General features: G+C 32.4%; 8 protein-coding genes and 1 long non-coding RNA gene across 12 annotated transcripts; 5 read left to right on the top strand and 4 right to left on the bottom strand.

Moving 5' to 3' along the window:
- Positions 1-20,454: 20,454 nt before the first annotated feature.
- Positions 20,455-30,564, top strand: LOC124539047 (collagen alpha-1(IV) chain-like). Its single transcript, XM_047116370.1, has 3 exons — positions 20,455-20,521; positions 22,368-22,426; positions 28,441-30,564. Exons 2-3 carry the CDS (start codon positions 22,402-22,404, stop codon positions 30,255-30,257), a joined length of 1,842 nt encoding a protein of 613 aa, XP_046972326.1. The 5' UTR covers positions 20,455-20,521; positions 22,368-22,401; the 3' UTR covers positions 30,258-30,564.
- Positions 30,565-30,738: 174 nt separating this feature from the next.
- On the bottom strand, positions 30,739-32,541 carry LOC124539085 (leucine-rich repeat-containing protein 71-like). Its single transcript, XM_047116408.1, has 2 exons — positions 32,342-32,541; positions 30,739-32,021 (listed from the first exon to the last, which is right to left on the bottom strand). The coding sequence occupies exons 1-2, from the start codon at positions 32,511-32,513 to the stop codon at positions 30,739-30,741; spliced, it is 1,455 nt and encodes a 484-aa protein (XP_046972364.1). The 5' UTR covers positions 32,514-32,541.
- Positions 32,542-36,878: 4,337 nt separating this feature from the next.
- On the top strand, positions 36,879-60,445 carry LOC124538721 (FHIP family protein GJ17503-like). Of its 2 annotated transcripts, none has more exons than XM_047115879.1 (16): positions 36,879-37,178; positions 38,368-38,538; positions 39,847-40,031; positions 45,836-45,905; positions 45,989-46,073; positions 46,764-46,872; positions 48,270-48,430; positions 49,732-49,862; positions 51,205-51,291; positions 52,751-52,918; positions 53,479-53,832; positions 54,652-55,180; positions 55,981-56,159; positions 56,998-57,139; positions 58,712-58,831; positions 59,484-60,445. In XM_047115879.1, the coding sequence occupies exons 2-16, from the start codon at positions 38,392-38,394 to the stop codon at positions 59,726-59,728; spliced, it is 2,712 nt and encodes a 903-aa protein (XP_046971835.1). In that variant the 5' UTR covers positions 36,879-37,178; positions 38,368-38,391; the 3' UTR covers positions 59,729-60,445. The 2 variants fall into 2 exon arrangements, with proteins under 2 accessions (XP_046971835.1, XP_046971834.1); XM_047115878.1 differs by having other exon boundaries at positions 52,730-52,918.
- A 3,612-nt stretch (positions 60,446-64,057) lies between these two features.
- LOC124538817 (nischarin) lies at positions 64,058-70,569 on the top strand. Its single transcript, XM_047116024.1, has 4 exons — positions 64,058-64,640; positions 64,839-65,085; positions 66,881-66,999; positions 69,030-70,569. The coding sequence occupies exons 1-4, from the start codon at positions 64,200-64,202 to the stop codon at positions 69,618-69,620; spliced, it is 1,398 nt and encodes a 465-aa protein (XP_046971980.1). The 5' UTR covers positions 64,058-64,199; the 3' UTR covers positions 69,621-70,569.
- Positions 70,570-72,859: 2,290 nt separating this feature from the next.
- Positions 72,860-92,880, bottom strand: LOC124538747 (eukaryotic translation initiation factor 2-alpha kinase-like). Of its 2 annotated transcripts, XM_047115927.1 has the most exons (15): positions 92,542-92,879; positions 91,911-92,028; positions 90,185-90,335; positions 87,717-87,894; positions 86,670-86,829; positions 85,565-85,708; positions 84,549-84,735; positions 79,917-80,382; positions 78,772-78,912; positions 77,743-77,925; positions 77,032-77,317; positions 76,171-76,335; positions 75,066-75,279; positions 74,047-74,240; positions 72,860-73,148 (listed from the first exon to the last, which is right to left on the bottom strand). In XM_047115927.1, exons 1-15 carry the CDS (start codon positions 92,682-92,684, stop codon positions 73,011-73,013), a joined length of 2,868 nt encoding a protein of 955 aa, XP_046971883.1. In that variant the 5' UTR covers positions 92,685-92,879; the 3' UTR covers positions 72,860-73,010. The 2 variants fall into 2 exon arrangements, with proteins under 2 accessions (XP_046971883.1, XP_046971884.1); XM_047115928.1 differs by lacking the exons at positions 72,860-73,148; positions 74,047-74,240 and having other exon boundaries at positions 76,171-76,337; positions 77,033-77,317; positions 92,542-92,880.
- On the top strand, positions 80,456-81,379 carry LOC124538749 (putative nuclease HARBI1). Its single transcript, XM_047115931.1, has 2 exons — positions 80,456-80,922; positions 81,007-81,379. Exons 1-2 carry the CDS (start codon positions 80,647-80,649, stop codon positions 81,340-81,342), a joined length of 612 nt encoding a protein of 203 aa, XP_046971887.1. The 5' UTR covers positions 80,456-80,646; the 3' UTR covers positions 81,343-81,379.
- Positions 82,010-83,946, bottom strand: LOC124538748. Of its 2 annotated transcripts, none has more exons than XM_047115930.1 (7): positions 83,390-83,946; positions 83,196-83,305; positions 82,872-83,106; positions 82,669-82,783; positions 82,491-82,566; positions 82,152-82,335; positions 82,010-82,065 (listed from the first exon to the last, which is right to left on the bottom strand). In XM_047115930.1, the coding sequence occupies exons 1-6, from the start codon at positions 83,438-83,440 to the stop codon at positions 82,161-82,163; spliced, it is 762 nt and encodes a 253-aa protein (XP_046971886.1). In that variant the 5' UTR covers positions 83,441-83,946; the 3' UTR covers positions 82,010-82,065; positions 82,152-82,160. The 2 variants fall into 2 exon arrangements, with proteins under 2 accessions (XP_046971886.1, XP_046971885.1); XM_047115929.1 differs by having other exon boundaries at positions 82,184-82,335.
- Positions 92,881-96,464: 3,584 nt separating the features above from the next.
- Positions 96,465-98,060, top strand: LOC124538750. The gene is made up of 3 exons (XR_006966994.1): positions 96,465-96,694; positions 96,783-96,941; positions 97,971-98,060. It is a non-coding gene; the product is annotated as an uncharacterized LOC124538750 (long non-coding RNA).
- A 4,559-nt stretch (positions 98,061-102,619) lies between these two features.
- LOC124539084 (protein masquerade-like) lies at positions 102,620-107,544 on the bottom strand. The gene is made up of 5 exons (XM_047116407.1): positions 107,367-107,544; positions 107,002-107,160; positions 105,169-105,261; positions 104,617-104,733; positions 102,620-102,879 (listed from the first exon to the last, which is right to left on the bottom strand). The coding sequence occupies exons 1-5, from the start codon at positions 107,467-107,469 to the stop codon at positions 102,620-102,622; spliced, it is 732 nt and encodes a 243-aa protein (XP_046972363.1). The 5' UTR covers positions 107,470-107,544.
- Positions 107,545-107,967: the final 423 nt, after the last annotated feature.

Raw genomic sequence — 107,967 nt, 5'->3', positions numbered from 1 at the left:
GTGGGCTATATGTTGATTCGTCTGTTTTATTTATGGAATGTCTATTGATTGGTCAATATCCAAGCTAATCAATGGAAAATTCTTCGAATTATCGATTTACTTCGTTCGAATTAATATGCTCGTATCATAATGAGATTTCCAGTCGGTAGAGCAGTACTCTAAGACACACTAAGGGGTTACACAGAATAATTTTATTAGACTCTACTATTGCGCGTAACGTACCCTAACATAATGCATTATTATTGATAGCTCATTAAAACAGTAATTTCGTAGAACGCTTTTACAGCGAAAGAAACGAATGATAAAAAATGAAACACATTTTTATTTGTTTCCTATTCATCGTTTAAATAAAGCTGAATGTATAAACAATTTTCTTTTTGAGGTCTGTTCGTAACGCTAAAAAAAATTAATATCATAAGAAATAACTAATTATGTTTGTTGACTTTATTCGTACCGTAAAAAAATAAAAACATTCAGCAATAACTAATTTGACATTTCACTTAAACTTACTTATTTTTATAAATTATCTATGGCTTTCGTTATATAAACGATAGAGTATAAATCTAGGAACGATTTAAAACCTAGACTTGGGAAACGTATTTAATTCGAATGACGGTACAATAATTCAGTTCTGAGCAAGAGCTCTCGACGTTGATCTCACTCGGTCCATTTTGATGAGTTCAATACCGTCATTATAACAACAAAAGTGCATTGTTTAGTTTCTTTAACGATAGTTGTTAGAGTTTCATGACAACATTGAGAATCAAAATATATTTCACTAGTATTCGCCCTAGGCTTCTCTCGCGTTTCAGTGTTGGTTGTCATATTTTAGGCAAAAAAGTAGCCCTTGCCCTTTCTTGGGCCATCTTATATATTTTTGGGGAGTAATAAGAATTACGCATATACTGCCCCCTATTTTTATTATATATATATTTGCGGGATAAAATAAGGGATAATAGTAGCCTCCAATCTCTAATTTCAGTTATACAAACTTTCACCCCCTATTTTATCCCCTTAAGGGTGGAATTTCTCAAAATCCTTTCTTAGCGGATGCCCACGTCATAACAACTAACTGCATGCCAAATTTCAGCCCGATCCGTCCAATGGTTTTGTCTGTGCGTTGATAGGTCACTATGTCAGTCAATCAGACCTTTAAGTTATACTATATATTTAGGTTCAAGTAAGCTCTATGAAGCAGAAGCATTAGCATACAAGATTATATTGATTTATACGCAATGGTTAGTCCTATATGCCGCACAAGTAAAAAACAATATTAAAGTAGATCCTGGTAATTTAAAAGATTAATAGTAAAGAAAATAATTAAGAATACAATTTACGGAGAATGCGAACTTCGTGTTGGCAAATACAGGCATTATGGTAATACATCAAGACACGTTATAAAGGTATCTCCAATTACATTTGATCGTTCAGAGACAATCTTCTATGTATCACAAGATTTGAATATTCTATGCAATCCTGACTAGTTGTGAAATATTTAATATTTATTGAAATACGTGTGAAGTTATTTGACCCTAAGGGACCATACAGTCTACTGTACCTACCTGCAACATCATGATTATTTATGTTTTAAGCTACAATACTAGGGTCAATATACGAATTGTAATTTTAAAATAGGTAATATAAATTAAAATTTCCATAACATTGAGGGTTAGATAGACACGTTTTTTCATATAACATAATCCTTTTCATAAACACAAATTAGTCATATGAAAATTCAGCCGTATGAATATTTAAAAAAAAATTGTTGAGTTCATTTTTGAGATTTTCTGTGAAGTTATCTTTCACTTGGGTTATATTATATAAAAACTTTTTTTTACAACTAAGCGAAGTTTAATGAAACAAATAATGTTAAACGCTGTACGGTGTAAAGCAACAGCCTGTAAATATCCCACTGCTGGACTAAGGCATCCTCTTACATTAAGGCGAGGGTTTGGAACATATTCCACCACGCTGTTCCAATGCGGGTTGGTAGAATGCACATGTGGCAGAAAATCGATGAAATTAGACACATGCAGGTTTCCTCACGATGTTTTCCTTCACCGCCGAGCACGAGATGAATTATAAACACAAATTAAGCCCATATATATAGTGATGCTTGCCTTCAAACCACTGGGCTATCTCAGCTCATGAATGGTGTTAAGAAATTATAATGTTAAACGATGTCTATGAATAATGTTGCCTTAATAAATTAAAACAAAATTATACTTTTAAACATAGCCACAGTTCGACAATAACATATCTTTGTAATTTCATACTATCATTTTAAATTGTAATCATCATTCATGCTTATTTTAATAACATTCTAGCGTATAAGAAACACACTGGGGTCTAACATTAACACATTTTCGATTACAAATCGCGATTTAGTAATCACGATCATCGTGAGATAGCGGAGGATCATTATTTCTGACAGTGTGCAAGTGTCAGTGATTACTCAGGAAGGTACTACGGTCGACGTCGTAGAACATAGTCTAAGTCATTTTATCACATATAGACGAGCTTTGTGATAACCACATTGGCGATAGTTGGTACTATGGAAACGTGGCGGTTGGTTAGGTTAGTAGGAACCTTGGCTGCCAATGTTGGCGATAAGCACATTTTTATACATCTGATAATTGCTCATCTATAGCATGTCTTATCGACGGGTTTCGTTTACTATAATTGACTTGAGCAATATGATATTCATGGCATTTCCATTTCTAGCTTGTCCACCATGGAATCCATTTAAGACACATTCCTTTAACCGAATATAAAGAGGGTCAAATTTTCGTGCTTTTTTTTCGTTTATTTAATTTCCATCTTTATATTAATTTCTACACAGTATAAAACAATCTAAATTAACTCAATTTCATCATTTTTAATTATTAAGTTATGTCTGGGTAAGTTATGGTGGTTTGACCACCAACCTCTGAGCCAAGAAAATGTTGTGGTGATCTTTTTTAGAGCCACCATTTAACCAAATCTTAGCAACCAATTTATCGTTACTCAACTAAACATTTTTTTCTTAAGGAATATGATTACAAAAAACAGCTTCAAGTGCCTCTATAATGTTCTCCATAGCCAAATAATAGTATATTAGTATAGTACATTATTATCGAAATAATATGAACTTATTATCTATATTACGAAAGCAATATTACTGCTAATTTTTTTTTATAAAAAATATTGTTATTTACAATGACTTCGATTGAAATACAATGACCGGCTCAAGAAATGTAAACCTGGTCCCACGATATGTCGAACATTAATTGAGTTGAGCATTTGTACACCCAGTAGGTCATTCTTTCATTGTTAATGTTTTTTTTTACACTCAAACACGAGGAACTTTAAACTTTTTATGAAATACTTAAGTTGAATAAAATTCTTACAATAACAAAAGCAAATCTATCATAATAAGGTACAAATTCAAACAAAACGTATTTTAATCAAAATTTTCACTGTTTCGTTATGAAAAGCAAATGGTACGGAATAACTGTAGTTGTTCTTCTAAAATAATTAGGTCAATGTTTGAAACATCTGCAAAATCGTTAAAAAGTAGTGAAATTGTCTATGTCTTAATCTTTTTATCGGTGTTTAGTTCTAGCTCTCTAAGATCCAGCATATTGTCCAATACGCCAAAGGGCGATATTTGAGTACCATCTATGCCGAATAACCTATCATGAAATCTTTAATCAATATGCTTTAAATCTAAGCATCTGTGTCTTAAAAGTATTATTTCAATGAGAAACAAAATAAATAAAGATTTAACCTGTTAATTTCCCACAGCTTCGCAAAAAAATCCTATCCGTTTTGAGGAGAATGTAAGGAAGTTTACCCACAAGTTTACAAGTATTAATTCCAAGCTTTTTAATCGTTTGTATAACGTTATGACCAAAGTCAATAGGACTATGTAAAATAGTATTAAAGTATATATTTCCTAGCTCGTTGTATTTTATTTACTGATTGTTAGAACTAGAATATGGCCATTATGCTATTGTAAGGTAAAGGTGTTCTTAGAAACAATAAACTTTCAAAGTTTAATTTCACCGAAACACGACCAGACGATCTTTCTCCCTCTTTCCCTCCTTTCTATTTGTTATTTATAGGGTTTAATATAACATTTTTTTTAGTGGTATTCCAAGATAAATTTGTTATTTTTATTTTATATTATTAGCCGCCCGGATACGCTCGTGTTAGGCAAAAAAGTAGTGAGTTCAAATTTACTTCATACTAACTTTCATAAAATTCGGTTTAGAAGTTTGGTCGTGAAAGAGCGACAAACAGACAAAGTTACTTTAAAATTAATGATATTAATATAGATTTTCGTTAAAAAGACGCATAAAAACGAATGCAACGCGTTCATAACTAACGCCACTTCGCAATAAAACAAATTATTTTATTATATAAGTGCCAGCGAACACAAACGATACTTTAATAAGGGATTTCCTACCTATCTCCCTGTGTCATAGGTGAGTTTCGCTTCGTGCGTTGACGTGACTGTAATTTTGAAACAGCCTAACGGTCTGCTATTGGTAAATTTTTAACCGACTGACCAGATGTATTTAATTTAGACATTCAAGTCTCGTCTGGTATCTTAATACGAATCGCATATTTCTGTCGTTTACGTATATGTCATCAACGGTCACTCGGTCAAAGTAATTTTGGGCAATTGTTGCATTATGATCTTAGTTGACAAAATATAATTAGATATGACTTATTGTTACATAATTGTATGCGAGGACGTCGTTGGATTAGTGGTAGATCTGGAGGTCACGACTTCGAATAACTAAAAAGTTATTCAGACCTATCAAATAATTTGTCTGCATTAGAAAGATTATATTACACATTAGTTTAACAGCCTGTAAATTTCCCACTACTGAGCTAAGGCCCTCCCTTTGAGAAGAAGGCTTGGAACATATTCCACGACGCTGTTCCAATGCTAGTTGGAATACACATGTGGTAGAATTTCGTTGGTATTAAGTTTCCTCACGATGTTTACCTTCACCGCCAAGCACGAGATAAGTAATTAACACAAATGAAGCTCATGAATGTTCAGTGGTGCTTGTCATGCTTGGAACGCGTAATCATCGGTTAAGATGCACGCGTTTTAACCACTGGGCCATCTCTGCTCTTACAGGCTAGCACATAATTTAAAAAACCAAAAAGTTTACTACGCCTACTGAAGAAGACATCATTTACAAAAAAAAAAAAAACAAAAATCAAAGTAGCATGCAAACAGTTATGGCAAAAAATATTTCTTTAATTTATTTTCAAAAGTCATGTGCTTTGTATTTCAATATATGCTTGTTAAAAAATAAATCATATGTTATAAAGGAGCAGATTTGCCTTAATTGTTCTTAATAATTCTATATTTAAAGTAGCTATTGATGTCACGTTAGCATGCGTAAGCGATCCCGTGGCGCCCGCCGAAAGACGGAAAGGGTACCGCTGGTTTTTTAGTGGGTAAACCCAGCATACTTGGGCGCATTCAAATCCAATCCAAAACGCCCCCTGCTTTACATCACGTGGGGGAAGCGCGTAACGCGCTTTTCCAGCGAGTAAAATAAAAGAGTTGCTATTGATGTGTGGCAATAATGTTTTACCCATAAAAAGATCACCTACCAAATTATTAAGTATAACCTATATGAAAACTACATAAATTATAAAGATATCCAATTTTAAAAACTATTTTTTGGTTTCCTCAAGGAATACGAAATTCAAAGTTTATTGTTTCATAATTGGGACTCAAGATATCACAACAATTGAATAACAATTAGCTATAATAGTATATTTTGACAATAATTTAGGCTTTGCACGCATTGTAACACAATAATGCATTATACAACAATGATATCGATTTTTCTCATAAGCTTAAACCTATTATTTAACACGATAAGATGTAAACAAAATGGCGGCATTGGTTCCAATCGATTGTCAGCGTGCGATCGGAAATCGGACGAAAAAAATCGATACAGAGGCAAATATTGTTATTGTTCAATTGTTCTAGTGTAATGTGAGTATATAATCTTGGCCGAATGCCGACGTGTTGAAATATTTCCAGTCTTATTAGCTTAGTGTAATAGGATAACATTGAAAATAGAAAAATAATAGTAGCCGAGAATATTATATTGCTGCTGCATTACGTATTGTGTGTTAACGTTTTATCGGTATAGAATAACATGTTACATGTACGTATACATAGGCGATACGTGCACAAGAAAGGTCGTGGGTTCTAATCCGACCTAATTTTTTTTATATTTTTGTCTACTTTGTTGATATAAATGATATGATGATACGCTTTGCTCTGGAGGACAGTTGTGAACTGATCGTCTATCTATTCTAATATGATCTAATAGATCGATCGATCGTGTGGTTTAGATTTTTTTTCCTTTTTTTTTAAGAACGATTCTATGAACGTTATTTTACGTCTCAACGAAAGCGAAGCACGAACGTTAAAGCCGTAAGAAATCACGCTGAGATTTTATGAACATGATATTAAATTTGTTACATTTTGTTTGCCAATATTTACTTTATTCGGCGATTTTGTCTTTTGCCGATAGTAAAACATTTAAGCTTTTCTGTCCTGCCCTTTCTTTTACAAAAGTAATTTAATTTTTGTAAATTCTTTTAGATTGCATTTGAACACTCCTGTTTGCTGCTAATATTCTCGATTTAACTTACATATAAAAGTAATTTATTTTTAAAATATAGATTGTGTTGTAATTACTTTCATCGTTACGTTAGCAAAGTCAGTGACTTCATAGGTCGAAATGAAATCATTCATTCAGGAACTAGTTCAATGCTTAGAGGTTTGATGGCTGCCCTTTTCAACACGACTTTCGATATTTGCATATGTTGATTTTGAAGCAGTTTAAAATTGAACAAAGATACATATTTAAACTTATATCTTTTTTAATCTATGCAATTTCATGTTACTTACGTATTAACGCCATTGCAAAATATACGGTATGATTTTATTTATTGAACATCATAATTATTTATTTCCTCTATTTATAATTTCTTCCAATAATCATTTTCATCAACTACGTAGTTATAAATTTAACGAACCTATCCCGGTTTAACTTTTATCTTTCTAATATTCTATCGGCCTATAATTCGATATATATATATATATATATATATATATCTATATCTATATATATATATACATATATATATATATATATATATATATATATCATATGATGAGTGGGTGGTACCTACCCAGACGGGCTTGCACAAAGCCCTACCACCAAGAACCGTTTACCGTTATATAGACTACACAGCGTCACACTACGATTGACCTCTAAATTTAAAACAGCTGAAATCACGTGAAGCAGCTAGTGATAAGATTCAGTCAGTGGCGTAGCTATCGTAGGGCAGGGGGTGCAGTGCACTAGGGACCCAGAGTTCAAGGGGCCCTCTAAACTAAACTTTAAGCTTCTGAAGCTAGAAAAACACGAAGCTGCGCACAAGCTTTCTTATTTGGTATCTATAATTTTAATGGGTAATTAGGTATTAGTTAAAGAGGGATGAGAAAAAGGGGGTAAGGGCCCGATTCTTTTTGTATGCACCAGGGCCCTTCCCGACCTAACTACGCAAATGGATTCAGTTATATTTCTCAAATTGAAGACAGATATAAGAAGACATTACTTAATAATTTAAACATGTCGAGTCGAGATGGCCCATTCTTATCCCATCATCTTAACCGATGATTTCGGGTTCAAACTTCAAACCCAGGCAAGCACCACTATATACAGGTACTTAATTTGTGTTTATAATTCATCTCGTGCTCGGCGGTGAAGGAAAACATCGTGAGGAAACCTGCATGTGTCAAATTTCATTGAAATTCTGCCACATGTGCATTCCACCAACCCGCATTGGAACAGCGTCGTGGAATATGTTCCAAGCCCTCTCCTTAATGGAAGAGGAGGCCATTGGCCCAGCAGTGGGAAATTTACAGGCTGTTACTTTAAACATGTCGTTTATAATATAAACTTCAAATACATTACGTAATCTGTTTCATATACATTTAAAACAACATAATATATAATATTATACGATAAAAGAAATATATTCATAGACGAATTGAGAACGACATCATTTAGAAAATAACAAATACATATTATAATAGTAAATATACACGTGAAATAACCCACGTAATAATGTTTAAATACTCCATTACTCCACAGCCCGCCAGCCGATAAAGCCCGCCTCTAACAGCTTTACACGACTTCGTGACCTCTGGCTGCCTCGTGACGTAACTTAACGACATATGTTAGCTCGTCTTGACTTAGGCTGTTAATACAGATGTTTTTTTTTTATTTCAAATATATTACACCGTAAATGTCAAACGTAATTTTATATGAGAATACAGTAAATAGTTTTTGAACCAAAGAGTCTTCAATAATTTTTATTGAAACAAACACTTATAGGAATGAACACTCGTTTTTTTAGTTCGTCTTAGCTAGAACACGACTGTCAAATGAAGAAATTTGACCACAAAATTGTAGGGCAAGGTAGAGTTTATCTGTACCTATTATTCTACAAAAAAAAAACGCTATTCTTAAATCAGACCTTATTTATACACTGGGCCTAAATTTACACCCATTTTGAGGTCATGAGGGATGAAAATATAGTCATTCATTAAAATACTAATCATAGGAACACAAAAAAAATAACTTAATGCAAAACCAATCATAAAATCACGTGACGAGTAACACTTATTTAGTACGAACAGTGTTTTTATTCTTGTCTATTAATTAATTCGTGAGTTAATAAACTAAATTTATTATTCAGTAATACAATACAGATATTCTTTCCGAGAAGGAAGTAAAAGAAGTAGACAGGAGATAATTAAAATTACGACAGACAGACAAATCTACATACGCTTACATTATTATTACGTATTGTATATATTATCTCTATATATGTATATACTTCAAATTTAAAGATGTTTTTAAATATAATCTTTATAACCCACTACACAATGAATCTAATTATTAAGATAAGCTTTGTTTGAAGCGTACCTAAGAGAGTGTTTAATTAGTGCACTTCTCAGAAGATTATATCGCAAGTGTTACACTAATCTATATACATAAAATTTGTACATAATTACACTTATTTCGCGAAACAAATAATCAAATGTTAAGTAAGAAAAAATGAAAAACAAATCAGTTTAAATTCAATTATCATTAAGAATTATAATTATTGCATGCTGATTATTTCGAGAGAGTTAAATGCCCCACCAGACAGAATCGGATAAATTCTTACTATATATACTCATTCAGAATAGTGTTGCACAAAAAGGGTCCAAGTTTTAAGCTCAATCGAAGAAGAAGGGACCTTCGTTCTAGAAAAGAATTGCGTACAGGTTTTATCTTATTTCTTCTCTAAAGTAATGTTGATTTAAATAAAACTAGTTATAACGGATTTTAAAATCCGTTATAACTAGTTTTATTTAAATGTGTAATAATCGCGAAAATTTAAGACAACAGTAATGTTGATGTAGGACTAAATCCTTACATGTGTTAAATTGAATTGAGCCGTATATATAGCTAAGCTGCATCGAAACAGCCTGAGAAGTAAACAACAACAGCCTGTAAATTCCCACTGCTGAACTAAAGGCCTCCTCTAACTTTGAGGAGAAGGTTTGGAACATATTCCACCACGCTGTTCCAATGCTAGTTGGTGGAATACACATGTGGCAGAATTTCTATGGAATTTGTCACATGTAGGTTTCCTCACGGTATTTTCCTTCACCGCTGAGCACGAGATGAATTATAAAGACAAATTAAACACATGAATCAGCGGTGCTTGCCTGGGTTTGAACCCGCAATCATCGGTTAAGATGCACGCGTTCTAACCACTGGGCCATCACGACTCGAGAAGTAAGCAAGCCTTCTTTTCTATCAAGAAAAGAAGCTTCAACTTTAGGATATTCACAAGCTGTTACTTATTTACTGAGAATAAAAGTATTTCCCAATATCAATTCGTCGAGTTGACCTTTTATGCTCAGACGTTCAAAAACGAAATTTCAATTAAAGCTATTTCGATGATTACAATTCCCAAAGCAATTTGTCTTGAGATAATCAATATTAAATTTTTGCGCTGTCATTTTCGTGCAGACGTTTCGTCTGATGCACTTGATTCGATCTTAGGAAATTCGTCTACAAATTTCAATTATTGTAATACTTTAAAGGTAATTTAAACCAATTTGTATCTATAGTTGAAGTATGATTAAAATCATGCGCCATGTCCCATGAGGTCGATATGTTTGCAAAAAGAATTAGGGATTTAAAGAAAAACACTATCACTTAAAACATTAATGAAGATTATGACTTCTACAATCCCTATTTTTTAATTGTGCATAAGTGATTGAAAGAAACGCAGAACGCCAAAAATAATGAAAACAAATACATACGTATTTACAATATACAAGGGAAAAACAAGCGAAGAAACTTAAAGCAAGGCTAAATCACAACAACTAAAACAAATAGAGATGATAGAAAATGAAATCACTATAAGTAAATTATAAGTGATCTATTTTAATGTCAAAAATAGTCTTTAATCTCAAAAGAATAAGCACTTTAGGATCGTTATATTACAGGATTAACATTTTACTTTCGTTTAAAATATAAAAAAAAAACATACATAATGTATATTGTCGACTTTATAGGCTAATAGATAGAATACCTTGATCTCTAACAAATAATGCTGGTTATAAATAGAGCTACTTCCAGCCCAAGTGCTTTATTTATGTCTAGAATTCATCTTGTACTCGACTCTGAATGAAGACATCGTAATTAAACCTACATGTTGCGTCAGATTATGAATTCTGTCACATGTATAACGATTAAGTCGCGCTGAAACATTGGCAACTGGAACAACGCTCATTCATGGGAACAGACATTTCAAGACTGTTCCTTCTTTAATCGAGCGCCCGATGCACGAACTGAGTTATGTGGGATTCTTATCCATTAAAACTATTGTGGTGGCCGCTCTCTGCACGGTTGGCAGAGCCAGGGGTCCACGGGCCTTCTACATTCCAGTGGGCTTCGGGATCAGCTTTGCTTGCTTCTGTGACGGGACTAGTGAATCCTGGGATAAGTTGGTTCTAATAAGCAAACTCTTCCATCTAATAAAATTTGTATGTTTTATGACTATTTATTATATGCTCTATGTTTAATTATATTTTAAATTAAAATAATTAAGCGTAACAATTAAATTAATCATATTTTTAAACAAAAAAACCTATATTAATACCACTGCTGCTAAAGGCATTCGCTCTTTTTAAAAAGGTACCTTGGAGCTTTTTTCATCACGCGGGAATTCTGAATTGTGGTGATTCTGAATAATACATACATAATATAACATATGTGAGAGAGTTGAGATGGCCGAAAGGTGGATGGAGTGGTTAGAACGCATGCATCTTAACCGATGTTTGTGGATTCAATCCCAAACAAGCACCAATAAATTTTCATTTGTTTTATAGAAAAGCATGTGTATAATTTCAATGTTATTTCAATTTCAATTCTGCAACATGTGTGCCAAGGCACAATGGAGCAGCGTGGTGGAATAGACTCCAAACCTTCTCCTCAAAGGGCAAGGAGAATTTGGCACAGCAGTCTGAAATTGACAGGTTGTTACTGTACATATATGTGGCTGATTCAGTGCAATCTTTACCACGATGTTTTTGGTTAGAGTTTATTTGTAATCGCGATCATCATTTGATTTCAACTTATTAAGCCAACTTATTAATTTTTTGAGCTGATATGGCCCAGTGGTTACAACGCGTGCATCTTTACCGATGATATCGGGTTCAAACTCAGGCAAGCACCACTATATATTTGTGCTTAATTTTTGTTAATAATTCATCTCGTGCTCGGCGGTGCAGGAAAACATTGTGAGGAAACCTGCATGTGTCTAATTTAATTGAAATTCTGCCACATGTGCATTCCATCAACCCGCATTGGAACAGCGTGGTGGAATATGTTCCAAACCCCCTCTTTAATGGGAGAGGAGGCCTTAGATTAGCAGTGGGAAATTTACAGGCTGTTACTTTACTTTTTTACTTTTTATTAAGCCTACAAAATCATATCAATCGATGCCTCAAGTATATAATAAAATATTTTTGGCCTGAGTGAACTCACAATAATTGCTGCTTGGAATATATCATATACAATTTAGTATTATGTTATAACATTGATGGATATTTTAAATTTGTTTTTTTTTTTAATAGCTGTAATATCGAATTGTGACACAATCCTGTAATGATATGTATACAGTATGGCATTAAATAAATAAACATTTTTTTACATTACAATTACAAGACAAAAACAAGACGTAACAATAACAATTAAACTATATCATTGGTACAGCTAATGTCAGAGTTGAGATGGTATTGCGAAGTCCAAGTCTCGATTTCAGCGCAGTGGATGTAAATAAGTTATTTGAACCTCGTTACCTCCGACGTGACGCGAGACGTGATCTCAAATACGGACAGATTTGTAGCTTCATTATAAATGTTCTTGTATTAGGATAACCATTTTTAATGGCTTATTAGAGACTTGTTTCTTAATTACTCTTTTATTTTTACTTTCTAATTTGTAATTTGTATCTTGTGTTACGAGAGTAACCTCAGCCTTCAATACCGTTTTATGACATTTGATTCTATATAATAATTTATATCACATTATTATTGCATATTATTAATATAGCAGGAGCTATTGAATTAACTTTATTATATACAATTATTATTGTAATTAATTTTATTTTATATGGCATAGCATTTAATACTGGCATGTAACAATATTTCTTATATTAAATATTATTGAGCTGTCATTATAAAACAATTGGACTATAGCGTGGGGATTATAACAAAAGATAGAGACATTGAAGCATCATTGTAAAACGATAATATTATTTTGGCCATCCCGAACTACTAAAATTACACTTGTTATTAACTTTAGTGTAACAGATTTTATTTCCAGGGAGGTTGTTGTCAATGGATCTCAGTGAGATTTTGGATTCCTAGGTTAGTTTTCGGTCAGTATATACATGCTGTAGTACTTTATTCAATTAGGCTTTTACAATCGTCATTTGACAACTATTTCAAGTGAAGCTACCACCGGTTCGGAATGTAGATTCTACCGAGAAGAACTCACAAGAAATAATAATTAGTTACTCTTTTTGGCAGGCTAGGCACGACATCTGCTATAACATCGCAATCGTAGGTTCGATTCGATGTTAATTACTTATTTACTAATTATTACGTAACGCTGGACGTTTCGAGAGTGCATATAAAAAACTATTTAAAAATAAGTATCTATTAAATTGATTTGATTAGATTGCATGAATTCCAAGGCGCTTGCCTCGTCACCATGCTCTGGTTGCAGAGGTTGGTTGAGGCCTCTCGCATTTAAGTAGAGTGCTGATTGGTAGTAGTTTTCTTCTGCAAGTATGTGTATGTATGTGTTAATGTGTAAAAATATTCGTCGTAGAACTTGATTGGGAGCCGAGGACTGTTAACTGTCCCTCTAAAAGACATGTAAACTTTCTCCAGCCTCCTTGAATGAGCCAAATCAAGACATGCTAACTGAGAATCCTGTACAATCATCCATAGCTATTCTACATACTTCATGGAATTAATGATATTTTACAAAGATTCCTTTGGTTGAAGTAGTCCACTTATATCACATATTAGTTTATAATATATTTTCCAAATCATGGTTATTTACGTTGTAACCAAAACAAAGAAATATATAGATAAGTACATGATCATTAGAACATCTTCCATTATTCGTGTTTATTTAACACGATACATAAAAGTATCGAAGATTCACGACGAAGAAGTAGCAAGTATTTATGACTTGTTAGAGCTTGGTTACATAAAACGTAAAAGTAGTAATATTGATGTTTCAACTTTTTAATTATTTTGAATTTTGTTTTCGATAAAATTTTAAATATTTCAAATAAAATAATTGCAGTTTTAGGTAATTATAAAACGAGCTTAAACCAGTTATTATTAAATTTTTTTGTCGGTTACTTAATATCGATATATACGATAATCGATAATACTTAATTTTAATAAATAGCTTAAGTTAAAAAATATCACTATGCGATAGTATCAAAATCAAAATCAAAATAAACTTTATTCAAGTAGGCTTTTATAAGCACTTTTGAATCGTCATTTTACAATTAAGTGAAGCTACCATTCTATCATTTATTCTACCGCCCCATACAACAGCATTGTTGTGTTTGAAGGGTGAGTAAGTCAATATAACTACTATACAGTCATATGAAACATAACATCTTAGTCCCCTAGGCTGGTGGCACATTGGTAATTTGAGGAATGATAAACGTTTCTAGTAGTATATAACAAAAACTAACTAACATTTATTTGTACTAAAAAAATATATGAAAAACTACCTGTGCCCGTGACCTTTTATGTGTTTGAATTTAACAAAAAAAAAAGTTTTGCAGTCTAAGTTACCCCCTATTATATCAGTTATCTGCCAGTGAAAGTCCCGTCAAAATCGGTCCAGCCGTTCCAGAGACTAGCGGAACAAACAGACAGACAGACTGACAAAAATTGTAAAAAATGTTAGTTTGGTATATGTACCGTGTATAAATACATATGCATTGAGTAAAAAAGCCTAATAACCTAATTACCAAATTTTTGTACCTATATATTTTTTGTTCATTTGGAAATATCAAAGGCGTACTGAAATAAATCCACAAAAAAAGCTTCAATATAAACTATGATTGTATAAGCACACACATAACACAAAGTTTTCTAATTCGTAAAGTTAATGTTTATTTTATGGGACAAGACGTTCGCGTCTATAATAAAATTCCCGCAACAATTTGCCACTTCATAAAAATACATAATGTGTTAATAAATAAAAATTCATTAAGAATATACACTTGATAGACTTTTAATGATATTTTATAACGAAACTTTCACTACAAGTAAAATAATGTATTTAATAGTAGATAAAGGAATAAATTTAAATTAAACTTGAAACTTAATAATTAATATATATGCAACTAATTAATTTTAAAAGTTTACATAATACTAATTGGCAAGAAATAAAATAAAGATTCATTAAAAAAAAAACAATAAAGAGCTGATGAGGGTATATTAATAACGCATTTTACTTTTTGTACCTGGCAACATCATGGTTGAGGGAAAATTTTATATTTACTCGAGTAATATTCTATCGATTATTGCTCGATATTCAGCCATAAAATATCGGTGATGATCAAATTCGATCAAAGTACATTTCAGATCAAACTTTAATATTGTTGAGCTGTATTGGTCCGTTATTTTGCCATATAACCCAATTTTAATTTATTAATGTACATATTCTCTTTGTCAACATTAAATAGCCATTGAGAATGATTGATTATATACATATACCCACACGTTTTCCATACTATGAGAACTAGAGAAGAAGTAATATTATGTATCTCACAGAGCTGTGAAACGTCATCGTCAATAAGTTAATACTGCCGGCTTATTTTAAAAGAGAAATTAAAAAAACACAATTAACTTGAAATTGAATTAATTAATTACATTACCAGTTTTCGAATATCAAATGGCGCCGAGATTTTTAATGATAAGTCTAGATAGAGTGTCAAAAAAAACATTAAAAAAAACGAGTCAACATTAGTCTGCGTGAGAGCTAAGCTCGACCCACGAATGTCATTATACTTTACATTTATCATTGATATAATGCCCAAGAATTATTTTTTTTGGCCAACTTTAGACCTTGAGCAGATTGTCAAAGCCGAAACAGTAATTATAGTTAGGTAACTAAATAATCAAAGGATGACATTTATATTGACATTTGGATTTTCGTGTCCTATGTCAAATTACTTTTTGACCCATGTTCTGTCAAAACACTTACAAGACCTCCTCTGGGCTGGTTCGTTTCTTCCCCAGAGGATCGGATTGACAGAGAATCGATTCAAAGGGGAAATGCTGCTAGCATTCTTGCTACCATTTCACACGGTCAAGGTTTATACAGTAACTATCTTTAATTCATATTTAATCAAAATCAAAATAAACTTTATTCAAGTGGGCTTTTACAAGCACTTTTGAATCGTCATTTTACAATTAAGTGAAGCTGCCACCGGTTCAGAAAGTAGATTCTACTGAGAAGAACCGGCAAGAAACGGCAAAGTTAAAAATGTCTGCGGAATTTTATTATTGAAACGGACGGACGAAAAATGACTTAATGTTCAAAATTCTTAAGTAAATAAAAAACTAATAAAGGATGTCAGAAAGAGTCTGTATGTAGCTATAAACCCACGTTTCTTACTAAGACAATAACATACATATAGAAATATTTATTCCTATTCATGATTGTATATTAAAAGGTGTTAAGAAGATCAATGTTCAAGATATATTACATGATGTCGTGCAGAACTCCACGTTGACATACAGTTTCAATCATCGCTCATTTACCTAAGATTTACGATTACCCTATTTAGTTGCCACGATTAAATATACAAATCATATAATATACAATCAAATATATACTTTAAATACATGATATACGGTTTATTTTTATTTGAAGCTTGTGTTCTAAGGTTAGTTCAATTTCAATTCGCCGTGAGCTCATAAATATGATCCGCCTCCTAATCAGTTGTCAACTATTGGTGAACTTTGACTCTGATTGAAAAAATACTTTTTGTGGAAGATTAATATTACCGATCAATCTTCTTCGTGTTTGAACGGTGAATGAACAAATATAAGTACAGGCACAAAGGACATAACATCTTAGTTCCCATGATTGCAGGCGTATTGCTGATATGAGGAATGACTAATATTTTTAGCGGTGCCAATGTATTTTGGCAGTGGTGACTACTTGTCATCAGGTGACCCATTTGCCAGTCCGCCTACCTATGCCATAAAAATACAGTACAGTACCTATGATAGGTAATACATATGTTATATGGTATGTATAAAAACGTCTAAGCGTTCGTGGACATTTAGCCTATGAAAAGGTTTTTTTTTAGAAGATCTAGTCAAAACAGTGTGATTTCGTACACAAGCTCATAGAAGTAGCAATCAAAGTAGAATATTTTATCTATTAAGTAAAACGTTTAAAAAAAAACTTTTATCAGTCAGGAAAATTTATCAGTTCAAAACAAAAGTCAATTGAATTGATAGTCTTTTAGATTGATATTCACAGCTCCTGAGATTCTACTCAGATTCTATAAATTATTATAGGAAAAAATCTCAATAATCTTTATCAGTAGCCCCCGAAGCCTGGAATTTGTGAGTGTTTATCCTTACGAGCGGAGAGCACTGGCGCTTGAACTGTCACTGGTCGTATCGGATTTGCAGTTTCGTATTACAATAGTGAGGGAAATGTAAAATGATAAACATTATATTAAGCCTCTCGCGATTGGCTAGTGCCTTGAGAATGTCACCGTTGTTGAAACTGTTAAGGATTTTATTGAGGAATATATTTATAAGGCTATAGAACTTTTAGCTCCGGTATTAAGGAGAATTAACCGTAAATGACAATATTATTTAATAGTATTATTACACTAAATCTAAAAGTCTACATTTCGTAGCTTTTTTTGGTATAAGATTTATGTATATTGTTTTAAACATTTAAGCTTGACCTTTTTTTTAAAAAAAACTCATTAGTATAGATTTTTTTTATAGCTTTAAAAAATATGTTCTTGTCTAAACAGACACACAACTATTCACGTTTTATGTATAACGATTATAAAGGATGTACATTGTATTTGGAACGAATGTATCGTGATTTTGTTACGTTGATTACTGAATATATTTTGAAATCAGCCCGTCTCAATGCTCAGAGTGTATCACGAAAAACAAATAATTTTATTACGAAATATAAATTAAAATAAGAATAGTCAAATGACATACTGTTTTGTATGTACTTCCAACAACTGTATTAAAAAAAATTGAGGACACTTTTGCGTGTTTTTAACAGAGTCGTAACATTAAAAAGTTAATACAATAGAAGCTCCTCTAAGACAAAAATAAAAAAAAAAACAACATATCGCAGTCAAAAACATATAAACTCGTGTGTGGACATACGTATATATTATGTATATATTATACTGCAACGCCAAAACACTTTCAAACACATCCCAGTAAAACGATAAGTTATATAATTTACTTGTTCTTTTATAGAACAAATTAATTTTGACAACCCTTATTATATATTTTGTTTCAAAGCTGTATATTAATTTATAATTTTTACTATTTCTACTTTAAACAAATTGTTATTCGAAACATATTGTAATAACTTTTTTTGTTAATTTTCAGTTCATCGTAATGCATCTTTATATCATAAATTCCAAATGTCTTTGATACAATAATGCAATCGTAAATAATTATCAAATCTGCAACAGATCTACAATCGATTGTCATCGTTCATTGGGCTGCGCAGACGCACCACTGAATTGTATAACTATTATGCCAATTATCTAATTGGCAGGTTTATTAAGAACTCAGAACTTCTTACTTCTTACTTTTGTAATTTTCATGTTAAAATGAAATAAATAAATTATGAAATATTGGAATTAATGTACATGTCAATCTTCTGACAGATGACAGATATCTACATTTTTTTTGTTTTACATAGGCAAATATCGTATAAGTCTTTTGAAAAAAAAGGTCTGATGTCTACATCGATTTGAATGGATGACATATCTAAAATGAAACATCAGAAATGATTGTCGCTTGAAACTGTGCTCCAGCTTATGTAATATATCGATACTATTATTATAGATTATTTTGAAATTGTTTGCTCATAAGTATTTATTGAGATAATCTAATATGTATATTATTAAATCTAAATAGAAATATACTTAAAGAAAATATCGATTTAAATATCGATATCTTTAAAAAATATACGAATAAATAAAAAAAAACTTTTGTTTTTGTCTGTCAGATGATTATACGTAGCAAATATCAATCGGTAACCTTTGACACTGAATGCATACACTGCAAGATGTAAAAAACGATCTCTTATTATATTTGCGCATGTAACTTTGATATCTTTGATGCCTGTAATTATCAGGCTTATATGTTTCATTAAAGGTACAAGCCGGTGTAAAGTGAATCCCACACGAGTGGAGAGATCACTTCTAATTATTGATCTCCTAAATGCTACTTATATTTTACTAGCGACCCGCCTCGGCTCAAACGGGTACAATGCTGATACTAAATATACTACAGAATTTGTTTATTTATGACATCACATTACAAACATCTAAAATTATCAGTGTTTCTTAGCTATATTGTCCATATATTATATACAAAAACCTTCCACTAAAATCACTCTATCTATTAAAACAAACCACATCAAAATCCGTTGCGTGGTTTTAAAGATTAAAGCATATATAGGGATATAGGGACAGAGAAAGCGACTTTATTTTATACTATGTAGTGATGGACAAAACTAGACGTTGTCTACAATTAAATATAGGTAATCTACCCAATAGGCTAAGTTTTGCCAATGTCACATAAAATAAAGATGGCACGATACTGCAACAAGAGCATTTTGTTTCGTAAGCCATATGTCAAATGAATTTTTATTTATAGCTTTCTTGCAATGTGTATTGCAGACACTTTCAATACTTTCTGACGCTTAAAGTTGATGTATGACTCTATGATTGAACCAAGTCAAATCCACAGTTTCAATAATCTTGTAATAGGAATATGATCGCTTGTGGAATGTTTTACAATATGTTTACAAATTGTTATACATATATCGTAATATATAAGCAACATAAGTTTTTAATAATTTACTAGTTGAGGCCCGCGACTTCGCTCTCGTTTTACGTGTTGGTTGTCATGTGTCATTCAAAGAAAGTACCCTTTCCTTTCTTGGAGGTTGCTTCATACGAAATCTCATCAAATTCAGCGGTTTGGTCGTCAAAGAGCGACATACAGAGTTACTTTAACATTTAGAGTATTAGTATTGATTTAATTACTTTTAGTAAAGTAACAGCATGTATATATTGAATCAAAACCTCCTCTTCCTCTGAGAAAAGACGTTTTATTTAAAAGATAATAATAATAGAATTGCTGTAACAAGTATTACATACATTTAAATAAATTTCAAGCGCACATCACATAATTTATCTGTCAACTATTAAAATATGTTATATTAAATAATTGTGATACTAAAAATAAGGGATTTTAATCATGAATAAACTGAATTGTTTGTAAAGCGTTCTCCATATTGAGCAAGCTGATAAATGTAAAGTCTAGCTTAATTTATTATCTCAATGTATAATAACTAAAGTTTAAGATGTACCTCGGTTCATCTGTTAATAATTATATGCTTAAGCCACGTACAAAGCATAAGGTACCTGACCCAGTTATTTTGCAAAATCGCTTACATTTATTTCAAGTGCCATCCATCCCTTCGAGGTGGTGGTGACTATTGCAAAGACATATAAGCGCGTGTAATGATACTAAGGTACAGTTGCGCAGACTCGCTCGCGCTTCGTACGTACGGTGAGTTTAAAATGTGTTCCAAATATTAAAAAAGTTAAGTTTAAATATTGTGTGGTAAAAAAATACGCATAAGGCCTAAAATACGTGTGTTATGTGAATTTTAAGTGATTTTATTATTGGTTTTTTTTTAAATATTTTCTTAATTTTAAATTATAATCTTATAAAAATATTTAGATAATTTAAATTTGTGTGAATTTAACTACAGTTTAAAATGAAATAAATGATTTTTTTATGCGAAATTTGTTAGGCGAAATAATCCGTCCGCCCTAATCCGTTTATTTTTTAAATTGCATACGGACCAAAAATGCTTATATTTTTAAATTAAAAGATAATATAGATTTTACGTAAACGAACGGTAAATATATTAAAATAAGTAATATCCTTTAAAAAAAAGGAACTCTCATTGTTAATATATTTAATAGGTACCGTTAAATTTATTGATACAATAAATTGTCTTTATTACTCAAATTATGAAATTAATTTAGTCTAAAGGAGTAACCATGTAGAGAATAAAACAATTACAACCTTCATCCACATAGTTAGTAGAAGTAGCAAAAATAAACAATTTAATTGAAAAGTTTTTCTTAGGAAATCCGTATTCTACACAAAGATCCAACAAATACATCTCAAATCAATCCAATAATGGTAATTGATGATTTCCACTACTTTTCTTTTCTAATTATAATGTGAACCAATTAAGTGACAAAAACCTACCATTATGTAGCTGTCTTTTTTGTATAGCACTTAATTTTATAGCATTGGAATACTCCAAGAACGGATGTCAATAGTAGCGAGAACATTTATTTTTTAATTTACTTATGAACGACATAGTGCATATATTTAAGTAATATTCAAGAAGCAATATTTCAAATATATTTTTGTGCAATTTTTTTTTAAATTATTTTCTTGATACCTAGGTACTTATTTTACCCTCTAGTTAAACGTGTTACAATTTAGCGGACAGTACTACACCTGTGACTTTAATATTATAGAGAATCATTCAGCTATAATTTTTAGACTTAATTTAACAGTATATATATATACTATAATGATAATACCAAAAGCTTTTACTCGCTCACCAAAATAAACATAAATAACCTATAAATATATAATATTAAGTCTAGATATAATAAAGTTAATTAATTTAAGTATTCTTAAATCATCATCTTTTGATCTGACGTGCCTTTTGTTTTTTTCCATTCCAAGGACACCATTCCATTACGTATATCGTCCAGTAATATAAATTCAATAAATGAAACAGTGTAGGTCACTTTAAATATCTTATATATTTAAAAACAGGAAATCTCTATGGAGACAGAGATTATTTTATTGATATATTTTTTAAATACTAATCATTTGCACAAATTACGTCTTTTACGAGGAATATTCTATTAGCTTTTCATAGATATGAATGATGATGTTCTTTAGAGATTTACAAGTTACAAAGAATCCTTACAGTATATGAATGGATCGCTATAAAAACTAATGGTCACGTTTGCTTAGTGCACTCCGAGGGCATTATTTAATTCGTATTTCAAATTTTATGCAATTATTAAATAGACAATAATGTCTATTTATATATAAAATAAATTATAATTAAAAGGGAAATAAGTTTTCCGGAAGATTTTTCGTTTATGCAATCTAAAGGTATCGCTATCATTAAGTTCGTTTCAATATATTCGAAGTTATATTATTTTTGTGAATTATTTATCAATATTTTTTATTTTTAAATGATTATCGTGTAGGTATTTCATTTAATTGATAGTTTTATTACTGAGAGGTTCAGTTCAGCTGCGATTTGATTTTTGTTTTTTTTAACGTTAATTCATATGTTTTTTTTTTACAGATTTAGTTTAGGGTTTCCAAGCGACACCAACAACATGCTACGTTTGTCAACGTTTTGCAGTAAGTATTAAAAAAAAGTTAAATATGACACTTCACAACAATATTACTGCCTAAAATACATAGTTCCAAATAGCTTACATCATGATAGAATAGATAAAAGATACTTAAACGAGTTAAAATTTCATTTCAAACTTTGTATGTGGTGCTAGAGTACCATTCAGACTACCATTGGATTTTGTATTAGGTTTCCGGTTAAAGTAAGAGTTAGGGATTATAAACACATTTTTGTGACATCCCTTAAAGTAAAATTATAAAAAAACATGAATATTTCTCATAATCAATCCTCCCATTCTATGTGATATACTGACTGCTTTATTCCCTAAAATTACAGAGTTTTGTTTTCTTTACTTATCTCTTTATTTTTCTTTAATTATTACGCATTCCTTCTATGATTTTGATAACTTATTTTTTTATATATAAATGAAAAGTAAACTATATAAATATAATTTTCTAATTTTCCGTTTGATAGATCCTGAAATAATGCTTGACAAGAAAGTCAGAACCGGTATCGACTTTATGTTAACCTGATAAACTCAATTCAGAAAATGACAACTTTATACATGAGAATGAATTTTTAAGAATTGCAATAAAACTATTAAAGTTCTTAATGAAGTGCGAACAATTATTCTCTAAAGATTGAATGATTAAACAGAATCCTTATCATGTCTACACGTGTGAAGCGATTTTTTTTTTCATTTGTAACATCTATGTACAAATGATCAAACCCGCTCTTGCAGCGATTTTCGCTGCGCGAAATTTATAACAGTTTACTCCATAGCACACAACCTTCACAGTACCTTATCCTCTCGTGGCATAAATTCAGAAAAGTAGCCGTGTCCTTCCCTGGGACTCAAACTATTATTTACTTTACCTTTATTTATTTATTTTACTCAAACTATACCAAATTTTATTTAAATCGGTTCAGCTTTATAAGCTTGAAGAAGCAAAGATAGAGTTACTTTCGCATTTATGAAATTAAATCAAATCATATGTATTTTATACAAGTAATATTCACAATGAAGCATTTTTGAATCGTAAATATTTAAACACTACCACCGTTTTCGTAGTTAATACAGACGATATAGCAAATTAGAATAGATTATTATCAACTAGTGTCTTCAAAGATCTATGCTTTGGGATGCAGGTCACTGGACGCATTCTCTTTATGTATTTACATAACATAATTGGCAATTAAATGTGTGATAAACATAACTGCACCTTTCTATCTTCTTTCATATCCAACAAAAGTAAACTTCTATTCACTATCGTCGTTTGTTAAGATTGTAAATCGACCAATGAACACGCGCTTATGAGTTCAAAGCCGGGAAATATCCAATTTGTGATCATAAAGGAAAAAATATCGTTACTTGGTGGTAGTGTCTCCAAGCTGTATACTTAAATTAAAAAGAGGTGATCAAGTTTAATTTTGTATCGTTAAATGTTACCTCCTTAATTTGGCAACGTAACCCTGAACTAAATGTACTTACTAATTCATTGTGATTTTAATCTTCATTTGGCAAAAAAATCTCGCAAATTGTACTTTTGCTTTAAAGTTCCAACTTAAATGAAGTTCGTTTGTTTGTTGTAATCTTTCAATCTAAGTGATTTTCAAGCTGTTGTGTAAAAGTTAATAAGGGGAATTGTTAGTATAATTATGTAATATTTAAATATTACAACTGCCTTACATTGTAAGTACTAAGTCTACGCTTAAAATTATTTATTTATTTAGAAAACTGGTGACAAATCTCAATAGTAGGAACCTTAGTACTTAAACATATAGTCACGGGTTCAATATCAAACAGCATCAAGGATTAGATTGAAATTTTATAAGAGCCTGTAAATATCTCACTGCTGGGAAAAGGTCTCCTGTCCTTTTGAAGAGGATGTATGGAGCATATTACACCACGCTGCTTCAATGCGGGTTGGTAGAATTTATTGAGATTAGACACATGCAACCTCACGATGTTTTCCTTTACCACCGAGCACGAATTACAAACACAAATTAAGCACATGCAATGTCAGTGTTGCTTGCCTAGGTTTGAACCCACAATCAACAATTAAAAGGCACCACTGGGCCATCTCAGCTCTGTAGTTGTAAAATAAACCCAACCAAACCCTCGACCTAAAGGGAGAATGTAAAAACATTCTGCCTTTAGGTAGGTTAGGTATTTATCCATTCAATACTGCACAAGTCATCTATAAAATCCACTGCTACTACCAGAAATCCAGGGAAAAATTGTATCATACATAAAATTGGGGAAACGTACTGTACTCTAAAGTACAACTAAGTGAACAAAGTAAAAATAGTATTTTGCGTATAGTTAAAACAATTCCGAAATATAATCATTTTTGTACAAAATAATCAACTTTTTAATATATACTTATAATTTTTCAATTGCACCTTAATCGTCAATCTCAAACACCCAATCAAAATCTTCTATTGTTATAGATTTTATAAATACACCAATAGCTAACGTTCGTCATCTTAGTAATTAAAGCTAACGATCAATTGATCGTTATTACAAACATTTAATCGGACGACTAAATGCTTATGATCCCTTATAACTAACTAACTTTATATAAAGGTAAATTCTTAATTTAATTATTAAGGACATTTAAGTAATTCTACTACTTTCGTATAATATAGCTTAAATCTCAGGTTAATAAATATCTAATCTAAAAATATCACTACGTATCGATTACTTGATAAATATGATTGATACTGTTACATATATAGCAACATTTTCGTTATAACACTATCTTCAGTTAGCTAAATAACACAGTGTAACGTTACATTCTAGTATTACACCTGTCACTCGACTTACATAGGTACTTAGGTAGCCCTTTTTGTTAAGCAATGTAATATGAATCCAGAAAACGCCCAAAGTTCTAAAAAATCGATCATTTCGTCCGAAAATATAAATATATAGGGACTTTTTTAAAAATTGTTATATGGTTTATCAGACTATCTTCAAATATACGGTTTTAAAATTAGTTAAAATTTCGCTATCATATATTCTTTTCCGAACTTCTGGTGATTTCTAATTAGGATACCAATATGTTACTGTAATATTGAGTTAAGATTATTTATAACAAAAAATAAAATAATTATTTGTGTATTAATGCTTTCAGACAACGTAAATAATATATACAACGAGTATAACATTAGCTACGAGTGGATATTATATGTTCTAAACAAACGGTAGCCTTAAGAAATATCGACGTTCACGCTTTTTGAAAATGAACTAACAAATAAAATACGCAAACGCAAATGAACGAAGCGTTTTACAATCTTTTGTGCATTGCCGACTGTTTTGAATAAAACCTTTAGTAATGGATTTAAATTGCATCTATTGATTACTATATCAACACATTATATAATAATAGGCAAGTAGAGCGCGTGGAATATTATTGCAAGAAAAGTAAATAGAAGTACGAAAGCGAAAAAATCCGGAGATTTTGTTCTATATTATAGAGATGAATACGTTTCAGATTTTCTTCGACGATTCCTCACAAAAAATAATCTCAGCTTAATCGTAAGGAACTACTAAGGAAAAATTTTAGTCAAATATATATCGTTTACGATACGATCCCTATATAATACTCCAATACTACAATCCAATTTTTATCGAACCGGAACTGAATCGTTTATAGAATAGGAAAATGACTTAACGATAATGTTTGCGTTAATCTGACTATTTTTTCGATTATTTGGGATTATAGCAATAAAAACTGGAAAATAACATTACAGTTTTAACGAAAAAAATGGAATAATCTTTTGATTGCTGTGCGCTCCATCCGTAACTGTAACCGTAACTCGCTTTTGATACCGTTCTTCTTATTAAATTTCCATCCAAAACTCTATTATTAATAATTGTCAAAAATTATTAATTACGTTACGTAGAATCTCTAGAAAAGTTGGTTATAAAGATATATAAGCACAAATGTAATTTTATTAATGATACACATACACAGACTTATCAATGAGAAATAAGTTGTATAATAATTCAAGTAACAATAACCATTCGTCTTAAGAATTATTTCAATTAGCTTAAACAGACGCTCAAGTTTCTCTAGAATACGGTCAAATCATTTTCCAGTCAGAAATAAATGTGGACCAGATTTATACAGTTCTTATGCTTCCTAGTGCATTGTTCTATATCGTGAGCTCACAGCACGAGTATCCTCTACGTGAGAACTTAGGACTTCCCTATTCTAACTCTATTTACTTGCAAGCAAATATACGAAACAATTATGAATCGTGTCATTTTGGTATCGTGTGAATGTAGCTTTATTTAAAAAAAAAAGGATGTACAGGTCAAAGGTAAAGTTTCAACGTCGATATGTCAATTTTAAACATAATGCATAACCTAATAGCTCGTTTGACTTTGGATGTATGATGTATTATGGTCATGAAAAAATACCATAATTAAACAAATTTACCGATTTTGAATAATAATTGCAGGTTCTAATAAAATTAGTAAAACTCCTAACTTTTAAATAAATAAGGTTAATTTTCACTGTTATTCATTTCGTAACGTATTCTAGATTAATAATTATATTTAAAAGGTTCTAGGTGTATTTATTTTCAATACTGAGTTAAACTTCGTGTGCCGAAATTATTAGGCCATTTAAATATTATTTATTTCTATGACACAGCGAGTTTAAATTGTATTACTTGTGTAAAAATTGTCACTCTGATATTCTCTATCTACGATTCTTATCAAGTAGATTCCATGGCATCATAATTTTACGATTTTTAATTTAAATTTCATTTATATATATAGGTAGTCTTGCTAAATAAAACCAGTACTGAAGGAATGTCATTGTAAACTATTAACTCATACTTTACTGTGTAGAAGTTATGTAAATAAAAGTATTTAGATGAAACACCAATTTAAAAAAAATCGACAATAATATGTAAACTATAAATTGAATTTATACTACGAAAATTTTAATTATGTTCGTGTATTTTATTTCAAATTGAAAAAAACTATTGATGACCCGTCAACGTGCAATAAAGTAATTAAGTTGAAAATTCTTAATGTGATAAGTTTAAGGCCTTTGCCTAGATTTGGAACATTTAATAATAACTATCAAATATTACTATGATGTAGGAATATTCAGTCACCAATTATTTTAGTCAACATAATACAACTTAAATTGAAACGAGTATCCATCGAATATTTCATTAATTTTAATGATACTCATATTATCATACCTAATAATATCAAAGGATTCACCTTTGATATTATTCATTTTATATTATATCGATGACGATAACTGTTTCCGCCAGAATTAGAAATAAGTTTACAAATAAAAATAGTTTTTATATGATTAAAAAAAAATCAAAAAAGTTTTTATATTTTTTTTTTTTGTAAAATTGTTGCGTTTCCATGAATGTCATATGATAACTAGGTACTGGGCGGTTACCGAAAGACGTTCATTACGATTACAACAATTTCCCCATTATACGTGGCTTGCGCAAGCGCCGAAGCCGGCCGGTCCCACGCGATGTCATCTGCGTCCATTGTGCCAAGGGGAGGAAATTAGATAAAACGTTAATAAATACTTAGTCCATTTAACTTATGTTGAAATCGGCCTAAGCATTTTCTAACAACTTTGCAATTGACCTTAAGCAGACCTTGAAATATTACGCACTTTTAAATTATTTTACTGTACATAAACAGATGCTGCAATGGATAATTAATTACCTTACAGACTTTGGCAGGCGAGTCGATGTGTGTTTTCAGTTTATTTGTCTCAACAAAAAAAAAACACAACACAGCATTTATTTGTGATAACCACTTTTTATGAATAACAGTTTATCCATCTAAATGACATAGGTACTACGTCGCCCAAATTATTCCTTCTGGGAATATACTTTTTATAATACTTTAACACAATAATTGTGCCGCGTACCTATTGCATAATATATGAATTAAATATGCCTCATAATTCCTTTAAGCACTTTGAGTTAATCACCTTATTTATAATAAAACCTCTTTTTTCAGTGTTACTGTCGATAGCAGTCGCTCAAAGTGGATATGAATATAACAAACCGAATAAACCATACAACCCCTCGACGCCAAGTGGCCCCGGCTATCAACCAGGACCCACAAGCGGATATCCTGGTACACAAACCTCTCCATCATACCCAAACACGCCACAACAAAATGGATACCCAGGAGTCGGTTCGGGCACAACACCAAGTTATCCATCTGGACCTTCTGGCTACCCTTCAAATAATCAAGACTACAATCGGCCATCAACTAACTATCCCGGTCAGTCTTATCCAGGACAAAGTCCAGGCGGACCAACGGGTCCTTCTGGTGTTCCAGGACAGGGATCAAATTATCCTGGACAAAACTACCCAGGGCAAGGTTCAAACTATCCCGGACAAAACTACCCAGGTCAAGGTTCGAATTATCCAGGACAGAACTACCCAGGTCAAGGACAAAATACCGGAAGTCCGGGATTTGGACCAGGTTCACCCGGTTTTAGACCTGGCTCACCAGACACTCCCAATTTCGGCATAGATGATAACAGTGGTTCTGAAGGTGGAGATTATTCAGCTATACCCGGTGAACCGGATAGAGATTATCCTATACTCTCAGTCGTCCCCGAAACATCGTTCAGGTGTGACGCTCAATCTTATCCAGGATATTACGCAGACGTCGAAGCTCGATGCCAAGTATTCCATGTTTGTGCCAATAATATAACTTACGACTTTCTATGTCCCAACGGAACAATATTTTCTCAAGAGTTTTTCGTCTGCGTCTGGTGGAATCAATTTGACTGTAACTCTGCTCCCAGTTTTTACGGACTGAACGCAAATCTATATGATTATTCCATAATGGGATCTCATGGTGGAATTCCTCAAGGCCCTCAAGGATCTTATCCTGGCAGTTCTGGACCACAAGGCCCATCAACAAACTATCCAGGAATCACAGGACCTCAAGGTTCTTATCCAGGCAGTACTGGACCACAAGGTCCGTCAGCAGGCTATCCAGGCAACTCAGGTCCGCAAGGACCAGTATCTGGGTACCCTGGTGGTACAGGTTCACAACGCCCATCAGCTGGTTTTCCCGGAACTCAGGGATCTCAAAAACCAAGTTATCCGGGATCTTATCCTAGTGGCCCTGGTGCTCAACAACCTGGAGCTCGTCCTAGTGGCCCTGGTACTCAATCACCAGGTTCCTATCCTAGCAGTCAAGGACCACAACAGCCAGGCTATTATCCAAGCGGTCAACAACCGAGCTCATATCCCGGAAGCCCTGGTCCGCAAAGGCCTGGGTCTTATCCTAGTGGTCCTGGAACACAACAACCGGGCTCATACCCCGGAAGCCCTGGTGCGCAACGGCCCGGTTCTTATCCTAGCGGTCCTGGCGGTCAGCAACCGGGTTCGTACAGCCCTGGAGCACAACAACCAGGAACTCGTCCTAGCGGCCCTGGGTCCCAACGCCCTGGTTCATACCCCAGTGGCACCGGATCACAACAACCAGGCTATTACCCTAGCGGACCAGGATCACAAAAACCCGGGTCTTACCCTAGCAGCCCAGGCTCGTACCCTAGTGGCCCTACAGGACAACAAGGCTCTGGCTCGTACCCAGGAACTTATCCCACTCAGGGATCGCAAGGTCCGAGCTCAGCGAACTATCCTGGATCTCAAAGCACAACAAGCTACCCTGGAGCAGGTAACCAAGGTTATCCGTCAGGAAAACCTTCTGGACCAAGCTTCCCATCTGGTACTGGTAGACCTCAAGGACCAAGCGATATTAATTATCCAAGCCCTCAACCTAACAGAGAATACCTCCCACCTAGAAACTGAATGCTCCGTATATTGGATCTTAATACTGAAAAACTTAGATTTATTCGTTAGTTTAAGTTTCCAAAATGCCACTTTTAATATTTAATAATGCATGTTTGAACCTTTAAGAGAAAACGTTGACAAATGTGAATGTTGGTGTAAAAAATCTGAATCGCTTAGTCTGTATAATATGTATGAAACTATCTTTACCTCTTTATATAAAACTGTACATTTAAAAGTATTACTATATTTTTGGACTACATTGTAATGTATATTTTAAATTCTCATAAATGTAGAATTTTGTTGCAAAAGTAAGTGTTCGTAAAGTACAAACATACATATATTTTGATTAATAGAGTTTCATTATAGTTTTATTACGATTTAGTATGTAAAGTATTAATAAAGCATTTCATTTTGTAAATAAAACAAAAAGCTAAATAAAGAAATATATTTCGAGCAACATATTTATATATTTTTATTTAAAATAAACATCTTACTCTCTCTATTTCATAGCTCGACTCCTCCGAGGAAGTAAGTCTACGTTCTTACTAAGTTGTCCAATCATTTTTGTCATTAATTCATTTATGTCTGCCATTTCCATGCAACTTGTAGGCAGATTGTTACCGTCAACTACAACCTTAACAAGGCCACCCTGTGTTATATTTCTTACCGAATTTTGATAAAGTATAACTTTATATAATTTTTTAATTGATATATACGATAAATTGTTATATGCCAAATTTAGTGAAGCAAGCGTCATATTGCCGAAGCTGTATATATAACCATCAATTTTCTTTATAGAGTGCGGAAGAAATGGATATTGTAAAGGTCCTAATATTTCGGCAAGCATCATTTCGGCCTTTGTTTTAACAAATTCTTCAATTACACTGCTTGGTCTCTCCTTTTCTTTTCTAGCACTAGATTTACTTTTTAACGTTGTAGTTGATGTTTTCTTTCTTTTCGACGAAGTACTTTGACTGATTTGATCAAACGATCCTTTACAATATTTATCTAAGTATTTTTTATACAGAGTATTTCTATATTTAAAATAATCTAATCGCTTTTGACGCATATTTAATATTTCGTCACTTGTTAGAGGAAATTCAATTAACACGTCAAATAAGTAAGAGGCACCGTCGTCGTTGATGTGGTTGTCGGCCAAATTTAAATACCGCAAATGTCTATTAGTTCTCAACGCACATCCGAAATATTTCACTCCCTCATCTGTTATGTGGTTTGAGGATAGATTTAAAAGCAATAAATTATCAGCAGCGGCCGCGTGGTGTAGCTTCGAAGCGATTATTTCGCAAGCCTCATCATTTACCTTACATCTGCATAATGAGAGATACCTGAGACTGCTTCTCAATAACATACTATAATCGTCGCTTGCTAAAGGTGATCCGTCAAGACATATTTCTGTAATTGTTGACACATTAACCATTTTTCCCAATTCGTGTATAGTGTACATATCGATTCCACAGTTGGTAATACTTAATCGTACTAAATTCTTGTAGTATGGTACTAATAAGCCGATTATCTTTAGCAGAATAACCGGTACTTGTGACACTTTCGTTATTTTAATTTCTGTTAAAGTATTGTAATTATCATATATGAATGTTGTAGTTATGTTATTTGTGTAAGACACAGATGGAGCCACGGATGCAGCTTGATCCGAATTTGCAGGAACGTCAACGGTTGATTCCGGTACCCTGTGTTCCGGCATCAAACTGATTCTTTTAGACTTAACTTTAGTGTCCGCCTGCTTCAATGCCTTGTAATAATCGTCTAAAATTACATTTAAAACTACATTTTTACAAAATTCATACCTTTTTTTTAATTTTATTGAATACGTTAATTGATATTATGAATTCAAATTGTGTATTCATTATCGAAAAATAAAACTAGACACAATGCAATTAAAAAATAATTATGACAAATAAAAAAACACTCTTAATAAGTGTCCTCAATTCGATTAGGGCTTCCAAAATAACCTTTCGATTATAATAAGCTGTAACTTTGAAACTTTTTCGCACCATAAGATCATTTCATGTTAAAAAATCAAGCATTCTTAATATGGGATTAAATATATAATAATGATAGCAAACCTTGTCTTATTTCCTTTTTCACACTTACTGCATATGGACAATTAAACTTAGCGCATGCGATGACTAGCATATTATCCAAGTCGCCGACATCGTCGTGAATAATATTTTCAGATTTACCAGACCGAGCCGACCTGATTGATCGCAAGCTCTTCGTCGATTTCGGAGATTTCATATTTTATATAAAATTAATAAATAAGTTTATATATAAAACATAAAAAAGAATAAAATAAAATATTAAGAAACCGAATAATAAATAAATAAAAATACTAGAAATAAAGTATTTTCATTTTCAAAATAAATCAACCTTGTCAAAAAGATGGCAAAAAATATAACAATGACAATAAACAAAAGTAAAGATTTTGATGCCAAAGAGATTTTTGTGAAAAAGCATAAGACCCTAGAAAAAAAAATGTTTTTATAATCTTTAATATTCACTTAAAAATTTTTTCAACGAATGACAATTATATCTTAACCAAATCTCATCCTGAGCCTTTCTCTCTTTCTCACAATAGTATGTAATTAACTCTTATGAGAACTATTGCATTTTAATTTCACTATTACAAATATAATGTAGGAGATAAGCATGTCCGTGAACACAGACTTTGTCTATTTATTTTTATTAGTAACAGGACTACGGCTTAGCAAAGCATGGAAGTGTAAATTTTGCCTTCTTCCAAGCTCTCTTACCTTAGTTAGCAATTAAATGTGACTTTATAGCAATATATACTAATATTAAAATTGAGGAAAGATATCAGATCATTTTAAAATAATTACATAGGTATTGTAATTATTTTAAAATGACCCAGGGTTTCAACCAAAATATCATAATGGTACCTACCCAGACGAGCTTGCACAAAGCCCTACCATCAAGTAAAAGTTGGTTAAGCTATTTGCAATGAGTTCGGTGAGGTGTTCACTTACAGAACTTTTATTAATATATAAATATTTTGGTCGTATAGTGTATAGAAGCACCACGGAGCAAAGTAAGTATGTATTAGGTAGATATTTAAGGCTAATCTAAAATACGCTAAAAGAAATTCATATATACTCAACATTTGTCATATTCATGTAAAATGATAATCACAAATGAGTGCATAGCTTATTCATTTGCCAATACTATATTAACTTTCATTAACAAATTCCAAGGTTTGTTATTCATAAAAATCGAGCATCAGTCCAGAATATCAGTCATATAGGAAAAACGTCGCCGACAGCTCAATAAGGTAGTCAGGCGTTGTTATAATTATGTTTATCATATGTAATTACATCGTATCTCATACTACAAGGGTTAACCCACAATTGTTTAAACAAAAAAACACTCTTAATATTTCAAATAATATTTATTACATTCTTGAAAGACAAATTACTATCCATAAATTAAGAATTGATACTCATACATAACTTTATACAGCCAAAATAAATTCTGGATAAAACTATCCAAACTAAACCCACAAATTGACTTGGATTTGTACCCGAGTAAGCAGCACTAAATTCTCAAGTATTCATTAATTACAAATTAATTAATTATTGAGGATGTCATCGTTGTTGAAGAATATTCTGCCACGTGTGTAGGTACCGTATCGACCAATCCGCACTGCAGCAGGGCACAATAAACTCTTCTACGTAAAATAATAGTAAATCTATGCCCACTATATTTAGATAGTGGAAATAAATAATAAAATAGTATCAAGACACGAAAAACACCAGAGAAAATAAAATTCTCACCCACGGGACATTCTTACGTTATATATCTTAAATTGAAAAATTTGCAATAACACCCAGTTTTAGGGAACATTTATCTTCTTATCTGTCTATTTTTCTTATCTCTTCTATATAACTATGTACTTCTTTAACTATTGCTTATTTGGGTGTTATTATTATACAAGATATATTGAAAAAATTTAAAATACTCTTTACTTAACTATTTTTATGTATAGATATATAGTTCCAAGATCGTATATCAAGATAGTGTTAAGAATTTAGATTAATTAAAAGAATTACGTTTGATTATATATTTTTAATATAACTTAAAGTTTAATACAATAACTCTTAAATTAAAGCAAACTAATGGCTGCGTATAAAAAATAGTAACAATTACGCCTATAACAAATAACACGAAAGAAAATTAACTTTGATACTTATTCTAAAATTATAACTAAAAACCGCTTTCCTTGGTTGTTTAAATATATTGAATTTGTTTAAACGTCAATTTATTTTAACGTCAAAATAAACATAAATCATCAAAAATCACTCATTTGAGTTCGGACTTAACAAACATAAAAAAAGAAACAAAATACAGTCGCATTGACAACCTTTTTTTGAAGTCGGTTAATAATTCAATAATACTTAATTTATACGCTAATATGAATTATAGAACATAAGGTTACTTAATTTATAAGCTACTAAAGAAATAATAATGAGAAATCATGTTAAATTTTAGTAGACTAGAACTTTTAGGTAGTTCGTTTTAGTAGATGATTGATTAAAGACTAATTACCGAAACATCTGTTATACTTATCGTTTATAACTAAGCTGTTTTGACCTAAACTAAATTTAATGTACCAACATTCATCTTATATTAGAAAATGTGAATTACAATTAATATTAAAATTAACTATTTAAAAATTGTTTTAATGAACGTAAACCCTTATGTAAATTTTTCTCTTTTTTTTCTGTGGCTGGCTTTATGTGATTCAGCAACTGGTATGTTTTCTGTTATCACCGCCTTCAAAAAATGTTCAATAGCATTAAGTTTATCGCACGATTCAGGTATATTATTTCCATCTAAAACGATTTTTAGTAGTCCCGTACACTCAGCTGGTTTTTTTATTTTGTTTTGATATTTTAATATATCGTATATTTTTCGAACTGACAAATATCCTAAATTATTATAAGCGATATTAAGGTAGCATAACCTAAAATTACCAATATCATACGTTTGTCCGTTTTTACGTACAACATTTTGATTATTAAACACATTCTTAAATTCACCAACTATTTCTGTAGTCATCTTCTCTGCTTGTTGATTTATCGACGAATCTTCAAAATGAACAATAATTTTCTTAATTTTTTCCATATCCTGTTCTCGGCTTAACTTTGTAAATCTTCTCTTGTACTTTTGGTTTTCTTTATCTTCCTCCTCTTTCATTTGGTTGAGGATTGTATCCTTACATCTATTATATACTTCTACTCTCTCGGTAAAATGTTTAAATCGATTAAAACATTTTGCATTTTTTTCGGCTTTAGTTAAAGTAAATGAAATGAGAGGGGCCAGAATATAATTTGCACCAACATCGGTAATTTTATTATCAGATACGTTTAAATATAATAATGTACGGTTTTGTCTCAACATCATACCGATATACTTAGCGCCTACATCGTTAATATAATTCGAAGCTAAATCTAAAGTAAGAAGTGTCTTAGAAGCTGGATATGCAAAATTTAACAAATTAACGATTCGTTTACACACTTCTTCGTTAATACGACACCTTCTCAACGAAAGATTTCGAACACTATTAAGTTTTTCTAATAATAAATAATAATTTCCTTCTGGTAAATAATTATCATCTAAACAAACGTCCGTGATATTTGAGTGGGGAAGAAGTTTACTTATTTCATAAAGCACCGCATGTGTAAGTCCACTCCGTCTTATTTTAAGACTGTACAACGTTGTGTGAAAAGGCAAAATTAGATTAATAGCCTTAATAATTTTGCTATTTATTTTAAAGGAACAATTTTCAATAGCTATCTCCACCAATTGTCCCTTATAATTATAGTAAGTAGTAACAGGGATGTTGTTTTGATTTAAAGCTAAGACAAAGCTATTATTCGAACCGTTCATTATATCACTAGATTCTACCATCATTTTTGATTCTTTTGAATTTGTTCTGGTTGAACTTCTTTTCGAGCCATGTGGCGTATAATCTTCTGTAAAATAATATATATAATATAATGCAAATCAAAACACTAATAACAAAAAAATTAAATGTAAACCTTGTTTGCATCGTCTAGTAACGGTTATAGGAATAAAAAATTGCAGGCAAATCCAAGGTAAAAAAATATCTAAATTGAGTGGAGTCAGTTTTCCGCTTTCATGTGATGTCTTTAAATTTGACCTATTTTCTTCAACTTTAAATACAACATTCATTTTTTTAGTAAGTCGATACAGCAAAATAACGTAAGTAATAATAGTTCAACCACTAAGGTTATTCCGACATTTTGTAACGTCAATATCTTTGGCCAAAGAGGTAAAGGATCAAGCTATACAAGTTTTACGGCCATCATTACTATTCCTTAAGTTTATAAGTTCTTTGTCTAAAGATATTGTATTTCTTATTTATATTAATGAAACTTCATATCTTTGATTTATTTTTCAACAATAACATCATACATATACAAAATGGTTACAAAACAATTTTAATTATTTTATGTAACCCTAATTACTGGAATATATGTATTCGTTTTTTTTTTTAATTTGCACTAGCAGCACTCAATCTTTGATTATTTGCTAGTGGCAACGATGTGTAAAATTGTCAGTTGTCAGTCATGAGTGATGTCATTTGTCATGTTCAACCTCAAGTACGGTTGTTTTGCCTTTTTTCCCAGTCGTAATGGTTTTTTTATGAGGATCTATAGTTTTAAGTTAAAAGCAATACAAAACATCAATAATAGTAAAACAGATAGTGTTTTATAAGTGTAAAAGTGTTATAAAGGTGTTATTGTTCAGTGTTTTCGACGTAATTCTTGTTTATGAGTACTGCGTATCATGTAACTCTTTGATCTTGTGGTTTATTTTGTGGCTACTGCATCTATTTCCGACCAAGCATTCTTCCATAACGTACGTGCACTCATGTTTCTAATCCTAATATACATATTTTTATGTAAGAAATGTATTTTCTAGCGTGAACGAAACGAACATCTGTAAATTGAGAAATTTTGTAATGTCAAGGTCCAAGAATGTCCTTACGATAGTGATGACATGTTACTCATAGGACGAAATATTATTCATCATTCATCATTAATAAAATTACAGTTGAAATTATTAAAAAAAAAAAAGTTTATTAATAACTACAATTATTAGAATTAAGTTTTTTAATAGAAAATTAAGTTCTTTAAAAACACAAAATAAATAAAAAGTTTATCAAATGAGGTTTCACTGTTCTATTATTCTGCATATTTTCACACAGGTTTTATCAGATACACCAACAATACAATGTACTCACAACTGTGGAGTTCTTGTTTTGACAGATAGTGAAAGTTCCTATCTATTCAAGCTATTGTAAGACAAACCAATTACAAATAGATATGGCTCGAAGTTAAAAATCAAATTCCTTAAATACTAATCAGATCTTTTTTTTGTATATTCAATCCTCATAAAAATTAGAAATAAGAAAGTGATCCTATTAATCCTCATAACTTTTGCTATGTATATAAAAATATATATCAATCATAGAAATATCCTTTAATACTTTATTTTAGCCCTGTTGAATATAACTTGTATAGTTTTTACTACTAATACTATACTAACCAATCTAAATTAATAAATGGAAATTATTAAATGTAACCAAACACACTTCTTTTAAGAATAATTAGAGTCAATGAATATAGATATTATATGCTCTTGGTTATAAGGGTTTGTGTAAGCCTATATAGGTAGGTATCATTGCTAAATGGTGATATTCATAATTGTTGTTATGAAGAAATGAATCATTAGTATTTATTTACTTGCTATCCACTTGCATCCTAAACGAAACTATTGTCCTCAATAGTCTTTTTGATGCAATTATTTATTATTCACCTAAATTTATTAAATTTAAATATTAATACTTTCTAGGGCAGTGAACACCTGTGTCATTATAAAATTACTTATCTATTGTAATCTTAAGTCCAATCGGGCAAGATTTCTTTACTAACCATGTATGCATTGTCTGCATGTGTATTCTAATTTAATTTATAAAAATACAACATGTTTTGATTAAAATATTTTCATAGAAATATTTATTTCCTATTGTTTCATTGAATTGCAGGATACCATGAAATAATTAAGCAAGATGAGTTGGCTCCGAACAACATCGTTGACACTGGCACGCCAGTTGTCACGGACTCTGGATCCTCGTCATGACTATGAGCCCCAAGCATGCTATAATTCATTTTGCAAACACTGGCAACAGGCTCATGATATTATTATAAAATCACAGGTAATTTGTTTCTTTTAAAAAAATAATTGATTTAAGAATTAATAACATTAAATGCTTAAATATATACAAATATGCACTAAAACTAGGTACTGTTAATGGTGACAAGAAAAAAAATAATGAAATGAATAACATTGACCCAGGGACAATAAAAGTCAATCTCAATCAATCAATTAAAAAAAAATGGTTAAAGTTTTTTTTATGTTCTTATTTTTTTAACTACTAATCAAAGGCTCAAACAACACATCTTTAGAAATATAAAGCTTGACATAAGAAACGTGTTAAGTTATAATTGTTTACAAGTCTGAAGTAATGAGAGTTTAATGATGTGTTAATGAGTTATCCTGTAAGTGTTATACTTTTGATGCTAATGATAAATTAATTAGTCCCTCTGTTAATTAGACCATAAACAACTCACAATTGACCATCACTATCTTTCTTATTAATTATAGTGTTTTAACAAACAATTTAATTAAGCAATAAGCAAGATTACTATTTAGAATTGAATAATTAGATAAAATTAAATAGTATTGATTTCTACATGTCTCATAGGGTTAAGGCCTCGTTTTCACTGTGAGGATTTTGGAACTTACTATACCACAGTGAGCCAATATGAGTTTGTTTCCATACAATGTTTTTCGTCACCACCGAGATTGATATCAATTACAAAGACTTAACTTGTCTAGCACATGAAATTTAGTAAGTAAAGATTTTACACACCGAACCATCACATCTCTAGAAGAATGAAGTAACAGGTGCTAAATATGTTATGCTATGCAGAGGCCTGTAAATGAGGCATCAGTTTATTTGACACATTCAAGTTTATTTACGTTTTTATTTGATCGGCAATAACGAGATAAATTACAAGTGTCAACTAAGTGCGTCAAATTTGTTATTTGTCTGTACGTAAATTTGTCTATCTTGTATTGATGTCCAAATATATCATCCAGTCAGTCGATATTCGGGTAATCTGAAAATATTTCCCAAAGATATGTGTATATAAATCCTGGGGATTATTGAGGTAGTTATTAATTATAGAGCAATATTATATATAATACTGTTGCTGATCATTCAGAATTATCATTTACATTTTTCGGCCTCGTAGCGCACATCTACCCTATTTTTTTTATTATTTACTGAGTTTATGGTATTTGACCTATGAAATTACTCGGGATATATGTAGGCATATGTTAATGTCATAATTACAAGAAATCGATGCACTAATTTAATGGGAATCCGCGTTATAACATGCCGTGTTGCATAGCAGTTAAAATGTTGATACATGTATAAATGTTTTTCTATTTTTTACAGCCTCAACATTTACACGACGATGTTCTTGGTGTAGTGAATCATCTCGAACAGTTGACCACACTCTTGGTGTTAGAAGCAAGGGCGCGGGAGATCAACCGAATGTCAACTCCGGCGACATGCCTCGAATATTTGCTCAGTGAGAATTTACTGGACAAATTGTACGAATGGGCGATATGTACGGGCAAGTGAGTATAATCCTATATTATGAAATAAGCAATTATTACAAATGTAAAAGAATATTTCCTTTTTGAAAACTGTGTATGAAACAATATAAAAAGTTGAATGTTTCTCTGTTAAAAGTACGTTTAAATTTATCGCTTTTCTAAACTCCAAAAGATAATTCGATAAATAGGTCGTCGTTATAAAATTTAGTGCCTGTAACCGTAAAATAACTTTATTCACAATAGGCCTAAAGACTCAGACTTCGATACTGGCTTAATAAGATTTTGAAACGTCTTGAGTTAAAAATCGTGCGTTTCATTTGATAAATCAATGTTTCGATCTACTTTAACTGTACATAAAGTAGACTACGACACTCGCATAAGCGATCATAAGGTAAAAAATCATGTCGATTTATTCGTCCGTTTTTACCGAACGGTCAAGCCAATAAACACACTTTCGCATCTATAATTTATATTTATATTATACAGTGACTATACCAGTAAAGAGCGGAGAATTAATAACAAACGTCAACTAATATGGCGTACGAGACAGGCACGTATAATCCAAATGAAACGCGTTTGAAATAGGCTATTAGTGGTAAATAAATTAGCAATTACGTGTGACTCGTTTTTGTAGACATACTCAAGTCTAATGCTGAGTATATCCAGCAGTGGATTACGATTGGCTGATCACTCATTTTCGATTTGACAGACATGCCTTACGAGCTCTCTATTGGTTGCCACTATCGCTCATCGAGAAATAAATTTCTTTAAACTGATTTAATGTTGAAAACTTAATAACGATCGGTCAAAGTTTCATATAGACATTTTTAAGAGAGTGAGTTTCTATTTCGGTCGTTTTTACAGTGTAAATACAATAACATTAAAACCTCAATTTTCCGTAATAATTGGAGTTGAGACTTGTTCGGATATCACATAGATAGTAGAAAGTTCGGATAATGTGGGAACACATCCGAACTATCCTATTGGGATAAGATCAAATAGAAAAAATAACTTTTTAAATAAAACAGTACAGTGTAATAAAAAAAAACCTTAAAAATTTAACTTCTATTTTTATAAAATCGTCAATCCTTAATTAACCAGCGGCTGTAACGCGATAACGTTCGGAAAATCTAAGAAACTCCGTTCGGATAATTGAGGGTTCGAATAATCGACGATCCACTCTACCTCACTATACTAAGTCGTATTAATTACTATTTAAAAAAATCTTATAAACATAAACGCTTATATAATTGTTTAACTTGTGATATCATTTGCATCCTGCGTGAATCACTCGGCCCAATGAATTCTGTGTATATTATGTTCGACTGATAATATATGTACGTTATCAAACGAACCAGACTTGATATAATTATAATTGGTTAGGCGTCCTAGAAATAACTGGGCTATCGTTAGTTTAATTATCATCTCACGCATCATTTACGTTATGCCCTTGATAACAACCTCAAGATGATATATTCAATATTAAATCATGTAAGGATAATATTATATAATATATAGTTATTATTTATAACTATTATTATAATTATATGATTGATATTTTTAATTTTATTATAATCAAAATGTTTCATAAATTATAAGACAAGAATGGCTTGAAGGAGGGTATTAATTTATTGAGAACCAGCGGCATTATATAGGATATAATCCAATCAATTTAGATACATGTGTTATCGTGAACTTCTTGGTTGATATAACTACGACAAATTTCACTTTTCGGGTCTATTAAAGTAACCAATATTCACCAATGATATTCTAATAAACAGATATGCTATACCCATACTAAACAACAGAAAAAAGTGTGCCGCGCCGGGGGCCGTTTATTTTACATTTCGTTACAAGTAAAAAGGATAGCTTGATAAAAACAATAAGTAAAAGGGATAACTAGATGTTTTAATTACGCAAAACGTATTACTACAGAATTATGATGTATTATAACGTATTACTGGCATAATTATGATGAAAACGACTAAAGGCAAACGTCCCAATTAGGACGTTTTCTAGTCTTTACTTTTTGCGCGTTAATGACATATCTGTTTACTAGAACATCATTGATGTTCACTTCAAAAAATCAACTCACGTCTTAATAAATATATATTACTATGTGCATGGTATTAGTATAATACAAATATTTATATATCGGTTCATTTGTGTATAGCGATCCGCCCCGGCTTCGCAGGGTTGCAATGCTGATACTAAATGTACTACAGAATGTCTTACGATGTTCACAGTTTAAAGTTATTCTGCATTATATTTTGCAGTTTATTATACATATAAACCTTACTCTCGAGTCGATCTATCTATTAAAAAACCGCTTCAAAATCCGGTGTGCAATTTTAAAGAACTAAGCAATACATAGAGACAGACATTGTAAGCGACTTTGTTTCATACTATGTAATGATAATGATTACCAGTAATATTAAAACAAAAAACAAATAATCCTTCATAAATGGCCGGTGCCATCACGTATGTAAGACGTTGTCAAAGTGATTATTATCGAGTTATTTTGCTCACGTCTCACATTACACGCGGTACTATTTAAGTGACAACGCTGTAGTACACCAGACTCAATCAGGAAAACACTACTATAAACACTATGCATACTAACTACACTTATTTAGGTTATCTGTATTTTATGCAGATACATTTGTGACATAGAAATTTATACATTTTGAATTTAGAAAGTCAAAGAATTTGAATTGCTTATCAAGTTGTTGTCTATATAAATATATAAAGCACATTCCAGTGGAAGTAGGAAATAAACAAACCTTTTTTTTTACATTTTTCATGTAATTTGCTAATAACTCAGCTAGAGTTTATGATTAATATATCTTTATTTATAATAAAACAAGATTATATTTAACTACTTAGGTATATTCGTTTCAAATTTACTTTCAAAATTCCTATAACGGTTTCATCAAAAATCGTAGATTAATCAAGCTCTCGACTAATCAGCGATAATGCTGTTAACAACAATTGCCTTTAAATTTTCCACTGCTGGGCTAAGGCCTCTTCTCCCTTTGAGGAAAAGGTTTGGAAAATATTCCACCACGGTATTCCAATGCGGGTTGGTGGAATACACATGTGGCAGAATTTCTATGAAATTATGCACTTGCAGGTTTCCTCACGATGTTTTCCTTCACCAACGAAAACGAGATGAATTATAAATACAAATTAAACACATGAATATTCAGTGGTGCTTGGCTGGTTTGAACCTGCAACAATTGGTTGAGATGCACTCGTTCTAACCGCCATTTGGCTATCTCACCTCAAAATTTTGTCAAATGTTGTTAAATACTCTTTTGTCCTCTTATGGTTGGAAAAACTATTCAAAAGTATGTACAAAGTTCTTTGTAGTTAATATAGACAACATTATGAATAACATCCGTCCTGAAAGTGTAACCTTAGATAATGTGTAGTTGATGAATTGGGTTGGTAAATTTTCTGTGATCTATAGCAGTATAGTATAAACAGACAAAAAATACTAGATTATAATATTTAAGCAAACTCGTTGACGCATAAAGTTATATAACTTTATATTTGTAAGTATAATTTGATTAATACGTTATAAAAGCACTTCATATTGCAGAATCAATATTAATCATATCATTGGTCTGTGGGAATTTTATCAATTAATCACGTATCAATATTTAATCAAACGAAATATTGTAACAATAAAAAGAACAGTGGCAGATAAATAATAATCAATTTATCAGTATCGGATTATTATAATATATGCGAAAGTCATATAGACTTTCGCGTTTAGTACAACACAGATAAAGCGATCTTAATGAATCAAAAAAAAATAAAAAAATTAAATCAAAATAAACTTTATTCAAGTAGGATTTTACAAGCACTTTTGAATGGTCATTTAACAATTAAGTGAACCTACCACCAGTTCGGAGAGTATATTTTACCGAGAATAACCGGCAAGAAACTCATAAGTTACTCTTTTTTGACATTTAAAAAAATACAAAGTCATGTTAGTTAAATACAATTATTTAAATTAATATATCCTGCTTTGGATATTAATTTAAGATTACATGGATATGGACACACACGCGCACACACACACACACACACACACACACACACACACACACACACACACACACACACACACACACACAGACACAGAGAGAGAGAGAGAGAGAGAGACATGCGCTTTTTAATAATTATTAAGTTCAGTTATCTTTATTTTAATTTTATTTTACTTTATTTTTTCATATTCATTAAAATTTTGTTTATTCTTTAGTTGCTTATATAACACATCATGTTATGGAAGAGTGGGGTCCCTCTGACACGAGTATGTATCATGCTCACTAGAGAGACCCAATCGTAATTATTCTATGTAAAATGTGGTAAAGAATAAAAAAGTAAATAAAACGAAGCCGGAATTAACTATTGTTGGCATAGATAGATTGAAAGAACTAGCTTTTCAGAAATAAAACGATGTTTCTTATAGTATTTTATTATAGTTGATTTTTAACATGATGCCCAATGTACAAAATTATGGATCTCCAAAAACAATTTCCCGCCATTATTAGTATCTGTCAATGTCTTTTATTGCAGATTAAAAAGACAATACTATAATGATTATTATAAGTGACACATAGTCGTTTTTAGTTCACAGATAATAAGAACTTATACAATATTCAATACCAAGTAGCACTAATTATCACAAGTTAGTGATAAAAAGCCATCAGCTTTTTAAATGGCGCAAAATTCTGTTCTAAAACAAATATTCAAATTTGAACGAATGTATTCTATTCCATTAGTTTGTTTAAAACTGTAAATATAAATCTTTTCCTTAAAAAAGGATATTATTTTAAAATGATGATATGATTCGTTCCTTTTAATAGAAAATATATTAAAAGCTACTTAAGATACGCTTATTTTATGACTTCAATACTGGTTTTAATGTAACACTAGAACAAATATGCTCTTACATAACAACAAACAACAACAACAACAACCTCTCCCTTTCAGGAAAAGGTTTGGAACACATTCCACCACGCTGTTCCAATGCGGGTTGGTGGAATACACATGTGGCAGAATTTTTATGAGATTTGTCACATGCAGGTTTCCTCAAGATGTTTTCCTTCACCGCCGAGTACGAGATGAATTATAAAGACAAATTAAGCACATGAATCAGCGGTGCTTGCCTGGGTTTGAACCCGCAATCATCGGCTAAGATGCACGCGTTCTAACCACTGGGCCATCTCGACTCTTACATAAAATTATTTTAAGTATATTATATAGATATTTTTTGATGAATTGATATACACTACATATGTCAGGATAGTATTGTACACGTAAATTGCCTACATATTTGTTATTGTAATCGGATATATACATTTAATAGTAATTACTGAGTAATGTCGGTTCTTCTCGGTAGAATGTACATTCCAAACCGGTAACAATCATGTTAATTGATACAGAAAACACTACTAAAGACCTTCTTGAATACAGTTTCATTAGATTTGTTTTTTTTTTGTACTATAAGTAAGAATACGAGCAAGTGATATCAGCTGATAAGTGATCACTACCGGCTATAGACATTTGCATCGTATAAACATTTTTTTTAAATTCCAATGTTTTAATCTTGGGAATTAAGTAGTTGCACTGCCTCACTCACCCTTCCAACCTGAACACAACAATACTGAATTTTGTTGTTTATCGATAGAATTTGTGATGACTGATTAGCGCTGCCTCTCATAAAACCAATTAAATTGATTTCTTAATAATTATTTTTCTACTCATTTCAATGTTTCTCAATTTTTTTTTATTTAAATGTGTATTTGTTTTAGATACGAAAACGCAGTGCGATTGGAACAGCTGAAATTATTTGGTAACCTAGTAGGCCATTACGGGTCACAGGTAATATAAATAAAACATATAACAATCTATACAACAACTAATATACCATAAATAAATGTTAACATGGATTTTTTTTCTGACAGGTTATAGCGGCTGAACCATTTCTTCGACCACTATTAAAACTTCTCAGTGGATTTAGAAATCAGCTGCCCCCACCTAATCTAGAAAGTAAGTTAATTATGTCATATGTCAGTTTTGATATGTACCTGCCTTTTGTTTATTTTGTATTTATTTTATTATTATTATATAAGTGTTGACAACGAATACCGTTGTACGGATAAATCCAGTGGCGTTTTTGTTACATCGTTGTCTATATAAATTAAGCATGTATATTATATAATTAAGCATATATATTCAATAAATCAATAAAAACAATAAACAAAAAAAAACAGCGAATACACTTTTTTTAACTCTTTGTAAACCATTGCAAAGGCAGAAGTTTATTCAGCTCTTTGGAATAATATATTTTATATTATCATTGTCATCTTGTGGTTGGATTGCTTTCATATATATCTCATGAACTATTGGATAGAACCAGGCCTTTTTTTTGTTCGAACTTTTTTAATTTTGTGTATCAATAAAGTATGCCATATAAATAAATACTGATAATTATTATAACTGTCTCTTAACTATTGTCATTGCCAAATAACTATTTAAATGTATACATTCTGTATAAACATCTCCTTTGCTAATAATTCAATAACGCTTTCACTGTGAAAGTCTCAAATTGATTTTAAAATTTATTTATGTAATATTTCTTTATGATATATGAAAGTGAGATAGTATGCTGTGAACATTTAAACTATGCCTAATAAAAACGTATATTTTCCTACTTATATATATTTTTTTTCTTTTTAGGTCAATTGGTAGCTGTACTAAACCAACTATGTGTAGTACTGATGCAAAATATGAAATTCATAGATCTCTTCTTTCTCATGACACAGACGAAAAACGGTTCACAAGCAGAGTGAGTATCTATTGGCTTCATAATCATGTTTTCAGGTACTTATTTAATTAATGATTACATATGTAACCAACACAAAAGATGAAAGCCTATAGCGCTTAAATCTTGCAACGATTTTTAAATGCCCAAATAGTTTTAGCACTATACTCAAGCCACATTCGATCTGGAATTTTAGTAAACAAACCATGAGTCATCATAATTAGGGTTGATACACTCCTAATAAAAAATAATAATTATTATAATTACAACTATATTCATTATAACAAATTTTCCTGTTTAAACACAAAAATTTTAATTTAATACAGAATCCAAAAAATTTATTTAGCCGGCCAATACATAATTTATATGAAAATTAGCTTAAAATAAAAGTTTAAAAATCTTTAATTACCACTATAATATTACTACAAAACTAACAACCCTATATTTGAATACTGACGTAAAGAAATCGCAGGTTTGTAACATTTGGAGTGTTTTTTAAGCAATTGGCAGATTTAGGAAGGTATATAATAGCGATACAGGCTCTTCGTAATTGGTGGTGTATATTTTTAGTCGTATTATAATTAAAGTATAACCACGACAGGTTAAGAATGTTAACATTACACACAACGTTTCTTTACACACAGATTAAAAAAAAGACATCTTGTTTTGGCTAGCATAAATATAGCACTATAATCACTGTTTCAACCACATATATTTAGAAATTCTTCTAATATATATATCAGATAAAATTTAAGAAATTTTATTGCGGTTACATTTTAATTAATTAAAAAAAATATATAATAATAATAATTAAAAAAGACCCATTAAAATATACACAAAATTAATCTAAATGAGTCCTGTCGTTTGGGAGGCGATAGATAAAGTTAATAAAGCGAATTATATAACTATGAGGTAATTTCTGATATCATTTTAAAATTGGAGGTATTATTTTTGAGATCTACATTATTCCAGATGATCATAAGTATTATAATTATATAATTATGTAATATACAACCAAGAATGCGCTTAGTCCTTTGTCTTAAATATTTTATTATTAATCATCAATTTTAATTTTTATTAACATCAAAAATAATTGTTGTACATATTTCTAAAAATGTTTTGAGCATCTGCCTGACGTTGGTTGCTAAGCAACGCTTTGTTATTAAACATTCTACATCGAATTTGGCTGGAGTATAGATTATGGTTGTTATCTAAAATAAATCCGTTAATGATCCAAAAGTACCGAACGTCTTATTAATATGTGCTGTGCAGTAGTGGATGTATTTTGCATTTTTTTACATTTCATTAATAAACACAAACATTGAAAGTGTAAACTGTAAACTATAAAAAATATGTGTATTAAGGCATTTTTATCGATAAGCTTGGTCTTGTAAAAAATCGTAATGAGTGTTCCTTTACAGATTTATCATCGGTCGACTTCTTCTGTCATCTGTGCATATAGAAGGTTCCGCAGGGTCGGTGGCGCGTGATGCGTTTCTGCTCTGTGCTAAGATGTCCGCGAAATGTCCACCCCTAGCTCATTGCTTGCTTGCGGGGAACGCGTGTCCTATACTGGCCACAGGTATTGATCTAACAACAACTTTATCGACTGATTTTATCTATCTATATTATGAGCATATCTATCTATCTATGTAATGGATTATTTTTATGTCGACACTAAACTCTTATTCTTCTCTCAATTTTTCTTCGTCTTAGTTTGTTAAATATTAAAACTGTTTGCGTAAGGTAAAAATGTCACGGACAAAATTTGCCACTAATGGCATTCCTGTCTGCACTTTCCAATCTTGGGTGGTAGTGAATGCTTTTATCATTAAACCACCAAATTTTACAATTTACTTGGTGGTAAGGCTTTTGCAAGTCCATCTGCCAAGATACCACCAATCTTATTATCTATGATTCGGGTTTGAAAAATCAATAAAGCGCTATATCTACAGATACAAGGAACGCAATATATTAGCTCCTAAGGTTGGTTGTGCATTGAGATGAGAATAATATATTAAACATTTCTTACAATGGTTATGTCTGTGCAGTGGTAACCACATATCATGAGGTGGTTTCCCCGTCCGCCTACCTATGCCTCAAAAACAAATGTTAAATAGATAAAACTAGTTATAATGGATTTGAATCGCGTATATTAATTATTTTTGGCATCCCGACGTTTCGAGCACTTTACAGCGTTCGTGGTCACGGGTAGACCCGGCCACGTCGCGTGACCAACCAGAACGTTACTCAAGATACCAATTGAGAAATCGTTGGCAGTAGCTGTGAATAATATTTCTTTTTTTCTCCAAATAGACAAATGTCACCTTAATCTACCCGTGACCAAGAACGCTGTAAAGGGCTCGAAACGTCGGGTTGCCAAAAATAATTAATATACGCGATTCAAATCCGTTATAACTAGTTTTATCTATTCAACATTTATTTTTGTAGGCAGACGGGAAAACCACCTCATGATATGTGGTTACCGACGCACAGACATAACCATTGTAAGAAATGTTTAATATATTATTCTCATCTCAATGCACAACCAACATTGGGAGCTAAAATTTTGTGTTCCTTGTATTTGTAAAGATAGCGCTTTACTGATTTTTCAAACCGGAATTATAGATAATAAGATTGGTAATATCTTGGCAGATGGACTTGCAAAAGCCTTACCACCAAGTAAATCGTAAAGTTTGGTGGTTTAATGATAAAAGCGTTCAATACCACCCAAGATTGGAAAGTGCAAACAGGAATGCCATTTGCGATAAACTTTGTCCGTGACATTTTTACCTTACGAAAATTTAAGACAACATTATTGAATAGATCAGTTAGGCTATATATTGCAAAGTATGGCAAGTGACCATTCTAGAACGTTCTCAGGTCTGAGCGGGCTCTATTCGCTACTGCCTCGCTCGTTGGGCGTGGCGCGCCTCACGCCCGACGACGTCAACCGCGTACACAAACTCACTCTCTTCATCGACTCGCTAGAGTTCTGCAATGCTGTCGCTCAGGTATGAGAACTACATTAAATACTCTATTATATATTCAGTGTAGTATATACGACGACCCCCATGGTCGAGTGTCGTGTACACCGGTTTTCATGGGTACGCCACTCTGAGGTCCCGGGTTCGATTCCCGGCCGAGTCGATGTAGATTACCATTAGTTTTCTATGTTGTCTTGGGTCTGGGTGTTTGTGGTACCGTCGTTACTTCTGATTTCCATAACACAAGTGCTTCAGCTACTTACATTGGGATCAGAGTAATGTATGTGATGTTGTCTCATATTTATTTATTTATATGTTTACTATGTATATATTTAATTTCGTATAAGTATGATTTTCTCTTATATATGTACACCTGAAACGTTTAATTACTGATTACTATGTCCTACGTAACATGGTTGCTTTAACAGAGATCGCTGCTTAGCGACAAGGCCGCCAATTGTACATTTAGATCAAGTTTTGCAATTACTGTATAATTTATTTATTCTTTGGTGTACAATAAAGAATACTTACCTACTTACTTACTCTCCTTCGATTAAAATAATATGTACTATTATAGATTGTCGAGCTTAGATGACTCAGTGTTTTCGGGTTCAAACCCACCCAAGCACCACTATATATATATATATATATATATATATATATATATATATATATATAATTGCTTAATTTGTGTTTATAATCATCTCGTGCTCGGCGGTGAAGGAAAACGTCGTGAGGAAACTGCATGTGTCTAATTTCATCGAAATTCTGCCACATGTGCATTCCACTAACCTGTATTGGAACATCGTGGTGGAATATGCTCCAAACCCTCTCCTTAATGGGAGAGGAGGCCTTAGCCCAGCTGTGGAAAATTTACAGACTGTTACTTTACTTTTATTATAGATTGTTATGCTACATTTTGATAAACACAAAACTGTCTAACACTAAACAGCGAAAAATATCACAATACAGACCCAATACGAAAGACAAAAATGCAGGTATGACTTTTTTTAAGACTTACGTGACTTTTCTACAAATTAATGATGTATATTATACATAAATATGTATATTATATAAAATACGTCTAAAAAGAGCTGAGATTACGGGTTTAAACCCAGGCAAGAACCACTGAGTTTTCATATGCTTAGTTATAGTGTTTATAATTTATCTCGTGCTCGGCGGTGAAGGCAAACATCGTGAGGAAACCTGCATGTGTCTGATGTCAATGAAATTCTGCCACATTTGACTACACCAACCTTCATTGAAACAACGTGGTGGAATAGGCTCCGAATCTTCTCCTAAAAGGAAGACTTTGCCCAGCAGTGGGAAATTTACAATCTATTAATGTTGATGTAAATTCGTGTGACAGGTGGCTCATCCGTCCATCAAGAAACATCTTCTAGATCTCCTCTACCAGGGTTTTCTGATACCGGTGATGGGTCCAGCACTGTTACAGGTACTGTTTATAATTGGGAAAGGGTTTGTTTGAATGCATACTTCATTGGATTGTGTGTGTATATTGCATGCCTATAAGCATATTGTGTTCTTTTAACATATATTTTTAAAGGAATTTGCAAATTTAAAAATAACAAAATACAAAAAAATATATATAATAAGTAAATAAAATGTGTACTGTTGTGATAATAGGTTATAAAATTTTATAGATAGCAAAAAGTGTAATTATTTTTTTTCTAAGAACTAAGATATCTCTTCTGAGCTAAACAGAAAAGTATATATTATTATGTTTCCTAAAATCATGTTCAGTTTGGTGTATATTATTATGTATTAGACATTAATATCGACAATAATTAAAAGAGTTATCTATCATGTTTCTAAAAAATTGTAAGCTAAAATTCCATGGGTTTCGTGACATATGTGGTAATGGCCAACGATGAAATCTCTCTATAACATGTTCCTAACGTTTGTCTTTTAATTTATTTTCCAAAAAAACCTAGTCTAGTATTTGTACCTGTGACTTGGAATTCCCGGACATTTTGACAATCTCCTAATTTCACTAGAAAATTTCTGTTAGATTGTAATATCTTAACACAGTTGTGTAATAAATAATAATTAATTAATCATATCAACTATAACAACCTGTGATTGGTCATGTAATTCAAAGTAATGAAAAAAAATAAGAATAATCTAATCTATGGTTAAAAAATCGTTATAGAGATTTTTCTTCGTTATTCATACATTTATACGTTTCACGGTTAAGTGACAGTGTATTGTGAACCTTTCGCCAATCATCCTAGAGTCCTTTTTCATTTGTCATTATCGCTTCCATTAAAACAGACGTGTGATACCGCTTGTATGGTTAAAGGTGACATGAGAAATGGTGAGCAATTGCCGTTTTGTATAATGCTTTCTTTGAAACTTTATTAAATTTTGGATAGCATCATAAGTTTTGTAATAACATACTCAATAAGACTAATGTAACACCACTACGGTTTTTTTTTAATGTTATAAGATACATATGAAATAATTATCTTGATTAAATTGAAGATGAAATTTTGGAATTTTTGTAAAATTATTGTTCATAACTTTCTGTTTGGCCTAAAGGTTGACTGGTAGAGAGTGCCTTCAGGCATTAAGTCCGCCTTTTTTTTCAACTTCTGTTGTTGGTCAATAAAGTATTTAATAATAATAATTTTCTCATCTAACGTGTTCTTAACATGCACTGATTGTATGAGCAAATATAACATCACGCTTCTGAAATACAATAACAAAACCTATATAAACTAACCTTATAAGATATTCAAGGTCAACGACCTTTTACCGACACCACACATCCCGTTAATTTACCAAACCTGTAACATCCCTAACGATTAATTCATCCAAGTCCCAATAACTGTCACTCGACCGCCATCTACTCGTGACACGAACCACGATAGAAGAGAGCGGGGCCCTTACAGAGCGGCGCCGGCGAGCAGGCGACCGCAATGGCATACCTCGAGCTGCTACTGCGTTGCGTCACTTCCGGTGGACTTTTGCGGGTGATCCTTCACTTCCTGTTCGCCTACGAGTACGATGGCGTCAAAGTTATTGATGTCCTGCTCGGCAGATTGGAAGGGAATGATCAAGTGAGCTATACATTTATCTCTAAAATGATCAACTATTTCGTTTTAAGAATTCAATGCCCTCTACTTTATATTGAATTGAACGATGTCCCCACAATTTTTACTTATTATGCGCTGGTTGTAAAGGTATATCCTGAAAAAGGGAATTGCTCAAAATTAATTTTGTTGACAAAAAAGATGGATATTTTTTTTATAAGTTTAAAAATGGAAAATGAGAAAGGAAAGTGCTCCTGACATTTTAACGTAATGTAAAATGTCGTATGTCCGTTATCCTTATAATTTCAGTTCGCTCATCAAACTGGGATGCACCAATTTGGTATTGGTGCATCCCAGTTTGATGAGTGTTTTTTGATGTTATTGTGTATTGTATTCTACAATTTTCATACCAAAATATTTTATACCCAAAACAGCACTTTTGCTTTACGAAGTTTGTCGTTTGAAGATAGAATATTTTATGAGTGGAAGATACCCAACCACTGGATAAAATTAGCTCAGTTAGGAACAATTATAAACTCGACTTGTATGTGATTTCCCTTACTGTAATATTTTTATAATCTTTTCAGCTTTCCTTAGTAACATTATCCCTCATTGAAACACTAATCGACCTAAACTGCGAAGATGTGATGATAGAACTAGTCTACAAATACCTCTTGAATGGCAACCATTTGATGGCGATATACAGGCATAAGCTGTCTAATCCGGAACTCTACAGAGATACAGCCATGGCCTTCATAGCACTGAGTCCCAGGTGTTGTACGAGACCAGTAGAGAAGACCAGAGAGTGGGTGGACGAATTGGCCCTGAGTGGAAGGAGGGTGTTGGATTTTAAGAGGGATGATGATAATAGGAGAATGAATGGAGTCCACGGTGATATCGCCATGAACAATCTAGTCCATGAAGTTAACTTTGATTACGGGGTAAGATTTTCTCTTTTTTGACTGAGACGATATGGAAAAATTTCTCAAAAATCATAATACACCGATCAACACATATAGTACGACTAAATATAGATGTATCATCTGCAAAATCAAACAACAACAACAACAAACGGATAACTGCCAATTGGTACAAATATAGAAATAGCTCCCTATCGTGCCATTCGACGCTATTCGTCGCTATAGATTCTATTCTACATTGTGTCGAACTATACTTTAGTCACGTTTAAGAGATATACAAGTCCTATCGCTAAAACAGAGACCTTTTCCATTTTTTGAAATTAAAGGCTTTCCTCTAATTTAACGTTGGTAATCTTATCTTGCAAATTGTTTTATTAACAAATTTACGCTCAATTCGAAAAAATCCTATAGGCTCTAATACGATTAAGAAGTTTTAGCACGTATTTGGTCTCGTCGTTAATGTAAAGTTGTTTTCTTTTTCAATAATAGCCCGGAGCTGATACGTTTGTTCCTAAGGTAACTAAACCTAATTATTTAAGATATTGCTACTGTCGGTGAAAAAGGTTTTAATACTTTTTTGTTGCGAGTTGACTGTAAAGTATTTTTATACATACATTAGTTATCATACCTTGAAAATATAAGAAAACAATAATTTTGTAGTTCTCCATAAAATAAATAATGTACATATGACCTTTATCAGGAACAGTAGTGGTATGCTTTCTAAATTATTCATAATAATTTTATCTTTTTTTTTTTTTCTAAATTTACTATTTTAACCTATATATTTTTAACATTACATTTAAATCTTATATATCACATAAACTTTATTATTACTTTCAGAATCCAAACGAAACACTTTATAACAATTATCATGCATATCTCTGCGACGCGCGATTCGAAATCGTATCACGTTCGATAGCGTGCGCAAACTGGAGCTTCAAATACGACGCGATCCCACCGAAACGAGAAACTAACAACAACTCAACTAAAGAAACGAAAGAGATAGATGCTCAAACCCCCCTGCGAGAGCAGGACAGCCTCGTCTCAGTATGCACGAGCGGTTACGATACTCTCAAAAACAGCGATACTTCCGAAAAGGAACCACATAGCTTGAACTCTCTGAATGAAGTAGCCGAAAGCAGTAAAGTTAGTGAGCAGCAATGTAACGAAACAAAAGATCCTGATAGTTTAACATCGTTCGGCGAAAGTAGTGGATACGATAGCTTTAGGTACAGGATCGATGAAAATGAGGACGAAGGTTTCGCTGAGGAATCGTTCGTGAAGAGTTTTGTGAAGAGTGCAGTTACAAGGGATTACGACGAAATGTCTTCCGTGAGGAATTGGCGTGCCAGTGCTGAATCAATTATCGGTAAGATTCTAGTTAAATATAGTAAAACTCTTTCGTGTTACAGGATTAATGGCTGGATAATCTTTATGTTAACCTATTTTTGTCTTGAAATAAAACTAGCTATAGCGGATTTGAATCGCGTATATTAATTATTTTAAACATCCCGACGTTTCGAGCACTTTACAGCGTTCGTGGTCGCGGGTAGTTAGTGCCTTTTGCGTGCAACCGGAACGCTACTCAAAATACCAATTGAGAAATCGTTGGCGGTAGTTGTAAATAATATTTCTTTTGTACTTTATATAGACAAATGTCACCTCAGTCTACCCGTGACCACGGACGCTGTAAAGTGCTCGAAACGTCGGGATGTTAAAAAAATCCTGTTGCCTGTAAAGTCGGTATACGGGCGAAAGTTTTACGTGACAACGACTTTGAGTGGTAAAATAATTTTAATTCGTATAGTAGGAAGAAGGATGAAATAATAGTAACAATTTAAAACATTTATTTATACAAAGAATTATATTTAAAACATTAATTTATACAAAGAATCTCGCACTGACTTTTGTCTGTCTCTCTCGCTCTTAGGCGGGCTAACCATGCCCGAGTGGAAGGGACGCGTGCCTCTCACTCGCTCTCATTGTGAGCGCATAACGTGAGCGGAGCGTGACGCAGTTTCTTGAAGTGTCACCCGGCAAACCAATTTATAAGACGTTGTCACGTCAAAATAATTAATATACGCGATTCAAATCTGTTAAAATTAGTTTTATTTCAATGTGTAATAATCGCGAAAATTTAAGACAACACTATTTTTGTCTCTCTAAAAGGCCCCCTTCTACATAGTCTTCTAAAAAAAGCCGCCAATTTCCTCGAAACCGAAGTAGCCGTCACGTGTCGGGTGTCCAGCATATTGAGTAAGCTGGCCTCTCTGCCGACGCCGCTGTTGACGGCGCTGTTGCTGTGTCCCGGCTTTGTGTTGCAACCGAATGTGCCTTCATTGTTCCAGGTAAATATTCAAAATGCATTAAATGAAACATTTAATACGAGTATAGTACGACACAACTTAGATGTCGCATCGGCAAAATTCGTAAAACCGATCACATCCGTATTGCGCACACTATCCCAAATTATCAAAATTTATTTCTCATGCGAATATGATCTTTATACAAGCGTAATAACTTGTAATATCGTATGACTTAATATATTCGTCAATTTGACGCGTCGATTTACATGCACTTGCTTTCTAAGACGCGAGAATCTATAGCAACGAATAGCGTCGAATGACGCTATAGGGAGCTATTTCTATTGGTTGTGTAAATCGGCAGTAATCGGTTTTATATTCATTCCATTGCATTTTCCGATGCTACATCTAATTTGTGTCGTACTATACTTATAACGCTTTGAAGAAGTAAAGTAAAGTAACAGCCTGTAAATTTTCCACTGCTGGGCTAATGTCCTCCTCTCCCATTAAGGAGAGGGTTTGGAACATATTCCACCACGCTGTTCCAATGCGCGTTGGTGGAATGCACATGTGGCAGAATTTCAATGAAATTAGTCGCATGCAGGTTTCCTCACGATGTTTTCCTTCACCGCCGAGCACGAGATGAATTATAAACACAAATTAAGCACATATACATAGTGGTGCTTGCCTGGGTTTGAACCCGCAATCATCGGTTAAGATGCACGCGTTCTAACCACTGGGCCATCTCGGCTCCAAATACCACACGCTTACGCTTAATTGGCTCGGAAAAGAAGAATTATACTGTAATTTCTTGAAAGAAATTACAGTATAATTCTGAGCTCTGAGAATAATTAGGAGCTAATAGTCTTATAACATTTTTCAGATTCTCAGTAGGTTAAAGGAAGAAATCGACGAGTTGACAAACGGCTTGGACAACACGAGCGAGCTGGTCGACAAGGCGAGGGTGTTCCTCATACAACGGGAGATGACCTTGGTGAAGTCGCGGGCGCAGACAAACGAAGACAGTGAGTATACGTCATAATCAGAATACTCTACTTATTATGTAGAGATGCTCTCATAGTACAAAGTACTACTCACGGTAGCATTCGTAAGCGATCCCGTGGCGTCCATCGAAAGACGGAGAGGGTACCGCTGGTTTTTTAGTGGGTAAACCCGGTGTACTTAGCCGCACTCGGCGTCCAGGTCTCCGGGGAGTACCACCCCCCCCCCACTTTCCATCACGTGGGGGAAGCGCGTAGTGCGTTTTTCCAGCGACAAAAAAAGGGATGTTGCGGATGCGGATTAATTATTTTTTTTATAAAAAGTTATGTATATCGCATCCTCCGTACGTTCGGGCTCAGATCGCTCTTCCTCCATTACTTAATTTTTAAAAATAAAACCGTTAACGGATTTTACAATATTTTATTTTCACGGAACAAATCGATATTAACAAACGAACGCTTGACAGCTACCAAGAATGCAGTGTTGTCGTTTTGTAAAAGCGATTTCGTACCAGTGTCAACTTCAAGAATTTTATTAACTAGTAACATCAAGACATAGTTCTTGATCGTATCGATGGCGTTGCTCATTCTTCGACATATAGGTGTTGAAATGAAGTAACAAGAACAGATTTTTTTTCTTTTTTTATTAAAAAGTAGCAGAAATTTAAATTGGAGCCTACACAACAACAACAACAACAGACTGTAAATTCCCACTGCTGGGCTAAAGGCTTCCTCTCCGTTTGAGGAGAAGGTTTTTGGAACATATTCCACCACGCTGTTCCAATGCGGGTTGGTGGAAGGAGCCTACACATTATACTTACTAAAAACCAATATTACCAATTTCTCAAGGTCAAGTCTGTTACGCTGAAGACACTATCTGGTGCTGTGGACAAAATCAAATCAAAATCAAAATAAACTTTATTCAAGTAGGCTTTTACAAGCAATTTTGAATCGTCATTTAATAATTAAGTGAAGCTACCACCGGGTCGAAAAGTAGATTCTACCGAGAAGAACCGGCAAGAACTCTTTTACTCTTTATTTCGCGGTCTGAAAAATCTGCGACCTGTAATAATTGTTGCATACACACCGAAGGTCTTATTAATTTTTTTTTTTGGACTTTGTTACTTGACAATTCGAATTCTGAGTTAGTTTTAACGCATTAACGATTAATGTAATGTACAACTGCAAAATATAAAAAGCATATGAAAAGAATGTTTTTATTTTAAATAATTACTAGCCATGTGTTACAAATATACGTTGTGCATGCAAATATCGATAACAAATTGGCACATATTCTGTTATTGTTACCTATTGCAAACTGATAAATAATAAAATAAATAAACATGAGACAACATCACATACATTACTCTGATCCCAATGTAAGTAGCTTAAGCACTTGTGTTATGGAAATCAGAAGTAACGACGGTACCACAAACACCCAGACCCAAGACAACGTAGAAAACTAATGGTAATCTACATCGACTCAGAGTGCCGTACCCATGAAAACCGGTGTACACACCACTCGACCATGGAGGTCGTCATTTACATAAAATATGTATAGTGAGTATGAGACAAGATGTATAATGTTTTGTTCAGGTCAACCGCGGTCAAACTCTCCCGCACAGAGAGGGGATGAATCCCCTTTCCGACGAGTGGAGGCCAAGCGTCGCAGCTTCTCGTCCAGTATATCAAATATGTTCAACAGGAAAACTTCATGTGAGTATCGCTACATACTATAAAACTAAATCGCATTATCTGTCCTTATATACCTTTGTATGTTTAAATCTTTTAAAACTACGCAACAGATTTTGATGCGGTTTTTTTAATAGATAGTGATTCGAGAGGAAGTTTTCTGTGTATAATACATGGACAATATAGTTTTTTTATGGTATAGGTTGGTGGGCGAGCATATGGGTCTGATGGTAAGTGATCACCATCACCCATAGACAATGACGCTGTAAGAAATATTAACTATTCCTTACATCGTCAATGTGCCACCGATCTTGGGAACTAAGATGTTATGTCCCTTGTGCCTGTAGTTACACTGGCTCACTCACCCTTCAAACCGGAACGCAACAATACTGAGTACTGTTATTTGGTGGTGGAATAACTAATGAGTGGGTGTTACCTGCCCAGACGGGCTTGCACAAAGCTACCTACCACCAAGAAACACTGATAATTTTAGAAGTTTGTAATGTGATATCAGTATTGCATGCATCTTGCATCCGTGCGAAGCCGGGGAGGGTCGCTAGTATCGACTAAAAGAAGAATTCATAATCATCTAACTAACACAAGATACACTTGTCTTGCGAATCAAAGTTGTCATATTCAACATACTATATAATTTATACCAATTATTATATTTCAGTATCACCGACACAACACAACTCTCACAACCTACAAAACTCAGTCCATACATCCCCCGCACAAAGGCTTCCGATCTTCACCCAAGAAGCCTACTGGAACCAGTCCATCACGCTCCGTTCCGTCCTAAACGCAGTGATACTAGACGAGTGGCTCAAGGAACTGTCCGCGCTATGTGAGGAGCAAGCTTTACGATTGTCAGCTGATTGCTACGAAAACGACACTTATATACGAACTGTGGCATTATGACTGTTAGCTTTCGCCTCTGAAGGCATATTTAAAAATAATAAAGTCATAACTGACACATTTGTATGAAATGCCTTAAAACGTTTAAATGTAAATAGCAATCATATTTTTATAAAGAATTTTTGTCTATGGCCAAGGCAAAATTTAGTACAATTATAAGTTCGGTAAGTGTCATTTACCCTATTAGGTTACATTGTAACACTGACTTTAAACCTTATTTTATAGTAAATAATCTTTGTCTAACATTTTTAATTATATTGGAAGAATATGCTCTACCTTGGCCTTAAAATCACGTTCAATTTTTTTTTTTATAAAAACAAAATTTCTTCTGAAGTAAGTCCTAGACTAGATGCCTTAGATGTACCTAAATATCACATACTTAATTCTAAGTACCTAACTTTATATAAGGTTTAAGTGTAGTTGCAATCGTAATTTTAATCATCGAATGCCATGATCGTAATTTTGAACTGTGATTTTATAATGTTCAAAAAAATTAAATTGGAATATAATTTATTTTATACAAATTTAAACTATTTTTTAAATTAGTATTTAAAGTAAGATGCGTTGTTTGAAGTGTCACCTTAGGCTGTGGAGAGTACATCATAAACTCGATACTCAATTAAAAGAAGAAAAAAAAACGATCGTCAATAGACAAATCAGGAAATGTTCCACCCGAAAGTTTCATAATTTTATTGCATGTTATTTTTTAACTATTACAAACGAAATAGTTTTTTTTTTAACACTGAACTCGCATTAATTATAATTATATTTAATTTCATAGATTTTATTTCTGAATTTAGGACAATTATAATTATTCGTTTTTCTAGAACAATAACATTGCTGTGTTAATTTTATTAATATTTTAATTTTTAATTTTCGACTTAATATGTAATTATTTTATAATTTAATATTGTTATATTCGTGCAACGATTATTATTTTTTTAATATCTAAGATTAATGAAATTTGATTTGTTTAAAATACGCCTTTTTAATAACAATTTTAGATATGTATGGTAACATTTTGATTGAATTTTTAACATTATGAATAATAATTTTTGTAATGAATAGAATTTAATGCGCAAATATTTGAACAAAAAATGTCTTAGTAATGCGAAAACGTCCTTATCCGTCCACGGGATGAAGCAATTCGATATTTATATATTATTTTGCTATATATATTGAATACCAATTACAATATTTAAATTTCAAAGCTTTTTTTAATGGACATATTTTTAATAACACAAAATTTTATACAAGTACTTATAGTTATATATGTAGAAATCAAATCGCATGGTCAATTATATTTCAAACAAGTCTGTTGATAAACTATGAATAAACATAACTCAATTTTAGGTCAAATAAAGTAAGAATAACTGTATTTTAACTGAATTGTCTTCAATACATGTTTTTTTCTATATCACTTAAATACTTATAATATATAAATAAAGGGAAGATTTCCACATACATTGGTAACATATTCAAGGTCACAAATATCAATACTTATTGTTAAAAATAATGGTTAGCTGAAAAATAAAACAAATCAATTAAACTCAATTAATTTTGGCGTTATCTCAATTGAAAATGGTCAATCATGGTCAGTAGGTTTACTTCAAATTGAGAATCATTTCAACTGTGCCAGTGTATTTGACAATAATAAATAATTGATACGTCGATAACTTACCAGTATAGTATCCATGTGAAAAATACAAGTTCCATACAGATTCCCTGGACAAAGAACAGGACAGGAGTAAATAAAACTGAAGCATAGATACCAGGAATATAAGTAATTATTTGAAAACAGGCATTATATAATAAAAATATAGCAGTGCAGATTCAATTTTTAATAATTTAATTTATAAACATATTTATTTAAATACAACCCAGTTATTTATTAAAATTCCTCAAAAAAACCAGTACGAAAAGATTTTGTACAATAATTGTACTATTAAATTACTTGCCATAGATTCAGGTCATATTGTAGATATGTTTGTAAATTTACTGTATTGAAAAACATATATGAAATCATCACTTTGAATCTTCTACGTTCAGAAACATTACTCAACACATCTATAATAACGACAGTGAAATGGTTGATTTAATAATAATAATAAAAGAACATTTGTTTTATTTTCTACCACTAATCAACAATGGAAACTTGGTAAAATAAAAATATATGTTGTATTTCATTTATTTCTAATGAGTTACGTCAGTATAAACAGATACACCAAAATTTTAATTGGTAGAACTAAAAACTGTTAAATCTACAATATGTACCAGATCATCTCTATATAGCAAATTCATCTGTAAATATAGAGATTTTTGTAAACTTTATTTGCACAATTTTAGTTGTAAAAATCTTCAATATACTTAAATAAAGTTGTGAATAGATATCCGGCTTTTTATTTATATACCCTTGTTTACAAATTTAAATGGCTGTCATTAAAAAAAAATTAAAAAGCATTGAAACAAGTTCCAAAACAATCTGAAAGGAGATTAAACCTTAGAAACTGTATCTTCCTCTGAGGAGATCTAAACTTCTTCTCCTTTTCAGACGGGATTTTTACAGGTGGTCACTTATCTATATTTATAAAAGAAAGTTGTGCTAGTTCCACTACACCGAATTGACTGAAAATTGGTGGAAGTGCAGCTTAAAACCAGAAAACGAACATGGGATTGAATTCATCCCAGCCGATTTACCGTTTGATTTTAAATAACTTAATTTCCGACCCGTTTTGCATTCGCCATCACCATTAATATTATAATACAAATCACAAGGACAATCTTTGAATAAGTATATGTGGATCTAGAAAATCTAGAAAATCCTTGTTTTTCGCAGGATCAATTATATATAACTCTGCATGGATGTAAACCGAAAATAATGGCGTGGCTTAAAGGTTTGAATTATGATGATACTGAATTAATTATTACTTTATCTTGTTTTGTAGATTGGATTGGATATATATACAGTTAGCCATTTACACATGAAAATTTCACACGTAATTTACATGCTTACTCACATACATACACACAGAGACACACACAAGCGCGCGATTTACCAATATCTATTTTCTATAGTATTTTTGTAATTCTTAGCTTGTTTCATCTTATAACTTGCATTAAAGTATGAGTGAATGAGGAAGAGCGACTTCTTCTGGCACGGGAGCTCATGGCACTCAAAAGAAGAAATTACCCTTTGTAATGTTAATATACTTGTCTTGGTTATTGATGAAATAAACATTTATTATTATTATATGGCATGTTCACGGGTAGGAAGAATATCTTCATTTGTTTTGTATTGTATTATATTCTATTTCAGATAAATAGAAGGTTGAAATAACTAATACATGCGTGATACCTCTTTCTGAACTAACATTAAAAAAAACAGTCTAATTGATAAAATTCTTTATTTGAAGTATATTTAAATTTATTGTCATCATTTTTGTAAAGCTGAAAGAGTTGTGCAAACAATAGACACAAATACTTCAGATTAAAGCGTAAACCCGCTCTATTAGTTTTGTGTATGTGTGGGTGAGGCACGCGACGACCGAGGTACGATACCGATACGTCCTCGTATCCAATTTCGCGTAGCGTTCCAATGTTGAGAGTTAATTTCGAAAACAAAAAGTAAATTTATAATAAATTATCAACAAAAATATCCCAGAATGGGACATAGACACCATTGCTGACATGTACAGGGACCGGGGAAGTAAAATCTATAATTAGAATTACAGTGGGTTAGACAAAACCAATAGTGGTAACTGATGGAGTGCACCAAGGCTCAGTACTCAGTCCGTATTTATTCTGCTTGGTGATGGATGCGCTAACTGAGTATGCTCAAGCTATGACGCCTTGGACATTAATATAAGTTGACCATATCGATATCTATCAAATTTTATTGAAATGAAAAGGATCTTATATTTGTTTGTCTGAAAATACGTAGGTAAGCCAGTTATTGGATGTGCTGAAGAAGCTGAAGCTGATGGAAGAATATAATCGAATAATAAAAATAACGAATGAATGCTATTTTATACTTTGCGTGTTTATTACAATAATTAATATTTTTTTTTTATTTAATTTAAAAAAACTTTGATTAGAAACAGTTACAAGGTATTGTAATTTTTAAGCTATTTTGGAGTCTTTAATATTGCCCAAACTATAATCATTAATCGACATGACTTTATTTAGAAGCTTATAAAAATAATAGTATAAATTGAATATAATATTTATTATAACATTATATTATTACGATAAATTTACAAAATGTCAAATGGATTCTGAATTGAATAAGAACGTCAAAATCACATTTTAGAAATGTCAAATGTCATAATTTACATTTTAGTGTTGACTGATGAGACTGGTTACTGTATTATTTCTGTAGAAGGCTTAGTAGCGCATCAAATAAAACTTCACGGTCGATTTCCGTCATTACATCACTTGAAATGCGAAATTAAACCAATTTCCGTACAACGTAAAAATGTCGTCGTTTGTAAATTACCGAAACGACAGCACAGTGAATGTGGTTGAAGCTTTATCCAAGGATAATGTAACGTATTATAAAATCGTTGTTAAAGTGGGATCAGTGCAATGGGAAGTTTTACATCGGTACAGTGACTTTGTGGAACTCCACGAGAAGCTAGTGAGTGACCATGGCGTGGCGAAAGATTTGTTGCCACCGAAAAAAGTTATACGCAATAAAACACCTAAATTTGTCGAACAAAGACGTGAAGCGTTAAACGATTACCTTAAAAATGTCTTCAAATATTTAATGCTCACGATGCCATCGGAGTTCGCGCATTTCTTACACTTCCACTTGTATGATATATTTTTCCTGTTACAAGATTTGGCTAAAAAGCTTTACTTAGAAGGCGACAAGTTATTGGAAAATGAAAAATCACATAAATTCAGCATACTCGAGGTAAATTTCTTTATTCACTCCTTATCAAACAAGGATATTAAAATCAAATATAATTAAATTATGTGACTCAAAAGTGAGATATGTATAGTGTCAATCACCATATGATTGACACTAAACACTACACTTAAATTTGTTAAGATTATATTTACCTCATTCTTAATATCTGTAATACTTAATATATATTATATGTTCTTTCAGTTACATGCTATAAGCGAAAGATTTAAAATGGCATGTCCACCTACAGAGAAAGAGGATCAAATGTTTGACTTCAGCCACATACTGGATTTCTGTTCTCAAGTGAGATCGCTCAGCATTGAAGGGAGCTATGAGAAATTAGGAACAAGTAACATTATACCAAATGAACTATTCTTTGATCTCATATCATTTAAATCGTTAGTTGATTTAAAAGTCCTCGGTGTTCCCATGGGATGTATACAAAGTGTCGGTAAGTTAATGTCTTAGTCAGTTTTATTTATTTATTTATGCTTCAATCTACCAATACTTAATACATAAGGATTAACAAAAGTTTCCTATACTAAAGTTGCATGAATGCACTTTTATAATATATATACCTAGGGATAGATCTTCCCTTATGTATTGACTAATTATTAAACAGAAATTATATACTGTGATTTAGTAAAATTATTAAATGTCACAGTTATTTAAGAGTTTATTAATGTGCTAACTCTAAATGAATTAATAAAGCAGGCACTGGTGAACAGTGTTGGGCAAATTTTAATTGCAATTAAAATTAAAGATTAACAATTAATTAATTGTTAATTGTTACTAGTACAGTTAACAATTAATCAATTGTAATTGTGTAAAATCACAACTAACAATTATTTAATTGTTAACTGTATTAGTAACAATTAACAATTAATTAATTTTTAATTGTTTTGTTAATTTTAATTAAAAATAACAATTAAAAATACTGCTGTATAATATAAAGCCGGTGTATATAAATATATAAGGTAATACAATATACCCGTGTGGTTCCGAGTAGTAGAATAGTGCCCCCCTATCTTTTCATGTAGTTCAATAAATATATTAGCAACACATAAAAGACTTGAACGAAGACGACGACTTGAAATGTTTTTGTTTTATACCTACGCTGCAGAAATATTTATCAATGCAACTTTATATTATATAATATAAAAATAAACACTTTTTTAGAGCCTTTTACCACATTTTTATTTGTCTGAAGTCTAATACTTATAGCTTAATTTTCCTAAAAATTTACTAATTACATTTTGATACATAAAGTTAATTGTTAGTTTTAATTGTTTTATAAAACAACTAAAAAAGTTAATTGCAATTATTTTAATTGTAAGTTGCAATTGACATACGTTAATCAAATTAATTTAATTGCAAGGTGCAATTAAAAGTGTAATTGCGATTAATTTAATTGTAATTAATTTAATTGCAATTACTTTTTTCGTCAATTAATAAAATAGTTGACAATTGCTTGATTAATGCCCAACACTGCTGGTGAATATATCTTGCAAAAATATTTAGTAAATGCAAGGTAACATCAAGGGATTAATTTTATATTTTATAGTGACTTCCTATCTGATGATGATTAATTAATATGATTAATTGTATGTATATGTATTTGATTAACAATTTTTTCTGTTAAATATTTTCATTCATTGTTTTGTTGATATTATCTGTGCATTGTATTCATTCTTATATATATGTATACACATTAATTTAATTTTTTCAGGCTTCTATTTTCAAAGAATATTTAAAAATAAAATTGTTATTTACACATATATTGTATTAATTATGTATATATTGTGTTTAAAAAGAACCACAGATACATATTTAAAAAAATTATATCAGAAGTCATCTAGATAAGATAATTAAACAAGATTAGGTAGATAAACAACACACTTATTTTAAACTTGACTTTTAAGCAATCCACAACAATATGTTCTGAGATAAAAGAATGAATTGCTTGGAGAGGTTTATTAAATAAACTAACACTTATGACCACTTTACAAGATCATAATACTAATTAAAACTGATAATAATAATATTAATTTATATAATAGTTATGGAGCTTTCATATAAATATGATACTTTGTGGTATCAGGGTAGACCTACAATAAAGTCTTTATATGATGTGCATATTTGTAATATAGTTTATTAAGTAATCAAATAGGAAATTGTTGCTAAAAATAATATTCAGGTAATCTTTGCATTCGTAGCATTAAAGTATTTATGAATTTTTGTTTCAGGGAGTCTGCGTGATTCACTCATCAGTCTGTCCGTACATATAGCCAGTGTTGTGACTTTGAATGAGTTTCTGCTCGTTGATGTTCTACACAAGGACCAGTCCAGTCTCGCAGACACTGTGGTATGTGTACCTACTATATTTATTTTAACAAATAGTCTCAGACTTATATTGGTAGAAATCTATTTATGACCATCAATTACAGCATATTTATTTTTAAGAAAGTTATTCTTTCATACAAGCAGAGTCACCTGTTTGTTAATATATATATATATATATATATATATATATATAACAGATAATAAACCTATGAATAGGTTTTATGTTGTATTTTGTTACTCATAATTACATTTTCAAATGTTAATAACTAAATTATAATGTCAAAAGATAATTATATGCTATTTACGCTCCCAAAATAAAATTGTTAATTTTAAGTATGCTATTAATGTGATATAAAAAAAAAACAAATGATTAAAAATTAGAGACTTAAACTGCAGAAACGTTTCGCTCAACTTTACACATTTTAACGTTGCATTTAAAATTCGAATTTCCGATTGTATTGATTGTTAAACTTTACGCCATTGGATTAGTCCTCCAAGCCTTAAGCATGTTTAACTATAGACCACTCAGTTGTGTCAACAATAAGCGTCTAACGTTTACAATAGTGCTTCTCAATCATTACGAAATAGGGGAGCACAATTGATAATATGCGGAACACTTACGATAGGTATAATTTAATGCAGGAATTCGTCAATTTATTTACATAAAGTATGCAATGAGGAAAAAGAGATTGTAGATATAAAAGTTCGCTATTGATAAGTGGACAAAGCATAATATCGAAAAATAATGTTCTAAAATTATCCTATAACTTTTTTATTGTGTACAGATTTAATTCTTTCATTAAATATTAGTCGTGACTTTAAGGTAAAATTGAATTGCCCCGGACAACACTTTGAGAACCACTGCCTTAGATAGCTATGTATAGTTGTGATTGTCAAATCGTTAATTGTAGTATAGCTTACTATTTGTACTATTATCTATAAACGAGCAAGAAAATATCCCATATTATATACGAATGATGTAGATTGCAACAGACATATTAAAATAAATGAATATGAATAATAAAATACACATTACCATCCTAGTTTATGACTAGGTTATCGGACATCTGCTTAGTCATTTCAATGATTCAGATAACATTTGTTTTCGTTATGAATTAGGTTATATCACATTTAAATAGGTTACATATTTTATCTAATATATGATATACTATCCACTTATTGCGTTTTTACTTGTATAATTAAATATTATTCATAATACGATGTGCTGATATTTAGGTTTAAATTTTTATTTTAATAATTTATTATTATAAAATAATATAATAATATATGTATAAAATATTATTTTCCAACATTTCATTGTATTTATACGTGCTAAGTTTGAAACCCGTAATAATTATATAGTTACGGAGATAGAGCTACTTTGATTCGAAAATACAAATCCCATTTATTTCCTATCCCGTGGGAAGTTTAAAAATCCCTTTTTAGTGCACCTCTAGGATACTCAGGGTATACGTGTGCTAAATATCAAGTCTGTGGGTCCAGTGGTTTAGCCTGTGCGTTGTCTGTCAGTCACTCATTAACGGAAGACTTTTATATATGTATGTATATTGATGATATTGCTCTACTATTTTTATGTGATGGGATATCTTTATAATATCGTATATATATTTATACCTTTAGTTATTGGCTCATCTTGATTATATATGGGACTGGAAATCACATACATTACTCTGATCCCAATTTAAGTAACTAAAGCACTTTTGCTATGGAAAATCAGAAGTAACGACCGTACCACAAACACCCAGACCCAAGACAACATAGAAAACTAATGATAATCTACATCGACTCGGCCGGGAATCGAACCCGGGAACCCGGAGTGACGTACCCATGAAAACCGGCGTAAACACCACTCGACCACGGAGGTCGCCAACCTCTGATTAGTTCTATTTTTACCATTTTTAGATTTGCATAGTCTCTTTGTGAAAGTAAATAATATAAAATGGGATGACAATAATAAAATACATTCTTAACAATGAACATCCTATTCATTATGAATTCTGTGATATAATTTTTGGATATATTTTTTTTCAGATATGGAAGAAATTGACAGTTATAAACTTTGCAAGCAACAACATTGACAATGTCGACTGGGCAATCAAACTGGTGCCCAAGTTACAGAAACTGAATCTGTCATCAAACAAACTGACCGAGCTGTGTGACATATCGTGCCTTCACGATTTACAAGTACTCAACTTATCTATGAATAGATTCTCGACGTGTCTGAACTGGCACGCTAAAATAGGCAATATTGTTAAAATAGATCTTTCACAGAATAAAATCGAATCTCTACAAGGTTTTTCTAAGCTTTATTCACTAGAAAGTTTGGATCTCGGGTGTAATCTAATTGACGACGTGGAAGAAGTACAGTATATATGTAATCTGCCGTGCTTAGAATATCTATGGTTAACGGCTAATCCTGTAGCGTCATCCATAGACTACAGAGTTAAAGTCATCGAGCAATTCAATGCTCGCATGTCAGAAATTTGTTTAGATAACGAGAAGGCTTCAGAAAAAGAATTGGACACGGCGAGGGTCTTACAGGCGTTAAGAATAGTTAAAGAAGGTAAGACTCCAAGTTTCTTGCAAAATAATAACTCGAGTCATAGTTTCAATAGAAGTTGACGATATCTGACAAATTTTATAAATTAATTGCAAGTAAACGGAATTTAATTAAATTATATAACAAGTATGTTACATAGTAACACGTCTTATTAATGTTTTTTGCATGTAATATGTAATAATGCAGGACATTCCATAAATGGGTGCTCAGTAATGTTTTGAATAGTTTGTAGTGTAAGGGACACGGTGAGATGTGATAAAATTTTGTCTAAATATAATTGCCATTATTTTTAATGATTGGAAAATGTTGCACGTTGAAATAATTTTATAAATAAAAATATTCTCAATTATATTCTTTGATGGCTCTAATAACTTTAAAAAAAAGTCAAAATAATTGGTTGGCTGAGTCAGTTTGTAACGCGACGCGAAAATTGGAGGGTTGACATTTTTGCCTCAGTCAACATGTGTAGGAGTTACACCAGAGTAACTCAGTAGAATAATGTGCACTGTATCCTGTGGTGTTTTCACATAGATAAATCGGTTACATGAGCCAAGGATATTATTTCATATTCCTTTTGTTTTGTATATATCTGCTAGGAATGATTGAATTTTGAAACGTTATATATCTATTATATAATTAAGTAATTTGACATAAAATAAATATTATAGCAAATTCACATGCAAGATTTTCCTGTGACGCATCTCATGGTATCTCTAACAGTCATGGAATTGACTCTGTATTTGTAGATTTACATGTCGTTTTGACCCTTCGATGTGATAATAATAAGCTTTATATGTGATACTTATACTTGTAACTAACTATTGAACCTAGAATAATACCTGTGTGATGATTTACTAAAAATATTGACTGTGTTTAATTTTGTATTTAAACTTTTTTGCTACTAATTTGACAAAACTAAAAGATTGGAAAGAAATGACATCTATAAAGTAGTAGTCTTCCACTTAATTATTATTAATAGTTCTGCTCTATTATTTACTATAATGCTATTTTTTTACAATACATGATTAATATTCAAGTTTATTCAATCAATACTATTGCATGAATTTAATTTCCAAGTTTATTTATTCAGTAACCCCAGCCCCCTTTGATTGGATAGACTGGAAATGAATAGTTTAATGTTAATAAATATATGATGTCAAAATTGTTTATGGTTGTATCCATTACTTATAAATGCATAATTGAAGATGAAAATAAAGATGTTCTGGTAATTCTTTGAAATATTATTAGACGAAAAGAATATAGAAAAGATACTGATTTATTTTTAGTTTTGTCAAATTAATTAAAATCTAAACCACTGGTGCAAATTTGTTACTCTAGAGTAATTTATTTATAAGTTTTTCAATAGTATTCTTTATTTAAGTATTATTTTATGGCTGTATTTAAAAATATAGTACTATCAACAATTATCAATTAATCAACAAAACACTTATTTGTAAATTTAACTTTATTTTGAGATATAATATATAAAAATAAAAGTATCAAACATTTTGTTAACACTATTTATTATGAATTATCATATAACCTATTATTATAATACATTAATCGTCATAACATAGAAAAAATAGTTTCTACTGGACTATGTAGAAATAAATTTACATCTTTTCACCTTATTCGTAAGAAAATACAAAGAAAAATAACGCTGACATACCTAAATCTAAATTTTTGTATATAATTTTTGAGTTATTTATAATTATTACTTATGTATGAATAATTTTTCTCATGAAAATGAAATATTAAGATCATATGAAACTCGTTCAAGACAATAAATTATTCAAATAAATTTTTACGTTCATTCAATGAAAATAGTTTTCAATTCAATGATTCCTTAAGTTATTTATAATATTATTTATTTTAATAAAAATACAAAACCCTTCCAACACCAATTCCAGTCTTTTCCATAATTAATACTTAATATTATTGCTTCAACAATCAAATAAGGCAATGAGAAAGCCTCAAAAAAAACATCTTATTAATATCACTGGCTTTTTATCATTACATTATTTAATATCACTTAAAACTATTTGACTGTCAATGAGTTCAACATAGCTCATACATATAAAATGCTTTTAGTATACATAGAGTCTCACTAATCTAAATATTAATGGCTCACATTTCCTTTTAATCCAGACAAATTAACGAAATATAATTTGGTAAGCTTATACATATTTGATTCAGATATGCCTTAACTTTCTTTTTGCCTTTAGTTGTGCTAGCAATGTTTTATCTGACTTCGCTGCAAGACTCTACCATACTTTAAATTAAGTAAGTTTTAAATAACTATTACAATATGTAGGAATATAAACTAAAGTAACAATTAACTGGTTTATTTCTTTGTTAACTATCATTTCTTTATCATTGGGTTTCCCGGAAATTTATGTTATATTTTAAATATTATTATATATATACCTTTCTAACATTGAGCTGTTTTTTAAAATCATTTTTGGTTCCAAATATAATATTGTATTTATATAACTATATAGTGCATATTTTTCATAAATGCATGTGTAACATAAAAATATTGCATATGGAATGGGTAAAAAAGGCTATAAGAAAAACTATAATAAAAAATGTTTAAATCATTAAAGTACCTATCATGTGATGAGTGTAGACTTTTTGGTTTGAGAAATATATTTTCTGAGTCGTAAGTAACCCTTGATTTTATATTATGATTTTATAAGATTGATTTTATATATGTTTTAGGTTTTTATAGAAACAGAGTTAATATTTTTTTAATATACATATTTATATAATAATTATAATAATAAATAAATATATATATAATAATTTTGATTATTAATAGTACTTTGGATAAAAATATTAACAGGGAACTGGATTTTTTTTTTAAATTTGTAGTTTGACTTAACATTTGATTACTTTTAGTAAAAATATATATTTATAATAGAGATTAATAAATTTCACTTTTTCATGATTAGGACATGAAAATCAACCTTTATAGAAACACGTGTTAATTCATATTCAACAAAAAGTCATAAAGCAGTTCAAACATTTATGTTCAGGAATTTTTATCATATTGATTAAAAATTTTCCATAAACTGAGATTATTTTAATGTCTTTTTTAAATTGTACACTTTAATTAACCATTTACATATTACATTCGGAATTTAACCTAACTCGCTGAGCTACCTCATGCAATATGAGCAACTCTAAATGTCGAACAAAATTAAAAAAATGTATGATTTTGGTCAAAAACCAAATACAATATATAAATTTTATATAATCTGTATTGTCTGTATAATCTGTAGTTTTGTATTGGAGATCACTATAGATACGTCACAGGTCCTTACTGTCTGTATAATCTGTGGTTGTTTTGTATTGGAGATCACTATAGATACGTCACAGGTCCCTACTGTCTGTATAATCTGTGGTTGTTTTGTATTGGAGATCACTATAGATACGTCATAGTTCCGAAGTCAGCAGGAGATGAGTGTGGGCAGTGTGAAGTGCCATTGTTGGTCGGTGTTCTGGTAGAGAGGCGCGCGGGCTCGCACTCCGCTGGCGGTGGGACGCTCCTTTGGCTCATCAGATAACATCAGCTTCAGTACCTCCGTCTGGAATTTGTTTTAATTTATTACAACAACAAACAACAACAACAGCCTGTAAATTTCCACTGCTGGGCTAAAGGCCTCCTCTCCCTTTGAAGAGAAGGTTTAAATAAAATAAATAAATATGAGACATCACATACATTACTCTGACCCCAATGTAAGTAGCTAAAGCACTTGTGTTATGGAAAATCAGAAGTAACGAAGGTACCACAAACACCCAGACCCAAAGTCAATATAGAAAACTTATGGTAATTAAAGGGCGGCGTACCCATGAAAACCGGTGTACACACCACTCGACCACGGAGGTCGTCAACATTTGGAACATATTCCACCACGCTGTTCCAATGCCGGTTGGTGGAATTCACATGTGGCAGAATTTCTATGAAATTTGTCACATGCAGGTTTCCTCACGATGTTTTCCTTCACCGCTGAGCACGAGATGAATTATAAAGACAAATTAAGCACATGAATCAGTGGTGCTTGCCTGGGTTTGAACCCGCAATCATCGGTTTAAGATGCACGCGTTCTAACCATTGGGCCATATCGACTCATCTTTTACAATTTATTACACTGATAACTAATGCGTACAAGTAACCATTACTAGTCTTCTTATTAATATATTATCAGCATATCTCAATAATTTGAATACGTTGCCGTGACGTCATACAACAGCAAGTATAAAAAAAGTTGCCTAATCGTCGTAACGTATAGACGTCGTTTAATGAAAGAGTGTTATCATTTTTAACATTCAAATTAACGGTCGATTGTTTGATTAAATTAAGTTAAAAAATATTTTGTAATTTGTTAAATTGTTTATAAAATGAAGTCAAGAATTTGCCTTTTTAAAAAATAAATTAGAATTATTGTCTTCTAAAAATATATTGATAATATTAAAAATCGGTACCTCATTAGGATAATTCTGCTGGAAGTTGTGTGGGTAGTGTCCATTTCTTACTCGCATGAGACAAGCCACCCTCTCCGACTCTGTACCAAATGGATGTAACAACTCAAAAAGAACCAGTCCTAGTGAGTAGATATCAACCTTGTAGCTGTATGGGCGACCGAGTAATTGTTCCGGAGACATGTACAAATGTGTCCCTGAGGAAAGAAACAAGAAATATAAAAATATTTTCATACAATAACAACTAGCGCGCACTGGTAACTTTTGTCACGGTGACTGTTTCGTCACTCTTGTCAAGTCCGTGAATATGTACAGATGCAGACACAAATGTCACCCAATTGTCACGTCGTAACGTGCGCGCACCTCCATACATATTTCATGGACTCGACAAGAGTGACGAAACAGTCATCGTGACAAAAGTTATATACTATTCTTTTTTTTCTTGAATTATACTTAATATATATATTACTATTTTTTTATGTCAATAAAATTTATTTACACTCTGTCTCCCTATAGACGGGAATCTATAGACTTCATGACATTCTACCCAAGCTTAATAGAATGAGAGCTGGTAAGTGTATTTCTATGACATTGATTTGGCAGGAATTAAGTGGCACAACTTAACAAAATCCTACACCTTTAAATTCTAAGAGTCTGTTCTTTATACTGTTATTTTCTTTTTATGTTATAGGTTGGCGGACGAGCGTATGTGCCACCTGATGGTATGTGGTCACAATCACCCATAGACAATGAAGCTGTAAGAAATATTAACTATTCCTTCCATCGTCAATGTGCCACCAACCTTGGGAACTAAGATGTTATGTCCCTTGTGCCTGTAGTTACACCGGCTCACTCACCCTTCAGACCGGAACACAACAATACTGAGTACTGTTATTTGGCGGTAGAATAACTGATGAGTGGGTGGTACCTACCCAGACGGGCTTGCACAAAGCCCTACCACCAAGAAATTGTATATGTTGTATGAATTTGGCATGAAACTCAAAAAGTCACGAGATACTGACCAACTCTGTGCGTATGCCTGGCGTGTACGTCAAGCTCCTCAGCGGGTCCGTCTTGAGAGTTATCCGTCATTGCGGTGACGAGACCGAAGTCCCCAACTTTCACCTTCCCGTCCGGCGCGAAGAATATATTGCTGGGTTTCAGGTCACGATGTATGAGTCCTGCGAGGTGTACATACTCCACCGCGGATACTATTTGACTAAACAGCGTCTTCACCTGCAAAGAGATAAAATCTGAGGTTACACCGTCATTACAATTTATTGGTCTATATCTATATACCTAACTCTGATTAAGAGTAGTCTAATGGCACATATCTGGCCAAAACGTTTTCAAGATATTTAGGTATATTTTTTCGCTAATTGTTTTGATGGTAGGGTTTAGGTAGGCGGTATCTGGTTACCACTAATCAGGTACCTGCTCACTGCATAATCTATTCTATTTAGTATTTTCGTGTTCTAATTTAAGGGTGAGTAAGCTAGTGTTACTACAAGCACAAGGGACAACATCTTAGTTCCTAGGGTTGGCGACACACAAGCGATGTCAAGAATGGTTAATATTTCTTACGGCATCAATGTGTATGGGCATTAGAGATCGATGCCCATCCAATAAATTATTTTATAAAAAATATGCATCATTTTCTATGTACATTTATGAATACTGTATAGTAGTTATACAAAAAATAGAATTAAAAATCACTATTCAAAATAATACTGCCATTCAATGATATTCTAATAAACAGATATGTTATATCCATACTAAACAACAGAAAAAAGTGTGGCGCGCCGGGGACCGTTTATTTTACATTTCGTTACAAGTAAAAAGGATAGCTTGATAAAAACAATAAGTAAAAGGGATAGCTTGATAAAAACAATAAGTAAAAGGGATAACTAGATGTTTTAATTACGCAAAACGTTTTTACTACGTAAAACGATTACAGGTAAACGTCCCAATTAGGACGTTTTCTAGTCTTCACTTTTTGCGCGTTAATAACATATCTGTTTACTACAACATCATTGCTGCCATTGCATTGAATAAAGTATTATTTTTTCGTATTACTTTTTAAAACTACATTACAATGCAGTCTAAACATATTATATAAAGTTATACCTGGTCTCTCCTAGACTCCCAGGTACGATTGTTCCTCAACCAGTCGTGAAGGCTGTCCCTGCGGCACAGCTGCATCTGTATGTAGAGGTACATCTTGGAGCCCGACGCGCCCTCGTCCGGCGACCGGACGCACATGTCCAACGACCAGTGTCGGGTGTGACCCTTCTGGAATTGAGATTTATTTCAGAGTTATACAAATTTTAAATGCCTAGTATGACAGTGAAGTAAAGTAAAAGTAAAAGTAACAGCCTGTAAATTCCCACTGCTGGGCTAAGGGCCTCCTCTCCCTTTGAGGAGAAGGTTTGGAACATATTCCACCACGCTGTTCCAATGCGGGTTGGTGGAATACACATGTGGCAGAATTTCTATGAAATTTGTCACATGCAGGTTTCCTCACGATGTTTTCCTTCACCGCTGAGCACGAGATGAATTATAAAGACAAATTAAGCACATGAATCAGCGGTGCTCGCCTGGGTTTGAACCCGCAATCATCGGTTAAGATGCACGCGTTCTAACCACTGGGCCATCTCAGCTTGTTTGACAGTGAAGAAGATAAATAAATACTATAGTATTATTATTCATATTAAAATTTAAGTAAACTACTTCGACCAATCTAAATTATTTATTAGAGTTGAAAAGTAAAGAAATAAATTCTTAATTATAAATCCTTCTCAAACAAATAAATGACAGTAATGAAATTTAAAATTAATTCTGTTTAAAAACAAATTTATTCATTTTTTTTAATGCATCAGAACTATCCGAAATTATTGAATATATGTCTCACTCACTCACTCACTTTTAAGTATTTTTAAATTGGGTATATATTTATATAGTTACTAAAGTATGTTTTAACAAACTTACCTTTTTTTTCTTATTATAACTTTGGCTATCTTGAAACGTATCGCACTCTTTAATTTTCTCTAGAATCTTGTTAGACACTTCTTTCCTAGCCTCTGAGAGTCCACTGGAGGGGTCCCCGGTATTCGCGAATACAATAAACGAGTCATCGTTGTCCCCGCTGCCATTATGTTTGGAGAGGGTGCTTGGTGTGACGTCACTGAGCTTAGGGGTCTCGGTGGTCGAGTGGGGGTCTTTGGAGGCGTTTTCGTCGAAGATGATGCTGAATGAATCGTTGCAACTCAACGATCTGAAAAAAATAATGTTCATTAAAATACGGTTGTATTTATATATACATTTTCCATATTTAAATATTTCACTTAAGAAACCTACAAATATATTTGTTAAAATAAAAAAAAACAAATGGTTGTTCAGAAATATAGTTTTATAGTTAATCTTAAACTTTATACATTTTTGTACTGATAAGACTTTAAGACGACAATTAATTGTAAATAGAATTTTGCTATGTCATTTAGAATATAATGAAATTATTTGCTACTAAACGTCTTTTTATATTTATTTTCTTGAGACAACATATTTAGAGTGATCGAAATATACTTTAGAAAAATAAAATACATCTTTTCCATATGGGTAATGCTAAGCAAACATCAATTTTTGTTATCAAATGTTACATAACGCGAGTAGTATGCTTCTGCAAGTAAATAAAAAAAATACCTATGTCTCCTAGGTTCGGAAAGCTTTTTCTCGTAGTCGAGGGCGTCAACACATTCGTCGATGGACTTGTGCAAGTTCAACATCACACTGTCACCCTTTGTGGGGGACTTCTCTGGAGCGGGGGACGCCGGCGTGGGTGACGTATAGTCCTCGGACATCGCTACCGATATACCACCTAGTTCTCTGAAACACGAAACATAACTATTAACAAGATAGTAACAATATCACTAACGGCTTCTATGCATCTTTAGAAGAGTCGAGATGGCCCAGTGGTTAGAACGCGTGCATCTTAACCGATGATTGCTGGTCCAAACCCTGGCAAGCGCAGCTGTTTCATGTGCTTAATTTGTTTTTATAATTCTTCTCGTGCTCAGCGGCGAAGGAAAACATCGTGAGGAAACCTGCATGTGACAAATTTCATAGAAATTCTGCCACATGTGCATTCCACCAACCCGCATTGCAACATCGTGGTGGAATATGTTCCAAAACTTCTCCTCAAAGGGAGAGGAGGTCTTTAGCCCAGCAGTGGGAATTTACAGGCTGTTGTTGTTGTTCTGTGCATGCAGTCTAAGTAAGTATTTTTATTATTGATACAATAGTAATTATCCCACTGTAATGTAGTTTAGTTGGTGGCACACTGAAGTAAGACTATAAACAAAACTACTGGTACATTTTTCAATATAATGCATGATATCATGATTTATAGTTTATCCCAATCGAAGAAGGTATTAAGAGATTAACAAACTTAATATTTGGCTATTCCATTAAATTTTCTTATAGCTCTGGTATGTTATATACTAAAATTCTTAATTTATATACTTTGCTCATTGTATTCACTTCTAATTTTAATTAAATAACAGTTGTGTTGACGTCATAACCCATGGCGTGAGGCGGGCGGGGCGGGCGGGGGGCCCGCCATTTTGTCCCGACAATGAAAACCACAGATAAGTATCAGCTGCGAGCCGTCGGCGCATGGCGTGAGGCGGGGCGGGGGGCGGGGCGTGAGGCGGGGGGGGGGGGTGTGCTCACCTGAGCCAGTGCGCGTCGCGCTGCTCCTGCCAGCGCGCGGGCGGCTCCTCGAGCCAGGCGTTGAAGTAGCGCACGATGTGCTCGTGCTCCAGCTTGGCCAGCGCGCGCACCTCGCGCAGCACGCGCTCGCGCCGAGACGCGCTGCGGGAGTTAGCAATGGTTAGCACACGACAAAGAAGACAAACCGCTTCGTTACGTAACGCGTTACGCATGGTTAGCGTCTCGTATGCAACGTTACTCGTATGGGAAGACAAACCGCTTCGTTACGTAACGTTACGCATGGTTAGCATCTCGTATGCAACGTGACTCGTATGAGAAGACAAACCGCTTCGTTACGTAACGCGTTACGCTGCCAGGCAAAGCAGGCAAACAATAATGGTACTTTTTATTTGTATACTATTTATTTTGGCATTAAATTTAAACTTTTTTATTGATTGAAGCATTAAATTTAAAGCTGAACTAAAATACTGTGAGATATGTACTTGATATGAGAACAATAAATATATTTTGATTTTTTTATTTGATTTGACTAATAGGCTATTTGACTGGTTTTTAAAATCCATTTTATATTATTTAGTAGAAGTTAAGGAACCCAGTAAAAGTTGTGTTTTTCATTTCTAGTACATATTTGCCGAAGAAAATCATATTAAAAATTCCATATTTAAATAGCGCGCAAAAACGCTACTTGGATAATATGGCGCTGCAGTGGGGTCGGTGACGTCACTTTCCTGTATTTTAATCTGTGGTACATATAATAGAAAAGCAAAGTGTACAAGAAAGTGACTTCATCATAAGCCCGGCCAATCAGGAGCGTTTTGTGTCACGTGACATACGTTTGAAAAAATGCATTTTTGTTTGTGGATTTTTGAATAAATTAAGTATTATTTTCAACTTTCGTTAGTAAATAACCATTTTTAAACTCATAATATACACTGATTACAATAATTCACAATTTATTTTTCGCATAGCCTATTATATACATACATACATACACAAAATTTTAATGTACATATTAAAGAATTACTACTAGTTACTATGAGAAAGAATAATTTCTTTATGAGTGAAATCAAATTATGTTAAAATCCTTTTTTTAACTTACTTATCCGTAATCAAATTGAAATCAATAATTTCATAAAGAAACATACCGTTTCGGCAAAGTGATTCTCTTGACAGCGTACGAACAGTGATCTATGTTGTTCCTTGCCTCGAAAACGACACCAAAGCCGCCTTTACCGAGACACTGTAGAGGTGTGAAGTCGTTTTCATATCTCCCCGAATACTCAGTATTATTATTCGACGGCGGTCTCTCGTAGTGACGTTCCACGACGATATATTCCTGATTCATCGGCAATGGGGTCGGGGGTCGGAGTTTGGGGGCGAAGAATCTCGGCCAGATCATCAGATTCATAAGTAGGGCGGAACTTATCGCTATCAATAGGACCTCCTTCCACCAGAACCATAGAGAATATACGTGGACATGCACGTGATGATGGTTGGGTTGGTCGTCACTGTTGTTGGGCAGAACTATCTCCGGACCCTCGATGGAGTCTTCGGTCACTTGGACCGCTTGATCGCACGTCTCCTGGAGGTAGAGGAAGAAGCCGTGGTTATCTGTAAACATAATCGGTCTCATTACAAAAAGTGGTTTAACTAAAAACTCTGGTTTAAACTACGGTTTAGCAAAAACTTTATTATAAAAAAGGGTTTAGCGATAAACCATAGATTATACTGTGGACTAACGTTAAACCTCAGCGACTCTAGTTTTACGATGGTTTAAAGCGTATCTGTCAAAGTTTCTGTTATAAGTTTAAAAGTGACAATCACTTGATAATTTTATTTTCTTTTTGTTGTGTTATACTGTTTTAACGTATAAAAATGGACATGGACATGATTGATTTAATGGATATCGAGGACATGGAAGTCATCGAGTTGTTACAAACACCACGCGTAAATAACAGAAATCGTCTGCGAATAAATCCTTTCATTGAGCTATCCGATGAAGATTTCAAGCAAAAGTATAGGTTTAATAAACGTTACGCAATGAAAATAAGTGATTTAATAAGGGAAAATTTAACCAAAGATCCTAGAGGATGCTCAGTGTCTCCCGAAATACAAGTCGTTTGCGCATTACGAAGCTGGGCTCGACATGAAGTAAGTAGATAAAAATCTTTAATTAAATCTAAATTATGCCCTAAGTTTCATACTAATATACGCTATTATATTTATTTTTTATAGATCCAGGATGACACAGCCGATTTACATGGACTCTCACAACCTTTTATAAGTCAAACGTGTAAAAAAGTTGCAGACGCCATTGCTCAAATATCACACAGATTTATAAAAATGCCTGCTACATTATCAGAACAAGAAGAAGCAATGCGAAAATTTCGTAGAATAGCCAACTTCCCTACAGTAATTGGTGCAATTGACTGTACTCACATTAGGATTAAAAAGTTAAATGTAGATGGTGGTCATCTATATATTAACCGCAAAGGATTTCCATCCCTGAATATCCAGGTATTGATATTACTATACATTAAAACAACATTAATATTGTTATCATTTAATTAGGCAGGCAGTTATTAATTTATAAGTTTTTTCTTTGAATCTATATGAAATATATTGTTGCTTATTGATATTAGTAATAGGCACTACAATGTTTAACTATTGTTTCAGGTAGTCTGTGATGCAGACTGTAAAATCATGGACATTGTTACCAGGTGGCGTGGTAGTGTTCATGACTCCAGGATATTTAGGGAAAGTCGTTTGAAGCAGCGATTTGAGGCTGGTGCATTCTCAGGCTTATTGTTAGGAGACAGTGGCTATGCGTGTACACCATATTTGTTTACTCCTGTACTGAACCCTACAACACCTCAAGAGGAACGATACAACAGTGCTTACACTAGAACAAGAAATGTTATAGAAAGGTGTTTTGGTCTATGGAAGCAGAGATTCCGGTGTTTATTAAGAGGGCAATATTGCAATATTGAAACTGCCAGAAAAACTGTTGTGGCCTGTGCTGTATTGCATAATATTGCTCTGGATATGAAGAAAGATGTGTTTAATACTGAGCCAAACAGCCAGCAATTTAACTCACAAACCTCTGAACCGTTAGTTCAACCAATTGAAAACAATTTACGTGGAAATATAAGGAGACGGCAATTCATAGAAAGACATTTTTAATTTAAATTATTTATTAATAAATATATATATTAAATCTTTAAAAATTTGTTATAAAATTCTCTTTTCTAACTTATTTTTATATAAATAACACTTTTAACTGCTCAGCAGAACCTGAAAATCAATATTACATTTAATCATAAATATAATGACAAAATGATATATTATAAAAGATTTTTCTTTGTTTAAAATTCACTTACAATTAATAATTACTGAGCACTAGACTTCTTACTATGTTCTAGTGCCTCAATTTGAAGTTTTAATTTTTTAATTTTTAAATTATAAGTTTCAATTTTATATTTATGCTCCAAATCTAACATCTCCAACTGCTTCTCTTTAAATTCTCTGTTGGAGCGCAATATGTCTTCTGCAATTTTATTTTTTCTGTGAAATTTTTAACATTTTTATTACTTAGTTAAATGTCAAGGTAAATAGTTGAAATACAAACATATTGTTAACAAATGATTAATTAAAAGAAATAAAACAAAATGGTATTAAGCAAGTAATAAGTAATATGAATATATTCAAATGTTTCTTACTTGTTTTTTGGCTCACTATTTTTACATAAAACCCTTTCTTTTGTAGCAGTTCCCACATTTACATTATTTGAAGTACCTAAAAGAATTTTAATTATATATAAAATTCAAATTCATCTCATGTATATGTAAGTATTACAATAGTACAACTTGTAGACAACATTATTAATTTTATATTTACCTTGGTCCTTTTCAACTTGTACCTCATTATTTTCTTCAAATTCTATTGGTGGTACAGCTGTACTTGGCCCCGCTTCCATATGATTGTTTTTTTGCCCCAAAACATTCAACTCAACCTACAAGTATTGATGATTAAATATATATTTTATTAATATAATATAGTGTTTTATTTTTTGAATATAAAAAAAACATTATAATTATTACCTCAGGTCTCATAGCATCACTATCAAAATTATTGTATTCGAGAATAAAATCGCATGGAACAATATTCATGGTTGCCAGATCTTCCTGTGAAGGCGACTTGGGCTTATTCCCACCCCCCGTCTTAGCTAAATCTTTCCAATGAGTGGACAAGTTGGCTTTAGCTGCGAGCTTCATCCTCTTCCACGCTAATTTGACATCAGCGTCTGACCTACACTTTCCCGTCAGTTCATTTAATCTGAAAATATTTAATCAATATTGATCATTTTTTTTGAGAAAGTGACGTATAATAGGGATAGATACGGTAGGTAATAAAAAAGTTCACACCTCTTTGTTATATCTCTCCACTCTTGAGTTTTTTTATTGTTGGAGGAAGCTTTAGTACAACGATTTTCAATAATGTGGCACGACTGCCCAATCATTTCACGTAGTATGTCCTATAAATTTTATATTAGAATTAGGTACATCATTTATTTAAGGACTGATTTCAAGTTTGAAGTAATTTACGTTTATGTACTTACTTTTTCCTCAGTAGTCCAATTCTCAGAACGTTTCCTTTTTTCCTGATTCATCACGAAATTATTTTAAAATAGTGTACGAGTATAAGTCGATATTCGCAAAATTCGAACTTTGTTGCTTTGGTTTCAAATTACGCGCGAAACTATTTTCGAACGAGACTTGCGTTTCGTTACACGTATATTATAAGATAACGATAAAGATACATTAAAATATGTGCTAAATTATAAAACTGCAAGCGAAATTATATATACATCTATACAAAATAACAGTTTCAATTACATTCATCACTCGTAAATCATTAGCAAAACATTGAAACCTTTTATTTTCTAAGCATACGGAACGTTGTTATAGAATGATATCAAAATGAACGAACGATATATAAATTAATCTGTGGTGGATATTTAAAGAATGTTCTAATGACAGTACTAAGAAATCTATGGTTTTACTAAGTTTTGTAATACAAACAAATTTAGACCATGGTTTTTCAGATAAACCTGGACTAGATAGTCCAGGTTTAAACCAAGGTTTATTTAGTTTTTTGTAATAAGACCGAATATGTTGTCTTTAATACATTCAATAAGTAAATTTTCCACCAACCCGCATTGGAACAGCGTGGTGTAATATGTTCCAAAACTTCTCCTCAAAGGGAGAGGAGGCCTTTAGCCCAGCAGTGGGAATTTACAGGCTGTTGTTGTAATAAGTAATTGACTAAAATTTTGTGCACTTACATAAAAATTGCAATATTTTTGGCTGGAATTTTCCTTGAAAGTGTATTATTAATTGAGCAATCAGCATTATATTGATTCATGATATATTCAGTTTTTAAGAAAAAAATATTTACAGATTTATACAGCTGACCGGACTTACTATAAATTTCCTTTAAAATTGTTATATTTTACTATTTTTATATAATTGTATTGTTGTTTATATTTTATATTATATACTATTACATTTTTATATTTATTACATGTTTATATTTTACTATTTTTATATAATTAGTACAAATATACAGGATAATTAAAATAACCCGTAATATATTATTATTCATTAGAAGTTTCAGAAATTTTAAACTATGTAGAAACTAAGGCACATGCACATGCTAGGTGCCATATTGAAATTTCATATTTAGTAGGATAACATTACTTTTAAGTCCTTACTCACCCGTCCTGCCAGAATTTCCGTGCAATGTGATCACAGCGAGAGTCCTTGGATCCTCAACCGGTTGTGACACAGCGGTGCTGCCGTCGGCGATGAGAGGCATCGACTGTTTCAACTTCCACGGTACCGGTTTTGTTGAAACGGACGTTTCAATTTTTTGTGCGTACAAAACACTCTCTTGGATATACAGCTGAAGTGAAAAAAACTATAGTTTATATTTGTTTAATTCTTTGTTACTAATTAAATTATTTATGTATATTTATAGGTATGATTATTATATGGTACAACCACAGGTTTGATGGGAAGCAACATGATTCGGAATTATATTCATACCTTGCTAATAATTGTACAATTACATTTATCGATTCATCGCATTTGAAAAAGCTATATTATAATGGTTTTATAGTATAAACAAGCTAATTTTTATCCTATTTGATATCAAGAACTCGTAGATTAGTAGTTGGTCCTTCGAGCCGGAATATCAAAACTGCCATACTATTTCAAGTATTATGTAACTTTATAATAAAGTCATGAATGCCATCAGTGTTTTGAAAAGTCATAATTTTGACGACCTGCGTGGTCGAGTGGTGTGTATACCGGTTTTCATGGGTACGCCACTCTGAGGTCCCGGGTTGGATTCCCGGCCGAGTCTATGTAGATTACCATTAGTTTTCTATGTTGTCTTGGGTCTGGGTGTTTGTGGTACCGCCGTTACTTCTAATTTCCATAACACAAGTGCTTCAGCTTCAGAGTAATGTATGTGATGTTGTCACATATTTATTTATTTATTATATGGTACAACCACAGGTTTGATGGGAAGCAACATGATTCGGAATTATATTCAAACCTTGCTACCAATTGTACAATTAAATACTTTCATTGAATATGACAAAAATCGTAGATTAGTAGTTGGTCCTTCGAGCCGGAATATCAAAACTGCCATACTATTTCAACTAACATATTATGTAACTTTATAATAAAGTCATTAATTCCGCCAGTGTTTTAAAGTCATAATTCACCTGTGTATTATGAACTCCCAGATACAATGAGGGTGTATTTTGCGTACTCGAATCTGCTAAAGCACGCGCCGCTTCCCACAAAACATCCATATTTTCGAGCGAACCGTCCTGGAGCCTCCACATACCGGCCACGGGCGCTTCGAGCTACAATTAAAATCATACATTATTATATCGAAACGAGAGTATAAAAAATAAATCAACCTTGAATAAAAAGGTCTTCCTAAAAGTTTTATTAATTTTCTATATTATTCCATAATATTGGAAACAATTAAGTTATTGAAACGTGTTGATCTCGATAGTAGAGCTTCCTGCAAGCCTATTTGGGTATGTATTAACCATTCATCAATTATTCTGTCCTCGACGATGATATTCTAATAAACAGATATGTTATATCCATACTAAAGAACAGAAAAAAGTGTACCGTTTATTTTAGTTTATTTTTACATTTCGTTAAAAGTAAAAGGGATAACTAGATGTTTTAATTACGCAAAACGTATTACTACGTAATTATGATGTATTGCTACGTAAAACAACTAAAGGAAAACGTCTCAATTAGGACGTTTTCTAGTCTTCACTTTTTGCGCGTTAATAACACATCTGTTTACTACAACATCATTGGTCCTCGAACAGCTCTACTTAAAATTGCCATGTTCGGTTTTGAAGGCATCTTAACAAATACAAGGAACATAATATCTTAGTTCTCTAGATGTATAGGTGTTGTACAGAATGTTAAATATTTTTTCAGCCGACAACATCTATGTCAATCTACCTATTAAAAAGGTCCGTACCGGATAATATCGACGGGTCCCAAGAACAAAATCTTATGGAAAAATAAGACAAAATCGACTTTATTATTAATTATTAACCTTTATCACTTTTTAATTACACGGTAGTGTGTTTTTCTTTTAAATTAAGTGTTTACTTTTTGAGATAACCAGTAGAACAATACCGTATATGAAAAAAAACATAGTTTTACAAAACTTTAAGCCATCACACTGTAAAGTAGGAATTTCGCAGATACGATTTTGTTCTTGGGACCCGTCGATTTGATAGGCGTCAGTCAGTAGGAAGTTTTGAATAAGTATCCAAGCGGAGTGTTGGATACCTTGTGTTGCCAGAGCGTCGCTCGCGAGTCCGGCGCGCGCACGAGCACGACGCCGTCGGGCAGCGACACGCCCACGGCCAGCGCGCGCCGCGCCGCGCCCGCGACGAAGCACTCGCGCCGGCTCAGCGCCAGATGGTGCTCCGCCACGCTGAAGTTCCATCTGCGCACGCGCACCCTCACACTCAAATAACTTTATTCAATATAGAAGCATTACACTTCCTTATTGATGGTCAATTGAAACACTAACACCGGTTCGGAAAAGAAAACACCCTGACCTGAGAAGAACCGGCGAAAGAAACTCAGCGGGTTTTTTTTTTTTTTATTTTTATTTGTCTCATATATTATTTAAACAATTTAATATGAGATGAAATAGCCAGGAGGCGATCGTTTCATTCCCAAGGTGTGCTATCGATCATAAACTCATTAATTGTATAGTAACCTTTTGCACACAAGCGTTCCTTAATAATTTTCTTAAATTTGGCAACAGAGACATTTTGAACGCTTTCTGGGATCCTGTTGTAAAACCGTATACATTGCCCCACAAAGGAGTTACTGACTCTATGTAGTCGAGTAACTGGAGTAACAAGTTTGTGTTTGTTCCTTGTACCAATGCTATGAGTATCACATTTTCTCATGAAATCATTAATATTTTTTCGTACATACATAACATTGCAGAATATATATTGAGAAGCAACAGTCAATATCTTGATTTCTCTAAATTTATTCCTTAACGATTCTTTAGCTCCCACCGTCACACCCACCACCCTCACACGCGTAAAGATGGCCCACAGCGGGCCATCGACATTTCTAAATCTCGCGTAATGCCACTTTTCGACTACAGGTTAGTCAAATGTATTTATTATTTTTATGCTTATTTTGTTCCGTAGATGACAATTCGTTAGTCGAATTGGCGCAGTTATCAGTAATTAAGCCCAGACTTAGAAATACATATACCTTTATATTAACGTGACATGATTCAACATGGAAAAATGAACCTTATTACAAATAAATAGTGATTATAAACCTAAGAATAGCTTCATAACTCACTTCTCGGTTCCGGAACGTGGGTCGAGCGCTCTCACTGTGTTGGAGTGTCGCCTCAACACGATGATGTCTCGTCCAGCGGTCGCTGTTTGCTGTTCACTGTTGCACCCACTGGAGGAGCACTCGTATATAACAGTGCCGGTGTGCGCATCCAAACCCACCCATAGAGTCTCTCGAGCACCTAACAGCAACCAATAATAAAACCATAAATACTTTTTTTTTAGTAAACAAAAACAACAACAACAGCCTGTAAATTCCCACTGCTGAGCTAAAGGCCTCCTCTCCCTTTGAGGAGAAGGTTTGGAACATATTCCACGCTGTTCCAGTGCGGGTTGGTGGAATACATACGTGGCAGAATTTCTATGAAATTTGTCACATGCAGGTTTCCTCACGATGTTTTCCTTCACCGCTGAGCACGTGATGAATTATAAAGACAAGTTAAGCGCATGAATCAGCGGTGCTTGCCTGGGTTTGAACCCGCAATCATCGGTTAAGACGCACGCGTTCTAACCACTGGGCCATCTCGACTCATTAAGTAAAGCAAAGTCCTAATTTGTTAAATGTGAGTCAGATGAAATTAACAACAACATTAATCTTTTAAAATTATCTTTTCTTTTGCGAGTTTCGTTATCAGTTATTATTAGAAACCATGTTGATACTTGATGGTTTGTTTGTATTTTTAAATGATAAGTTCTAAAATAGATAAGATAATGTATACAATGGTACTATACAGTAATTAGACCTAAGATTTTTTTATCTGGCACTTAAGTATAATAAAAAAAAACAATTAAACCTTCTTAAAGAATAAAAATAAACTTGGATGAAGCGTGATAGATTATTTTTCAGTGAAAAGTGAGTAATCGCTTTACTATCGTGGTGTGCAAAGAATCATAAGGCTGCTTTATCTATTAGGGAGTTGAGACACTGTATAATTATTCTTTTTAATCATATTATTCTCGATTGCTGTAAAATATAGTACATGCAGGGCCGTATTTAGGGGAGGGCAACCGGGGCAACTGCCCTGGGGCCTCCACATTAGTGGGGGCCACAGTTTTCAGCAAGTTAACAAATACCGAGATATAGTCAAATTATAATAATGTTATTATTTAATATTTTAAAAGTTACCGATACAAGTAAATAAATCATAGAAGTTAGAAGGCTGAAGGGAAACAGGCAAGAGAAGAAGCAAAAAACTAATGCAATATTTTGCAATATATGCATTTCAATTATATATTGACTAATATGTATAATAATTTAATCAATGAGTATATTTAATAGATAAGATATACAAAGGTAAATATGACGAATGTTAATTACGCACACCACTTCACAATTGTTAATTTTAAGACAAAACAATTATTAGTTTTAGTTTTGTATTCAAATTATAATTTCAATTGACACTAAGTATATTTAATATAACGTCGTATTTATAATAATTTAATATGTAAGATACATTAATAGATATACATACATACAAATATAAATTATTCTCGTACTATTCTTGTAACTTTTGTACGGTTTACATAAAAAACAAAAAGAACGCACGAATTCACGCACTTGCACGCATTGGTATATTGAAATCTGAGATAATTATTTTAAAAATAATTATTACTGATTGTGTAAATTTTAATTGCATTAAATCTGTTTACAATGCTTAAATTGTTATCAATAAACAACATGAAATAATTTGCTAAATGACACATATTGACGTAACTGAATTATACTGGGTAAACATTGTGATTAACAACACAAATAGACCGGGAGATGATAATGACAAAATATTTGACCATTTGTACCAGTCAGCATTTTTGTGGAACAAATCGTTCGACACTCGTTATTTTTCCGACGCGTTCGATTAACGCCCACGCGAGTGGGCCGCCGGTGCGAGCGCTACGACCATCAATTTCCTTTTTGCCTTTACGTAATTAGACCCCTGAAGAACCGCCATACTGGTAGAAATGATCAAATATTTTGTGTCCTCATCTCCCGGTCTAAAATGCTATTGTTGTGGCGAGAAACCAAATCATATGGCAAAAGGAATTCATGACAGCTTAAATAATCTGACATTTACAAAATTTTGTAAAAAAATTTGTAAAAAAAAAATGTCGTTTGAACGTTGACGAAACTTTTATCAGATATAAAATAAAATGAAAATATAAGAAGTTAATTAGCTTCCTCTGTCCCTATATTCCTGTGTATGCTTAAATCTTTAAAACTACGCAACGGATTTTGATGCGGTTTTTTATAAAAGATAAGAGTGATTGGTTTTCATATGTAATACATGAACAATATGGTAAAAAAAAACACTGATCATTTTAGAAGTTTCTAATGTGATGTCGTAAATAAACAAACTATGTAGTATATTTAGTACCAGTATTGCACTCATGCGAAGCCGGGGCGGACCGCTAAATTATTAATTATAGATAAACATTTAATAATGAATTGATTAAAAATTTTAAAATCCAACTTACCAGCTATCACCAGGTCATCTGAGTATTTGAACGATGAAGACAGTAGTTCCTCAGCATCAAAGGGCAAAGGCTCTATGGCATCTCCACTCAAACTGAACAGAGTCCCACGCAGGGATGGCACTAGCCGAACCCATTTGCCGCCTGAAGTGAGCTGTGACAGATTATTTTTTTTATAATTTGTTTATTACATCTGTAGGTTACGTTTTTATTATAAAGGGATCTATCAGATCAGATAAATATTCTGCAAATATTTTTCAAGGGAAATGTTTGTGATACTTCTATTAGTAAGTCGAACTATCCATGTACAGTTGGGATAAGAAAAGGTTTGTCACCTTAAGATCTATTTTCTTGTGCTCAGTATGAGCGATAATCTGCTTTACCGATTGACAATGATATATTGCGTTGCAATGTTTCGATGTTTAGATTCAAAAGGTACTAAGAGTTTAAGATTTGATAAAGGAATGAAGTTGAAAACTGACGAAGGTTTTCTTACTCTGACTGTACTTATTGAATAGTTTTAGTCTGCTTAATAAAATACATATGTGTAACATATTATGCCAGCAACTATAATCTTTAACAAGGTTTGAAATGCATGTGCAGGACAATAGATAGAAGCTTGTATTTCCGGTCGTATAAGTGCCTGCACTTCTATTGAAGTACAGCATAGTCATTTTTCACATGTTTAGATGCAAGCTACTTAATCGCATTATATAATATTGTCAAAATTAAATTTAGGTAAAAAAAAGACAAATGGTTAAGCGCAAATACTTTCTGGAAAAGTGTGCTTCAGTTAGATATATGTGCATTTCCTAATTGCACTTGGACTTAAGGTCTGAGTAATCTAGATAAAACCTACGCAAGTTTATTTTACACCAGATGTACTTAATAAAAAGCACAGAGCTGGTTTGCTATACATGCACTCTATTTATACATCAATTTTAATTGAATCTACTCTTATTAGAATGAATTAAATAAAATTAAACAATGACCTATACTAATGCATATTAAAAATGTGACATAAAGTAACACTTTACCCTGTCAGTCTGTTATACTTTCACCCCTAAATGACTGAATCGAAAATTTATATATTAAGCAAGATTGAACTCGAAGAATGAATATAGGTCTTTTTTACACTAAATATCCTAGGACCTTAAACAGACTAAGGCCTAGTTCCAGATGAAATTATAATATGAAAGATACTATTTTTCTCAAATATAGACGCATAAATTAAAAAAAAAAAACATTCACACAGGAGGCATATACACACACATAATTCAAAACCAGTATCTTATTTGAGTATTACAATAATGATGAAATAACAAGGCACTAGACAGAATTCTTATGAACATATTATGAAGTCTAGAACCATAATGACATGTTCAGACATGTTTGACTGTTATACATATGTTTGTTGGACATTGGTTGATCGTCGAGAGCTTGATTATTCTATGATTTTACTATGAATTTGCAAAAAAAATGGAAATTTTGAACAGAGAGAAAACTTATCGGCAATTTGGAATTAAAATTAATGTGGATATCAATAGTTAAGTACAATAGTGTTTAGTATTATAAATAAAGATATAATCAAGAACTGTGTGTAGTGCTTAATACAGCTGAGTTATTACCAAATCGCCCTAAATACATACATCTAGGGTTTGTTTCTCTTTTTACTATTCCATCTTCCATTGGAATAGGCTAGTTATTGTATAAATTTAAAATTACTTACTTCAACATGATGTAAATTAGAAGATAGCAGTGGCTGAGTTTCCAAAGACCATGCTTTGATGCCATTCTCTGAGGAGAATGCCGTAAGACGTCCATCCAGAGTGCTGACTATTATCAAGCTGAAAATATTAGATGTTTCAATGAATTATTATAACACAAAAACATAGAAGTATAACATATTGTCAAAAAGACATTCACCGAGTATTCATGCTTACTGAACAAATGATTGATTTTAAGATAAAAAAGTAATGATCGAATAAACATATTAAATAGGGATACTATAATATTATTAAGAATGTTATTTAAATGTTGGCTTTGAGCTGATATTACTAAAAGATCTCGGTGAATTGTTTACATAACCGACTTTTTGTATACAAAATTTGTGTAGGCTTCAACTTTCGAGATATAAAAGCAAGGTCGTGATTAATTGGATTAGCAGTACATAACCGCATTAATTCTAGAACCATCTAGAACTAATGTTTATGACATTTTTTAGTATGGCGTGTTTATGTAAATGAAGCAAACATATTTGTTTACAAAATATTTAAAAAATAAATATTTTGTTTTTACCATTAAAAACTTGATATGAATGCTGTATAAAATATTTATATTGATAAATTATAATAACTTACTCATTAAAAGCAGTATCCTTAGCTGCATGAGGATTACAAAACGGTAACTTCTGAATATTATCATCAGTCCGAATATAAGATACAAAACATGTAAGTACAAAAGCCGCTTTCAAGGCAATAACCCGCCAATACCAATTCGACATATTATTATTGCAAAATTATAAGTGAACATCTCAACCCCCTTAGCTCGGGTTTTTATTTTGATTACGAAATTATGGCAGAAAATTACAACTCGAAACCGAAACGGTAAAAAGCAACAAGAATAACCACAGATGATCACTATCACTAGTCGTCAGTCGTCAGTCGCAACTCGCAGACTTCCACGTAAACTGTCAAAAATCTGACAAATGTCAATGGACTAACAAAAGTCAGTGGCTCAGTGCTGCCAATGAAAATTTATTCCTCGGATTCAGAAAAGTAGAAAATTGTTGACACGCTTTTCGTCACTGAAACGTTATCACTATCTTTCTTTTCACCGTAAATAGTTTGACTTTTCAACAAATTAAAGCAATACATTTTTTTTATCTTTCTTTCATGTAGCTATAATGGCTTGGCAATTAAATATCATATAAAAGTCAGCAACACGCTTCGATCGACAATGATAATCAGTAGATAACGCTTCACTGTCTCAGAACAAGTAGAAGCAAATAACGTCTCACTTCAATTTGGTGTCTTATTTCAATTTGGTTTACTTTCGACTGCGACAACGTTAACACGCTGCCACGTGTCGCAATGTCTCAATGCGTGTTCGAAAAATGTAAAAATAGCTATCGAGAAATAAATGTATCGGACTGAGTGATACACTTTCGGTAATCTATGTATATGAAATAACATTGAATGATATGTTTTAATTAAAATACTAAACAATTTTAACAAATTAAATTAATTTAGTTTTTAATCAACCAAAACAAAAAACAATGTTTGGCCAACGAATGGTTGCTTTAGAACTATGAATCTATTGAGTAGTTTCACACTTTTATTTTTATGATTTTTTTCGACTGCGGTGTTTGTTTAACGGTTATTGTAACTGATTGGGACGACGAGTGTAGTGAGTTCGATTCCCGCGGCAGGCAAATATTTGTGAGATGAATATTTGTATTTGCCTTCAATCCGGGTCTTTTCGATGTATAATACTAAACTTATACATCGAAAAATGAAGAGAAAAATGAAGAATTACTAAGCTTAAATGTATAAATCTTGACCGTGTGGAATGGTGGTAAGAATACTCAGCATTTCCCTGTTGATTCGGAATTCCGATCCTCTGGGCTAAAAACGAACCCTGCTTTTACCAGTGGAGGCAATAAGGCGGGGTTTTATACTGTTAATAAAGCTTTTTGCACCACTACTTAAAGGGCCGAGTGTAATTAATATAATTAGGTGATAATTAATTGAGACATACATTTTCTCTTCTCACAGAATTAAATTAGAAATTTCTATTAATATAAAAAGGGGTCATTTAATTTATTTGTGCCCATGTATGGACAACACTGAAATAAAATGGAATCCATAAACTCTTTAAAGGAGGTTTGGACTGCTGCATCGGAGTTGATTTTTTTCATTGTAAGATGTTGTTCAAATTGGAGCAAGGCACGGAGAGTGCGGTGGATGTCACAGACATTCCAATTGTCGCTCATTTAAATTAGTGGTTGATTGTTGGGCAGTGTGTGGTCTTGTGCTGTCGTGAAGCAGCAGTGGCTTAAAGCGATAGACTCAGTTATTATCCTAAGAATTAACAACATTAAATGCTTAAATATATACAAATATGAACCAAAACTAGTTACTGTATAAATCTTGACCGCGTGGAATGGTGGCAAGAATGCTAGCAGCATTTCCCCGTTGAATCGCAATTCCGATCCTCTGGGCAAAAAACGAACCAGCCCTCCTGTCACCAGTGGAGGCAATGAGGCGAGGTGTTATACTTTTGATTAAGCTGTTTGCACCACTACTCCAAGGGCCAAGCGTTTCGACAGCAAATGGAACAAAAAAAGTAATTTCATATAATACACGAATATTTAGTTCTTTTCATTATCTCAGTTGTTTAGTAGCTAGTTTTTCCTTCATGGTTTGCATTTACTGACAGTATATTATTTATGGCCAGATTTAAGAAAGTTATAGTGAACGACACCAGCGCTAGTCCACCAGACACTCACAAGTAACTTTTTATGAGGCAATTTTCGTTTAGTGTTTTGCTGGGTCTCTAAGATTTAGCATCCGTTTTTCGTATAATAACCACTTTTTTATCACAAGTAATGATTACATTTAAAATCCCCTAATTAATGTGCCCGTTGAGAAACGTATTACAGCAGTCGACGTGTGTTTGATGACTTACCCCGAACTACGAAGGCTACAGTTATCACTGAAGTGATTTTGTGATGGATTGACAATAGCCTTTAACTCTTGTTTTTCCACTTTGGTCTCCGTTCGGCCACGGGGATGGTTTTAAACGTCGAAATTTCAGGAACTTTTAAACCAAAAAGTACCATGCTTCCTTTTACGACAACAGCGCCTAAATTAATCCTTCAAGCTGTTTCAAGCAGTACAGATGCCACGAAATCATGCTCGTAAATATACCAATATTTCATGTTTTCCATTGTGCGGTAAAAAACGACGCCAAAGAAAAAAAATATGAGGAATAATAAATGAATGACTGTTTTCAAAGGTCAAATAAAGCAAAGTAAAGTAAAGTAACAGCCTGTACATTTCCCACTGCTGAGATAAGGCCTCCTCTTCCATTAAGGAGTGGGTTTGGAACTTCGATGAAATTAGACACACGCAGGTTTCCTCACGATGTTTTCCTTCACCGCTGAGCACAAGATGAATTATAAACACAAATTAAGCACATATATATTTATAGTGGTGCTTGCGTGGGTTTGAACCCGCAATCATCGGTTAAGATACACGCGTTCTAACCACTGGGCCATCTCAGCTCTCCGCCATTTCAGCTCTCTCAAAGGTCAAATGTACCAACTAAATGAATTTATAAATTTAAATTTGGAATTCTTCACCAAAGAAGAGAATAGAAGAGATATTTCAGATCAAAGTGGTCCGTACAAAAAACGCTAATTTCACCTAGTATAATTACTTTAGATAATTCATTACAGGCAAAACTATAAAACTGGTTTTCAAACAGGTAAACCCGATAAATAAACAGCCGAAGTTTTGGACATTTATAAAAAACAGAGGCCGAAGAACAGTAACTGTGGTCAAGTCCCGTTGTTGTAGGTTCAGTACCTAATTGGCTAAAGAGTATTTATAATAACAGAAGTGATACATGAACCATTTAAGGGTATTTTTTATTCTTAATGTGTAAAGCATTTTGTGAAATTGATTTAAAGGGCGATTAACCTACGCAATTTAATAGTTACTTATTTTTACAACATTATTTTTATTAACATAAGAATTAAATATATATATACAAATATGACCTAAAACTAGTTACTGTATAAATCTTGACCGCGTGGAATGGTGGCAAGAATGCTAGCAGCATTTCCCCGTTGAATCGCAATTCCGATTTACAACATTTAAAATACATTAATACTGTTAAATTCATTCTTTCAGCGGGCGCAGCTCATAAGTTTATTTAAGTAACTTTAGATATCAGTCTCATTTATGTGACAAAAGAAATGTACGCATTCATAAGATTTATATGTTTTGATAAAAATACAAAATTCTCACTAATTGCACTTTTCGTTTTTTTCCTAATAAATTGTACCCGTTCGAAGCGAAGGGTCACAAGCTACAGCTACATATTTCTGAGTTTTCAAGTAACTGAATTTATAATGTTGTAGGTATTAGTACGAGTAGTAGGCATAAAAGTTAGTAGTGATAATTTCTTTTGAAAATAAATTATTAAATAAAATAGGCATAATAGGGTGGATCTATTTGCCATTTCTGTCTTGTTCCATAATATTTGTTATTACCATCCTCAGGCGATCATGATTATTTTATTTCCTCAGTTTCTTTAGAGATCATTGTCTGATCGGTCGTTCCTTCACCTCCTAAGCAGGTGATAGAGTTTAAAATAAAAGTGCAGTCACTTAAACTAAAATGAAAAATATCGTAGTTATTGTTTCCTTGATACTCGTAACCACACATCTCGGCGTCGCACAAGGTCTACTATATTATTTGATTAACGCTAAAATATATGGACTCGGTAAGTGACACTCACATTACTTCTACTCTTAGAAATAATAAATTAAAACATCTTCAAATGCAAACGGAATTAAGAGTTGTATTTTCAGATTATATGAAGAGTCACCCAGAAGAATTTTATGTCCCGACTTGCCCTGGGATTTGTTTTCCACCAACAATAAAACACATGTGCCCATTAGTATTTGAAAATGCAGGATGTAAAATGGCTATGGTTTGCTGTGTGTCTTCAATGCGTGTTGAATTAAACTGTAAGTATTTAAAATCTTATCATAATGTATAGTACGTACAAAGAAACCTAATATAATGTACAGTCAGAATAATAAAATCTTCGTCAGTTTTCAAATTCATTCCTGTATCAAGTATTAAACTCTTAGTACCTTTTAAATCTAAACATCAAAACATTGCGACGCAAATTGCAATATGTCATTCTCAATCGGTAAAGCAGATTATCGCTCATACTGAACACACGAAAATAGATCTTAAGGTGACGTACCTTTTCTTACCCCGGCTCTACTATCATGAACTAATAGTCAATTAAGTCTTGATTATCTCTTAATACTCAATATACGCATTTATTACGGCTGGCTATCCGGCAAAGACCCCTCTTATATGTACGGAACACCAGAAGGGTATGTACCCTTTTGGTGTTCTGTCAAATAATATTTATATAATCAAAGAAATTGATATGAACCCAAACTTATACTACTTTTTAATGACTTAGACATATGCCTTACATTATAATTTATTATAAGCCTCCGTCAGTTGTTTAGAGTCAACCATTTAAGCCTAAGTCTATTTTTTTAATATAAAAATGGAAAAAAAATGATGTGATACGTTTTTTTAATAATTTTTAGTAAAGTTGTAATAGGTAAGTCTATAATCAAATATAGTATATAAGCGCTGTACAGATAGCAACTATTCCTTACATCACATGCTTAACACATAATGCACAACCAACCTTAGGAGTTACGATATTATGTTCTTTGGAGCCTGTAGTAACATTTGTATACTTTTAATATGAGACTGAAGGAGGAATTATATGAATGACGTCTTCCTTGAACGTATTAAACTGCTAGGCTACCTATATACCGAACCGTATAATCGTTAGGCATAACACTAAGATATATCATAATATACCTACTTTGTTTTTTGTTTAGGCAAGTTTTAATATCTATTTATAATATTAATTTATAAATTACAATAATAATTATAATATCATATTTCTATATTGCGTACCACATGTTTCAAATATAATTTAATAATAATATTGTTTTCAGCGCCAAACCCAACTGAGTCCACTCTTCTAACGGTCTCTCAACCTACCGTGAAAAACCCGGAAGACACTACAATAAAAGATATAGAAACGACCAGTGGTAACTATTGAGTTTTTAAATATTAGACACAACAACATTATACGAAATATTACACGAACTCATTCATCAAATCATATTGATACGTTCTGGAACAGAAAATGTCTATAGATGTTGTAATAATTAGTTATTGATTCAAATGTATTGCCCTTAAGCTACTCGATATTTAAACTTCAAAACAATTTAGAACTTTCGTTTCGTAGCATCATATGCCCAACGCTTACAGACCGTTTAACGATTTGAAAGTCGCTTGTTCGATTCCGATCCCTTGTACTGATGTCGTCAGCAATTCTATCACATGATCACGTTTTGCTTAATTGGGAAAAATATTAGTAAATATTTAATATTATACTTCCGTGGAAACACATAAAGATAATCTGACGATGACGAAGCTTTGATCAATTTGTTGTTTGTTATTTCTTTATAAAATAAATACCTACATGATGTTGTTACACAAAATATAAGAATCCTATGAAATTTCTGAATATGACAATAAAATTTCTACTGATTACCAATGATTTTCTAACCTTGTTCTATTTACCAATTTTTCAGAGGATGATATAATAATAACAACGAATATACCCGACACAACGATAATTTTGCAAAAAAAAGAGGACGTAGCCGAAAATACAAACGAAGAAAATCAAGACGAAGGTATTTACGTACTCTTTATACTTTTAACACGTCACGTGGGTATAAAAAGGGTCTATACACAACTCTTAAAGAAGAATTGAAAATGAAAAAAGACAATGCTATTTCGAGCTCGGAATTTAAATAAATTAATATTAAAATGTTAAGAGTATTATGTATATAAGTAGGTACGAAAAAGACGCCAAAAGTTTGTCAAAAATCAAGTTAAAAATCTAATTATTCTTTTCTACTCTACTCATAGGAAGTCAAGTCTCCTACTTTTTTCAAAGTTTACTGTTATACTTTTAATCATTTTCTAGGCACGCCTTTTACGATCGTGGTCAGCACATCTTGTCTTTTGAAGCAAGAATTAAAAAAAATCATGATGATGTCAATCTTGAATGTTCCAATTTTTATGTTCTTATCCAGCATTTTCAACAACAAATACCTCAAATTATTCTGATTTTCAGATAATATATCCTGTTCCGGTGTGTGCATAGAGTCTCGTCTCACTAAATATTGCGAGGCGTACTTCAGTTCCACCGATCTCTGTAAATCCGGCAAATTCTGCTGCGTTTCCATGTCTTCGTATGGAGATACTCTTCCATCGGAACTTGTCGTGCCCTTGAAAACCATACCTTCCACAGAACAGTCTATAACGACGGTAAATTTATTCATCAACAGCCTGTAAATTGACCATCTGGTTTTGAAACATATTCCACCACCCTGTTTCAATGCAGGTGAAGGAATACACATGTGACAGAATTTTTAAAGCATGCACGCGTTCTAACCACTGTGCCATCTATAGTTTATTCAAACAGTTAAAATGTTATTTTTATTTCATTTGGACTTCAGCATTCTTAACGTCGCGATACATTTTTTCAGTTATCAACAACACCAAATCTTAAAAAATCCGGTCGGGAATGTAAAGGGGAATGTTTAAATGGTATTGTCACACTGTTTTGCGATGACATTGATGGTGAGGCCATTTGTCCCTCAGAAAGGACATGCTGCCTTCAGGCCGAGAAAATGACCACAAGCTCACCAACAACGACACCATAGGCCGAGTGAGTTTTATGTTTAATGCTAAAGAGTTTTTATTTATTATTAAATGTTTTATATCTTGCTCATAATTTTTTATCCCTTATCTTAACAAACTTGCCCTAAGCATAATTTGTAATATGCACCTTCTTGTTCACCTGGTGAAGAAAAACATGCATGTGTGCATGTTAAAGCTGCATGTGTCAGATGATATTCTGCCTTATGCCGTAGCATGGAAAACTGTGACGAAAATGTCCAAAGCTTCGCACAAAATAAGATTGGATTTGTAATGTTAATTTTTTTGCGAACTTTCCCAAAATCATAAGTTACTATCACAATGACTCAATATGACATTTGTATTGACCTATTATCGGGTGTGAATAAAGATTTTTTTTGTATACTACCGTAAAACAATCTTATTTATAACACTTACATTTTTCAGAATACCTGCTAGCAAATGTATTGATCTGACGCTAGTCACCATAACCGAAGTAGTCATTTAAATTGGAATATTTCTCCAATTAAAATTAATTAGGTTAAAATATAAACATTATTATTAATAAAATTGAAGTGTTTGACTTTCTAACCTAAATATTTTGTATTTTCATTTTTGTAAACAAATACCGCTGTTTGATCATTTAGAAAATTATAAGAAATCGGGTTAATAGTAATAAATACATCATTAATATTTTTCCTGTTTTTTTTTAATATAATTATTGATGAAGTTAACATAAACAAAGCTTTAGACTAAATTGGTTTTATGCATTTTTTTCTACCATTAGAGTCAAATTACTCGCCATATCTCTAAATTTTAAACTGATTTCCGAACACTTAATTAGAAGATAAATTAATATCAATAGTCTATTCCAACCATAAGAGGATAAAACAACAATAACAGCCTGTAAATTTCCCACTGTTAGGCTAAGGCCACCTTTTCCTTTGACAAGAAGGTTTGGAACATATTCCACCATTTTACTTGGTGTTAGGGCTTTGTGCAAGTCGGCCTGGGTAGGTACCACTCATACATCAGATATTCTACCGCTTAACAACAGTACGCAGTATTATTATGTTCCGGTTTGTAGGGTGACTGAGCCAATGTAACTACAGGCACAATAGACATAGCGTCTTAGTTCCCAAGGTTGGTGGCGCATTGACGATTTAAGGAATAGTTAATATTTTCTACAGCGTCATTGTCTATGGGTAATGTTGACCCATTACCATCAGGTCGCCCATATGCTCGTCCGCCAACCTATTCCACGAAAAAAACCACGCTGTTCCAATACGGGTTGATGGAATACACATGTGGCAGAATTTCTATGAAATTGACACATGTAGGTTTCCTCACGGTGTTTTCCTTCACCACCGAGCACGAGGTGAATCATAAACACAAATTAAGCATATGAATATTCAGTTGTGCTTGCCTCGCTTTGAACCTAAAATCATCGGTTAAGATGCACGCCTTCTAATCACTGGGCTATCTCGGATCAAGAAGGATAAAATATTGACACCGAAATGACACACAACTATTCTAGAGCTTAAATTATCTATAGAGCTTAGATTAACATGGATATAAGTAGTTAACGTTGTAATGTATGTAACTCAAATTTAAAGTGACTAATATATCTATCTGTCTTAATATAAGGTTTGAGATTATCTTAATATATTTTTTCTGGGATTTGAATGGTCTATACAGTATTTGCAAGAAAGTTATAATGTTAATATATTGAGACTAATTAAAGAGGAAATCACAAAGATTAGCCGTTTGTCATGTAGAGACAAAAATTTATTTCATAATTTCAGAAGCTCATGCTTCTTAGCTTTTTCTTAGCTTCTTTCTTTTCTTCTTAGAAGGCAATAAAAATCGTAGCCAAAATAAAATTATTTATTTTGAAATAAGAACATATTATATTTAAATTTATTTATATTTTTTCTATGCCCTTAAATATTTTACAATTTTATTTTAAGAGACACAATCCACTAATATGTTCACAGAACTATTAGCAAATCGGCGTAACTATAGTATATATCCATCAGTCGAAAATGTGTTATTTAATCGAATCATATTCGGAATTTAAAGTCAAAAACTTTGGCTGTGGTCCCTACAGCCAAGTCAGTAGATTTGGGTGAAGATACTCTGTGAAAAAAAATACATTACATGAGATAAAAATATTTTTGGATACATCATATTGTTTTATTGAAGGTAATAACAGTTCAAGACAAATATAGTATCATAGTTCTCGATCAGTCTCTACTTGTAATTTTTTTTACCAATTTTTTTTATTTCTATAGCCTACGACCCCATTTTTATGAGAAGCTAAGAAATTTAGTTAATACACTGATCCACGCTACTTCATGAATTTTATATTAAATGCACAAATTAAACGCATGAACATTAGTGGTGCTTGTCGGGATTTAAGCCCGCATTTTTGCCAATACACTTTTTCTGGTCATCATGCTGACTTGCGTCATGAAATAAATATTATTGTCAAAAATAACTGACTTCAATTATTTCTTCACATTTATATGGTGCCAGCGGGAAGTGTTTCCTCAAAAGAAAATATTTTGCAAATCGGTTCATAAATGACGAGTTCTGAGATAACAAACATAAAAGTAAACAGCCAAACTGACATGCTCCGTTTTTTTGAAGACGGGTAGATCTATTGTGCCTTCTACTAATTCTTGATGACAAAATACGTAATACTTACTAAAGGCCCTTGTCACATTTGTGGCCTTAGATTCAAGACAACATATCTCCTGCGATGAACAATTAGTTTCTGTATCAATATCATGACAAAAAAGCGAGATAAGACCGCCTATACATTTTCCCATACATTCCCGTTTGGAACTTTGTTCAGATTTAGATGTTATTGGTGTCTGAAAATACATTAAGAATGCGTTAAAATCCAGGATGAAATAAAAAATTCATGTTTTATCTCTTCTAAAAAACTTACCGTCGTTGGTGATCCTTCAGTGGGACGTATAGTTTCAGAGGTGACGATGAGGTCCGACGGTAAGCTGTCCCCAAACGAGGTTATGTTGACGCAACACCGTTTGCCTGAGCGACAAAGGTCGGTGGAATTGAAGTACGCCTCACAATTATTGGTAAGATGATGCTCTACGCATACACCGGAACAGGATGTATTATCTGGAAAACCCAATTTTAAGTATTATCTTTTGATAATACTGTTAGGTTAGGTTAGTGACCTTTTAAACAAAATTCTGACTTAAATTAACACTTGGCAACGCTATTCAAGTATTTTAATTTTGCGTTTTTACAAGAATAAGTGCTTTAATTAAAAAAAATGAGATTTGCTAAGGTTCAAATGATTGTATATGTATGTATGTAGTATGTATATGTATCCCAATAAAGTTTGGTAATTAGTATTGATTAGAAGTTAGAAAAAAACTATCATATTAAAACATAAACTAGCTTGGAACAACGGCGTACTAATTACGGAAAAATAAACGCTGGATGATCGGCTAGTATTTTTATATATTAGGCTGGGGAAAAAGTCTTTTCGCATATAGTATGTATGAACTTGTAATAAAATCTCTTTGGCTATACCATTTGTATCTGGCTGGTTTTGGTATCATTAAAAAGTTTTAATTTTAAAGAAGGCACTTCCAAATTCAAATTAGGAATTTGTGTGATTTTCATTTGTTTTTGTTGTTGTTAAAATGAGTGAATCTAAAGAAGAAATTCGATACATTTTAAAATTTTACTATAAAAAAGGTAAAAATGCAACTCAAACCGCGAAAAAATTTGTGATGTTTATGGACCTAATGCAGTATCTGTGAGAGTAGCGCAAGTTTGGTTTAAGCGTTTTCAAGCCGGAAATTTTGATATCAAAGATGCATCTCGCTCTGGTCGCCATGTTACGGACAAAATTGATGCCATTTTTGAAAAAGTGGAGCAAGATCGGCATATTAGTAGTTACGATGTAGCTGAAGAACTGGCAATTGACCACAAAACGGTTTTGACTCATTTGAATAAAGCTGGGTACACAAAAAAGCTCGATATATGGGTGCCTCATGAACTCACTGAAAGAAACCTAATGAACCGTGTACTCATTTGTGATTCTTTATTACGACGTAATGAAACCGAACCATTTTTGAAGAAGCTGATAACTGGTGATGAAAAGTGGATCACATACGACAAGAACGTGCGAAAAAGATCGTGGTCAAAGGCCGGTCAAGCTTCACAGACTGTGGCAAAACCCGGATTAACTCGCAACAAGGTAATGCTGTGTGTATGGTGGGATTGGAAGGGCATCATTCATTATGAGCTGTTACCGCCCGGCAGGACCATCGATTCAGAACTGTATTGCGAACAATTGATGAGATTGAAGCAAGAAATTGAGAGAAAGCGGCCAGAATTGATCAACAGAAAGGGTGTGGTTTTTCACCATGACAACGCTAGACCTCACACATCTTTAGCCACTCAACAAAAATTACGAGAGTTTGGCTGGAAGGTATTAATGCATCCGCCGTATAGTCCTGACCTTGCACCTTCAGATTTTCATCTGTTTCGGTCTCTGCAGAATTCCTTAGGCAGTGTCAGGTTAACATCACGAGAGGACTGCCAAAACCACTTGTCGCAGTTTTTCGATCAGAAGCCCCAAAATTTTTACAGCAATGGGATCATGTCACTACCAACAAGATGGCAAAAAGATATGGAACAAAATGGCACCTACATACTTTAGTCAAATGTAAATAAACTATAAAAAAAACTTTTTGAATTTTCATATAAAATACGAAGAAACTTTTTCCCCAACCTATTATATTTGTAGTTTTGTTAAGCCAGACAATACAACGTACAATTTTTTACTAGCGGGGACATTACGTTACATTATGGATTTTATGTAGAGATAATGTTAGATACCTTTGTCTTGTACGTAGTTTTTCTCTTTGATTTTACTATTTTCTTCTCCGATTTCCAACACATCAGTTGTTTTATAAGTCGTAGAAGATAAATTTTCCGTTTTTGTCATCTTATCATCTAAATCATGGAGAAATATAATATTTAATTATTATTCAGCAATAGCATCAATACTTATAGATTAGAAAAATAATTAATTAATCAAAACAAATCAAAATACCCATTTATCTATAGTGTTATAAGTAAATATATTTTGTTATGTATATCTCCTACAAATAAACTATAAAATTAGCTTATTTTTAAATCTTCGCTAATAAAGATCCACTTTTTTATCAGATCTTTGTCACATTAGCTAAAATTTAAATACTACAATAAACAGACAAACATTTCGTCTAACTACCTTAAACGCAATTGGTGTCAATATTTCAAGCGCTTGGAAATGAATATGCGTTTTTCGTAAGCCCTCGTCAGCCTAAAGCCTAAGATCATATTACCTTGAAAAACGCTGTATCAGCTGTTAGGTTGTTAAAATAAAAATATAATTTGAATATTTACCGATAGATGTTTCTATTTTTAACGTGATGTCTTCTGGGAAGTTCAAGGTTAAGTGAGAAACCTTTAGAGGGCCAGACTCGGTTGTATTTGGTACTGAAAATAATAATTTTATTAAATAAAGTATTTAAATGCTTATTAAACGGGTTATTAGTATATGTGTCGTTAGCCACTTGATAGCCACCCCAAGCGCGTACCTCGTCGCTTGAAACAAAGATCAGTTCTAAAAAAACTCTTTTTTGGAAACAGATGACAGGCTCTTAAAAGAGTTGTTTCTGTCGACGAAAATTTTTGTATAAATACCCCAAACATTTTTCTAATAAACATTCCTCAATCCTGCTCGCTAAAGAGTAGACGTTTTATTATTTAAACTGTAACACACCGCTTACACACCCAGCTGCCTTAAAACCGTCATGGATAAAATATTAATGACTTGCAATGATACGTTCACGATATAATGATGAGAGATTATTGCAAAACTATGGTTTGAATATAAAACAAGATTACATAAATAATGAACTATATCATGATCCTTTTGATGTGGTTGTATGTATGTTGAACTTTACAACTTCATTCATTATAGATACAAAAGCGCAGTGGCGTAAATAGGGCGGTGCCACCGGTGCCAGGCACAGGGCGTAGACTCTCGGGGGCGCAAGAATAGACAGACTGGGCAGGACTATTGTTTTTTCGTTTTGCTCTTGTTAAAATTCCGCTGAGCCCCTAGTACACGATTCCAATGCAATGCTTGTATCATTAAAAGTATCATACATCGCGCTCATTTTTTTGGAAACGCACGAGCATATTTGTGTTTCAGTTTAATGGGCAAAGCATTAGCAGTAGTGAACCTGCGTTTAAGTTTTAGTGAGTGAGACAGTAAAATAGGTAAAGGGTCTGCTTAAATAGGGCGCAGTTACAGAAGCTCGCATAGGGCGCAGAAAAGGCTATTATTTACGGCACTGCAAAAGCGACATCTGCGGCACCGCATACAATAATTATATATTATGTGTAATATAATATATAATTATTTTATAACATCTCATAGCATAGTCTTAGTCTCGTGTCACAATATAACATATTGAAATGAATAACGATCGCGCACAACCATTCATAACAAATAAATAAAATTTTAACAAAAAGAAAAACCGACTTCAAACAAAACACTATTTTAAAACAAATGAATATGCACGAAAAAGTAATAAAAATAATTGCGTATTCAACATATTTTTTAGAGTCTTCCTAAGTTAAATGAAATGAAAAATATTAGACTACTTAAAAGTCGATTAACGATTATATCATGTAGTTATAGTTATTGGTATATTTGGAGCCGGTGTCAGCCACGGTGCCCTTGCCCCAATAATCAAAAGAAAGAAGCGATACGAGCCCCTTGATTGATCCAGTATATTATTGTGTAAAAGGTAATTTGTAAAAAACATATTTGTCAAAGTATTTTCGTATTGTTTTTTGATAGATATACTGTAGGGTTTTATTGGCTGACACCGACTCCAAATATAACAATAATTATAACTACATGATATAATCGTTAATCGACTTTTAAGTAGTCTAATATTTTTCATTTCATTTAACTTAGGAAGACTCTAAAAAATATGTTGAATACGCAATTATTTTTATTACTTTTTCGTGCATATTCATTTGTTTTAAAATAGTGTTTTGTTTGAAGTCGGTTTTTCTTTTTGTTAAAATTTTATTTATTTGTTGAGAGCTGTTCCCGAAAAGTTACAAAATGAACTCATTATTATACACTTTATCCAACACAATATAGACACGTTGTGCACAAAATTGTCAAAAAACATATTAAAGTAAGTACCTACTTACAATTTAATTCAATGTGCATAAAAAACGCACAGCACAGCCTCGATGTTGGACATCCCGAATTGGTATACACTATTTGGCACACATCCGATATGGTTTCTGGTAAACAAACTCCAGGACATCCTACATTAAAGAAATCTTGTGCATAGCTGCCTAGATAAGCTAAAAACATATTACAATATTATTTTATGAAACATTCCGTTATATATCAAAGAAGCCATAAGCTACCTTTCAAACAAAAAAAAAATTATCAAGATCGGTCCACCCAGTGGAAAGTTATGAGAAAACAAACTTAATAAAAAATACCGACTAATTGAAAACCTCCTCCTTTTTGAAGTCGGTTGAAAAAGCACGAATGTTTCACGTACCTAATCCAACTGCTTTAATAATATTAAATAATTGATATTCCTGTGAAGTACCGATATGGGCAGTTACGAGGATCAAGAAAGCGATGCCTACTATATTTTTCATGTTGTACTGTGTGATCGCACTTGTAACTAAAACACTATCAACTGTTTGGAGGCAAAATAACGACCGATCGGAGGATGATCGGTAAAGGAACTGAGAAAATAAAAGTCTCATGATTGCTTGATGACAATAACAAAGATTATAATAAAATTAGATGTGCCAAATATATGTTAATGACCCAAAAAAAAAGGAAATATACCTACTTGTTGCCATTCGAGTTTCAAATATATCATTAAAACATATGCGTTGTTTTATTTTGGAGTAATTTTTTTACGCGACTTTGCGGAATAAATATAAATAATTACTCGTTTAGGAGTTTCACCTGATCCTGATATCCTGATCTGTCGTGTCAGATTACTTATCGTATTAGGAAAAGAAGGGAATTATGAGCGCACCATATATATGCACACTAGAGAAATAGTCGTAATAATGCGTTTTAGTGAGAAACGTTTGCCAAATACAAAAAACGTTGCCAATAATATTTTTTACTTTAAGGGGACT

The sequence above is a fragment of the Vanessa cardui genome, chromosome 21 (assembly GCF_905220365.1).
Source record: "Vanessa cardui chromosome 21, ilVanCard2.1, whole genome shotgun sequence".
NCBI classification, from domain to species: Eukaryota; Metazoa; Arthropoda; class Insecta; order Lepidoptera; family Nymphalidae; genus Vanessa; species Vanessa cardui.
Note: the sequence above shows the minus strand (reverse complement) of the source record. Positions and strands in the feature narration are given on the sequence as shown.

Coding starts and splice junctions, on each gene's coding strand:
- LOC124538721 (XM_047115878.1), top strand. CDS start 38,392: ATGAGTTGGCTCCGAACAACATCGTTGACACTGGCACGCCAGTTGTCA. Junction 52,919..53,478: donor GATTGGAAGGGAATGATCAA/GTGAGCTATACA, acceptor TAATCTTTTCAG/CTTTCCTTAGTAACATTATC. Junction 55,181..55,980: donor CAGTGCTGAATCAATTATCG/GTAAGATTCTAG, acceptor TCTCTCTAAAAG/GCCCCCTTCTACATAGTCTT.
- LOC124539047 (XM_047116370.1), top strand. CDS start 22,402: ATGCTACGTTTGTCAACGTTTTGCA. Junction 22,427..28,440: donor ACGTTTGTCAACGTTTTGCA/GTAAGTATTAAA, acceptor CTCTTTTTTCAG/TGTTACTGTCGATAGCAGTC.
- LOC124539085 (XM_047116408.1), bottom strand. CDS start 32,513: ATGAAATCTCCGAAATCGACGAAGAGCTTGCGATCAATCAGGTCGGCT. Junction 32,022..32,341: donor GAAAAAGGAAATAAGACAAG/GTTTGCTATCAT, acceptor ATGTAATTTTAG/ACGATTATTACAAGGCATTG.
- LOC124538748 (XM_047115929.1), bottom strand. CDS start 83,440: ATGAATCAGGAAAAAAGGAAACGTTCTGAGAATTGGACTACTGAGGAA. Junction 83,107..83,195: donor TGGAGAGATATAACAAAGAG/GTGTGAACTTTT, acceptor AAATATTTTCAG/ATTAAATGAACTGACGGGAA. Junction 82,066..82,183: donor AATTGAGGCACTAGAACATA/GTAAGAAGTCTA, acceptor ATTGATTTTCAG/GTTCTGCTGAGCAGTTAAAA.
- LOC124538749 (XM_047115931.1), top strand. CDS start 80,647: ATGGACATGGACATGATTGATTTAATGGATATCGAGGACATGGAAGTC. Junction 80,923..81,006: donor GAAGCTGGGCTCGACATGAA/GTAAGTAGATAA, acceptor TATTTTTTATAG/ATCCAGGATGACACAGCCGA.
- LOC124538747 (XM_047115927.1), bottom strand. CDS start 92,684: ATGTCGAATTGGTATTGGCGGGTTATTGCCTTGAAAGCGGCTTTTGTA. Junction 92,029..92,541: donor AAGGATACTGCTTTTAATGA/GTAAGTTATTAT, acceptor TAATATTTTCAG/CTTGATAATAGTCAGCACTC. Junction 76,336..77,031: donor GTTATAATAAGAAAAAAAAG/GTAAGTTTGTTA, acceptor TCTCAATTCCAG/AAGGGTCACACCCGACACTG.
- LOC124538817 (XM_047116024.1), top strand. CDS start 64,200: ATGTCGTCGTTTGTAAATTACCGAAACGACAGCACAGTGAATGTGGTT. Junction 64,641..64,838: donor ATAAATTCAGCATACTCGAG/GTAAATTTCTTT, acceptor ATGTTCTTTCAG/TTACATGCTATAAGCGAAAG. Junction 67,000..69,029: donor CCAGTCTCGCAGACACTGTG/GTATGTGTACCT, acceptor ATTTTTTTTCAG/ATATGGAAGAAATTGACAGT.
- LOC124539084 (XM_047116407.1), bottom strand. CDS start 107,469: ATGAAAAATATAGTAGGCATCGCTTTCTTGATCCTCGTAACTGCCCAT. Junction 107,161..107,366: donor TATTAAAGCAGTTGGATTAG/GTACGTGAAACA, acceptor ATATGTTTTTAG/CTTATCTAGGCAGCTATGCA. Junction 105,262..107,001: donor TATGCACATTGAATTAAATT/GTAAGTAGGTAC, acceptor TATTATTTTCAG/TACCAAATACAACCGAGTCT.